Raw genomic sequence first — 144,179 nt, 5'->3', positions numbered from 1 at the left:
AGATATAGAACCATGAATAATTTCATTGGAATCCAACAGTCGTCGATATTAAACTCGCTGAATTCGCACACGCCTCTTTGACAGCGCCGAAAAATCAAAGCGATTTAAGATAATGTTGTTCATACGACTCCGCTCATCAACGTGGCACACACATTAGCGTCTGGATCAGTAACATGGTCAAACAAAACAACTCCATCAAACATACCGCTGAGGTTACCGGGATGTATAGGCTCTCCGTGTTTAGTGCCGCTAAATTTAGGACATTTACGACATATTTATGGTGTCATTCCACAGATTGATTTCCCGGAACTGTGTCGGTCGTGTTAAATCAAAATGCCGAGGAAATATTCATACTGGATCTAAAAGACAAAACCCTAACTGCAACGACATATTGGTGGTGTCTGGAATTCGTCGCAAAAACACCTCAGTTATTAACTTAGGATATACCATAATGAATCCCACACAATCCTTTCGGTATAATCAAGCATGTGCATGGAAGGCGTCGCTGGAAAAAGTCATCGACGAGCATATGAAAAACCAAAATAATATCGCAGACGAATCATCGTCTTCGACAATGCTGTATACGCGGTTTCCTCGCTGGTCGCTTGAACAACGGCAATAATCGGTACGTTATAAGCGAAGCACGTTATACCGCCCGTGGTTGGAATATGTGTCCCTGTTGTTGTCAGTGTTGCTGGTATATTCAATATTATCGGAGACGCATTATATACATGTGTCAGTAAACAAATCGCACTAGAACACAAAAATAACTTATGGAGCAAAATATGAGTGCATACATCAATCATCGATACTGTCAGTGGGGTTTAAATGACGGTGTAATATCAGACAATGAATTTGCTGCCGTTAGGGATATTTATTATCGATATCACAAGACCGCAAACATACTAACACCAACGTTGGCAACGTTGGCGACAACACGTTTAGAATCCGCCGTATAGATAATACTGACCGCAGAAATAACCACAACACTGGAACAGATCATCGCTAACACAACGTCGCCGACGATCATAATATCAGCAACGTCAAAGCGATCTGAGTTTGGTATTGGTTTTCCAACTCCGGTAAAAACGCCTAATGGTTGGTCACTTGAGATCTCATTGATACAATTACGAATTTATTATAGTTGGCCAAATATCAGAGAAAAATCATTTGGTGGATAAAACGCTAATAACTCACTGGTATTTTCGCATAAAACCGCCGCTGATGCAACTGGCGAGCCAGTCTCAATCTGGGAAGCTGTTTGTTTTCCAACAGGATCATGTCAACTCGAACAAATCAACGATGAACTTCAACGCAAAATTAAATCAATAATAGAAAAAGAATCAAATATCTCTATCAAGGTACACGAGTCAGCGTTGAGTGCCGCCATTGAAATATCGACATGGAATTCCACGGAATCCAATCACGCCATTGACATATATAAGTCGTCGATCAGAACTATGTTGGGGTGGCCTCTGGTAGAGCCGATTTATACTGGACCACCACAACCAGCGTGATCTGATTATTCGCCGAGAGAATTTGCTGTTATGAGAGAGCAAGAGTATTGGAGACTGCACTTAGTGTGGCGAAGAAGTATAGAGGATGTGGTGAAAATTCCTCAAATATGATAAATTATCAGTACGATTGCACAGGAACATGAAAATACACAGCGCAATCTACGAACACTGTTTGGGCGGTATGTGATTGAATATCCGAAAGACTATCTTAAATAAAAAGTCATTGACACAATAAAAGATCTGTTGATGGGGCATTCCAGTGTTTTAGCTTTAGCAAATAAGGTTGTCAGAATAGCTCGTTGTGATCCCGAACAAATATATATATTATTTGCTAAAACTAAAACACTGGGATCGCGGGTTCAACACCAGCCCTTGTCAACCCTCTGGCGAATCGCTCAGTGCGAAACAACATTTTAGAAACAAAAAATTTGAGATTCAGAGTGCTGTCCAGGCTAAATTTTAATTTGTTAAGTTTTATTCAAGCACACACACTTAAGTGAACCCCGGATTCATTAAAACGATCACGCCATATAGGCATGTACACCTGGGTTAAGTGTCACAGGTTTACAATTACAAATTCAATGATATTTCATCCTTTTGTAGTCGATCGCACGCAGACACCCCCATTTAAATATTTTTTTTTAAAGCCGACAAATATTTGTCCATCGCGTGTTTCCTGTTTAGAACATGATGTAATTTCCCCAGATTGTTCTAAAGATTGTCTGTTCTCGACGCTCTAACTACTACACTACCGTCTGTGCTAAGAATATACATCTAAAATAATTTACATGAACTATACCAGCGGTGCAGTTCACAGCAAATCGCAGAGAATTTACCAGTACATTCGCACTTATGAACATACATAAATACAGATAAAAATTAATAGTATATAAGCATTTATATAACACTAAACAGATCACGGAGAATTTATTAAGTATCTGTATCTCAGCGTTTTAAATTAATCCTGTTCTAATATGTATATCGAGACATGTATTGATTTTTGCTTGAGCCTGGGAAACCCGTGTGTTATTATTAGCAGGTCAATGCGTCACAGGTATTTTTAGGTTTAGCTTTTTTTAGCCGGGCTTGCCATGTGACCTGTGAATGTCTAAATTGTGATTCGAATTGGCATTCCGGCAATACGTTGTATTAGAAAACATATGTTACATTACAGAAATCTTTAATATCACCTGACCGGTGACCTGTAATTAGATCGTTGTTGCATTAATAATAATAATAATAATAATAATAATAATGAGTGATTCTGCACTTACCATGGAGTTAACCAAGGCCACAATCTTGTAATCTGTGGCATATAAAAATACCAACTACCACTATAAAGAAAGGCTCCATTGTGTAATCCGCGCCTACAAGTACAATTTCTTTATTAAACGCCAATCTGAATCTTGTACCGATGTTGATTACTGATAAAATATAAACAAATTTTATTTTCCGATTGAATTTTTTTATGTAGTTGAATTATTTGTACAATTTGCCACAAAGTAAAAAAGTATTTGATTTACATCGAAATAATTTCTAGTGGCTGAGAGAGATTTAAATTCGTTTGTTTCGCCGGTATCAATATTTATTAATTTAACCGGTCGTTGTATTTTTGTATCTGCCAGTTTTCCCCAGTTTAATATTCGCGCTCTTGGTGATTGCTTGAAGTTTTTTAAAAAAAATTATTATCTGTTTTATCAGAGTTAAGCGAACCAATGACAAGACCGTCATCTATCAAGCCCTTAAAACATTCATGAACAAATCTGTGTGCAAGATATTTTGTTTTTCCCCACACTGATCGATAAGTAACCTACATTACTGATGATACAAATGTTTTTTTTTTGTTTTTGCAATGTCGTACAACACCAGCGTTATTCGCTTCATAATTATCGTTTATCAAATGCTTCACAAATTCATCGAAATCAATATTTTTTCAGCTTTCTGCGTTATATTATTCTACTTTCTCTAATACGACATTATTAGTTTTCATATGTCTCTCAATGTAATCTCGTGTGTCCTTTATTTTAACATTATCATAAGCGTTCAATATTTCAAAGTATCTTTACAACGCGCGATATTTAGGTCCACCATAAGCGACATATAGTTCAGGTTTCCCTTCTCCCCACCACCCACATATCAGACAGTGTTTCGGGCCGTTACTGTCAAATCTGATATGTATCATATAAACACTACAATGATCTCCGATGCAGTTTTTTCCACAAGGAGTTACTGATTCGATCTTTAGCAACCTGCAGGTATTTCATGCTGTCTGCATAATTATAGTAATATTATTTTTTCTAATTAGAGGAAACTTACATTATATGAAAGAAAGTTTATCGTATACTAAAGCAATGAGTAATTCGCCTGTTGCAAAGCAGCTGAGAGAACACTACTTTAAACTAACTTGAATAACACCACCATTTACGAGATCAAAAAATTTACAAATAGAGATAAAATCATTATTAATCGCGACTGAATTTGAGAGGTTATCCGAGACTGAACCACAACACACCACCAGGTTTGATTTCGACAGATTAAATCAAAGATAAAAAAGCAACCACCATCTGAGCTGCAATTACACGAATTTATCAGAATGGCCAAACATTAATTTAATCAAGATGGTGCGTCTCGTGTTTTATCAACATTCTAGAGAGATAACGATGGTATTTTCGTTTATTCCACGATGAACGACAAACGAGCAGCGACGATTATTAATAATTTTGCAGACGACAAACGATATCTGTTCAGAATAAAATTTATTGTCGAACATGTTAGCCAAGATGGCCCAACCTAGATTATTCGTGATAAACTCGACCCTGTTAAGGAATCACGGCGACATAACAATGTCGTCAGCATGGACAACAATTCTAAACGAGGCACGTTTACCGGAAAAGACAAACCATATTACAATAACAGGGATCCAGAGTCCACTGTTGTTTATGCACTATACCGTTTAAATAATTCTGATAATAATGCTCTTCCCCCAATGAGAGCATGTACGTTAAATTGTGTGGCTCAGCGTGTCAGAGAACAATTTATTAACCCGACACCTGGAAACTGCCTAACAGAATCACGAATTAAAAGAAATAGACGTGTGTACGGAGCTAAACTAAATGACGTAGCAGTGTTGGAAAAATGGTTTAATCGTGGTTAAAACAAAAACCAATGAGATGTTGTGTAATTCTGGCAAATAATGTTGTAAAGGAGCCCCAATAGCAATAGCTGATCATAACATCACGCCTGGATTGAATCAGTAACAAAGTTTCCACTGGAAAGAACAACTAATGATTAACGGAGATATTTTTGAAGAAATTTACAGTATTAGCGCGCGTGACCCTGTATCGCTCTGACAATTTCACGGTGACGCCGTAGATTTATTTGTGGAATTACAGGTGAATGAACATTTTATCAATTTGTGTTTTATATATATATATATATATATATATATATATATATATATATATATATATATATATGTATAATGTTTTCACTTGCATAGAGAGAGACAGAGACAGTCAGACAGACAGAAACATAGAGATAGGAAGATAGATATAGTTCGATAATCAGTTGTTTGTTTATTTTTTTGGCTGGCATAATATCATAGAATTATAACCTAAAAGATCAGTTATATTTTCTTTTATTATTACCGTTTTATTACTACTGTCAATCTTAGTATGTTTTACACTGGTTCGATTCTTACGCCATTTGTATTTCCATATATTCCTGCGTGTTTGTTTGATTTTTTTTGTTGTTTATATTGTTTTTTTTGTGTTTGGTGTGGTGGTGGTGGTTATTGGTTTGCCTTAATTTCGGTTCCTAACCAGTTAGTTTATCATTTGGACGGTTCGATCCCCGGCCGAGTCATACCAAAGACTTACAAAAATGGTACTAACAGCTGCCTCGCTTGGCACTCAGCATTATGAGGTTAGTGTTCGGACTGGTCGGCCTGGTGTCAGGATAATGTGACTGCGTGGGACATCATGTTACATGTCTGTAGCATGATGCCCCAGTACTAAACATCACTATAAACTACCACACTGCAGATATCGTAACGATATGACTGAAATTTTTTTAGAGCTACGTTAAAAATCCAAATCTCTCACACACACACATCATTTGGAGACGGATACGTTCCGTTCTTTCCATATACTCAATATGTTACCAAGCGTCAAATCCAAATGCATCTGACTAGCTCGGGTTCAGGTAGTTTGCTTTCAAAGCGTATAAATGGAAGGAAGCGTAGAGAGATAGTTGTGTCATTAACCGTCCACCCTTATAACCAGAATGACATATAATCCGCCATTTTAAGTAGATTTACTGGTTGGTTTACTATTCAGTTCGTACATCGAAATACGATACCCATACCCTCAGAGTTTATCCATTAATTACAGGTGCGTACCATTAATTCTAATTTAGCGTTGAGATAAGCTGAGAGAAGGTAAAACCCGAGAACCATGTTACTTTAGCAGCAGGGGGGGGGGGGGGCGAATCCGACATTTTGTCCAAACGTCATTTGGCTTAATTAGCACTTTCTGCACTCAGTGGGTCCGGTGTCGTCAGCGCCTGGTAAAAAAAAAACGACGTCGTCGTCGAGGGGATCGTCCGGACGTCATTTGGTTTAATTAATACCTTCTGCGCGCCGATCCCAGCGTCGTCAGCGTCCGGTAAGCACATCGACGACCGCGTCGATGTCATCGCCCCCCTGCTGCTATGATTTAACCGAATATTTGGTCAAGTCCGATACGATCTCGTGTCCGAGGGTCATGTAAATTTATCGTTACAAATCCATGTGGGGTCGACTGAGCATGACTAAAAAAGTTTCGAAAAACATTAAAGTCCATGTCACCGCCGCACCATGTCTGCCAAATATTTCGTAGCGTGTGTGTATCAACGCCGTTGAATACAGCAAGAATATTACAGTTGTCTCTGATTACTTTTGGAATCTGAGTGTATCGTTGAGTGACATATATCACGTCAGTGTTTTTATGCCTGCCTCTGGAAAATATCCTAGCTGGGTTTTTTTGATTGTCTAACATAACATCATCGTACACGACTAGATTGTTAACGTCGCCATCAATATCATCAATACCTGGTGCATCATTGATATCTGTAATAAACTCGATGACATTTTTTTTAGCGATCGCTGATGCATTCTCGTTGAAATCTTTCAACACCTCGTAGCATCGTTGATCATCTACGCTAGGAGCAACCAAATACAACTTATCCCACTTCATCCATCTCATTATTAAATTGAGTAACAATTGCGTCTTGCCGGATCCAGATGGTCCGATGATAATCATCCGGATCGAGTTTGGTAACGCTGCAACATGCTTAACTGGTTCTCTTGTTTTAGTCGCTGAAAAGTCAATTATATTCATGTCTCTATACATAAATTATGGATCTATATTGTGTGAAGTGTAGAGTGCGTACTGGCACAAATGATATGACAACCGTTACAACAAGAAATAACAGATCGGCGCTTACTGGCAAGTGTGCACAATGCGGTGTAAAGAAATTTAGATTTATTTCTATTAAACCCGGGGATGTTTTAAAAAAAAGCGAGGAGGTGATATTGCAGCCAAGTTATCAAAACTCCCCGGAACCCCGTGGGCAAAGTATCCAGGAGAAAAACACCTCCCAGGATATAGCTACTGTGGCCCCGGTACGCGATTAGATATCAGACTCGATGATCAAAATCAGCCCAAACCCGGTGAGTATCCAATAAACGCTATCGATAAGGCGTGTCATGCTCATGATGTTGCTTACTACAAAAGTAGCAATTTGCAACAGCGTCATATCGCGGACGTAAAATTAATTCACGCGTTAAATGCTATTCCTGATAAATCCTTCGAAGAAAAATTGGCCTCATGGTTGGTAAAATCGGCTATGAAAGGTAAATTAATGATTGGAAGCGGAGCTTCTCGCGCTGGTAATTGAAAACGCTAGCGTTTATAATAACAACATGGAATCCATCTATTATTCTCCGAGAGGATACTGGAAGGGGAAGGCCGCAATTGGTAAACTCGCAAGCGCTGCAAAGGTAACGAGGGCCACTGCGGCTAATTGGTTATCCAGACAGGCTATATGGCAAATCTATCTACCACCGCCTAAACAAATCAACTTCTCGCGCTTTGATGTCAGCGTACCTAATGAAGTTCATCAAGCTGATATACTATTTCTGCCGCATGACAACGGTTACAAATACGCGCTAACCGTAGTTGATGTTGCGAGTCGATACAAACAAGCGGAGCCGTTAAAAACAAAGTTAGCAACTGAAGTAGCCGCTGCGTTTGAAAGAATTTATCGAAGGGGTCCTCTGCGCTGGCCAAATCTATTACAAGTTGATCCTGGTAGTGAATTTCGCGGCGCTGTTTTATCAACGCTGAAACATCATAGCGTCGCGGTACGACGAGGTCATACTGCGCTACATCGTGATCAGGCAATTGTTGAACGATTCAATCGGACTCTTGCTGAACGGTTATTTGGATATCAATACGCGAAGGAATTCATCCAAGAAAAACGATCTCGTGAATGGGTCAAAAGGTTACCAGGCGTAATTGCAGCGTTAAATAACGAGATTACCCGAGCAATCAACATGAAGCCCAGCGACGCGATTAAAGAAAAGTATATACCCGGAAGATCAAAAATAGATAGCGTTTCCAAGCCGATTCTCGGCGATGTCACTGTTAGATATCTGTATGAACCAGGAGAGCTTGAAGGCGGTAAAAAAAGAGCTACTGATCCTATCTGGAGTGTTACCACACATAACATATCAACGATAACACGATCAACTGGTAGACCACCGATCTATAGACTGGATCCAACTGCCCCACAGCGGGGGTTTACACGCGAGCAACTACAAGTGATACCTGACGCTACTCAATTACCCCCGCGTGGTCTTAACTAGCGCCGTTGCGTCTATTGCACTCAAGACAGGTCAATCTCACATTGTTTTTGACATGACCCAGACTGTTATCGATCCTGTCCACGGTAAATTGGCGAGCGTCTTTATCCGAATAGCGCCAACTCATTATACAATTACAACTCGCGCAGTGATTATTCTGTTGTTGTCGTAACGCAATTATTAATTCGGCATCAATATCAAAACGCCGTTGTTTTTTTTTATCCTGTTTGCGGTAACCCGAGAGTTTTCTATCAATGACGCTTGCATCGATGGTGACTCCGTCACTGACTCCGTCAATAACAATTCTTCGAAGCTGATTTATCCTCCGTACTCGGGACACCGCAAGATAGACTAGAATGGACCATTCGATGCGATTATCAACTATCCAAACAATTGTGTCCGTGATGGTTAGTCCCTGCGAGGAATGTATTGTTGTTGCGTATCCTAGCGTCCACGGGGATTTATCAGCACGTAGCGCGTCCTCGACGACGCTGATATCAACGAGCACGATATCATTCAGCACGAGAATTTGTTTTTTTGTCCCTGACGCTGTCGGGGTCGGGATTTCAACTTCAATGTTCTGCCGCCGTGTATCCGCGGGTCTATAACATAACGGCACTGGACGCGTTGGAAACTTTTCCTTATGCAACGTAAACAACTTTCGCTGAAGTGTGTCTCTGACTATCTTTCTACTCGCTACAATCAAATCGTTTGGTCTCCATGTTTCCCAGAATTCATTTAACGGCGTTTCCGGAATCACCTCGCGGATTATTTCACACTGAATTCTATCCGGCTGTAATCTGATTAATTTTTTAACCCCGCGCAGTTGTTCATCAAGTGCCCGGTAATCAGTATCGGTTTCTTCATAATAGTCCACAAAACCCCTTAACCAATCATGTGGACCCTCGCCGACAAATGGTGGTGGTTGGCCATGATCCCCACACATGATTACCGCTGTATTCGCGAGCAGCAACCAATCAAGAAACATTCGTAAAGTATCTAACGAAACAGTACATATCTCATCCCAGATGATAACCCCAGGAATAAATTTTTCACCCATTCGATCAGGAGTCCACTCGCCGCCGCTGTATCGAAAAAAGCTGTGATAAGTAACGGCGTCAACATTTCGTTGTTTTATCTCTCGCGCTAGTCTATGGGTCGGTGTAAGCACGATTATACTTGCCCGCGTTCGAAATAATTCAATTGCCCGAGTCGTCTTTCCTGACCCGCCACAGCCGCTTAAATAAACCGTCTTGTGTCTACAAATTGGATCAGAACACGGTGGTGCATTAGACCACTCTGACAATTTATCACCGCGTAGGTAATTGTTTTCAACGGTGACATCTGCCGACGGGGAATAATCGCGTCGTATTTCTTTTTTAATTCTCCATGTACCCCAACTCTCGTCCGGACTAGTAAACCCGGCTACGTTTTCCTTATACGCTACGTCAACATAAAACGAATCAACGGCTACTCTAACGGCGGTGTTAGGAAATCTATTTATCATCGAGAATAAATTGATAGCGGCGTAACCCAGCATAGACGCCCTCAAATGCGGGTATGCCGGGCTGTCTCCATCGCTGTAGGTAACAACTGTACCCAACCTTGTTCCATTGGACAAGAAAGCTGTTTCGCAGTTCACGTATCTATTTTTCGCCACTGCGTCCTTGATTACGAAATCATATTCTGCGTCATCTATAATCAGCCGTGAGCAATATCGTTTGTAGTCGCAGTTTTTTCCACCTTGTGTGAACTTACCGATTATTCTTCTACCGAGATCTTTTGCCTCGTGGTTTCGTTGGTTGAATATCCTCCTGGACCATTCGACGATATATTCCTCGTCGGCATCGATGTGTTTTCTGGATTCGTCAATTATGCTATCTAGACGCTCCGGTTCTGGTAACCAGACTTCAGTCTGCGCCCGATATGATATAATCGCGTCACTGACAATCAACGAAACTAGCATTTTACAATCAATCATATACCGTAGCAGCGCTATTGGCAACCACTTCTTTTCAGCCATGTGTCTACCGATCCAAATATAGCAACAGCGATGAAGTCCTGCCGCGAACTCAAATGATACTACGCGAGCGAATCCGGTTAAATCAAAATCGGGCAGTGGTCCATTAATAGCAACACGAGTCATTTCATGTCTGGGGTGTCCAAATCGTCTAAAGTACTCACCGGCGGATCCATACCCGAGAAAACTCGCTGGATAACAGGCAACCATATCAACGGAAATCATAGCGTCGCGGTTGTATTCAGTGTTCCATAGTCCACCGTGATAGTATTCCAAACAACTGGATTGTACATCCGGTAGAAATTCCTTGCGTGTTGGACTCGCTGCAACATGAGCCGCAACCGATGGAATCGTAAAACAATTTGTTAGCAGTTGTTCATCATGCTCTTCAAATTCTATGGCGGTTTTTTTCATCCTGTTGTGAAATGCTTCAGTGCGGTATAATTCACCGTTTGGTCTTACAAACTGATCAAAGGTATCAGCGCTGCGAAGTAACCACACTGATACAGGGTCGTTTTTACACAAATAAGCGATAGCATCAAATAGTTTCCTCTCCGCGAGAAACCCGTTCTCTTCCAGGAATTCTTCGGGTATATACTTTACTGTTCTATCCCGTGGAAACATTGCGATCGCGGGCGTCCATGCGTGTTCGTTATGATCAATAATTTTGATTGGGGCCCCATTTGATTTGTACTTTGATTCGTATAATACTTCACCGGTTATCGTTGTAACGGTTATTGGAAATCTCAACGACGTTTCTAATCTCGCTACGTCGCTGATGGTTGCTCCACGCTCTTTTACGGTTAGTTCCCACTGGTTGATTTTGCTACGTCGTAAATCAGTCAATTTGTTTCCTCGACACGCATTTGTAAAATGCTCTATTACTCGTTCTGCTACACAATTTATCCCCGTTGACTGTCTCATTGGTTTCAGTTTTCCGATATCAGGTTTCTTATTTAACGGGTATATTCCATAAACAACTGCTGTTTCAGGATACGCTCGTTCATAGTATGGTTTGTCAATTCCGGTTAACAACCCCGGCTTGGAGTCGCGGCTGACAATGACTGTTTTCTTGTCGCTGAGAACTGGTTCAAATTTATCACGTATGATCCAATCACCTGATTCCACCCGGACAATGAATTTTACTCTGAAGAAATACTTTTTACCGTCAAGTTGTGATATTATCGTTGCTGCGCGGTTGTCGTTCATGGTAGCATCAACAACGCCATCAATTCGAAATGTTGACCAACTATGAGATGCGCCATCACGCTTGAATTCATCGATACAATCGCGTATTTTACTCAACAGGGTTCTATCGTTTATTAACGCTTTTGGTGCGTCCTTGAGGACTCTATCGAGATTGAACTTAATATTTTTCCAGGGCTTAATTGCTGCTAATCTCTCGAACTCATCCATATAATTAAAACAAGTATTTAAATGAAAGAATATAGTATAATGAATCACTGCAAATGGTTGATGATTGGGTCGACAACCCCGTGCAATAAATCATGTAGAGGCGAATTCTGCGGGTATCATTTACAAAGCGTTCGTAATGGTTCTCTTGGCCCCCTCCCGTGCTTGGTTTGTCACGTCGGTGTAAGAGGAAAATCGCAGTTGTGTATCAATTGTGGCGGAAAGCGATACAGGGAACTAAAACGCTATTATGACAAGCGAATTAAAAACGCCGTCATTGACCCCACCGCCGACTTCGTCATCAAAACCCCCCAAGACTACGTTGAAAGATTTATAATTAAACCAAATAATAAATTAGACAAATAGTATTATTATACAAATGGACCAAGAATTTCAGCCGCATCCTGTGCTCGTCAATTACGAGGCATCTCGCGACGGCATTGTTAGAAACCGCAAACTGAAGAAGCCGGTTGGTACCGTAAGTAATCAGGGGTATCTGATGTTTGGTGCCGGAAAGAAGAAGTACCATGTTCATAGGGCGGTATTTGAGGTATTCAACGGATTAATCGAAAATGGACTTGTGATTGATCATATTAATAATAATAAGACTGATAATTCTCTTATAAACTTGCAAGCTGTCTCGCAGAGTCAAAATACCAAAAAAGGCCAAACCGGTAAATACCCAAAGAAAGCAAAACCCGTAAAGTCATTTGATACAACAACTCACGAGGAAAAAATATTTCAGTCGATGAATGAAGCCAGTAGATACTTTGACATTTGTATCGCCTCAATACGAAAAGTAGCAGAACGAGTATATCAAACAGCAATCTCAAAAAAGACCGGGCATAGAATTCGATTTTCATATATAGATACGAAGTCACCGGCGCCCATGGCGCTGACGAAGTCGCCATGACAATAAATTGTACATTCCGGAAGAAAACAAAGTATTCAGTATTGTTGAACACCTCAGGATTGATACACGGGGTTTCATTTTTTTTAATTTAAAAACAAGATGTTCTATAAGAATAATGAATATCGAAGACATCAATAATATATTAGCCGAGATTTCAAAATTAAAAAATCAAGGAATTGAATTATCTGATGGTCTCGACAGTGAAAAAATATTATCCGATTATGAGATTATTAACGAACAATCGAAACGGGGGCGTTTTACCCTGGCCCGCGAGTACTTTTTTATAAAACGATTACAACATACGATCAATGAAAACTTGTACCACAATGACGCAAATGCATTCATTGGACTATTCACTGCCGTTGAAATAATACGAAAAAAACTCGGACGTGTTTATGAACGACGCCGGGAGATTTCTAGTAAGATCAAAAACATTAGAAGGATTATAGACGAAAACTCCGGCGAGAAATTAGAAATTGCTTCGCAATTGCAATAATGGTAGGTGAATCACTCACTACTCGGCTAGCCAGAGAGCGGCTAGCAGCGCTTAGAAAGTTCATACCGTTACGAGACAGGGTCCGAGAGCAACTTCAAACGCGTCAGCAACTACAAACCGATTTTACTGTTGGAAGCGAACAACTCTTTGCCCCGGTAACTAAAGCGACCAAAGATGTTACGGCGGCAACTGTACCCGTCCTCGATGCGCTTGAAAAGATAGCGGCTCAGACCGAACAAACAAAAAGGTCTTTAGAAACACTAGCGACTGCCACAACACGGAGGCCACCACCACTCGCTATAACCGAACCACAAGAACCTTATGTTACAATGGCCGACGAAGAAGAACTAGGTGCTACCGCAAGAGAACCAGAAGAAGAAATACCGGAAGAAACATCGGAAGAAACATCGGAAGAAAAAGAGAGAGAGAGGAATATACCCAGTAATATACTCAAGAAGGGCATAATAGATCAAATCAGGGCCTTCAGCGATGAAGAATTAATTGATTTTGCCGCCAACAATTTTGCTAAGAATTTACGAGATAGGCATATCAATAGCGGCTACGAGAAAAATATAAAGTCGTTAAGGGATTGGACAAGAATAGTGTATTTAGCGAGTAAACACAAGAGTGCATTACTACGTGGTGATGGCCCCGATTACGACGCATTCCACAATAAAGTAAAAAGTAGAATACCAAAAAAAGGAAAAGGATACTCTGTTGGTAAAGAATCCTACGGCGTTACCTGTCCTAACAGTGTTCTCAGTGATATATCACGGCTAGAGGTACTAATCGGAGGAAAACGAGCCGGAAATAAGTCTCCGGAAATAATCAATGAGGCCGCTGATATTTGTAAGCGGTTATTTACGGGCGGTATCATGGACGTTAGTGCGTATCGAACGCTCATAGACGAACTCGTGGATGATTAAAAAAAGTATCGTTTTTGTTAATTCTGGCCGTTTTTGGTCGTTTTTTGACCGTTTTTGGTCGTTTTTTGACCGTTTTTTCGTTTTTTGAGGGCAAAAACCCCAGGAAATCATTTAGAGAAAATCGATGTTTTTGCTGAAAAATCGAAAAAAAACGACTATAGGCAACCAAAAATGACTAGAAATCAAGAAAAAACCGGAAAAAAACCGGATTTTTATCGAGGGCAAAAACCCCAGGAAATTTTGATAAAATTTATTCCGGTTTTCCACACGGCGGTGGGAAGGGGGGTCAATTACTGGTGATCACAATCACTAATTGGAAAACCGGTGTTTTTATAATAAAGATGATTATACATTACAACCACGATAAACCAGTACTCGTCTACGTGGTAAACTCGCGATTGCCTGTTTACCGCGCGTACTATGGAGATGGTCTCGGTAGCACCATTGCGGGGTTATTTACAAGAATGGCTCCAAAAGTAGCGCCGTTAGCCAAACAATTAGGAATGAAGGCTATTGATGTTATTCGTGATAAGGGTATTAGTGCTATTGGAGACGTTGCCGGAAAGGCGCTTTCTGCAGCAAAGGATAAACTAATGTCGTTGGTGAGGAGAAAAAAACAGAAACCACCGGTGATGCCATCAACGACAGTGATGCCTGCGAATGTCAGTAAAGTAATAAATAACGCCGTGGAAGAAAAACTAGAGTCGTTGGCGGCTCAGTCATCCACCAACGCGCCCATAAACGCAATAGCGGGAGAGTGGTCTTAAACAGAATTCAAAGAAAATCGCAATTGAAAACATCAACATGATAAATAATAAAATGTTTGCGCGAACCGCTGATCCCGCGTTTGATATGGATGCCCCAGTGCGCAGGGATGATTCTGTCCGCGATTATCAATATTATTCTTATTATGCAGCGCAACCTGACCTACGATCGCGAATTGAACTTCAAGTCCAAGATACCAGTAGATACTTTCTGCCATGTGAAGCGTTTATCGAAATTGAGGGAGAACTCGTGACAAATGCCGCCGATAATGCACCATACGCAGATGACAATCATGTTCGAGTTGGTTTCGTCAACAACGGTATCATGGCGTTATTTGAGAGCGCCAGATATCTTATTGACGGGCGAGAAATTGAATCAATAGAACGCGAGGTTGATGTTGCAACGACGATAATTGGGTTAGCGAGATACTCGGACGATTATACGAGATCGGCGGGCCCATCTATGATGTTTGCGAAGGACTCCGCCGATAACGCTGATCATTTTCAGTACGTTAACGTGCTGACGAAAAAAGATATCGCAGGTGATCAGGCTGAAGCAGCCAATCCAGACCGCAGAGCAAAACCGGACGCTGATTTCACTGTTATAAAAAGTCTTAACGATAATTACAATATGGGATTCGCAGCACGAATGTCGATGCTAAAAAGACCACGCCGGCAGTTTTCATGCGTGATTCCACTCCATCACATATTTGGATTCTGCAGAAATGTCAGGAGGGTTATCTATGGGGCCAAGCATACAATCGCGCTAACGCGAAGGGGCGATGATAACAATGCAATATGGCGTGCTGCTGGCGTCGCTGCCGGTAAAGTCATTTTAACTAAAATGGCATTGTGGATGCCGGTGCTGACTCCATCAGTTACCACGGAAGCACGATTGTTATCATTTATGGAACAGGGAGGAAAATCGTTGTTGAGTTGGCTAGCGGTAACAACTGATGCTAAAGAGGATAACGTCGCCGATACGTTTACATGGCACTTGGCATCAAAACAAGGCGTTTCAGCCCCGCGTCATATTTTTATAGCGCTACAGAATAGGGAACGATTGGGTAATCAAGAACGCAGCCATATGATATTTGATCAATTAGGAGTCAGGGATGTTTCGCTGAGAATAAACGGACAACAGGAACCATCCGAGGATATACAGCTTAATTACGGCGACAACCATGTCGCACGTGTGTACCATCGATTGCTGTCATATATGGGTCGTGATCAAAACGTCGACACTGGTTTGCAAATATCACAACATGATTTTAAAAAGCTGTATCCGATTTATTATTTTTCGTTGGAACATCTTGATTTAACGAGACAATCCGTCGTTGATATACACTTCCGAGCTCGTATAGCCCCGGCCGGTGTTAATTATAGAGCGGTTGCTGTCATTCTCAGCGATAAATCAATGCTGTTGGAAGGTGTTGGTGGACGAATGAGAATCGTTGATGCACCAGTGGAAAACATGTAATTGAAAGCACAAACACGTTTACAATAAAATGTCGTATAGTGTCGTCAGTGTAGAGTTGACTGATGGTCAAGTCAAGAAATTACGATCAAAGTCGGCTAAACAATGCGGGACCACAATAACGCTGAAGCCGTCACAGATGGCGGGTGGTAATCATAAGATATCGTTGACGGCGCGTCAAATAAAACATTTCAATAATGCGATGAAGAATAAAAAGGGCGTTCAAATAGATTTCTCTGCCGCAGCGATCAAAGACATGGAAAAGACCGGTGGGATATTTCCGTTGTTAGCCGCGATTCCGGCATTGATTGCCGCGGCGGCCCCAGCAGTGGCTAAGGCGGCTGCGTTAGGAGCCGTTGGTACCGCGGCGGGGATGGCATTGAAGAAGGCAACCGGGAAAGGCTATAAAAAAAAACGATCCGTGGCCGGAAAGGGTCTAAGACTACCGGGAACCCCGTATTCATGGTACTCGGGAAAGGGTCTAAGACTACCGGGAACCGTTTATTGACCCGGGGGTCAATGACTCCTATGTCTAATTTTGATTTAATAGACGCCGCGAACGCGCTAGCGATAAAAAACTTCAGGGGTGTTTTTATGAGGGATCAATTACCGGCGGCACCAAGGAATATTGAAACCGGCATTATTAACCTCGATGGGTCCTCCGGAGCGGGAACTCATTGGGTTGCATACGCGATTGATCCGCGTGCGATCGTCTATTTTGATTCATACGGGTTAGCCCCGCCGAACGAGTTTATGCGGTATATCCGGGCGTGTTCAGCCCGGGTTTTTTATTCCACGCTGCCAACACAGCGATTAAGCGACCCGCCGATATGCGGCCGTGAAGTATTGAACGTACTCGCGGAGATTTCATCATCGCGGAAACCACCTCATGTGGTTGTAAACGAATACACTAGTGGGGTCGTAGAGGCCCGGCGGGTTAATTAGAAACGCCGTTTTTTTTTACAATAACGATGATTGATATTTGGGGACGACCGGTTTCGGCGCTGAAGGAATCCACGGAAACGCTCGCCACCGATGACATAAAAAAACTAATCGAGGATGAAATCGCTGATACGTTGAATTTAACAAGTGTTGACCCAGGTGAAATAGTTGTATTTCAAGACCGCCAGGGTAAATTGAAATCCAGTAATGTGTCGCTGGATGACGTTTTAACACGACGGCGTGATGCCGCCGAGGACACTATCGCGCTGTATACCAGCGACGGACGACTCAAGCCGGGTGAACATCTGTCGACGATAACATTAGTCAAAGACGGTTTTATAAGGTTGAATAGATCGGTGACCGAACTTGACGCGCAGGTGAAAAAATCTGTCACCGAGGTGAAAAAATCTATCACCGATATACAGCTCACTACCGCTAGTTTTTTCGGGACCCCGACGGTGACCGAACCGAATATTACAACAATAAGGAATACTATTTCGGATTTTGCAACGCTGTCGGGCCAATTTTACACGTTGCGAAAAAATGTTAACAGGATTGATGACAACTTTGATAAATTCTTTGGTAAAAAAAATACCAAGCTGGATGAAATCACAACAACTATAAATGATATCACTGCGTATGGACAGGAAATAGGAACAATCAAACTTGATGTTGCAGAGAACAGAGATGGTATAGTAGTACATGAGCGGGAAATAGAAATAATCGGCGCTAATGTTGCAACGATCATAAATAATGTAGACTCGCATAGACGGAAAATAGAAACAATCAAAACTGATGTTACAATGATCATAAATAATATGAGCGCGAATACACAGGAAATAGGAACAATCAAAACTGATGTTACAATGATCATAAATAATATGAGCGCGAATACACAGGAAATAGGAACAATCAAAACTGATATTGAAGCGAACAAAAAGGGTGTAGACGCGCATACACAGGAAATAGGAACAATCAAAACTGATATTGAAGCGAACAAAAAAAAATATAGACGCGTATTGGCGGGGAATAGGAATAATCAAAACTGATGTTGCAGCGAACAAAAAAGGTATAGACGTGCATACATATGAAATAGGAACAATCAAACTTGATGTTGCAGCGAACAAAAAAAGTATAACCGAGAATACACGGGAAATAGAAACAATCAAAACTAATGTTGCAGCGAACAAGAATAATATAGACGCGAGTTGGCGGGGAGTAGGAATAGTTATAACTGATGTTGAAGCGATTAAAGACAGACTACCGAGAATGGCAGAGCAACTCGAAAAAATAAAAACCCCTCATGAGAACATCATCAACACAGTATACACAATTCGACATGGATCATTCGATTGGACTCCTACACAGAATACAGTAAATATTACCGCAACTGTTAAGGGCGTTTATCGATTGACACTGGTTTCAATAATGCAGTTTAATATATTATCGTCGAGTTCATCCGGGTCCAACAATACAATATCAACAATTATAGACAAGAACGCAACTGAACAGTTTACAATTTATGCCGTTGATAGAAATCTAGCCGGGGCAAATATCACATGGTATGTGGAATTTGTAGCGAATCTAAGTAATTAAAAACACTAGCTCTTTTAAAATAAAAATGACCACCAGGGTAATTGAATCAGAGGTATCACCGACGTCACATCAATATCGATTCGATACCGCAAAAGAATTCTCCGCGAATTTGAAAACGCTTTCTGAACAATACCGCGTAAAAATAAAAAAATACCGCAGAAAAATAACCGCCATCGACGCGGTCGTGTACTCGGTGTCGGGTATAGTAGCCGGTACCGGTGTTATTTTATCCACGGTAACCACGATAGCCCCGATCGCTGTTCCAATCGCTATCTCCGCGATGACAACAATTGCTGGAGTCGCCAACGCAATCACTAAAAAGATATCATCGTGTTTTCAGAAAAAACTCAACGAGTATACAGTAAAACATCAAATAGTATCCGACGCGTACTCGAAATTATCCGGGTTGATCTCGTTGTCAATTGATAATTTGTTCGTATCCGATGTTGAATTCTCCACGATGGTCCAGTTATATAGCTCCGCGATGTCAAAAATCGAGGATTTTCAACTGGAAGCCGGAACCACCTGGTTGTTAAAATTAGACACTAAAAACAACGAATAATAATAATGTCGCTGAACCCCGAAGGGTTTCAGTTGCTTCAACGGATCGCGGAGAACACCACTCCGGTACAAACAAATATGATATCAATAACGTCAATGAAACCCGAATTCAGTGTGAACTTCCCGTCGCCGGTTCCAGTGAAGGAAATAGCGCTGGCAAAATTGCGAATATATCACAGTTGGCCTAATATTCGAGCGAACGCATTTAACGGACAACAACCTAATAACTCGCTGGTTTTTGCACGGACAAATAAACCCGATGGAACCCCAAACTGGGAGGAGGTTACAATACCAACTGGGTCATACCAAATAGAGCAAATCAATAAAGAATTTCAACGCAGGATAAAATCGATCACAGGAAAGGAATCAAAAATCGCTATTACGGTTCATGAACCGACGTTATCGTCGACGATTGAAATAAGCACACCGGGGTATATGGTTGATATTTATAACAGTTCAATAAGAACCATACTAGGATGGCCTAAGAATCCACCCGCGGACGCCCCCCCCCCCCCCATCAACTATCCTCAGATACGATAACGGAGATGGTGGTAGGCATATTGCTCCATACAACGTAAATATTGCATCGGTGATAGCAATCAATCTGGTGTGTGATGTTATCGAAGGGAGTTACCAGGTGGATACCAAGCAATCAAATCAAGCTCAACAGGGGTATATCCTTTATTCGTTTTCACCAACAGCCCCTCCGGGATTTCTGATCATTGAGAGTCCGATTAATCCGGTCTATATGCGATGCCATAATCGGCTTTTAACGAGAATTAATTTTAGAATTACCGATCAGTCAAATAACCTAATTGACCTACAAGAGGAGGAGTTAGTGATCACTCTGTTTGTAAGATCATAGCAGCAGGGGGGCGATGACATCGACGCGGTCGTCGATGTGCTTACCGGACGCTGACGACGCTGGGATCGGCGCGCAGAAGGTATTAATTAAACCAAATGACGTCCGGACGATCCCCTCGACGACGACGTCGTTTTTTTTTTTACCAGGCGCTGACGACACCGGATCCGCTGAGTGCAGAAAGTGCTAATTAAGCCAAATGACGTTTGGACAAAATGTCGGATTCGCCCCCCCCCTGCTGCTACTTTTGAGCTGAAGTTCTAGTTTCCCCCCTCTCAGTTGATGACAGTAATTAACAAAAGTTTAAATTTATTTAAATATCAGAGTGAGTGGCCACATTGTTCCCTCATTTGATAGGCTTTAATATTATTGGGGGTATTATTAAACCCAAAAGTACCTGTTGAAGAGACAAGAATATTACAAACAAGTTAAACTATGTAATTACCTGTTGAAGAGACAAGAATGTTCCAAACAAGTGAAAACTATGTAAATGCCTGTTGAAGAGACAAGAATGTTCCAAACAAGTGAAAACTATGTAATTGCCTGTTGAAGAGACAAGAATGTTCCAAACAAGTGAAAACTATGTAATTGCCTGTTGAAGAGACAAGAATGTTCCAAACAAGTGAAAACTATGTAATTGCCTGTTGAAGAGACAAGAATGTTCCAAAACAAGTGAAAACTATGTAATTATCTGTTGAAGAGACAAGAATGTTCCAAAACAAGTGAAAACTATGTAATTATCTGTTGAAGAGACAAGAATGTTCCAAAACAAGTGAAAACTATGTAATTGCCTGTTGAAGAGACAAGAATGTTCCAAAACAAGTGAAAACTATGTAATTACCTGTTGAAGAGACAAGAATGTTCCAAAACAAGTGAAAACTATGTAATTACCTGTTGAAGAGACAAGAATGTTCCAAACAAGTGAAAACTATGTAATTACCTGTTGAAGAGACAAGAATGTTCCAAACAAGTGAAAACTATGTAATTACCTGTTGAAGAGACAAAAATGTTCCAAAACAAGTGAAAACTATGTAATTGCCTGTTGAAGAGACAAGAATGTTCCAAAACAAGTGAAAACTATGTAATTATCTGTTGAAGAGACAAGAATGTTCCAAAACAAGTGAAAACTATGTAATTACCTGTTGAAGAGACAAGAATGTTCCAAACAAGTGAAAACTATGTAATTACCTGTTGAAGAGACAAGAATGTTCCAAACAAGTGAAAACTATGTAATTGCCTGTTGAAGAGACAAGAATGTTCCAAAACAAGTGAAAACTATGTAATTACCTGTTGAAGAGACAAGAATGTTCCAAACAAGTGAAAACTATGTAATTACCTGTTGAAGAAACAAGAATGTTCCAAAAACAAGTGAAAACTATGTAATTATCTGTTGAAGAAACAAAAATGTTCCAAAACAAGTGAAAACTATGTAATTGCCTGTTGAAGAGACAAGAATGTTCCAAAACAAGTGAAAACTATATAATTATCTGTTGAAGAAACAAGAATGTTCCAAAACAAGTGAAAACTATGTAATTACCTGTTGAAGAGACAAGAATGTTCCAAAAACAAGTGAAAACTATGCGATTACCTGTTGAAGAGACAAGAATGTTCTAAAACAAGTGAAAACTATATAATCACCTGTTGAAGAGACAAAAATGTTCCAAACAAGTGAAAACTAGGTAATTACCTGTTGAAGAGACAAGTATATTTGAAAACAAGTGAAAACTATGTAATTACTTGTTGAAGAGACAAAAATGTTCCAAAAGAAGTGAAAACTGTGTAATTACCTGTTGAAGAGACAAAAATGTTCCAAAACAAGTGAAAACTGTGTAATTACCTGTTAAAGAGACAAAAATGTTCCAAAACAAGTGAAAACTGTGTAGTCTCCTTAATAAAACATTTCAAATTGTACATGATCAAAGGCTATAAATGAAATCGAACGGAAATTATCAGTTTAGAAGTTGATAATAAGGGAAAAATAATAAAACATCAAGTTTTTGCGTGATTATTAGATTGTTATAACTGCAGGCTATTGAACGGCCAACCTTTTGATTAATTTATCGCTTAAATACTTTAATTGGCAAATTCCTTATGGTACATACTAGCAACAGTAACCAATCCACATACATAATTATGTATCTGTCCCTAGAATTTAGATAATGATTCACATAAATAATCGTGTCTGATGATATTAAAATAAATCAAATGAATAGGAACAATATTAAAGTATCATTTTCATTAACAAGGTAGGGGGAAAAAAATTGTTGTTGTTGTTGTGGGGGTTTAACACCAATTTTCAACACACAATAGGCTATACATGGCGGCCAGTATTAATGGTGGAGAAAGAACCCGGGAAAACCCCAGAAAGAACCACCGACCCACGAGAAGCTACTGGCAAGCTTTCTCACATGCCCACATAGGCCGAACCCGACATTCGAACCCACACAGACAGAGGTGAGATGGCAGTGATCCGTAACGGTGAGCGCTTAAGACCACTCGGGCACTCGGGGCCCCAACATAAATTGCATTTGTCTAACTCACTATTGATATCCTTAATTGCACTGGGCTAAATACTGAATGTTTGGTGTGGTAGATAACAAGGACATACGTTGAATATCTAATGACCGTTGTTCTGGACATATCTATAATCAACTGTTTGCAAATATTTATCAAAATGAAAGTGTGGGTCATATTACTGATCTTTTTATGTGTTTAACGCCGTTTATCAGCACAATATAGGCTATACATAGAGGCCAATATATCTGGGGAAGGAAGAACAATCGGAACACGGGAAACTACCAGTAAGCTTTCTCACATACCCGTGTTGGCCGAGCCGAACTCGTACCCACGTGGACAGGAGCGAGATTTAAGTGATTTATGAAGGCAATTGCCTTAAACCACTCGGCCACCCCGGGGTAACTAATTAAACTGAAACTGCATACTGGTTAATACGTAATGTAAAAGGTATACGAATCAACTAAGCTTGTACTTGTTATAGTGAAGGTCAGTGACAAATGGGACAACAAAGACGTGACGTATAGCCGTATAAGAGGATAGGAACACAGATGAAGAGTACACCTCAGTGTTGGCTTTAAAATATAGCATTAGTCGCTTGTAAGACCAACCCAACTGCAGACAACATGGACCCTGATCTGCCGTCGCTAATGCGCTGGCAGTTCAGGTTTAATTTTTTTTTTTTTGCTGTTAACTCCTAACAAAACTGCATATACCCAGATCTGGCGGCACATTTGCAGTTTTCAGTTGGACTCAACTTATAAGTAAGGGCTAAATATTATTACAAATTCTGGTACGGTTTCACACTGACGGGTGAAGTGTCGGACTTGTGTAATTTACAGCTGAAGTATGTTATTTTGAAGAATGGACCTCACCTAGCACGTGGATTCTAAACGTAATTTGCTTTTCATTTTACATCAAACAACTTAATCAACTCGTTCTTCAAACATTTGGGCCTCGATGTCCACATAAATACAACATATCCAGGGGTGAACAGACTGAAGGTTCAATGCATTGAATGTATCCAGGGGTGAACAGACTGAAGGTTCGATGCGTTGAATGTATCCAGTGGTGAATAGACTGAAGGTTCGATACATTGAATGTATCCAGTGGTGAATAGACTGAAGGTTATATGCATTGAATGTATCCAGGGGTGAACAGACTGAAGGTTAGGTGCAGTGAATGTAACTTACCATGGGACTATATCATTTATTTGTTTTGACTTTCCCTTCTATATTTTCTTTTGCTATGCATACAACTGAGAAATAGAAAAAGAACGCAACGTGTCAACAGTGCACTATGTTGCAATATTGTTATTATGGGGTGACTTAGGAAGGTGGCTGCAGGCGTTTCTCTTTGGTTCAACTTTTCTTTGTTTACATTATTTTGTTAGACTTGGACTCAATCACCCACCCCTTATAAGTCTCCAATTAGGTACTTAGCCACACCCATCACCGTCATTTCTGAATGCGGCCATATGCAGAACAAAAATCTTAATGTCACAGTAAAGTGACATATATATATATATATATATATATATATATATATATATATATATATATATATATATATATGCCTGTACCGTTGTGTATCGAAGTGTACATTAGTGTTTTGAGATTACTCGCCGTCATATTTGGGCGTATGTAAATATTTGTAGATATATTCAAATCGTATGACCGTGCACTCATCTAAGCTGACAATGCCATTTGTACAAGCTACAAGAACGCGGTTCGTACTTCGAAAAGTATCAACTGAGTACGAAAGTGCAATGTCATGTAACAAAGTTGTAACCGATGTTAATATCCATGAAACGTGTTACAAAGAATGAATTTATTTTCTTCTTGTTGTATAGAATTTTTTGTTGCATGGTTTTTGTTTAGAAGGGTATTTTAAACACATAATTGTGTGTACTTCGATGACGCTCTGTGGTATAGGACAGGCAAGTCTTATGTTTGGTAACACATATGAAAAGTTTTATAAACACATTTGTTATGTGTGAGTGATCTGTAAAGGCGTTAAACGTATCGGCATGTTGGTTCTGACAGCAGATTTCATACTTTCAGCATATTTCAATACTAAAGGGGTTAAACCTATCTGCGTGTTGGTTCTGACAGCAGATTTCATACTTTCAGCATATTTCAATACTAAAGGGGTTAAACCTAGTTGCATGTTGGTTCTGACAGCAGATTTCATACTTTTAGCATATTTGAATACTAAAGGGGTTAAAGTTGCTACATGCTTAAAAGTCATGTTGCATCAGAAAATATAATAGATCCAGATGTTCGCACTTTTTCTTTCATTAATCCAAATATTTATTTCAGAAGCAGTAATATTAAAAAAACATTTAAGATGCGTTATAATTCTAAATGTGTTAATATCCAATGTTATTTATTTGATAACCTGTAAAAAGTAATAGACTTGACAAACCCAACAACAAGTATCTAAATGCTTTATTGGTGTGGTCCGTCTCAAAATTACATCATTCGACGGACCCCCTAGTTTCGAAAGTTAAAGGACTTTATGTCTGTTTTTCCCCATATTATGTATGTTTGTTTGAATTATTAGAAATTTCATTTTAAATAAATTTTGATAAAGGGTTTTTACACAGCCCCAACTAGTGTACCGCTGCTCCTCAAACCCTAGCTGGTCTGGGAGTTAGAAGTGATCCAGGTCAATAGATCAGTTGTGTCCAATGAATGCTATTGTATGTTTCTATATTGTATTATACGCTACCCCTTATATTTTGTTCAAATTGGCCTTATATAGACCAGATTTCTTTCGAGTTATTATTTATTTATAAATATTAAATTTACGGAAACAGTTTAGTGTATGTATAGAATTGGTATAAATGTATTTTGTGTAGATAGTAGTACTAAAGCTAAAGAGTTCCTGAAAATGCACAATGCACGGGCATCTCTTAGTTCAAACAGTCAAATTAGATGGTACTAATTAAAGTTCAGACTATAACATTGTTAATCAAGGGCTATTAATATAAGTATTAACTCAATAGTTTCCAGTTCATGTTATAGCGTCACTGATAATAATAAATATGTGTAAGTATTAATTCAAAAAATTCAAGGTATGGAATTAGTAGTATATAGTTCTGTATATTAATTCAAGAGTTCTATCAAATTATAGCATTGATAGAAGTATGATATTGCTTAGCGCATAAGTTCAATTCAAAGTCATTTAGTTAAAGCACGGGCAGCATTGCTCCCGGCATGAGCCAGTAGACACTGATCATGATGCCTTCTGCTGCATGATTTTGTCCTGATGAGCTCAGGGTAATTTTTAGGAATAATTTCGAGATAATGTAATTTTAGTAATCTTGGAAGTAGTTCTTTAAGATAAATAGTTTATATTTCTAATAAATTCCATATTCAAATGTGTCCGTTTTTGTGAATTTTCCAATGTCCTTTGTATTAAATGATAGTTCATTTCGAGTCTAATCCTTGTTCAATTCGTTTTGTAGACATTTTTGGAATCTCATAAATTCTGGTTCTGTATAGGGACTTCGGACGAAGATACTCGCAAAATTTAAGAACAGTCGCATATTCATCTTTATTTCCACAGGAGACACTTTCCTGCTCTTCTTATACGTAAATAAAAACAGCTCCCAAACCACCCGGACTATGACGATATTCTAGCGTTCTCCCCCTCAAAAAAAAAAATATGAACAAAGGCAACGGTATTGCCTAGAGCCGGAGAGAGAGAGAGAGAGAGAGAGAGAGAGAGAGAATTCAAATCAAAATTATTCATCAGCTGAGTTTCATTCTATAGTATGTTGAATTAGAATATTCCATAAATAAAATTTGGATTATCAAGCATTTCAAACAAGCATTTCAAACAAGCATTTGTATTAGTCTTATGACGTGACGCAGAAACTAGAAATTATTATTAGTCAATAACACCAGAAAGGAGCTACTTCCAGGCTTTTGTAGGCCGTTTTTGAGCGACTGTTATCCAAAATCATCATAGTACGCTAAAATCTAGGCTTAGATGATCTTGGATATTCGCGGTAGTAAACGCAACAACGCCTGCAGTTAATTTCAGAACAACAAGCGTGGCGCATGAAATTGGGTATGTTCGGCCATCTTTGTTTTCTTTAATCTCGCTGTAGAGGTTGGTGTGTTCTTACCGCATGAACGATGTTTGCAAAAAATGTTTGTATCGTTAGGGCGAGAAAAGCCACGAGAACATTGATAACAGTAGCATAATTACACTGTTACGACCAAATATGTAGTCACTTATCTTTATTAATATATACATTGTAAGCCTTGCTTCGTAGTAACCGCTTGTAGTTTGCAATTTGAAAATATGGTATGAACTTTGCATTCGCCAAAATTAGTAACATGTGAGTGACTGGACTAATCTGCAAGTCTGAGCTGGAATAAAATTTTAGCTTCTCGTACTTTTGACTACAGTTTTGGATTTGACTGTCTAATACTTACAGGCTCATCCATTCCAAAAAGCAAATTACCAAAGAAGTTATGTTAGAAGTTTAATTTCAAAGTCACGAGAGTTAAAAAGACTGAAGAGTGATCAATATACAAAATTTAAACGTTTGAACAAGTTACCTATGAACACATGCAAAATACTTGCGAACTTCAAACGAATTTCATTAAAAATGACTCACGTGAAACCATTCCACATTACGGTCAGTAATCTGTAATGATATTACTGATCACACACTTGTTCGTGTTATATTTGATCACGTGTGTAATTCAATGTTTGCTTGTGTATGTAAAGTCGTGCCTTTTTCACAGAATAAACACAGGATATGGTAAGCTAACATATTCCACAGTATGAATCTCGAAATCGTTCTGGAGTCTAGTTATAATTAGCAATATCATCCTCGTCCATTTTCCGCATTAATACAAGGATAGTCACTCGCCCTCATCAATTGCAAAGAATAAAACCCCTTTATATATTTTAGATGCCACGTCAAGGGCACGCACTATTGCAACGAGATTTTTAAAACGCAACATCACCAAGATAGGTATTCAGCGATATTGCTTCCAATGATACGTGCAGGATAGATGTCTGCTGATATCAAACTTTCAGGATTTTAATAACATATTCTGAATACAATCTTAGTAACTAATTGTATATTCAGATAGGAGGAAAAAGGAATCGTCAACTAAACCAGTAAACAGTGCAAGAAATGTGTTCATCAGATAACGTCATTCATAGAACATTAATCCAATAGAAGTTGTTTTGAGTGTTGTATTTCTACGGACTGAATATATTTATATTCGAATTTTTTATTTTATTTTTCGGAAACTTAAAGGTTTCAAAATATTGCCTTCTGGCATGGATTTCAAGAAAAGAACTATCAAACCACATAAAGGCGGCAGCTTATTGAGAATACTGACAAAATTAAGTTTATTCAACTGAAAATGCTTGCAAGACTTGATAGATTCGAGTCGGCATTAAAGCACATTTATTTGTTGTATATGAATGACTGATACAAATCTTTCCAATACCAAGATAAAGAAGGTTAAAAGATTCTTTTTGGCCATTATGGGGATTCATATGTCTAAAAAGTCAAAAAGAAAGGTGAACGTGGATGAAAAAGAGCACCTCGACCGGCAAGACAGCACACTTAATGATGGCGTGTTAAAACATATAGAATACCCAAGAAGCAGTCCGCATCAAACTGGTTCTGTATATACTGAATCTGAGGGGAATTTTCCTGGTAACGGAATTACATTAAAGTTGCAGAACAAAGAAAAAGATGACATTTCATGCTGCGACTTCGCTGTTTCGACAGATGAACATCTTTTCGAGGAATTCATCGATCTTTCAGAAAATAGTAGGACAAGCTTCGACTTAACAAGATGGTCTAAGAGTGAGCACATTACATCCAGAGAGCATATAGGGGGAAATAAAACCAATTATTCCGCAGAGGAGGGGTCTAGATATGGAGTTAAATCGGTTATTTCGATGCAACGCGGAAAACATGATGCAAGACGTGTCCAACAAACGGTGCATTCATGCACGGGACACCAATGCACTTTGATTCCTGGAACGGTTACTCAATCACAGGACAGTAATTATAAGCAAGCGATTGGAGCTTCAAAAAGCAAGCCCAAATTTCGACCATGGACAGCGAAAGGAGAGAAGCTAATTTTTCACAGCAACACAGCTACAGAAAAAGATATTTCTTACGAGTGTCTGGAGAAAAAACAGGACAAATATAGTTCGACAGATATAAATTTTGTCTTTCTTACTAATGATGGGAGCAAACTTGAGTGTGCATCTTGTCTGGTTCCTGCGACTGATACACTACGATCGGAACAAAGTAATGAACCAAGCAAGGTAAAGAACACATCTTATGGAAACAGGAAAAATCTCGAATCCATAGCAAAAGAGAAGGAAATTTCTCTTTCAGGTGAAACGAAAAAACATCAAAATAAGAGGTCAAGCTTTACGCCTGGAGGTTACAAGATGAACGTGAAGGTTAATCCACTCTCAGACAGCATGGACATTTACTTACCAGGGCACGTGCTCGGTCACTTGGAACCAAATTAATAATTCAAAGTAAAAAAAAGTTCAGAGTTCAGACATGAAAAACCCTGGGTATTGTAGACGATCTACATCCAATGTATGTTCACAAAGGAGAATTTATAAAAACAAATTTAACTAAAATCACACTTTTTGTTACTATTGACATAATCACATATTTTACATTAAAATGTTTCTTTCCAGTTAAACAAGTGGCGAACAATGACTTTTTTATGTGTAAGAAAAGGAATGCCAAAAGAACGGCTGTTAAAATATATTCTTTTCTAAAAGTAAAAATATACAAATAAGTGCTTATTGAGCTGATCCTGTCGTGTATATGACAATACATAAACACTACTCCTATTTTCAATATATTACAGCTGTAACAGTTTGTCATGACATCACCAATCACTGAAAAGAAAGGTACGGTGTGTCCAAATGTACATCCAAAATCTTAGCTAGACCTACGCCGTCATAAAGCGCTGAAGAGAAAGGTACGGTGTGTCCAAATGTACATCAGAAATCTTAGCTAGATCTACGCCGTCATAAAGCACTGAAGAGTAAGGTACGATGTGTCCAAATGTGCGTCGAAGTCTTAGCTAGACACGGGTACGATTTGTCCATAGGAAAAAACCACACGTTTTGTTCCGAGTGGGCAGGAAGAACGAGTTAGATACGACGTAGGAATGTCGATGCCGTCAGGCCGAGGCGCATGTTCCTACACCGTATCAAACGAATTCTTTTCCCCGACTTGGTACAAAACACTTATGTGGTTTTATATTTGTTACACATCACCTTTTTATTTACCTATTATTTTACATTTAATATATACATTAAAATGTGACTTAGGCATTTGGCGTTTTATGAAAGATAATGTGCAAATTTCATTGCGTAACCGGGGTTAGTCTAGATATATAGCGTGCAAATTTCGTCATCGATCTGTCTGTATTTGCAGATAAGGATGTACTCTTTAGCGTTAAATTTTGAAACACGTATGGGACACATGAATATATTTTAATCTGCAGTCACAGGCAAGTGGATGTTGTCCTTACTGCTTAAACAGAATATAGGTTTTGGACCAGTAAGTGGCCCTCTTTCCTATATTCAACTTACTGATAGACGCTCTACTTCCAAGCGAATTTCACGGCAAATTTATCAAACTAACAATACTTAAATGCATTGAGTTTTATATAGAAAGCTGGTTAATTTACAGTACACTCAAGCTCTTTTTTATATGTTCATTTAATACAAGAAATTATAGATGCATTGAATTTAAAGTGATAACATAAGCATATATTTTAAGCAATATTTTTATAACCTGAAGACTAGATTTTTAATATTCATTTATACATTATTTTAACAAGAACATTCCAACGTTATTGCAATACTGTTGTTTTCTTCTCTTATTTTCTATCTGAACAGTTGCAAGAATTAAAATGTAAACATACAGTTCCCTCTATGTACCCAAGTGATGAAAAAGTAACTGCCGCTTTCTTTGAAACGTCTACCTTCATGTTACAAATTTTTGTCAGTTTTATAACCAGATTTACTAAATAAATTCGAGTCCTTGGTAATAGACAAAATGCATGTCCCTCCACTTAAATGTGCCCCTTAAAAGGTATAACTCCGCAGTCCATATTAATCTAAAATACCTTCAAAGATGACTTCACGGTGAAGTTCTCGTCAAAGGTTGATCTGCTCTTTTTTGAGATGCTGGACTGTCAACATAGCAGCATGTAAACAGAACACAGATTTCACTTCCGGATCATCACCAAGGCCTTATTACTCACTGTGCACTGTCGCCGAAATACACACAGACAACAACACCCTGAGCTCATATTCTCAAGAATAAACAATTACCTTTAAATCCCTACCAAAAAAGCATAAATAAAACTCTTCTATCACCACCAAAATGAGAGAGGGACAAATGTTCTAAAAATTGACTAGAACTACATTCGTGGGTACTGAACTGGAAGTATTAATTGTGACCCGATTCCAACTAGCAGATTTACCATTGACTTTATCTGGTGTTTGGAAGTTAAAATAAATTCACTGAATCTGAAGATTCTTTTACAAAAATTACATAAATAAACAGAAAACAAATTAGGCTTTATGTTAGTATCTACATTTGTGATTTATAAGTTGACTTTGCTTCAGTGTGTCTTGTTAGAAATGGTAAAATTTGGTGATCACATATAGCAGAAACTGCCAGGTTGCCCATCGTCCAGGTAAAATGGGCAGAATATTGTCTGCTGGTGACCTTATTGGGAAGCATCTTGTTTAATTAGGGGAATTGGTGTTGGAGAAATAGTCTTTAACCCGAATAATTAGCCAACTGCTAGGGGCAAACATCACAGAATGCAAAGTTGATGAGATTTCATGATGGCATGGTTTAATTTTGTAGCTAGTTCAGGCCAGAGCTGCATAAGTCGGCCTTTAGTCAAGTAGTCCCTATTAAAATCTAATTGTGTGGATTGGTTGTGTGACTCCATGTGCAGTATTTGTGATGGGGACTGTTAAATTATACAATGGAATAAGTGAGAAGGGACTGCTCTGTTATTTGGAGTCGTCTTTTGTTGTTGCTACGATGGTAAATGTGGTGTAGAGTTACAGGTGAAATGAGGCTTAATATCATGATTTGACTGACTTAAGTTAGCATTGGGAAAATAGTTCCCCATATTTGGTGTTTAAGTTGTATACTTTCATGGTATGAAATACTGGCAACATGTACCAGAAATGTAATAAGGAGAAACCATGCAGTTGTGAGGTTGGCGGGTAATTGTGAAGTTGCAATGCAAATGTGTAGTCGTGATATTTGTGGTCATGCATCGATTAGAGGAAAATTATTTATAGTCTGGACGCATTGGCATTTTCAGTAGACAGCAATTGTTGTCGATAAGTCCTTGGAAATCAGGGGAAAATGAGAGACTTCTAGCAGGTTTCACGCCAGGGTTGAATTCGCTCGGTAAAAAAAAACTTTGGCTTATTACAGTATTTTAGATGATTTACATTGCAAAATGTTTCTTGGGAATCAAACATGGTGTAAAGCTTTCTCCAAACTGGGGTATTTTAATCATGCATTGAATCTTGACACAACTCACTGAGTCTTTCTAAAGCATCACTCCATTCCAGATATTTTATAATTTTGTCTATTACTGCATATTTCAAGTTGTAATAGTAGTTCCAAATTGCATCTGTGATACAGAAATTTTATTGCATGCCAGATCAGCCATGTAAGATTAAATCGGTATGTAATAAAACTGAGCATCAAAATCTTAACAAGACACTACTGGAAAGGTATGATGCATCCAAATGTACATGAAAGCCTTATTGAGACAAAGGTACAATGTGTCCAAATGTACATCAAAGTGTTACTGAGATAAAGGTACAATGTGTCTAAATGTACATAAAATCTTATTGAGACAAAGGTACAAGTGTCCAAATGTACATGAAAGTCTTATCGTGACAAAGGTACAATGTGTTCAAATGTACATGAAAGTCTTATTGAGACAAAGGTACAATGTGTCCAAATGTACATCAAAGTCTTATCAAGACAATGGTACAATGTGTCCAAATGTACATCAAAGTCTTATGGAGACAAAGGTACAATGTGTCCAAGGTACAATGTGTCCAAATGTACATCAAAGTCTGAATGAGACAGAGGTACAATGTGTCCAAATGTGCATCAAAGTCTTATTGAGACAAAGGTACAATGTGTCCATATGTACATCAAAGTCTTATCAAGACAAAGGTACAATGTGTCCATATGTACATCAAAGTCTTATCAAGACAAAGGTACAATGTGTCCAAATGTACATCAAAGTCTTATGGAGACAAAGGTACAATGTGTCCAAATGTGCATCAAAGCCTTATCAAGACAAAGGTACAATGTGTCCAAATGTACATCAAAGTCTTATCGAGACAAAGGTACAATGTGTCCAAATGTACATCAAAAAGTCTTATCAAGACAAAGGTACAATGTGTCCAAATGTACATCAAAGTCTTATCAAAACAAAGGTACAATGTGTCCAAATGTACATCAAAGTCTTATCGAGACAAAGGTACAATGTGTCCAAATGTACATCAAAGTCTTATGGAGACAAAGGTACAATGTGTCCAAGGTACAATGTGTCCAAATGTACATCAAAGTATTATCGAGACAAAGGTACAATGTGTCCAAATGTACATCAAAGTCTGAATGAGACAAAGGTACAATGTGTCCAAATGTACATCAAAGTCTTATCAAGACAAAGGTACAATGTGTCCAAATGTACATCAAAGTCTTATCAAGACAAAGGTACAATGTGTCCAAATGTACATCAAAGTCTTATCGAGACAAAGGTACAATGTGTCCAAATGTACAATGTGTCCAAATGTACATCAAAGTCTGAATGAGACAGAGGTACAATGTGTCCCAATGTACATCAAAGTCTTATCAAGACAAAGGTACAATGTGTCCAAGGTACAATGTGTCCAAATGTACATCAAAGTATTATCGAGACAAAGGTACAATGTGTCCAAATGTACATGAAAGCCTTATTGAGACAAAAGTACAATGTGTCCAAATGTACATCAAAGTCTGAATGAGACAAAGGTACAATGTGTCCAAATGTACATCAAAGTCTTATCGAGACAAAGGTACAATGTGTCCAAATGTACAATGTGTCCAAATGTACATCAAAGTCTGAATGAGACAGAGGTACAATGTGTCCAAATGTACATCAGTCTTATCAAGACAAAGGTACAATGTGTCCATATGTACATCAAAGTCTTATCAAGACAAAGGTACAATGTGTCCAAATGTACATCAAAGTCTTATCAAGACAAAGGTACAATGTGTCCATATGTACATCAAAGTCTTATCAAGACAAAGATACAATGTGTCCAAATGTACATCAAAGTCTTATCGAGACAAAGGTACAATGTGTCCAAATGTACAATGTGTCCAAATGTACATCAAAGTCTGAATGAGACAGAGGTACAATGTGTCCAAATGTACATCAGTCTTATCAAGACAAAGGTACAATGTGTCCATATGTACATCAAAGTCTTATCAAGACAAAGGTACAATGTGTCCAAATGTACATCAAAGTCTTATCAAGACAAAGGTACAATGTGTCCATATGTACATCAAAGTCTTATCAAGACAAAGATACAATGTGTCCAAATGTACATCAAAGTCTTATCGAGACAAAGGTACAATGTGTCCAAATGTACATGAAAGCCTTATTGAGACATTAGTACAATGTGTCCAAATGTACATCAAAGTCTGAATGAGACAAAGGTACAATGTGTCCAAATGTACATCAGAGTCTTATCGAGACACTTTTCAAGCAGTTTACTGAATAAACATCTTATTTCATTATGTAATACATACAATCTGATTTCAGATTTCATTATGTCATAATACAGTCTTGAATTGATGCTCATTTCATATAAAGTTTATTGAACTAAAATAAAGTTGACTATTTGTTCTGCATGGTGCATATAACAATGAGATAGTTAGATTATTCCATACATTTAATTTTTGTCATGGATTTTTTTCTCTTTCAGCAAATTCTCACATAAAAAGAGGATGGTCTTTGAAAATGAGTTACCCTGTTATTTGTAGACCTTTGAAAATGAGTTACCGTTATTTGAAGACCTTTGAAAATGTGTTACCATTATTTGTAGACCTCTGAAAATGAGTTACCCTGTTATTTGTAGACAGATTTGGATGCAATAATGGGCATATTATATGTCTGTAATACTATTAGAGAAGAGTGTACTTACATTGGATTAAAAATCCTTATTTTATAACAATGTCCTTAGAAGTACCACCAATTTAAGGAAAAACTGTATGTTGACAAATTCTCCCACAATTCCTTGATCAATCAAAATATGGAAAAACTTGCAAGGTTCCCTAGAAAAGTATTTTAGCTATCATACTGACATACTTTTAAAACAGAATATGAACATATTGCTCAATATCAATGTTTAAAAATAAACTTTAAATTTCAAAGTTAGAAAGTTAAAAGTCTTTTGTAATAATTGTGGATTGACTTTGTTAAACTTGAGATGAAATATCATTGTAGTTTCACAGTAGTTGAAATTTTACTGTTATATTGAAATATAGGCATAATTATATTCCCCACCCTTCTAACCTTAAAGTATTTTAACTAATGCATATGTTACCACTGTTACAACTCCTCTCATATATTAGCAATACTTACTGTACAATGAATTATTTGTGGCTGTGACAAGTCTTACTGTACAATGGATTATTAGTGGCTGTAGCAAGACTTACTGCACAATGGGTTATTACAGTCTCTGTAGCAAGACTTACTGTACAATGAATTATTAGTGGCTGTAGCAAGTCTTACTGTACAATGGATTATTACAGTGGCTGTAGCAAGACTTACTGTACAATGGTTTATTACAGCAGCTGTAGCAAGTCTTACTGTACAATGGATTATTAAAGTAGCTGTAGCAAGACTTACTGTACAATGGTTTATTACAGCAGCTGTAGCAAGTCTTACTGTACAATGAATTATTAAAGTAGCTGTAGCAAGTCTTACTGTACAATGGATTATTACAGTGGCTGTAGCAAGACTTACTTTACAATGGGTTATTATAGTGGCTGTAGCAAGACTTACCATACAACAGGTAATGATGGTTGCTGTAGCAAGACTTACACATTAAGCATTTGCTGGTATTTCAATGTGGTTGTTTTCTAAATGTTAAAATAACATGAACATTGACAGTACTGACAGCAGTTTATCGACAATGTTACGTCAGTGCATGCTCAAACCTGTTGCAGTACATATTTTTCCTTCAAACATCTCTTAATTATTGGCACTCGTTTGCAAGATGTACTATTCTCTTCCTATAACAATCCAAAACCAGTTTTTTAAGGGGGTTCAGTCCAAAATTGGTGAGGGGGGTGTGGTAGGTACAACCATCCACCCCAATCCCACTTTGTCCAATTAAAATAGACATAATGTCTCTGCAATCATTATTAGCCGCACTCTACACCATGAATAAGAACAATTTCATCAGAACAAGACTTCTCAGATAAAGGCAAAATACCTGATAATAAAAGAATCAAGAAGCTCCTGTGTCCCATAAAATGTTAACAGGGGATAGGTTTGGCAAAATCACCCATAAGTGACATAGAAGACATGAACGGTACATAATTCTCCATAAGAAAAATCCGACTTGGGTTTGTCTGACTCAACAAGTGTATTGCTTTCAGTACATGACTATGACCTTGACCTCTTAGAAATAAAAGCATTTGGAATAGCACTGTCTTGATTCTTTGCTTATGTTTCAATAAACTGCTATGTGGAAGACTTGCTGACAAAAAGAAACTTGTAGAGTCAAGGAATAATCATCAGCTGTTCGAGCTGCCTCTTTCAAATTTTGCATCGATTTTTCATCAAGATAGGTCTTGATATTATGATAGTTGGAATTCTTGAACTCTTCAGCTAATAAGAGTTGTCTAAGGTTATCATAATCTTAATCAAACGTTTTAGAGCACCACCTATCAAATTCATGTTTATTCACAGGCAAATTCGACGTAAGTTTGGTGAGTTGATTTTCTACTATTCCAAAACCCTTGTCAATATGCCTCAGGTACCAACTCATAAACTTCAAGATACATATCAGACCTGTGTTGTACTGACAATGAAAAAAAAATATCACGAGCTCTGCCAATAGGTACACTTTGTAATAATAAAGTCCAATGAGGAAAATATTGATTTAATTATTTTTCTTGAAAAGCGAACACTAGCTTGATATTTCAAGTAACATCAAAACCCAAATTTGTTTGCAAAGTGGTGGTGGAAGGCTTTCCACTTGCCAGATCTTTTAATCTAAACTGAAATTCCTTTATCCTTTTCATCTCTGCATCTGTTTCCCTCTCTTCCTTTTCACAAAACAATTACATTAGCATTTGCCTATCTTCTCTTTCTCTTCCCTCTTTCTGCAACTGCAATTGCATTTGTATTTGTCTCTCTTCTTTCTCTTTCTGAACCCGAATTTTTCTTAACTCTATTTCCATCGTGTTTTAATTTCAATTCTTTTCACTTCATATCAGAGCCAGATAGAGAGTCAGTAATCAAAGCACTGTTTTTGAAAAATCTTTTCCACCAAATACCGGTCCAAAATATTTTTAATTTCTTACTTTGTTAAAGAAGCCTTTGTCCATAAATACCATATTGTCTGGCAAGCTGGAGGAATTCATCCTTTTTCCAGGACTCTAACCCATCCAGGGTAGGATTTAAATAAAAATTCTCCACTTTAAACTATATTGTGAAAACTTATGGATTTCTCAGATATGTAACATAATACCTGGGACATAAAAAACTCTGAAACAAAGTGAATTTAAATTTCAAAAACAAAGTTTTCTGAAATATTTAAGATAAATATTCCATACACATGCCCTGAATTATCTATTATGATTCTATGATCCTAAAGACCAGTCAGATGGCCTAGTGGTAAGAGCATCCACGTCAGATGCAACAGGTCATGGGTTCAAACCCTGGCTGAGTCATAACAAAGGCTTATAAAAATGGTACAAACAACTGCCTCGCTAGGCTCTCAGCATTAAGAGGTTAGTGTTAGGACTGGTCGGCTTGGTGTCAGGATAATGTGTCTGGGTAGGACATCATGCTACATGCCGGCAACATGATGCCCCAGTGCTATACTGTCACACTGCAGATATCCTAGTGATATGACTGAAAAATTGTTAAAGCTAGGTTAAAAATCCCAATCACACACACACACACTATGGTTTTAAACTATATAACCACAAAGAGCAAAAACCAACAAATTTTGCAAAATCAAGAAGTTATTTCCCTACAATACATAGTGAAAATTTAGATAAAACTTACAGCATTGTGAATTAACTCCTAAATAGCTGAAAAAGTTCAATCACCAGTCCTAATGAATAAAGTTCTAATTAAATTTGAGTAGTGTTTGAAATAAGATCAGAACTGAAGGTGTTGATATGCCTGTAGTCTTGAATGCAGTAATGTACCAGGGGCATGAAATGTGATGATGTGCTAACAGTTTTCCAATTCTTCACAATAATATAATCCAAGATGTCCTTGTCTGAACTCACTGTAATTCCAAATTGTTTCTGTCCTAGAATATTATTGGACAGCACTTTCTGTTTCCAGTGAATAATGATTTGAATAAACAACTCCACACAAATCAAATATTGAGCACAACAATAAGAATGATTCTGCAAAAGATGTTAAAGAAGGAATGAGTAATTTGTCAAGTAAACAAGATTATAAACCCCTCTACCTGACCTACGTTGCAATTATCACTTTCTTGAAACACTCCATCACTTAATATAATTTTCCATCCAAGAACATTCTGGGTTGTCAAAATGACAAAATCTGTTTTCAAAATTATAATAAAGAATCTGGTAAACATCAGGTTCAACAGCTTTATGCATGGGGAATACCATTTTATCCTAGACCCAGATTTGAATGAACATATTTATCTCTATTGATAATGATCCTGATATTTAACCCCCCACCATACATAAAGATATATTAACTTTGTATTGTGTTCATTGTGTATCTGACCTTAACTTTTATTTTGTAAACAAATAACACACACACACACACACATAAACACAAACTTTACATTAGATATCAAATCACACTTTATATTAGTTACAAAAACACACACTTTATATTATTTATTAAATTGTACACACTTTATTATATTCCACACACTTCACTTCATGTACCACATACTTCACTTCATATAACACACTTTACATTTTGTAAACAAATAACACCCACACATACACAAACAAACACAAATTTTACATTAGATATCAAATCACACACTTTATATTAGTTATAAAATCACACACTTTATTATATTCCACACACTTCACTTCAAGTACCACACTTCACTTCATATAACACATGCTTTACATTTTGTGCTCTGACTGATTCTGCATTCTAAGACATGACTCCACTATATCTGGTTCTATGATGTGCCCCCAATGCATCTAGGTCCCATGATATGCCCCCACTGTGTATAGGTCCCATGATATGACCCTGCTGTGTATAGGTCCCATGATATGCCCCCACAGTATCTGGGTTCTTAGATGAGCTTCCACCACTGTATCTGGGTTCTATCTGGGGATTTGTGCTGTGATCCCCCTGTATGTAGGTTTTATGATAATGGCCCCACTGTATTTGGGTTCTATCTGGGGATTTGTGCTGTGATCCCCCTGTATGTAGGTTTTATGATAATGGCCCCACTGTATCTGGGTTCTATCTGGTAATTTGTGCTGTGATCCCCCTGTATGTAGGTTTTATGATAATGGCCCCACTATATCTGGGTTCTATCTGGGGTTTTGTGCTGTGATCCCCCTGTATGTAGGTTTTATGATAATGGCCTCACTGTATCTGGGTTCTGTGATTTATATGTCCACTGTATCTGTGTTCTATGAGCTGGAAAACTTCAACACAGAATCTTGACCTTTAATATATCACTGCTACAAGAAAATTAGATCGCCAAGTCTTGTCATTTTCTAATTCAAGTTTGGTTTATTTAATCTGCTCTTTGGAGTTTTAGAACACTTCAATACATAAAGAACATATAAAAAACCCAATAACACCATTTTTCATAAATTGCACCATGCTTCCAATCGCAAGTTTGGAAGGAAGGAGATGATTTGTAAACAATATCATTTGACATAACCATTTCTAAAAATAATTAAGGTGTTAGGTTTAACATTCAAATATTCAGTATTGAATTAAATCAATTGAATTCAATCAGCGAAGTCATTCATAATTCCTTTCTTTCCGAGGAGTGATCCAATTTAGTGACATCTTACAGAACATTTGACAAATTCTGCTAGGGACTAATCTAACAATAACAACTTTCACACATATTGTACAAATTGATTAGAGAAGGCAGAGAGGCAGGCCAGCTTTTTTTTATGCAGAACTGAGAAGAAAAAAAGGATACCAAAAAAAAACATGCATTATAAAACTGAGTAATCTAGAATAAATAGTATCACACAAGTATAACCTACAGTATCTGCCATAGCGTGGTGTTGGCAGCTTCTGTTTATAACTGTGTAATCTTGAGTTCCAGCTTTCGACTGAAATTGGTTGACCTATTGATGTTGTCGATCAACATAAGATTAATTTGTACAGTTATGTACATTTAATTTGTTTTATCTGCTATGTATTTCTAAATTCTATACCTAACCTTGTCCAAAATCATGCTGTACTTGACCAGGACCATTTATTTTGTAAACAACAGAATATTAAGCTAAAAAAAAATTTCTATGATTTTGGATTAAATATTCAGATCATTACTAATGGTAAACATGTTTATAATCCTCATTTTGACCATATAAACTTCTAGAATGGAAAATTCCATTAAGTGACATATTAGTTTCAGAGAATGGTAATTACAACTTAGGTAAAATAGAGGGGTATGTTACTTGAAAAATTATCTATATGAGGGGCAGAATCATTCTTATTGTTGTATTCAGTTTTCTATATGAGTGGATTCATTTATCCCAATTATTATTCACTAGAATTACAAAGTGCTCAATAATATATATTTGGAATGGAACATTAATTTTCAATTATAGTGAATTTAGATAAGAACATTTTGGATTATGTTGTTGTGATACAGCAAAAGACTTAGCACATCATCACACTCTAGACCATTGGGACATTAGCATGTTCAAGACTACAGGCACGTCAACACATTCAATATTGGAACTTATTTGGAATACCATTGGAATTCAATTTAAACTTCATTAATAAGTTCCTATTTTTTTATAAAAATATTTTACCATTATGGAAATGCAAGTTCACAAATGCAATTCGTTCTCTGCACTTTGCGCCCAAAAAATTTAATATCATTTTGGGGTAGAGATCGTGTACGAATTAGAATATAATACAATCATGGCATAGTTCCTGAAATTTTAAATACATGTACATGTATTTTTCTCTTACCCGGAAAAATACTTTCTTTAAAGTACGAGAAATAGTGTGTAAAACGTTTATTATCATTTTGGGGAAGAGTTCGCATATGAATTTGATAAAATGTTATCTGATTGCACCCACACAACCAAGACTGATAGTCACAAACAAGAAGGCATTAAGAAGAGGAAGGACAGAGTGACTCTTGTTTTGCATCAACAAGTCTGGCAGCCTGAAAGTCAGACCTCTGATGATTGGAAAATTAAAGTTTCCCCGATGTTTTCATCATGTTAATATGAGGGCCCTTCCCTGTGAATACACTAACAGCAACAATGCATGGATGAATAGCTCATGGATGAATAGCTCCATATTTGATGACTGGTTCCATAAAACTTTCGTTCCAGCCGTTCGGGCTCATTTATGAAAACTCAAGCAGGAGGGAAAAGCTCTCCTCCTGCTGGATAATTGCCCTGCCCATCCCCAGCAGAAAATCTTGTCAGATTAAAGTCTCTTATCTGCCGAAGAACACTACATCAGAAATCCAGCCACTGGACCAAGGCATCATACCGGACACATAACTGGCATCACTTAACTTGAAAGAAGTCTGTCACCTCGGCGGGAAAGCCTGGATGCTATCTCTGCAAGTTGCATTGAATGATGCTGGATAAAGAGTCTTGGTCCAGCTTTTCCGTCATCTACACACCATGATAGTGATGATGATGAGCCTAAATTTACAGGATTCCCTGAAGATGACATACATTTAGCTGAAGAAGCACTCACTGAATATGAGCACAGTCATCATATCCTCAACTGGTATTCAGCATATGACATCAGCCCCATTTATCAGCACATCTCAGATGATGAAATTGTTGCAAATGTCAGCAGGAAGAATGAAGTTGCACAACCAGAGCCCGAAACCACTGATGCTAATGACGACGATGATGATGATGGTGTCAACCCAACTTCTTCACCAAAAGTGTCAGAGGCAGTAAAGCACCTAGAAGCCAGTTTGAGGTGGCTGGAAACTCAAGATGTGGACAGCGTCAAAATCTTCCAACTCAGAAGCATTCTTGACTTTGTTAGAAGCCAACAGTTCGCAGCAAAGCAGCAGACTCCACTAGACAGATTTTTTAAGAAATGATGAAATTTAAAATTATGGAGTCATGCAACCAGATTGACTATGCACTTTGCGCAATGATTAGTATAGTAGTTTTCACACATTTCTTTCAATATTCACAGAATCTGAAGTAAAAGTTATATGCACACTGAAAGCAAGTGTTGATTATTAATTACTCTTGCTGTAGTCGTTCAAATGAAAAGGCATACAAGTGTTAATTATTGGATATTTACAATTGAACACGGAAATGCATGGGAAAATTTTAGCAGTATGAAATTTGTACAGACATCGTTCATAGACCCTGGAACGTAATGAACTCTGTACATGTGCTTCATCTTTCTTAACCTAATTTTGCTGTTAATTTTTCCCACTGAATTCAGACACATAATGATCTTTGACAAAATTGTTGAATAGTTTAAATATGTATGCAATTTTTGCAATGGAATTACATGTATTACGGATTAGCTGCATGCCACTATGGTACGATATCAGACAGTAAGTAAATGGTGTTATTACTCTGTTCATGCTATATATTAGATGCTGAATTCAAACACAATGATCTGGGAAAAAATTATTGAATATTTTAAATCTGTGTGCAATTTTTCAATGGAGTTACATGCCTTATGGATGAACTACATGCCATGACGGCATGATAGTAAATGATGTTGATACCCTATTCATGATATAACGTCAGTCGGGGTATTATCGATCAATGTGTATTATCGGACAAATTAATAAAAATTAGTAAACTATTTATCGCAAAGTAATAGCCTATAAATATAATATCCGGCCATTATTCTTAATAAGTCTTATTACTGCATTCCATTTAATATTCATCTGATAATACCCTGATTTTTTTACATTAGACATGAATACACATATATATGCCAATGCGTTATTCTCTGAAAAAAGTAAAATAATGTAAAAGCCCACATTAACGCGACCCTGCTATTAACGCAATTCAATTTTTTGGACCCCAATTATCACATTATAGCAGGTTTCCATTGCACTGGCAGCTTTGGGGCTTTAAATAAATAATTTTCACTTTCTGATTTTACATCTGTGTTCTGGTGCATTGTGTACAATATCTTTTATAAAATCAACCATAAATGATAAAATAGTAAAAATAGTAATAGTAATGTGGTAAACAGAAACCATGCCTTTGACTCTTTACCGGAAATGTACCAAGTAATAAAAACATGCAGTATCTGTCATTCTGTCTACACCTTTTATTAAAATATAGTTCTATGAAATAATAGCAAAAGTTTTTTTTAAAGAAACATGACATAATATGTAATAAATCTCAGCAATATGGTTCTATTATTCATCTCTGTCCCATTAGCAAGATGTACAGGTCACTTCCTGTCCAGTTCCACTTGCAAGACATATGGGTCATTGACTGTCCAGTGTGCTTAGAATTTTAGATTATATGTTATCCAAAATCCATCATCTAAGAATAGCTCACTGCTAGACACCAATGATGGACTTTGGCACATTCTAGTCACTATCCGGATGACGAAATGTCAGAATCCAATGAAGTTAGCTAGGCACATTTTAGCCACAATACAGATGACACACTGTCAGAAGGTATGCAATGTTTAATGGCAATGATTCACACAGAGTTAGTAGCCGTCTAAATCATTCAGTTACATTCTCTCCAGAGGCTGGATTCCAAGCAAGCTGAGGCCATTACCTAGAATAATCCTACTGGCATGGAAAAGCTGAAGATTTGCCTGAAAAAAATGAACAAAAAACCTTCAACTGTGTCTATAGTCAGCGCTCAAATAAAACGTGTTATGGCAGGTATGTCAACATCTTGAAAATACATTAACACATTTCATCAGCACAATCAAAGTTTCCTCAGGCAAATTTATATTTTTTTGACATGCCATGGGTACCACAGGTAGAATACATGACAGGCCCCCTCTAAAATTAGAGGGGCTCTGGGCATCTGGCTATCAGGTTTTTTGAGCACTGCTATAGTGTACAGATGCCCCAACCAATATCAGAAACATTAGCTACAAATTAAGGCAACACAGAAATAATTGAAATTTGATCAGATCATACTAATAACACGCTATGAACTACTAATGTGTTATGGATATTTAATTTATATTGTGTGCCTGACCTTGTCCATGACTGAAGGTATAGATTCAGCCTACTTGACAATTTTCTTGGCTAAAGGTTGTTTCTACTTGCCTTTTGTTTGTTTATTTTAAAACGATGTTTAGTTTTGATCTGAGTTCAAGGCTTGGCCTTTTATCAAACTCTGAATATTCTGGAAGTGAACTTGTTTATAATTTGATAGAATTTTCCATTCAAAATGACCCACATACATGGCATTATGCTGCATCTTAAGTTAAGTGAAATCAGTATACTGTATATAGGATGAGGTGAACAAAATTAATAATTCCTGTTTTATATTTCTTCTGGAATCTATGATCAGAGGTTTTAGTTGTTTTCAGATCTTAAATGATATAACTTCCTTTCAAATTATATCTGAAAAAAAACTGTTTCTAGAAACTGATCTTAACATAGGAATGATAACTTTGTTCATAAAAACCTGTTCAGATCTTAAATAATATAAATTCCTCTCAAATTATACCTGAAGACAACCAAATAACATCCAACAGACTGATCTTAAACTAGGATTGAAGACTGTTTACAAAACCTTTACTTATACAATATCATCTGACCTATAATGCAACCAAACTGGACAACTGATCATTTCCATCTGCAAAATTCACTCATTCATAAATAAGGTCAGTTCTTGAACTTAAATTCAAGTAAACATCTTAAAAAGTCATAACAAAAATCAGGCAGGCAAAACATGACATTAGTCAGGTAGGCAAGAACTGTCTTCAATCATGGAAAAAGGTAAAGCACACAACATAAACTAAGTATACATAACACAACCTATTCAGGAGTAGTAACACAATTTGCAAACTGGCCACTGTGGTGTCCATACAGGAATATAGGAATGATGGTAGAGTAACTCCATGCCAACACTATACATATGAATGACGGTATAGTTACTCCATGCCAACACTATACATATGAATGACGGTATAGTTACTCCATGCCAACGCTATACATATGAGTGACGGTAGAGTTACTCCATGCCAACACTATATATAGGAATCATGGCAAAGAGATACTCCATGCCAACACTATACATATGAATGATGGTAGAGTTACTCCATGCCAACACTATACATATGAATGATGGTATAGTTACTCCATGCCAACACTATACATATGAATGATGGTATAGTTACTCCATGCCAACACTATACATATGAATGATGGTAGAGTAACTCCATGCCAACACTATACATATGAATGACGGTATAGTTACTCCATGCCAACACTATACGTATGAATCATGGCAAAGAGATACTCCATGTCAACACTATACGTATGACTGATGGTAGAATTACTCAGTGCCAGCACTATACATTGCTTTCCACTGCAATTTTGGGGGAAACCATCATGTGACTATTTGAGGAATTCTACAGGAGGTTACAGATTTAAATATTCATTTGCAAAGAGTGAACCAGAACTGAAAATTATTACTTTTTAATAGCAAAAGACATGAAATTTGGCGATAAAGAATGGTTTTATCTAGTAATTTACTGTAACCAAGATCAAGATCCTATTTTACGCATCATTAATTCTGGATAAAATTACGACAAATTATGAAATATAAAAGTTTAAAAATTGGGTGTGTGTGTGTTTAAAAATTAATGACATGAACAAATAAAAGTATTGAGACAACAGATGAAGAGTTTACTGTGTGTACTCGATTATAAGTCGACTTGACTATAACATGACACCCCCATCCATTTTAATGGCTGCAAAAAGCTAATTTCTCTCTGACCATCGGATAAATTGGCATGAATTTGGAAGTCAGATCAGTCTGAAGCAGCAACTTGTCATCAGTGAGTCAAAAATGCACTTTGAAAAAGTAAACAAACCAAACTGAATGTAGGGATCAACTGATCAAGAGAAAGAACGATGGCTCGATATATATATAGCTAGACAGATATATATATATATAGACAGACAGGAAAAATAAAGAATAAGCTAATACTAGATTAAATTGACTCAATGGAGTGAACATAACCTGTAAGATATTGATAATTTCAATCTCTTTTTTGGGATCATATGCATATTCCAATATCTAAGTATATGTAACATTAATTACAAATGTTTCCAGCATTTTCATCTCTTTACTTCTGAACATAGAATTATGTACAAAAATATTCAAACAATATGTTGAGAACATTATTTAAGCAGTTGCCTTTGATGAGCATTTTCTATTGGACTGATTATGTATTGTTCTGATGTATGACATACAAGCTGCCTAATCATATCAAGGGAGATAACCACCCTAACTGCTCCTTTCATTTCAGGATTAGAATTAATGTCCATTTTTATTTCCTGACTGACCTTTTAAAGTAAAAAGGCCAGAAAAGCTAAATATTTGCATGGATTCCTCCAAACTAAAAAGATTTTCTTCTGTAAACTCTATTTCTCACTTATATGCCAGTTAATTGTTTTTGTTTTGACAAAAATACCACAGACACAAAAGTGCTGTCAAAAAGAACATTGTTCTCAGGTGGAGAATCTCAGTCTCAGATCATACCCAGGACACCCTTTATTATTATTACTATTACATTATTTTTATTAGTAGTAGTATAATTATTATTATTATATCTCTGTGAAAAATACCATCATATCCTTTCATTTGAAGTGACAGGCTATCTTAATGTTAATTTGCTTGGAACTTGATGTACCTCTTCATGTGCTTCAGCCAAATGCATTCTGGGTGAGACTACTTTGTAAAAGGGTGAATAGTACAAGAAAGGCATATTTTGCAAAATGGTATCTAAGGGATGCATTTCAACGTAGATGAACATTTTGAAACAGTTTACTTTTTGAAGTTAAAACTGATTCTCTTTTCCAAAAATAAAATTGCACAAGTGTTCATGATAATCAACAGACATCAAAATCCCCAGTACTAAAATGGCACAGGATTAACAGTAGGAAAGCTTATCATTCTGCAATAAAATGGAAATGAGAGCGTGTGCATTGTTATGTATATCTATATTATGTGTCTATTTTCATAATAACAGTTTTGTAAGGGTCATTTAGTTAATGAAATATCTGATACTAATATGCTAAGATCATAGTTTGTACATTAAAGATGAGTCAAGTACAGTGTGTAAAATGTTTCATTCACAGGTTTGTAGGTTGAGTAGCACTATAAGTACAAGTAAATATCACATGATCCAAGAGGGGCATGAGTTCTGGTAAAAGGCCAGGCTTACCTAATTTCTGATTAGCCAGAATTAAAACAGCTGATATGTTAACTGAGAGAGTATTTCAAAATTATAAAATGATTCATTCAAAGTCTCATATTACATTTCTCTCCATTGTGTGTTAACATTCTATATAATATACTTATTTTGTAGAATTAGGCATTCTAAGTAGTACTATCAGTCTTGGATGAGTTATATTATGATGAATTTATTTATTTCATTTAGTCATTCATTGGAATTACACTGCTCTAACATTTATTTATAGCCTATTTGTATGGAAGTAATGTGAAACATTCAAAGGCTATTTGAATTTAAAATTATATTGGAACTACTTTGAATTCATTTAAGGACATTATGGGATTATAAAATAGTGATTTCTTCTGTACTATTGACACATCAGTACATTTATGACCATCATTAAGAATACCTTTCGAACTCATTCAGATAATTCAGAACTAGTGGAATTGATAGAACATTTAGGATTTTAGGATTTCATTCATCATACTGTAAGATATTTTTAATTATTTCACTTTGTATTTTAGGGTAATAAAATAACACTTTCAATTATATAAAACATGTTGGTTTCTTGCTACTTAATTTAAGACCATAGAGTTATAACAGCATTAAGAAAGGCTGCTTTGAAAATCTAAAATATTTAAAGGAAATTTACAATTTAAAAATCATTTTCATCCATAGAAACAGTGCTTTTTTAAATCATATCTTGATATGGGTACAAGTCTCAAAAGACCAAAGAGAAAACTCTAGTGAGATCTGAGAGTCCAAGTAGTCCAAACTCTAGTGAGATCTTTGAGTCCAAGTAGACTGAGAATTTGACTGTATCCAGGTAGGATCACAGTAAGGCATGCACAGCTTGACTTTTGGAATGGTGTGTGTAAAAGGGTTTAATTACCTGAGCAATATCTCGTGGTTGATCCTTAACTTTGAAGTGGACATAGGCTCCATTTACTAAATGGCTGAAATATAAAATGTGCAAATGTGGAGAAAAGTTTGTTCTGACTGTAAAGTTCTATAAATGAAAGTATTCTCAAAATGAAAACAAAATAAACCCAAAATTGATATCAATGATAAATATAAAAAATAACAGGATTTGTTTCTCTGGCGACTTTTTTCTCCTGACAACCTTGTCCCAGTAGCTTAGGACTTGACAATGGTATGTTACAAATGATACAAGGGAAAAATGTAATCTCTCTATCAAATTAGATATGTAAAGAAACAAAACAAATGAGCAGCCAAATGACACATGGTATCCACTCAACATAAGTTTGGTTGTACATGGTATCCGCTCAACATAAGGTTGATTATACATAATACTCACTCAACACAGGGCTGGTTGTACATGGTACCAACCCAACATAAACTTGGTGTACATAGTACCAACTCAACATAAGGTTGGTTGTACATGGTGACCATTCAATATAAGGTAGGTTGTTAAAATGTATTTTTGATAGCATAAATGAATACACGTGAAATGACATGCAAGGACAATGGTTCTAAAACTACATCAAGGCCAATCTTCACCAATCTGGTATTTGTTCCTGACCTAAAAATTTCCCCAAAATTGAGCTGTTCAAGGTTCTTTTTCATGCAAAGGAAACCATAGAATATATATCATGATTTCTTGAAACTTGTTAAAAAGACCTTCATTTACTGTCCACAGATAGAATGCAAAGGGAAAAGCTATTTTTAGTGGGAATAACCTTGAACTTCAAGTGACAGTCTTCTAAAGTGACAGGGCTCTTTTTTTTTTGATACAAGGATTATAATAAAAGTTTTGTTAAAATTGGTTGCAGAGAACATATTTAGGTCCAGAATAAAATGAAAAATCTATTTCAAGTAACAGCTGACTTGTCCCTGACAGGAAAAATCAAATATGTCTTTCTTGAGTGAAGTGAAACACATGTATAAAGTTTTGTACCAATATCTAGTGTGCTTAAGTTATTGTCCTTAAATGAAATGTGTTGGCCACATCTACATAACAAATGTAAAAAAAATTGTTCACTTCTGTTATATAGAACTTAAGTTATTCTCTGAAAATGAAGTATAAATACAAAATCTAGTTTTAGATAATGGAAATGGATGTATAAAGATGTTACTAACTCCAAAATCAATTGGGTCCTTCCTTGGGCTAATGGAAATGGATGTACAAAGATGCACTGACTGACCATGGTAAACTATAATAATTACCAACACCTTTTCATCAGATTGACCATGGTAAACTATAATAATTACCAACTCTTGTTGGTGGGGTAATAAAATTTTAGTTGGGGAAGTGTGATAGCAACATTTGTTGTTGGTGTATAGAATAACTTTTGTTGGTGGTGTGCAATAATAACACTTGCTGGCAGGGTATAATGACCAGTGTCCAGTGTTATCATTTCAACATCTGGAAGGCAGTATCAGGCTCTTTCTTATCTTACTCATTCTAACATTAGTACAATAAACAACACGCAATATAAAGTCTTGAACTAAACTTCATGTATAGAAACCATTATATTTTTTTTATTAGACTTACCATGACTGCAACTCTGACCTTTAATCCCCATTTAATCCCCAGAATCAAAGTCAAGTCATCCACAAAATTTGGTGTAGGAGTTAACTCTATAACAAATATTGTTCTCAAAACCAACTTTTCTTTCACCCACAATAATCTTTACTTTTGACCCTTTGATCCCCAAATCAAGAAATCTCTTCCATACCTTAAGTGCAAGCCTTCCACAAACTTTGGCTACATGCACTTTCTAGCCTAATTTGTAAGTCATCCAGAAACTATGGTGAAGGTACATGCTCAATAACTGAAATTTTTGTGCAGACCATTTTTCTTTCCTCAGTCACTGACCATGACTGTTGACCATTTATTCCCTCAGTCACTGACCATGACTGTTGACCATTTGACCTCAAAACAACAGGCTTCATCTTTAACCCAACTGCAAACCCTCCACTGGGTTCGGTCTAGGTCTGTGACATAGAACTAACATTATTGCAAAGAAACTAGTTTTCTTCTTCAGGCCATTGCTACCTTGACCTTTATCCTTCTGACTATCAAAATCAATAGATTTCTAGTTTGCCCAAATTGCAAGGCTACCACTTTGGGGGCCTAGTGGTCAGAGCATCCACCTCGGTCGTGGGTTTGATCACCAGCCGAGTAATAAAAAAGACTTTAAAAATGGCACTAACAGCTGCCTCGCTTGGCACTCAGCATTAAGAGGTTAGTGTTAGGACAGGTTGGCCTGGTGTCAGGATAAAGTGACTGGGTGGGACATCATGCTACATGTCTGCAGCATGATGCCCCAGTACTAGACATCACTATAAACTGCAACACTGCAGAAATTGTAGTGATATGACTGAATTTTTTTAAAAGCTATGTTACAAATTCAAATCACACACACACCAACTGCAATCCATCTACAAAGATTGAGAACTGTAGATGGTACAGAACTTGAGTTATTATGCAGAAACAATGTTTTCTTCTTGCAGTCAGTGACCTTGACATGTGACCTTGATACTAATAGGGTTCTTCCTTACCCCAAGTGCAAGCCTTCTACAGAGATTGATACCTGCACATGGTAAATAATACCAGTTGTTGTGTATACATTTTTGTCCTTCTTACTGGCTTTGACCTGTGATCTTTAAATTGATAGGGTTCTTTCTTACCCCAAATGCAGAAACAATTTTTCTTCCCTTAGTCACTGTGACTTTGACCTTTTATAATTGTTATGATTATATGGTCTTAAAATAAGTAAATTTAAAAAATAATGTATTTCCTCAGTACACAAATAATTTTAAAAGAACTTAGAGTATTGTGAATTAAATCCTAAATAGTCCCAACTGTTCTATCACAATTCCAGAAAATATAGAGTATCTGAATGAATTCCAGTGTTGTTCAGAATTAATTCCAAATTCTGAATGTGTTAGTAGTCTCAATGTACTAATGTGCCAACAGTCTTCATATACCACAATGTTATAATCCTATGTCCCAAGTGAAGTTGCAATAATCCCAAAGTAGTGATTTAATACTGACACCAAAGAGCATTTTGTAATTCCAATGAATAATTTAAATAAATAATTCTATCAAATAATAACTCAAACATAATTAAAATTGATTCCTCTAAAGATTGAAGATAGGAATAAGTAGTTCTTAAGTAAACAGTATTTATATAAAAAGCTAAGAAACAATAACAGAACCAGAATGAAGGCCATTTTCCCAACAAATTCATAAACAAATTATTTCTAGAACATTCTTAATTTCTAAATAAAGCTTTACCTTGAACTCAACATCTGTAAAACATTTTACCTCAAAATAATGATCTTAAAATATAACCTTAAATCATAAACAAATATAATAAAATTCATAGCCAAAAAAGTGCTATATAATATGTTGTTTACCTAAAAAAAAGAAGTGAGTAGTCAGGTATGCATCTACCCTCAATTATAGACCAAGGTCAATTACACACACAAATTAAATATACATAACATATAATGATGGATTCAAGCCAACACACATGACAAATTTAATATAATTAAAACATTTCCCCCCTCATAAAGACAAAAGAAGATTTATACAAAAAAGCTTCTTTTACATAATAGTCAAATATACAAATGATACCATAATAATTAGAACTAATTAGAAAGCTGTCTTATCAATGTCACAAGATATAAAAAACTGCTTCTTACCACAGCTGAAACAAGTACTGAACTATGTAGACTGGTTCCAGAGATTTTAAGGCCAATTCAATGACATCTTCATACCTAAAAATAAGCGAATATTTCTTTAACTTTTATAGTTTTTATCGATCAAAATATTAGACAAATAGTACAGAGAAAGAAAGAAAAGAATGGCAAGAAAAATACAAAACAACACCACATACAAGGACCTTCTCACTGCAGTGAAAATTGTGCCACAGCACAGTAGAGGGAAATGATTAGTTGAACCAAATTGATAATAACAAAAGCGATGCCACACACAATAAAATGACTGATAGCAATTTTTAAATGTGATTCATCTTTCGATTTTTTTTCTCCAGATTTGTAACTTATCTGTGGTTGTGCAAGCTTATCCTGTGCATATATCCTAGAACATATGCACTAACGATATTGTGTTTCATGTTCCAAGTTTGCATAGGCCACACATTTAGCATGGACAGGCACAGGGTTTGGAGATTCCCAAAGGGCAGTAGAGAACAGAGATACATGAGAAGAACTGGTTATGAAGTCATCTGTGGTGCCCCGACAACCTCTTGGGATATGGGATTGGTAATGATGATGATGATACATTTAGCAATGACAATGTTGAGTTTCATGTTTCCCAAATTTGCATAAGCCATATATTCAGCATTGAAAATATTGTTTCATATTCCTGAATTCCCATAAGCCATACATTTAATATTGACAATGTTGTGTTTCATGTTCCATTGTTTGCATAAGCCATACATTCAGCACTGACAATGTTGCATTCATGTTCCTGAGTTTGCATAAGTCATACATTTAGCATTGACAATGTTAGGTTTCATGTTCCTTTGTTTGCATATACTGATCAGTAACTAACCCCTTAAGGTAAATTAAGGTAATTCAGCAGGTTTTCAAACATGGCTGGTCAAAATTTGCAACTCCTAATAATATTGGTGAATTTTCTAAAGCTCTCTCATCTAGTTAAATTTGATAGATTTTACTCCTCAGCTGAACATATCATGGAATATCTCTCACTTATTGCAGAACGACTTTTCATGTAACTTAGGATGCATTAACCATTTTGTTTATAAGCATATTTAGTAAAGTGGACCTTCTCTCAACAATAGATCTTCAAAATATAAACAGCTTATTACGAGTTTAAAGGCAAATATGTGTCAGAACCAGGATCTCATACCAGTAGATTTGCACATTTTGATCAGCACAATGCCTTCTAAACCAGTCGAACTTTTATCTGCATAAATTTTATGTTCTTCAAGGGGATGGAAAACAAATAAATGAATTTTTTGGACATAATATGTATTCTCTTCAGAGTATAATAAAACAAAAAATGAAAAGTAGTTTATCTTGCAGTTCACTGCAAAGATATTTTAATAGCATCCAACAGAATTTTTAGTTTCCTTCACAAGATCACTGTCTGGTTGCCAATGATGACATTCATTGTGATTATTAAGCTTCAAACTTAACAGGCTCTCAATAGTTCTCCTGTCCAGATTTCCACCTGAATCACTTTGTATTTGTGAAAAATGGATAATGTCTTCTCTGTATCAGCATTAGAACATTGTAATGACAGGATAACTACACTCAGCCTCCAAAGAAGTTCTAGCTTCAGTTTCCTGTTGCTGGTTTGTAAGGTTGCTGACTATCTCTAACAGTCCTCCAAGTTATGTCCACTCCATGGAGGAAGTCCATGACTGGGACTTAAGATGTATTTCTGAGTCCCATCCTCAAGGACTTCCCCTCTTCATGGTTCAGGTCCAAAAAATCTGTCGGCAGCTTATATTACCGTAAATTAAAAAAATAAAGATTGATTTAGACTTTATAAAATAAACAAAGTAAAATATATTATGTACTTATGCTTTTATGAATAAGTTATCCTATTTTTAAAATTAATTATCTTGTACTATACTGTTAAATGATATATTTTATCTCAGGATTAAACTGAATTTATGTGCATGAAATACAAAAGATACATATGTACAAACTCGGGACCTAATCACCTGCATATGCTTAAAACTCTGATATTCATGTACTTTGGAACTATTTCTTAGCCTGTGCTTTCATAGCATTGGGAGAAAGTATATGTTTTGGGCATTTTGCCAAGAACTGAACCAAAAAAGCAAGAGCTGCCCATAAATATTCCCCTTAAAACATCTAGAACAATACCGTAACAATTAAACATGACAAGAAAATCAAAATACTTACTCTAATGTGTCTGCTGAAATAATATATTATCTTCGGTCTTTCCATCTCATCTCCCTTCCGGCAATGTTTGGCTGATTTTCATCAAAAGCTCAGAATACATCATGACCCCCTTTTATTCCTTTATTACGTGTAACACCTCAAAAGACATTCTATGTTTGGTCTTTAACTCCCCATACTCCAGCAATAAGTTAATCAATTAACAATTAATCATTGCATACACAAATAAACTGTTTTTCAACATTGGAATCTGCCATGCACCATCACACTGGTAGTTGTACTGGTGGAACATTTCCCATCCCCAGTAGACTGGTTCTGGCTGGTGTCTCTAATATGTTGATAGAACAAATGAATATACCATGTTTGGATTTTTAATACAAATATTTTAAAATATTAGTGTAATTTTTAAAAGGTAGATTTCAACACAAAAAAAAATGTGCAGCATATAGCCTTTGAAATGGTATTTTAGGCTTACCACTGGAAGATCAGCATGTGTGAAAAGGGATCAAAATCCACATCAACAGTTGAGTATAGAGCAGTCAAAATCTACATCAGCACATATATGTACCCAAGCAGAAGGAGTGCAAACAATCATGTCTGTTGGTTTTTGTTGTTGTTGATTTGGATTTAACGACATTTTTCAGCACAAGATAGGCTATACTGGCAGACAGAATAACTGATGGGAAAAGAACCCAGGAAAAAGCCCGGTTAGAACCACTGACCTTTGGGAAGCTACTGACAGCTTTCTCACATACCCACATTGGCTGCAGCTGAGAGTTGAACCCACATGGGCAGAGGTGAGCTATAGTTTAACATTTATTGTGGTATATTTTCTATGTTGTAAATTCCATCTAGTGGTTATGTTGTCAATGTTGTAAATTCCATCTAGTGGTTATGTTGTCTATATTGTAAATTTCATCTAGTGGTTATGTTGTCTATGTTGTAAATTCCATCTGGTGGTTATGTTGTCTATGTTGCAAATTCCATCTAGTGGTTATGTTGTCTATGTTGTAAATTCCATCTAGTGGTTATGTTATCTATTTTGTAAATTCCATCTAGTGGTTACGTTGTCAATGTTGTAAATTCCATCTGGTGGTTATGTTGTCTATGTTGTAAATTCCACCTAGTGGTTATGTTGTCTATGTTGTAAATTTCATCTAGTGGTTATGTTGTCTATGTTGTAAATTCCATCTAGTGGTTATGTTGTCTATGTTGTAAATTCCATCTAGTGGTTATGTTGTCTATGTTGCAAATTCCATCTGGTGGTTATGTTGTCTATGTTGTAAATTCCATCTGGTGGTTATGTTGTCTATGTTGTAAATTCCATCTAGTGGTTATGTTGTCTATGTTGTAAATTCCATCTAGTGGTTATATTGTCTATGTTGTAAATTCCATCTGGTGGTTATGTTGTCTATGTTGTAAATTCCATCTAGTAGTTATGTTGTCTATTTTGTAAATTTCATCTAGTGGTTATGTTGTCAATGTTGTAAATTCCATCTAGTGGTTATGTTGTCTATGTTGCAAATTCCATCTAGTGGTTATGTTGTCTATATTGTAAATTCCATCTAGTGGTTATGTTGTCAATGTTGTAAATTCCATCTAGTGGTCATATTGTCTATGTTGTAAATTTCATCTAGTGGTTATCTTGTCTATGTTGTAAATTCCATCTAGTGGTCATGTTGTCTATATTGTAAATTTCATCTGGTGGTTATGTTGTCTATGTTGTAAATTCCATCTGGTGGTTATGTTGTCAATGTTGTAAATTCCATCTAGTGGTTATGTTGTCTATGTTGTAAATCCCATCTGGTGGTTATGTTGTCTATATTGTAAATTTCATCTAGTGGTTATGTTGTCTGTTGTAAATTCCATCTGGTGGTTATGTTGTCTATGTTGTAAATTCCATCTGGTGGTTATGTTGTCTATGTTGTAAATTCCATCTGGTGGTTATGTTGTCTATGTTGTAAATTCCATCTAGTGGTTATGTTATCTATTTTGTAAATTCCATCTAGTGGTTACGTTGTCAATGTTGTAAATTCCATCTAGTGGTTATGTTGTCTATGTTGTAAATTCCACCTAGTGGTTATGTTGTCTATGTTGTAAATTTCATCTAGTGGTTATGTTGTCTATGTTGTAAATTCCATCTAGTGGTTATGTTGTCTATGTTGTAAATTCCATCTGGTGGTTTTGTTGTCTATGTTGCAAATTCCATCTGGTGGTTATGTTGTCTATGTTGTAAATTCCATCTGGTGGTTATGTTGTCTATGTTGTAAATTCCATCTAGTGATTATGTTGTCTATGTTGTAAATTCCATCTAGTGGTTATGTTGTCTATGTTGTAAATTCCATCTGGTGGTTATGTTGTCTATGTTGTAAATTCCATCTAGTAGTTATGTTGTCTATTTTGTAAATTTCATCTAGTGGTTATGTTGTCAATGTTGTAAATTCCATCTAGTGGTTATGTTGTCTATGTTGTAAATTCCATCTAGTGGTTATGTTGTCTATATTGTAAATTCCATCTAGTGGTTATGTTGTCAATGTTGTAAATTCCATCTAGTGGTCATATTGTCTATGTTGTAAATTTCATCTAGTGGTTATCTTGTCTATGTTGTAAATTCCATCTAGTGGTCATGTTGTCTATATTGTAAATTTCATCTGGTGGTTATGTTGTCTATGTTGTAAATTCCATCTGGTGGTTATGTTGTCAATGTTGTAAATTCCATCTAGTGGTTATGTTGTCTATGTTGTAAATCCCATCTGGTGGTTATGTTGTCTATATTGTAAATTTCATCTAGTGGTTATGTTGTCTGTTGTAAATTCCATCTGGTGGTTATGTTGTCTATGTTGTAAATTCCATCTGGTGGTTATGTTGTCTATGTTGTAAATTCCATCTAGTGGTTATGTTGTCTATTTTGTAAATTTCATCTAGTGGTTATGTTGTCAATGTTGTAAATTCCATCTAGTGGTTATGTTGTCTATATTGTAAATTTCATCTAGTGGTTATGTTGTCTATGTTGTAAATTCCATCTGGTGGTTACGTTGTCTATGTTGTAAATTTCATCTAGTGGTTATATTGTCTATGTTGTAAATTCCATCTGGCAGTTATGTTGTCTATGTTGTAAATTCCATCTAGTGGTCATGTTGTCTATACTGTAAATTCCATCTAGTGGTTATGTTGTCTAGATTGTAAATTCAATATCTTTTGAATTTTATGCAATTTCTTTATTAAATACTGAATAAGATAAGATATAAAACCAATTTTTCTCTCCATTTAAATTCTAACTTAGTAAAAGCCCAATGCCACTATTCTTTCAAGAGGTGTTTTAGTAAATGCCCAATGCCACTATTCTTTCAAGAGGTATTTTAATAAAAGCCCAATGCCACCATTCTTTCAAGAAGTGTTTTAGTAAAAGCCCAACGTTGATGCCATCACTCTTTTAAGAGGTGTTTTAGTAAAAGCCTCATGTTGATGCCCCCATTCTTTTAAGTGGTGTTTTAGTAAATGCCCAATGCCACCATTCTTTCAAGAGGTGTTTTAGTAAATGCTCAATGCCACCATTCTTTCAAGAGGTATTTTAGTAAAAGTCCAATGCCACCATTCTTTCAAGAGGTGTTTTAGTAAAAACCCAATGTTGATGCCATCACTCTTTTAAGAGGTGTTTTAGTAAATGCCCAATGCCACCATTCTTTCAAGAGATGTTTTAGTAAATGCCCAATGCCATCATTCTTTCAAGAGGTGTTTTAGTAAAAGCCCAACGTTGATGCCATCACCCTTTTAATAGTAGTGAGAACATTATTTAAGTGAAGGCAATTATGGCTGCCATACTGAACATCATATTGCCACCATTATCATTCACGAACTCCTATTATTACAAAGTTTTAGTGCAAATGTCAATAAAACTATCCATTTAGAAGTAGCCATAAGATTTCAAGATGGTCACCATGACAGACATTCTGAAGGTTAAATCAGCATCATTTGAACTTAAGAACCAAGAATAAACTGCATGAAGTGTTATAGTGAAAACTCAGTCTAGATATAGCCATATGTTCATGAGCTGTCATGAACAAATATTCATGAAACTAGCACTAGTGCCCATCTTAGACATAATATCAGCATCATTTTCCCATGTTAGACATAATATCAGCATAATTTTTCCATGTTAGACATAATATCGGGCATCATTTTCCCACGTTAGACATAATGTCAGCATCATTTCCCATGTTAGGCATAATAATGGGCATCATTTTCCCATGTTAGACATAATATAGGGCATAATTTTCCCAAGTTAGACATAATATCGGGCATCATTTTCCCATGTTAGACATAATATCAGCATCATTTTCATTTCAGGCTATCTACAAGGGCCCTGAGTGGCTGAGTGGTCTAAAGTGCTCTCTGTTACGGATCACTGCCTTCTCACCACTGTCTGCACGGGTTCGAGTCTCGGATTCGGCTAAAGTGGGTATATGAGAAAGCTTGTCAGCAGCTTCTCATGGGTCAGTGGTTCCTTCCATCATTAATACTGGCTGCCATGTATAGCCTATTGTGTGCTGAAAAATGGCATTAAACCCTACAACAACAACAACAACAGGCTATCTACATATCATAAGAAATATTTTATTGACAGGTCATGTCAATATGACCATCAGTTCAGGTGGAGTTGTTCCATGTTGTTGAATGTCAGAGTGGTACCCTTTTCAATTAAAACCAATTACAAGTCATAAAAGCATTTTACTGAAAACGTCAATATGTCATCAGCTCATATGGTGTTGCAATAAAATGTTGAATGTCAGACAGGCACCATTTTCATTTCTGACAATCTACAAGTCATAGAAGTATTTTACTGAAAATATCAATATGTTACCAGTTCATATGGTGTTGCAAGTCAGACAGGCACCATTTTAATTTATACAATCTACAAGTCATAGAAGTATTTTACTGAAAATGTAAATATATCATCAGTTCACATGGTGTTGTAATAAGAAGTTGAATGTCAGATCCTTTTCATTTTAGACAATCTGCAAGTCATAGAAGTATTTTTAGTGAAAATCCGATGTTGATCTGACCGTCCATTCAATAACAAATATTTCAAGATGGCTACAATGGAATGAATGTGTCGGTGTAAGGTTTCATGGCAATTATTCCATTAGTTTTGTAGAAGTAGCACTAATGAAAGTGTGCTAATAGATTGATGCCACCTGATGGATGACTGGTAAAAGACCACTGCATTAGCTTTCCTAAAAATCCTGAACCCACCACTGTATTGTTAAATCCAGCAATACAAGTCAGGAGTATTGATACAGATACTGACTTATAAGCTACACACCTAGCTATGTGTAGAAGTACAACTTGGGCCTCCTGGCTGCTCAGGTGAACTGGGTCACATGTAACTTCCAGTGAAACACCACAATTTCTTTCCAAGCTGAAAAGAAAACATGAACAGTCAAAACCTCTATTTCAACAACTTAAATGGTATTTGAGAATCACAATTTTTGTACATTATTATTTTAATAAATCTCTCATCTGCTTCCATGTGCTGAAATTCCCCCTTTTTTTGACAATAAAAAACTTTTTGCACAAACTTGAACACTGCTGGAAAAAGAGATAACAAGGTGTGTGTCTTGCCGTATTTATACAAGTGAGATAAAATGAAGTATTCATTGGTGAGAATGAAAGAAGTATTCATTGGTGAGATAACAAGAAGTATCCATTGGTTAAATATTCGTTACCTAAGTCCAGTACCTATTTTAGAAATATTAACAAGGTAGCCCCGAAGATGAAATTGTTTACATACCTACATAGCCTGGAGTGTGCATACTGAAGAAAGACACCCGAGTCTGCCTTGAAGTTGAGGACTCTTTCCCAGCTGAAGGTATAATTAGCCTGCCTGGACTGGTTTAAGTCCTGTATTATAATTGCACTGACCCCTAAAATGTCAGCTACTGCCTCAAGATTCTCTGTCTCCTTGGTAGCTAAGAATTTAAAAGAGATGATATTTCATTAAAAAAAACAGTACACTGATACAATGAGGAAGTACCAGTGGGAGTTGCAGGTTACAGTTATTAGAATATTTAAGTGTGGTAAAATTAAAAGAGAGGTGCTCCACTGTCCTTTAATGTCATCCATCAGTGGGAAATAATTACCAAAAATTCCATTTATTATTACAATTTTCTTTCTAAAAGTACTAGAAAAGTATATTTTTTTGCTTGAATCTGCCCAGAAGTATTCACTAATAGGTAGCCTGGATAATGGAGTAAGACATTGCCATTGCACTTACGTGGTTCCAGGTTTGATACTGTGTTCAAATATATGCAAATATAACTGGCTCCTCATCTAAGGTTGGTGGATTTCTATGAGTTCCACAGTTTAAATGACATCACAGTCATTTTATTTAGATTAAAATGATTACTGTCAAATTAAATTTAAATTTCAAATGGCCATTTTACCTTTTTTATCCATCAATCACTTGTCCCCCAGTGAACACATGCGAAAATTTGAATGACTTTTCATCAGTGCCAACAGAAAGTATAGCTAGCACATCAAAGTTTTGTTAGACACAGTTGAATATGTACAGGTAATGGACAAGACAAAGTTGAATATGTACAGGTAATGGACAAGACAGCTGAATGATTACAGGTAATGGACAAGACAGCTGAATGATTACAGATAATGGACAAGACACAACCGAATATGTACAGGTAATGGACAAGACACAGCTGAATGATTACAGGTAATGGACAAGACACAGCTGAATGAATACAGGTAACGGACAAGACAAAGTTGAATATGTACAGGTAATGGACAAGACACAGCTGAATGATTACAGGTAATGGACAAGACACAAATGAATGATTACAGGTAATGGACAAGACACAGCTGAATGAATACAGGTAATGGACAAGACAAAGTTGAATATGTACAGGTAATGGACAAGACACAGCTGAAAGATTACAGGTAATGAACAAGACACAGCCGAATGATTACAGGTAACGGACAAGACAAAGTTGAATATGTACAGGTAATGGACAAGACACAGCTGAATGATTAGGCAATAAATGACATGAGAATTGTTTACTCAGCCAAACTGGAAGACAATTGTCCAAGACATGTTACAGGTTTCTAAATGATTGAAGTTAATTTCTGTGCTGTTTTATAGTCCTTTACCAGTACAGATGGACTCATTCTTGTTACAGCCTACCATTCACCATCCCTAATCAGCACAAATGGATGAGAGATTGGCCAGCACTGTGACAGAAGATGTGGCATTTAAACCTTGATCCACAGGGCTTGAATTCAACAAGTTACACAAATGAAAAGTATGTTACAGTAATAAATCTGAACATTATCCAACCATTTATAGTGGAGAACTTTAAGATGTAAATTTAAATTCTGTCCATCATTATATCCATTAAAACCAATGATTCACAAATCCTAGTACCAAAGTCATGATTTAACTCCATAATAAAAGCTCTGAAACACACCACATCTGGTCAAGATCAAGCGTTCCTAATTTATGTCAGCAGTATTTGGGACATTCCTTCACTTTCGAGTTACAAATCTTAGCATGAAAGTTGTTTTTTAAACTCCATAATAGAAACTCAAAAACACACCAAATGTGGTCAGGATAAATTATTCCTAACTTAAGGTAGCTGTATTCCTTGACTTCAAAGTTCCTGGCCCTGAATTTATCCTGGGTAGAGTCTCAGTGTGAAAGATCAACTTCCAAGCAGCACAATCCTAGTTACTTCCCTTGTATACTAATTACACCAAGGGAACCTACTGGTACTCTGAAATTGTCAAAAGGCAGGAAAGAAGCTGTAGATAAATAATCAATTTAAAGATTTGAAAATGTTCTAAATCACAAATGATTACAGCATTTCATGCTTTTTGGCAAAGTGCATGTCCATAACGAAGATCCATTAAGTACACCAATTTTTGTCTTTTTGGCACAGTGCATGAACCATAACGAAGATCCAATGATGACACTAATTTTTGTTTTTGGCACAGTAATTGATCTCCTTTGTGGCTCTAAATTATTTATAAATGTATAATCCAATATATCAAATACAGTTGGGAAACAAGCATCACACAAAAAGTGATTATGGATTAATGTACACAAAAAGAGATTATGGATTAATGTACACAAAAAGTGATTATGGATTAATGTACACAAAAAGTGATTATGGATTAATGTACACAAAAAGTGATTATGGATTAATGTACACAAAAAGGGATTATGGATTAATGTACACAAAAAGGGATTATGGATTAATGTACACAAAAAGGGATTATGGATTAATGTACAAAAAAAGGGATTATGGATTAATGTACACAAAAAGGGATTATGGATTAATTTACAAAAAAGGTATTATGGATTAATTTACACAAAAGCAACATAGTATGGATTCAGCACACAAAGCATTGTGTTCACCAACTTACATAACAATAATTTTTTTATCTTTGTCATATGTTAAATTATACTTTTTGCTGGAAAAGAACATTTTCTTTTTTTTATTTTTATTCATAGGCTGATCATTTAAACACTGTTAACTTCAGATAGCGAAAGGATTGGGATGACTTAATATGTCTCAGTAAATTATATTTTTGACATTTTGTAAACTATCTGACCCTATCTAGCCATAAAGCAGTGCATCACAGCAGGTTCGCTCAAAAAGTGGTCATTTTTCTTGCTGCATGTGTAACTTCTTGAGGTACATACACTCAAGCATCACATGGCATGATGGGAAATCTTGTATATTCACATGTGAAAATATAAGAATGTTAAAATATAGAAAAGAAAACATGAAAACTATTTTGCCAATAAAATTCTATATTTCACACTGAAGTATATAAGAAATAGAGGATATCTGCTTGTAACGAGTGAATAATGGATATATTTCATCAAGTAGGTGAGGAACTCAGTATTTTCATAAGTTACAATACTTGAATTTTTCACCATCTAACCACCATCCCCCGAGACAAAATATATCTGTTACTCACTAGGAACAAGCAAATTTTCTTTTTATTTTCTGCTCAAAGCTATTATCTAGCAATATGTACAAGAGCTTGAAGTAGGTTTTTGTATGGCATCGTGTCGGCTCTGTACGGTTTATGTTCTGCTGTGCATATTTGCATGAAAAATATCAGTAGCAACATAATTCTCTGTCCTAATTCAAGGTTAAAAAAAATTTAAGACAGAAGTTTTAAGCATGTTGCAGGACTTGGACCTGGTACTCTTGCATGAGATGTGGCCATGCTTACCACTTCACTAAGCAAGTTCCAAAATGGCGGGTTAATTTTTTTTTTATCATGCCCCTGATGACTATTGATGGCAGTGAAGAATTATTTTTGTATTTGATTCCAATGAATTATCAAAATTATCTCTATTGAAAAATGTACTCATGCTAGCATAAAATGAATATATATACAAATATTCAACAAAGCCCTGCCATAACCTGTTTAAAATGTTATTTGGATATGTTTCTTGAACATCTTTAGGTAGACAGTTCCAGATGACTGGACCAGAGAAGGCCAAATTATTTTTATAAAATTCACTTTTGTGCTTAAAAAGAAGAGAGTTATTAGACAGTATCTGTATAAGTATTATTTGCCCTTTTAATACACATTTTATTCACACAAAACCCTTAGAAACTTTAAACATAAATGTAGCTTTTCTTAAACTTATTCTTTCAAGATAGGCATGATTATCAAATCCTTCATACTTTATTGGACATCAATAATGATTATCAAATCCTTCATACTTTATTGGACATCAATAATGATTATCAAATCCTTCATACTTTATTGGACATCAGTCATGATTATCAAATCCTTCATACTTTATATTAGACATTAATGAAACTAGTGTCAAGGATAATTCTAACTGTATGTTTTTGAAGACTACTCACTTTTAACACCTTTATTTTAGAAGCATTACCACATATGATGTTGCACTCATGAAGATGAGTCTGAATATAACTTTTATAAAACACTGTATTCACCAACAGTTATGTATTTTTTGACTTAGTAATGAAATATTCTTATGATAAAGGGACATGGAACAACTTAGAACCATTGCTGAAGCTTTTAACTTAGTATCCTAAAAATAGGGGCTATCCACTATCACATTTTAATGCAGTCGTCAGTTACAAGTAAGACCTAGTTATTCTGTGGGTTTTGCCAGTTAATTTAACTCTTCGTTGTCACAATAAATGGATTGGTCTGCATATGAATGGATAAATATACAACAGGACAATCTTTCAGTTTGTTCTACTGATCCTTTTGTCACTCTTCTACCTGTCTTATTATCACTTCTACCTGTCATATTAGCACTTTGTTCTACCTGTCCTATTATCACTCTTTTACCTGTCATGCTACCACTCTGTAACTCTTCAACCTGTCCTTGTATCACTCTTCTACCTTCCTATCATCACTCTTCTCACTTCTGTGTTATTATCAATCTTCTACCTGTGCTATGATCACTTCTACCTGTCATATTATCTCTCTTCTACCTTTCCCATTGTCATTCTTCTAACTTTCCTATAATCACTCTTCTACTATGCTATCACTACTATGATTACTATTATCTTGCCTAAGCACCACTGTTGTTTAATTGTAAAGCATGACTGTATCAATGTATGATGTAAATATAGATGATAAAATGGAGGTTGCTTACTCTCTTTAGCCTTCATCGTCTCTATCATTCTTTCTTTGGCTTCATCCAGTATGTCCTTTAGGAAGACAACTTTACCACGCCTTGTGCTCATCCCCATCACCAATCCAAACTTGACATGAAAATCATCATCCAAACTGGAAATGATGGTTATGTTTTAATGCAACAATCATTTATCTGAAACTTCTAATTACTGCAACAAAGAAATGAGATATGTTGGCATAACACAGAAAGGGAGATAACTTTCATGTTTTGTGATTGAACCTTTAATACAGAAAAGGATCTATGTAAAGAGTAAATTCATACCCATTTCTTAGTAAAAAAAATAACTGAAACTTAAAATAAAATTAATTAATTTAATTACACTATATTAAATATGTTTGAATACAGGTAAAACAGTCTTGTTCATGTTTTGTGAAGCATATAAAATGGTAACTTTGCATCCAAAGAGAAACATTTCAAGACAGAATTTCTAAAAAAAACAACAACTGGATTTGAGTAATAGCAAAAAGGGACTGACACTCTATGGGCCAAAAATAATTTCCAGGAATCCCAGATAAGACCCTTGTCTACTTTTAATTGCTGATGGCTGAAACAATGTCTAATATTCTTGAGACATTCCAACATACCAAATTTGGTAAGAAAACTCTTTTCTTATGTTCAAGTTAATATTTTCACAATATATCCCTAAATACAACAAAACATTATTTACCTTTTGAACCTGATATCATGAATAGAAGATTAATGAACCTGACTCAGACAATTTCAAGCTATAACTAATTGCTAGATTTTGTTATATCTAAAGGTAATATTTTTTGGAAATTTAAATGATATTGAAATCAATCAAGGTATTCTCCAGATATGTCCACAAGCTGGATCTGATAAAAAATATATTCACACTTATATCAGTCATACTTGTCTGTGGTATCATTCATACTTGTCTGTGGTATCATTTACACTTATCTGTGGTATCATTCATACTTGTCTGTGGTATTATTCATATTTGTCTGTGGTATCATTCATAATTATTTGTGGCAACATGCTCACAAACAAGGAAAGCTAAAAATCGGAGTTGAGATTTTTGACCTTGAAGTCAATGTCTGCATGCATTGGAATGCAACTAAATACAAAGTATGGTCAAAAGTCACATGTATATGTACAAGTAACTGTGTTAATACACCAATAAAGTACACAAATGCATCAATGACCTCTGACCTAACCCCAAAACCAATCAGGTTTGAGGACTCCTTGACACAAGTACAGCTGTATTGGTGGTCAGGTATGCACAATTTCCATTCAGAAGCAATTACATATTGCAAGATGTGTTTTACTGATGATCTGATCTCGATGCAGCCATTCATGCTGTTAGAACAGTGATACTTTCAAGATGGCTGTGTTGCTATATTGGAGGTTAGATAAGCACAATTTTCATGGCAACATGCTACATACTGCCATATAGTTTTAGTAAAAAATTCCATGTCGTTATGTCTATTCAGATTAAGTAGCCATATAATGATTCTCAGAATGGCCATTACGGCAGCCTTTATAAGTTTTATATCCATCTTTTTAATACAGGAACAACCATATATTGCAAGAAAGATAAGTAGTTTTTATGAAAAGAAAGTCTGTATGGCCAGCCAGTCTGGAGTAGTAACTTTTACAAGATTTGTCAAATTCTAAAAGGTCATATTGGTATCATTTCCATTTAGGGTCAACTACATCTTCTGAGAAGTATTTAAGGGAAAACCACGTGTCAACATAGCCAAACCTAAAAGAGAACAAGAGATAATATTTGTAAGATGCCCACCGTGGCCATCATGTTGGAGGTTAACACAGCAGATGTGACAAGATTTTTAAGACACCTACCATAGTGGCCATACTGGATGTCAGATCAGCATCATTTTGGTTTTGGTGTGTTACAGCAAAAACTCCATGTCACTACTGTAACGGTGTTTAGAAGTAGCCTTAACAAGCCAATATGTCAACCATATTGTCTGTCAGGTCAGAATCATTTTCATCAAGTTACCAACTTGACATGATAAGAAGCATATTCGTCAAAACCCCATGTGGCTATCTGTTTAAAAGTAACAATAAAAATAATTGATGACCACGTAGGGCATCTGATCAGCACCATTTTCATTTAGTACCAAACAGACATGATAAGTCTTTGAGTGAAAAACTGATGTAGATATGATCATTCATTCAGCAGGATTAGTGAAAACAAGATTTTAAAGATAAGAGCTGTGGCAGCCATATTGGATGTCTGAGGGGTATCATTTTTATTTAGGACCAGCAAGAAATCACAGAAGTCTTTCAGTGAAAACCCCATGTTAATATCACTATCCATTCTAGATAAGTAGCAATAACATGATTTTCAATAATTCAACCATGGCAACCATATTAGATGTCAGAGTGGTACCATTTTCATTTAGGACAAACAAGACATCAAATAAGTCTTTTAGTGAAAACCACATGTCAATCCAACCATCCATTCAGGATGAGTAGTGATCCAATTTTCATGGTGGACACATTGGTAGCCATACTGGATGTCTGAGGGCATGTCCAATTGGCACCATTTTCTTTCAGGACCAATCGGATATCGTATGTCATCTTTCATTGAAAACCCCATTTAGATATGAATGTTTTTCAAGATGGCTGCCATTTTTATTTAGAACCAACTACACATTGTAGGAAGTCTTTGACTAGTCATTCATAGTGAGTTCCATTAATAAGATTTTTAAGATGGCCACTGATATCAGATAAGTGACGTTTGCATATATTTTGTTTTGTTTTTATTTGTTTCAATAGCAACTTTAACACATTCTTGGCTATACCATGCTGAGGAAATGGGAGAAAAATGCCTTTTCCAAAGACACACAAAGGCAGCTAACTCAGGCTGGTCAAGGTGTTACAGTTGGATTAGGATTCTGATGCTTAAAACAACTGTTGGCACACAGGACCAACTAGATATCATAAGAAGTCTTAAAGTGAAAAGCCCATGTCAATATGATAATATATACAGGAGTAGTAATATCAAAATTTTAACAAGACCACAATGGTATTGGATGTCTGAGTGCCAACATTTCATTTAGAACCAAGAAAACATTACAAGATATCTTTTAGTGAAAACCTGATGTCAGTATGACCACCTGTTCAGGAGTAGCAATATTTTCAAGATTGCCAATGCAGCAACATTATTGGATATCAGAATAGCACCAATTTCATTTAGTAACAACTTGACATCATAAAAAGTATGTATGTGAAAACTCCATGTCTATATAACCATCCAGTCAGGAGGAGTAGCAATAACAAAAATTTCAAGACAGATGCCATGGCAACCATGCTGAATATGCAAGGGGTGCCATCTTTATTTGGGGCCCTGAGTGGCTGAGTGGTCTAAAGCACTCACCGTTCCAGATCACTGCCATCTCACTGCTGTCGGCATGGGTTCAAGTCTCAGGCTCGGCTAACATTGGTACGTGAGAAAGCTTACCAGTAGCTTCTCGTGGGTCGGTGGTTCTTCATGGGGTTTTCCAGGGTTCTTCCTCTACCAGTCATACTGACCACCATGTATAGCCTATCTTGTGCAAAAATGGCGTTAAACCCTACAACAACAACAACTATCTTTATTTAGGATCAACTATACCTCATGATGTTTGTGAAGTTTCATGGCAATTTTTCCAAGAGGAGTAATCATAAACTTATGCTAACTGATGCTAGTTATTGGATGAAGGTCAAAAGATCAAAAGATCATAGCACCAAGCTCTTGAGGTCTATAACCAGATGAGTTGAAAAACAACTGATACAGACCAAAGTTGGCTTTTCATAGTAAACACAGGACTGGATTACCATTATAAGTGTTAAATATTTTTTCTTAATAAAAAGTGCAGAATTTCAACACTGTAGATGTGCTTCTGAACTTCTTTGCCATGGATCTTATCAGAAATCTGCAAAGCATTATGGGTAAAGTAAACTGGGCAAAAGAATTATGTCAATTATGTCTGTATCATACCTGATAGACTCAGCAATTTAAATATTACAACTTACTGCAAGTCTTTATTATCTAAAGATATCAAAACACTAAAAGACATATAAATACAATGATTTGTTTTCACAAAATAATATAGCATTAAAAATCAAAGCTGGCATCATGCTGAATTGAATACAGTACCCTAATTTAATTTTATTGATGACATACCTGTCTTCTCAAACCAAGTTATTTTTTTTATTCATAAAACTGGTCTCTCCAAACAGGTTTCATTGAATTTTGTAAGTCTGCACTTCAATGCTTGTAAATTTGTATGTTTGTGCATTCAGGGGTTGGGGGGGGTGGCTAGAGACTAAATGTCATAAAGTTATAAGACACATTTATATTTTACCTTTGAGGAAGAAGATATACAAAAATTACTTGTTATGCAATACTTTTAAATCTAAGAATTATTGCACTTTGATAATAAAAAGGTAACATGAAATTTCTCATACTTAGCTGCCCAAGGCTCTAATTTTTTCAAAACACCTTTAAGATGCTGAAAATGTAGATGCTGTCCATTTTCCACCTATAAAATAAAGACAAAATATTTCTAATTTAATCAGGTACAATAATTGGATTTTCTGGATCAATAACATAACATAAAGACCACAGCACCTCCAAACACCACCCTCCACTTTCTGCAGTCCTGGTTTTAGTCTTGCCCAATCAGTCTTAGACCTGTATGGTATACAGTGCATTCGAAACAATAATTCGCCTTTGCATTTAGACAAAGAAAACAGGTTTGTACCAAATAACAGCAGGACGACCAGGGCTACTGACATGGAAACAGAAATGTACAGATGTACATAATTGAAATGCTGGAGATGATATACTGGCAATTAATGAATGGAAGTTCCCAGATATAAGTATTAAGGCTGTTCTGAGATTACCTCTATTGACTAGTAAAAACCTATCTCTGTCAAAAAAATGAGTGTTTTTTGTAGCTGGTAAAAGAACTTCAATTTATACAAAATGAGTGTCGCTACTGGCTGGTAAAAATGACATCAATTTAAACAAAATGAGTGACTCTACTCGCTGGTAAAAAAGACATCAATTTAAACAAAATGAGTGACTCTACTCGCTGGTAAAACTGACATCAATTGAATCAAAACGAGTGCCTCTACTGGCTTATAAAAATACATCAATTAAAACAAAATGAATGCCTCTACACGCTGGTAAAACTGACAACAATTTAAACAAAATGAATGCCTCTACTTGCTGGTAAAACTGACATCAATATAAACAAAATGAGTGCCTCTACTTGCTGGTAAAACTGACATCAATTTAAACAAAATGAGTGCCTCTAATTGCTGGTAAAACTGACATCAATTTAAACAAAATGAGTGCCTCTAATTGCTGGTAAAACTGACATCAATATAAACAAAATGAGTGCCTCTACTCGCTGGTAAAACTGACAACAATTTAAACAAAATGAGTGCCTCTAATTGCTGGTAAAACTGACATCAATATAAACAAAATGAGTGGCTCTAATTTGCTGGTAAAACTGACATCAATATAAACAAAATGAGTGCCTCTACTTGCTGGTAAAACTGACATCAATTTAAACAAAATGAGTGCCTCTAATTGCTGGCAAAACTGACATCAATTTAAACAAAATGAGTGCCTCTAATTGCTGGTAAAACTGACATCAATTTAAACAAAATGAGTGCCTCTAATTGCTGGTAAAACTGACATCAATTTAAACAAAATGAGTGCCTCTAATTGCTGGTAAAACTGACATCAGTTTAAACAAAATGAGTGCCTCTACTCGCTGGTAAAACTGACAACAATTTAAACAAAATGAGTGCCTCTACTCGCTGGTACAACTGACATCAATATAAACAAAACGAGTGCCTCTACTCGCTGGTAAAACTGACATCAATATAAACAAAACGAGTGCCTCTACTTACTGGTAAAATGACATCAATATAAACAAAATGAGTGCCTCTACTCGCTGGTAAAACTGACATCAATATAAACAAAATGAGTGCCTCTAATTGCTGGTAAAACTGACATCAATATAAACAAAATGAGTGCCTCTAATTGCTGGTAAAACTGACATCAATATAAACAAAATGAGTGCCTCTAATTGCTGGTAAAACTGACATCAATTTAAACAAAATGAGTGCCTCTACTCGCTGGTAAAACTGACATCAATATAAACAAAATGAGTGCCTCTAATTGCTGGTAAAACTGACATCAATATAAACAAAATGAGTGCCTCTACTCGCTGGTAAAACTGACATCAATATAAACAAAATGAGTGACTAATTGCTGGTAAAACTGACATCAATATAAACAAAATGAGTCCTTGCTATTGGCCAGTAAAGAAGAATTTCTTTCAACAAAATTATGAGCATGAATGTGGCTGAGGTTGATTCATTGTTTTCAAGATATAGGTGTAAAAACCTGCTGCCTCATTTGCTTGATTTAAGTTGAACCTCCCAAGCATAAAGGTTGCAGCAGACATACAACGTAATGAATCAGAGGATAATGTAAAACATGACATCATGAATTCTACAAAATATACAGTAAATGTTGCCTCAGGAGCCCCAACCCAATGCCAAAATACTGCTTGATTAATGCAGGTGGTCACTTCTGATGTGCTAATGTGAAAAGACACCAAGATCTTTGACTGTGCAAGAATGGCCTCATTTACATGTTTTAATTACCGATAAAGAGATCTCCGTGGCAAGTATCACCTCATGTACATGTTTTATTTACCGACATTGAGATCTCTGAAAGGCAAGTATGGTCTCATGCATGGGTTTTATTTACACATACTGAGATCTCTGACTGACAAGTGTGGTCTCATGCATGGGTTTTATTTACACATACTGAGATCTTTGACTGTGCAAGTATGGCCTCATTTACATGTTCTAATTACCGATAAAGGGATCTCTGTGGCAAGTATCACCTCATGTACATGTTTTATTTACCGATACTGAGATCTCTGAATGAGGCAAGTATGGTCTCATGCATGGGTTTTATTTACACATACTGAGATCTCTGATTTTATTAACAGTAACACCAATCAAGCAAGAATGAATACAGACTATACCTATAGAGTTAACTTATCAGGAAAAAATATAACTTGTTAAGAGAAAAAGGACGAAGTCTTAATCATTCATCCAGATCAATATATATTATAACTCGAAAAAGACAAACTATTTAATGTTCCATAAAGTAACAAGGAAAATTGTAATACATAATGTACTAGTAGAAATAAAAAGTGACAGAACACCGTTTCTTTCAATAATTTTGCCGCCTTAGCTTTGCGTTTGCCCTGTACTATCATATTTTCCTTGGATGCTGACATTAAATGTTTTATTATGTGCTCATGTAACTCCTGACGACATTAAATCTTTAAATATTTGGTTAACCTGAAATGATTTGCATGATACAATTTTCCATTCCAGATCCTGTTCTCAATTATCTTTATTGCTTACTCATTATCTACTAACATCATCAATAACAAAAATCCATATTTCCTTTAATTACTGTTCTTTCAATAAACCATTTGCTAAATGACAAATTGTGCATTTGCATAAATTTAGTTTCTTTTGTTATTAATTCAACCTCAAAATAATTAAATCTTCCTTCTGTAGGTGTGACTAACTCTGAAAATACATTACACAAGCAGACGTCAAAGATTTTACATTGCAACTCGATTGACTACCACAAACTTTAAACGTTTTGTTGCCAATTAATTTGTTTTCAATGGATCTTGCAATCTTACAATTTCTGTCATCTTTTGAGACTTTAGCTGTTGATAACACCAGCAGAGACTAGGAATTATATATATATATATATATATATATATATATATATATATATATATATATATATATATATTCTTGGAAGGATCTAAAATGGTGTTTTCTTTTTGAATTCACAGCTTGGATTCTGCAAAACATGTTTCACTGCCGTACTTTGCCAAGAGATAGCACCAGTGTAGCTTTAATGCATAATCTTAATACTAGCTATGCATCTGTTGCCATCACACCACTGACCAAAGGAGGAAAGCCAAAATTTTCATCTTATTAATGAAAAGGGTCATTGAAATATTAAAATGCAATCAAAATCTTTTAAAGGGTTGAGATACAAATAGATGCCAACCCCACAGTACAAAAATACAGATTGCTTATGGCAAAAATACTGATTTTCTGGAATAATTACTTATTTTTTAAAACTTTAATGCATCATGTAACTATTTACAATATCTGCAACCATCAGTAAAGTAGGACAATAACTTAATTATTTAATCTCAAAGATGCCTACTTAGTTATTTAATCTCAAAGATGCCTGTGTTGCACTCTTGCACCTTCAAAATGGGGACTCTGTTCCACTGAGGTGCCCTTTCAGAATGTGCAAGAGTGCAACACCCATTCAGACATAGTCTCTTTATAGGAGCCTTTTCTGCATCTTGTTTTTTCAATCATTATCGATTCCAATGTACCATCTTTCACTAATGATTTGAATTCTGTGTGATTTCTTTTACTGAACTGTTTTCGTTTGAACACGAGTAATCCTTTGCAATTTTACGGTCTGGAAAAAGTGTGCTAAATAAATTACCAGCAACACTAGCAACTGAAAGAGGAAGGTTCATTTCTAAAAGAAACTTAGTTAAGCAAACTTCCAATCAAATTACATCAAGGTTCTTTCAGGCATTTATATACACTGTAACTTAAGGCTGCGTTCTTGTTGATGAAGTAGTGACCTGATGTTTATTAGTTTTTTCATGCTGTGCTGTGTCATGGTACCTTCACACCCAATAGCGAAATCACAATTACACAGGTTACAAAACACGAAATTTTCTCCTTTACTAGATGGTTTCACAAATCTAAACATGATGGCATAAGTGTCCTTCCAGTTCTGTTTTCTTTTCCTGCTGGAGAAAATTCGGAATCTTCAGCCTCTTTTTCAACATGACAAGAAGCTGAATATTATCAAGACAAGATACCGTGATAGCCTAGATTTCAAAAGAACCAATCATATTCTAGAATTTGATATTCTTACAAACATGAGATACATTTACTCTCAGAATGGAACTGGGTGCCCATTCTGAACAGAAGATTGCAAGGAGACTTTTAATTTATTTTTTTTAATTAAAAAAAATGTATTTTTAACAAGAAAAACATACACCCTTATTCAGGTTCAAAATATGGGACAAATACTGGACACTTGGCAGCTATGGATACAAAATGATACTCACAATGTAATGGATCTTGTCAAACTTGTACCTCTCATATCTATCAAGGGCTGCAGCAATGTCTCTAGAAGAAAAGTTCTACTATAAATTATCAGACAAATAAATGAAATCTTAATTTGATTGTCATCTCTATCATCAAACGCTTTACAGTATAGGATAGTTTCTTAAAGACTTTGCATAGAAATATGCAAGCTTCCCTCCATCTGTTCAATTGTTCTCTAGTTTTGTTGGAAGATTTCACAGCTGTATGACACATAAAAGACAGGTTAATTATCTTATTACATTACCATACATTGTTCAATAGTTGTGTTGGAAGATTTCACAGCTACATGCTATATAAAAGACAGGTTAATTATCTTATTACATTACCATATATTGTTCAATAGTTGTGCTGGAAGATTTCACAGCTACATGCTTTATAAAAGACAGGTTAATTATCTTATTACATTATCATACATTGTTCAATAGTTGTGCTGGAAGATTTCACAGCTACATGCTATATAAAAGACAGGTTAATTATCTTATTACATTGCCATATATCTTATTACATTACCATACATTGTTCAATAGTTGTGTTGGAAGATTTCACAGCTACATGCTATATAAAAGACAGGTTAATTATCTTATTACATTACCATATATCTTATTACATTACCATACATTGTTCAATAGTTGTGCTGGAAGATTTCACAGCCACATGCTATATAAAAGACAGGTTAATTATCTTATTACATTACCATATATCTTATTACATTACCATACATTGTTCAATAGTTGTGTTGGAAGATTTCACAGCTACATGCTATATAAAAGACAGGTTAATTATCTTATTACATTACCATATATCTTATTACATTACCATACATTGTTCAATAGTTGTGTTGGAAGATTTCACAGCTACATGCTATATAAAAGACAGGTTAATTATCTTATTACATTACCATATATCTTATTACATTACCATACATTGTTCAATAGTTGTGCTGGAAGATTTCACAGCTACATGCTATATAAAAGACAGGTTAATTATCTTATTACATTACCATATATCTTATTACATTACCATACATAGTCACATATAAGTCGGATCAAACTGCAAACAACAAAGACCAAGATCTGCCACTGCATAATGTGCCAGCAGATGTGAGTGTATGCAGTTTGCTACGACTTATTATTATAACAAACAGGATCCTAATCTGCTGATGAATCACGCAATGGCAGATCAGGATCTATGTTATTTGCAGAGGGAGCTAACTTATATGTGAGTATATATGGTAAATCATATCAACAAAAGAATATGTTTTACTATCATATGAAATTTTAAACAGTCTTTGCACTTCATCATTGTGTAAACTTAGACATGAAACAATAAGAATAAAATTTACAGTTTGAACACAATTTCTTATTTTAGCTCATTTACCTTGTTAAATAAAGTGATGTTCCATCACTTTTCAAAATGGCAGCCTTCTTTTGGTTTTCATCAACTGTGTCGACTTCCACATATCCAATCCCAGTGTCTCTGTTAAAATTAAAGATCAAGGACTCAATGAAAATAAAGATGATGATAATCATCATCAATCGATATTATTCTATGCAGTTAACCAAATCAATCAACATTATTATATGCAGTTAACCAAATCAATCGACATTATTCTATGCAGTTAACCAAATCAATCGATATTATTCTATGCAGTTAACCAAATCAATCTACATTATTCTATGCAGTTAACCAAATCAATTGACATTATTCTATGCAGTTAACCAAAATCAATCGATACTATTCTACGCAGTTAACCAAATCAATCGATATTATTCTATGCAGTTAACCAAATCAATCTACATTATTCTATGCAGTTAACCAACTCAACCAAATCAATCTACATTATTCTATGCAGTTAACCAAATCAATCTACATTATTCTATGCAGTTAACCAAATCAATCAACATTATTCTATGCAGTTAACCAAATCAATCAACATTATTCTATGCAGTTAACCAAATCAATCAACATTATTCTATGCAGTTAACCAAATCAATCAACATTATTCTATGCAGTTAACCAAATCAATCTACATTATTCTATGCAGTTAACCAAATCAATATGCATTATTCTATGCAGTTAACCAAATCAATCAACATTATTCTATGCAGTTAACCAAATCAATCAACATTATTCTATGCAGTTAACCAAATCAATCGATATTATTCTATGTAGTTAACCAAATCAATCTACATTATTCTATGCAGTTAACCAAATCAACCAAATCAATCTACATTATTCTATGCAGTTAACCAAATCAATCAACATTATTCTATGCAGTTAACCAAATCAATCGACATTATTCTATGCAGTTAACCAAATCAATCGATATTATTCTATGCAGTTAACCAAATCAATCTACATTATTCTATGCAGTTAACCAAATCAACTGACATTATTCTATGCAGTTAACCAAAATCAATCGATATTATTCTACGCAGTTAACCAAATCAATCGATATTATTCTATGCAGTTAACCAAATCAATCTACATTATTCTATGCAGTTAACCAACTCAACCAAATCAATCTACATTATTCTATGCAGTTAACCAAATCAATCTACATTATTCTATGCAGTTAACCAAATCAATCAACATTATTCTATGCAGTTAACCAAATCAATCAACATTATTCTATGCAGTTAACCAAATCAATCAACATTATTCTATGCAGTTAACCAAATCAATCAACATTATTCTATGCAGTTAACCAAATCAATATGCATTATTCTATGCAGTTAACCAAATCAATCAACATTATTCTATGCAGTTAACCAAATCAATCAACATTATTCTATGCAGTTAACCAAATCAACCAACATTATTCTATGCAGTTAACCAAATCAATCGATATTATTCTATGTAGTTAACCAAATCAATCTACATTATTCTATGCAGTTAACCAAATCAACCAAATCAATCTACATTATTCTATGCAGTTAACCAAATCAATCAACATTATTCTATGCAGTTAACCAAATCAATCTACATTATTCTATGCAGTTAACCAAATCAATATGCATTATTCTATGCAGTTAACCAAATCAATCAACATTATTCTATGCAGTTAACCAAATCAATCAACATTATTCTATGCAGTTAACCAAATCAATCTACATTATTATATGCAGTTAACCAAATTATGTACAATGCAGAATAGGTAATATGAAGAGGAGAGTGGTCTCATTTTAACTGTCACGGCTTGTAGGCTAACACAAAAACATAACATGTTAATTTGCTAATTAATTAAAATGAATTGCGTTTTTTCCACTGTTACATACGAAATGGAGCCCCTGGGATGCAGGGATCATCTAGAGGATAAATAATATGTATTATAAACATGCCCAGTTAAGATTTGTATTCCACTTTGGTCATTACACCATGTATATTAGTGATATTACTTCAACATGAACACAGTGAAGAACCAGTATATTGCAATTTATTCTAACTATTACAAGTACCTTGAGTACATCATGGTAAATACTAATTGGCAAAACTATTGAATAAACTGCCACTAGAACAATCTACATTTGGTTAGTTTTGAAATATTCACTAAATAATGACAATGTCTCAAACACTTTAGTTTTTTCAAAAACAACCCTTATAAATATACAGAAAGCATATCCACAAATGTCTTCATACCACAGTAATCATGTATTCACAAAACAGCGGTGACTGACATTATAGATGAGCATCTTCAGTTTTATAGGTAGACCTGAACACTATTATGCTACAATGGGGAATCTTAATTTGTTAGACATTTCATGTGTGCTGCAAAGACTTGACACACAATCATTCAATAGTAGAGATGGCTCTTTAATTACCACCAGAAAGTGACCTCTATATAAACAGCTAAATGACCAAGTGTAAACAGCCCAATAAGCATGATTGAGTTTGTTATGTAAATGAGAGTTGTGCTAAATATGTATAATAGTCAATTATAGTAACAAAACTTGCTTTTTGCTTTGCAACACTTTTAAATGATGTTAAGTTGACTACCTGTGACAATTATTTTCATTATGGTTATATTTAGCACTGACTTGCATGTCATAATCTAGACAGAATTGCCAGAAAAAGAAAACATCTGTCTTAATAATTTTTTTCACAAAATCAACATGCAAACCTACTATACAATATTAATTAAAAAAATCAATCGTCTTTATGTGGATTATTTATTTGGACAAAAAAAGTCATTCCAGAGAGGCTTGTATGTTAAATACATGTGTTTAGATGTCATTTATATTACAAAAAGTTAGCTGACATGGAGTATTGTATTTAACAGCCCAAATGCAGCCCAACAATTAATTAACAACAAAAGTTTGATTGTTGTAGCCTAACAACTAATTAACAACAAAAGTTTGATCGTTGGACAAATGATTTTTAATATGTTCAGATTATGCATTGGAAAAGTGTCATTTATATTAAGCAAAGCCATCTGACTTTAAATGTCATATTTTGAAGTCCTAGGGTACAAACAGTCTTATCTGATGGTGAATCAGTATCATTTGTAAATAAACTGAAACCATTCATGCCAGAATACTTCCTGTCAAATTTGGTCAATTTGTGTCGAGTGGTTCTGAGAGGAAACCATTTAAAAGATCTTCTGTTTTTAGCAACAGAGGCCATATTGGATGGTGGATCAACAACTTGAACACCATCAAGCCAGAACGGTTTCTGTCAAATTTGGAAAACCCATCAAGCCAGAATGGTTTCTGTCAAATTTGGAAAACCCATCAAGCCAGAATGGTTTCTGTCAAATTTGGAAAGCCCATCAAGCCAGAATGATGTCTGTCAAATTTGGAAAAACCACAAAGCAGAATGGTTTCTGTCATATTTGGAAAACCCATCAAGCCAGAAAGGTTTCTGTCAAATTAGGAAAACCCATCAAGCCAAAATGGTTTCTGCTAAATTTGGAAAACCCATCAAGCCAGAATGGTTTCTGTCAAATTTGGAAAACCCTTCAAATGGTATATAAGTAATTTGTATTTCAACATAGCTTTAAATTTTTTTTAGTCATATTGCTATGATGACTTCAGTGTGGCTGGTTACAGTGATGTCTAGTACTGTGCCATCATATCGCAGACATGTAGCATCATCTTCTACCAAAGCTTGCCAGTAGCTTCTCGTGGGTTGGTGGTTCTTTCCGTGATTTTCCCGGGTGCTTCCTCCACCATTAATACTGGCTGCCATGTATAGCCTATCGTGTGCTGAAAAATGGCGTTAAACCCCACAACAACAACAATCATCTTCTGCCAAGTCACATTATCCTGACACTAGGCCAACTAGTCCTAACTCTAACCACTTAATGCTGAGTGCCTAGCGAGGCAGCTGTTAGTACCATTTTTATAAGTCTTTGGTATGACTCAACTGGGGTTCTAACCTGTGACCTCCCACATCCAAGATGCTCTAACAACTCCTTTTAAATAGAAAATATCAATTGTTGCTATAAAAAAGCAGAATATGATGTAAATTAACATTTAATAAAACTACCCACAACATTAACAAAAGTATTGCTGTCAACTCCATTGATGTGTCTTACTTGTGAGCTTAAGCAGAAATATAAATTTATCAACTTACTTATCAAATTTAAGTAGATTTTCCTGCTTCAATCTCTGTATCAACCCTTGACTCATCTCACGGTACATGGACTCACTATGATATTCTGTGAAATGGACTCCAAGTCTCTGAAATACAGGTACAATAGTCACTCTCTTGAATCATCCCTCTCCAAAGAAATTACCCACTAATTACAAGTCACATTATCCAGGACCAAAACGAAATAATTTTACTAATTTGTCATTCTCATGAGTCTACCTATTTTATAAGGACACCTTTTCACTGCAAACAGAGTGTTTTCAGAAGGACTGAACTTCTGTACAGGTCAAGTTCTTACTCAAGTGTGTTATGGTTGAACCTTTTGTTGTCCACTCAGAATATCAATACTAACACTATGAATTCTTCTTACATTTAGAAAATATTTTGAAACATGAGTACTGAAATCTCTAACCTGGCATACATAGATCTAAATGACAAGTCTAACACAAGGGCCTTTCTTTGAAATACATCAATTTCAGATAATTTCCAGCTGTTTTGTGGTGGTATCTGACGTTGTTTAAATATGTTTTTACTTTGAGTAAAATCTGCTGTAACAGATGGTGGATTGACATTTCTGTTTGAATGTGAAAGGACTCACTTTTGTTCTGATGTGGTAACATTATTTAAACTTAATTGGAGAGATAAGCATCACAGTGGGTTTTCCACTTGCTTGCTACAGAAGTTACACCACTGCTAGTAGGGGTAAAATGATACACCAAAGCTGCATATCAATAAAATTCATGATACACAGTCTATGATACGATACATTATTGATATACATATGACCTTGATGGTCATTCCATCTTTAGATGGTCTGTCATTGATAGGTGGTACCCTTTTATGGTATTGACATACTGACTGTATTTCCAGGATGTAAATTACAGACTGGCAGATATTTAGTATCTATTTATATGCCATTCTCATCCATGATAAGATAACAAAAATTCTTTAAAATAGTCTACCTGTTTGTTGTCAGTGATTTTTATTCAATGTTTTAGGACAATTAAGGAATTCTTCTTTTGACCAGATTCAGGAATCACTTTAGCCATTACAACCTTTACTTTGCAGTGCATGAATGCTTTAAAAGCAACTTATTACCAATTTCATGTCTCACTTAAACTTGGAAGACATTACGTTGTTATCTTCAAAACTGAAGAAATAAAGCAATTTCATCATGCAAAGAAAATCTCATCTAGAACATGTCCATATGTGTGATGGCAGAGGTGGGTGTTGCAGGGTCGCAGCAAGCCAACAGTATATGTCTTGAAATTGGCCAGGGTGGTTGGTTAGCTTTGGTAGAGGCACCCAGGTTTTGCCTCAACCCACAGAGTGGTTTGCTGATTGGGTGTTTTGCAGGGTCTCATTGGGTCAATGTTGTATGTTTGAGATAAGATTGGTTAAGTCAGCAGGTTGGGGAGCAGTGGTTAGAGGGCTAACAAAAAGGAAAAACATGGGCTGTTAGGCCTGCTGAGACCTCCCTCCACCCTATGTCTGGTTCAAACTTGGTTTTTACAGGCTTCATACAGGTTAGTTGGTGCTACAAAAGCACAAGACCAGCAGATGGCTTTCTGCCCATACCAAAGGTATGCTAACAATATGGTGGCAGTGGTGCATTTCAATCTGATTAAATCACATCTCCATCATCCTGGGGAAAGATCTGACACTAACTGCTGACAAAAGAATGCCCTTTCTGCACCACTGACCTTACATACATAGTTTGCAATCTAGCTGAACTTTGTTTCATCAAAGACATGATTTGCATTATGCTTTTTGGCCTCTGTGGTTAGTCCTGAAGCTCAGACAGTGGCTAAAATAACAACTTCAGCTACCAAAATCTGGCTGCAACTTAGTGCTGTAATCTTCAAGGGTATAAATAGTGGAGCCACAATTACTGTTAACAGCACACCAACCCCCACCACAATGGTGCCAAGAGACACAGCTATAATTGTGGTGTCAGCAGCATCCACTATGTACTTCTTGTATAGATGACACGGTTGTTCTACTTATGCATGCAGAAAAGCTTCAGTCAGGCGAAGGTTATGTGAGTTTGCCAATTGCCAGAATGGATAGGCACAGTGATATTGTGATTTCTCTATGCGCAGCATGATACTAAGCTTAGCTGATATAGGTGTGTGTGTGTGTGTGTCAGCTTCCCACCAGACAAGTACCTCTAGCCTGCTGCCATTACCTGCTATCAAAACAGTGGTAATGTCAAAGATGTCTGTTTGATATCACTAAACCTGGAAATAACAGTCTAAAGCAATCCTGCCAACATTCTTTGCAGGAGTCAAAGATGCCATGCCTTCAGTCTGCAATAATACTAATAATTTTTGGTGCAAGGTATTTTGTTCAAAACCAAATGAAAAGGTAAGCCTGTGCACTGAGGTCACCTGTGCACAAAGACCTGTTTGCCTTTTGCAATGGGGTGACTGTATTGAGAGGTTTGACTGTAACTCTGTTGAGATGAATGATAACGTGCTCTACATATAATAATGGAAGGTTATTGAACTGTGTCACCAAATAATGTGTTGACATCGCAGTAATAGTCATGTCCAAGTCCTCCCTGAAGGCATAACTTTCGGATGTTGTTCTGAAAGCGAAAATGCAACTAACCCTAACTGCTTGCAGGTTGGTTTAGTGTGCTCTGGTTCATCCCACTGCTCAATGTCTATCTTTTTTTCCTTTTTCTTCATATCATGCACTTGTTTTACAAGGTGCATCAATTCTCTATCTTTTTCATCGAATGCAAAATCAGCAGGTGGCACCAATGACTAGTATTCCTCATCCTCCTGATGCTTTGTTTTTTATTTTATTTTCAAGCTAAGTATCTAACTGCTGTATTCCTGCTGTTGAACTCTAGTCTCTGGCATTCATTCACCACTCTCTTGCAGCAGAGGTTCCAGTCAACCTCCAGCTCCCAAGCTCTGGCACCTAACTCCAATGACATATTTTTCTGGAACAGCACATGTGTGGGATGCTGTTCCAGAAAAAATATCTGCTTTCAGTCACAACAGTAGCATTCCCAACAATGAAAACACACAACATAATATAATACAACATAACTTCGAATGTCATTCCAGAAGTTCCAATATCTGCCATTGTTACAGTGAAACAAAGGGTATTTTCTTCTCCAGGAATGTTACATTTTAGGCATTCTAATGCAAGAATACACAACTTAATCCATCTAGCCTTGCATATTTGTAAGTCTTTGACCTACACACCATCAGCAATATTTATATTCAATGAAAATAAACTGTACTTTTAGGACAATTCATCCATGGCAATAAATAAACTGTACTTTGAGGACAATTCATCCACGGCAATAAATAAACTGTACTGTGAGAACAATTCATCCATGGCAATAAATAAACTGTACTTTGAGGACATTTCATCTATGGCAATAACTGATAGTACAACCAGATCCAAAAATTTGAACCGACTACTCACATAGAACTTGCATGATGTTCAATGTGACAGTCACATTCAGCCTTCATAACCAACAATCTGTAGGAATGTTCATTTACCTCTGATGCATTGGTGGGCAAAATCTAATGATAAATCATTAATGAAAGCTGGAGACACTGCCCTTTAAAAATAATAACCAAAAGTTAACATTAGCTGGTCATCTTAACTTGTAGGTCTAACCTTTTTCAATGTTCATTTGCAGGTGAAACAAAAGGTATTTTACTTCTGATTCCTTGATAAGCTAGAGTTTGCCTTCCATATGAAATGAGCACTTCTTAATCTGTCTCGTAACTGCAGTCAATTTAAATCATTTACATTATTCTGGTTCTAGTAACCAGTCAACAACATTTATATTTCAGTATAAAGCAATTCACAAACCTCATTAATTGGGATCATAATAATACACTTGAAAATTGTGGTCTCAAGGTTTTAAGTGTGAATTTAATTTCAAGCATAATCCAAAATAGCGATGTAAAAGTTTATGATCTGTGCAAAAACTGAACATAACTACGTAAATCTTATAGTGATTCTACAATATACTTTGGTTTAAAAACAATATCAAAAGACCTTAATATGACCTGAGCAATGCAGTATATTGAAACAGTAACCTGACCTGAGCAGTAAAGTATCTTCAAAATGGTATCATCTACAGAAAACAAGAGAAAAACACTGTGGCAGCTACATTGTATAAAACAACATGTGTCTTACGTATACAGGGGCTGAACAGTCTCACATGGTTAGATCATATTATCTGTAAATGTAGACAGGATGAGAATACCCATGCTAAAGGCAGTTATATGCTGACATCTACACCAGTAACTAGATGTAGTACCAAACATGAAACAGTTCCTAAAGCCTTTGACCTGAATGACTCAGGCAATAAAATTAACACCCCTCCAGAGTGTCAGGCAATTACACGCCCCATAAATCATGACCACAGCAGTGATGGCTTAAACCTTAATGATTTCTTCATGTGTGTACATCAAAAAACAATTAGGAAATTGGAGGCCCAAATCAAAGAATTAAAACTACAGTTACATGCTATAAAATCAGCACAGGGAAGGGTTAATGAGCAAGTAACCTCATGTGAAACAGCAATTCAGACAGACTCCCAAATATCAACAGTATCAGATGCTCAGACACAGACAATCCCAGTACCAGCCAAAAGAAAATGTAAAATAACCATGCAAATAAAAACTGATACCCAAAGTAATCCTGCATTGCAAACAACAGTATCCCCCTCTCAGTCATGTGTCACACCTGCAACAGCAATAAGTGTACATCCATGGCCCACAGTTCAGACAAGTCTGTTACCTTCACCAACAACTGCATTTCCTAGTGCTCAGACAAATGTGTCAAAATCAACACGAGTAGTTCACACAACTGAAACACCAATTTCACCACCCCTTCCTCCAAGATATGTGTCTGAAATACAATCCAGAGTCCAACACACGACATCACAAACCAGAAAAGATAGGACTCTAATAATTGGCTCCTCAATTTTGAAAAGTATAATACCAAGGAGACTTTTTAAAACAGATGTACAGACTCTAAGAGGTGCAAAAATCAACAACATCACAGACAGAATAATGAACAGTGACCTAACCATATATAAATTATTATTTTAGTAGGTGGAAATGATGCCTGTGAGGGAAGGTCACTAAATCAAATCAGAACAGATTTTGCAAGTTTACTGTATGCTGCTAGGTATTGCAGCCCAAATACATGTAAAATAATGAGATCAGGACTACCTCCTCATGTGGGCACCAAGGCCAAAGAAATCAATGATCTGATAATTGACCTATGTGAAGACTTCAACCTACAGTACATTCCACAATACACATCTTTCTTTCTTCAGAACCAGGATGTCAACCTAAGTCTCTACCACAGAGACAAAATTCCTTAAATAGAAAAGGAACCTCTCAACTACTGAGAAATATTAACATGTATGCCCCTATTTTTAAGCACTTTAATGAAGAGTGCTGTCTCTACTGTGGAGAAACTGGGCACATGACACAGGTATGCCATCATGACAAACAGATTGAGTGTTTCAGGTGCCATAAATATGGACACAAAGACTTTGTCCATCAATGTATACATATTTGGAAGCTGGCAAAGAGGAGAATGCCAACGCTTCATTTTACTATTGTAGATGCAAATGTAAATGGATTTTCAGGGTTTGTATGTGACTTTGAAGATGCTAATATATATGAACATTTAAATATAGAAATTGGATGTAAGAATGATAAAAGTAGTATGGAGACAATCTCAGTGAGTACCCCATTGCATGATGACATACATATAATTAATATGAAACTAAATACAAAAGGTTTTAACATAGGTCACTTAAATTTACAAGGTATAGTGGGAAAGATAGACCAGATTAAGTTAATGTTGTCTACCAAGGAAAATAATATACATGTTTTAGGACTCACTGAAACCAAATTAAATGCTAACCACAATGATGATCTATTTCACTGTCAAGGCTACAATAAACCATTACGTAGGGACAGAGAGACAGCGGGGAGGGGGGGTGTTGTCTTGTTGTATACATTAGGGAAGATGTAAATGTAAAAAGGCAACTTGACTTGGAGTCACATGAAATTGAGAGTATCTGGGTGGAAATTTTTCAAAATAATGCAAAATCATTCCTAGCTGGTTTCATTTATAGGCCACCTTCCTCCAAAGCATTTTGGAATGATAACTTTTTGAAACAAATGGAAAATGTTCTAGCACAGGAGAAAGAAACATATATACTCAGAGATATAAATAAGGACCTTCTCAATACTCAAATAAGGAACAACTGGATGGAATTTATTGAATCATTAGGCCTAGACCAGCTGGTAAATGAGCCTACAAGGGTAACAAAAAAATCGAGCACTCTTATTGATCACATTTATATCAACCTACCAGACAATGTGGCTTGTGTTAATGTACCGAATTTTGGTCTTAGTGACCACTATCCTACATTTTTGACAAGAAAGGTTAAATGCAAGAAAAATAAGAAAAATACATATAAAACGATCAATTATAGATCGTTCAAAAGTTTTAATGAAGAACAATTTCTCAATGACCTATATAAAGTTCCATGGAATATGATCCAAAATTTGGATGACATAGATGAAGCCGTGAGGGTGTGGACCGACTTATTCATGGATGTAGTATCTAAGCATGCACCACTGAAAGTACATAGAGTAAAGACTGAAATTCAACCTAATTGGCTTACTACTGAAATCCTAGATGCTATGAAAACATGAGACAAATTCAAGGCTATGGAAACCATGCACAATATAAAGTATGGAGAAATAAAATAACAAGTATGATTAAAAAAGCTAAAAAAAACTTATTATCAATCATTGCTTGAAAACAAAAAGAGCAACACAAACTCCATTTGGAAAGTCTTCAATGAACTCACTGGAGGAACGCACAAAAAACAGACAAATAAAATTCACTCACTTCTGGTAAATGACACCACAGTCACTGATGAAACTGACATTGCAAATGTTTTCAATGATTTTTTCACCAACATTACCACAAAGTTAAAAGAACCAGTGATAGAAAACAACTTTAATGAACTGAAAAAGTTCTGCAGCAGCAAAATCTCTAAGGAGGTATGTTTCTCTATCCCACCAATATAAAAAAAACTTTGTTAAAAAATGTCTCAGTGAACTTGATACCAAGAAAGCTACAGGACTCGATCAGATTGGTCCACAACTCATTAAATCTTCTGCCTTTGCTATTGTAGATAGCATAACATTCATAATTAATTTAAGTATTGCAACCTCATCTGTCCCCAAAATATGGAAAACTGCAAAAGTAACTCCTATTCACAAATCTGGTTCTAAGGATGATGCTGATAACTACCAACCAATCTCAATACTACCAAACTTGTCAAAATTGATTGAAAAACATGTCCATGACTCATTCATGTCATATTTAACCAAACACTTGCTGTTACACCCTAATCAATCAGGCTTTAGACAGAACCATTCCTGTGAGACTGCCTTGATCTCCCTAACTGATAAATGGTTTCAAGCACTTGACCAAGGTAGAATAATAGGAACTGTGTAGATTTCAGGAAAGCTTTTGACATGGTGGATCATGAAATCCTTTTGAAGAAAATGAAAATCTACCAGTGTGATGAAAGAACAATTAGATGGTTTACTTGTTACTTAAATGAGAGAACACAACATGTTTACATAAATAATGTTCTGTCTGAACCTGAAACAATCAGACATGGAGTATCACAAGGCTCAATTTTAGGTCCATTACTGTTCATTTTATTTATTAATGACCTACCACTTTTACTAAGAGACTCAATATCATCTACAGATCTCTATGCAGATGACACAACACTGTCAGACATCCAAACACAAAGCATGAACTCAAAATTTCTTTACAGAATGCCCTAAACAAACTGGAAAACTGGTGCACATGTAATGGCATGGTGGTAAATACTGGAAAAACTAAAATATTACTTAGCTCAACACGGCAAAGAAAGACAAATCTTGATAGTGATGAACTATGTCTGACATGGAAGGATAAAAATCTGCAAATGGTCTGTCATGATAGACTACTTGGTGTTCTGGTAGATAATAACCTATCATGGACTGAACATATCAAACATATCAGTAAAAAAGTCAATTCACGTTTATGGCTTCTCAGTAGGATAAGACATTTTCTCCCTGAAAGGCACAGAAAACTATTTTATAACAGTTACATACAACCCTATTTGGACTACTGTAGTACAGTATGGGGTAATTCAAATGATAAAAACATAGCAAAGCTGGCACATCTTCAAAAAAGAGCATTTGGGCTAATATCAATCCAGAAAGAAAGCAAGGAAAGTTTAGCTGGTAGGTTAAAAATATTACCTATTAAAGACTGAATCTGTTTGAGAAAAGCCAAATTAATGTACAGGATATCCCATAATAGTGCTCCTGAATATTTACAATCACTATTCCAGTATAGGCTACCTGGTAATACTCCCCACCTGCGATCCATGTCTACCAAACAGTATAAAATTCCCAAACCAAATAAGGAGTTATTTAAAAAAAGTTTCCAATACTCTGGAACTCTGCTCTGGAATAGTATTCCAGTTGAGATTAGAAATGCCCACTCTATTTCCTTCTTCCAAACCCAATATATCCAGTGGCTTCAGAGATGCAGCTTAAATAAATAAATTCCTTTGTATGAGGGCCTCAAGGTAGATTAGTTTTTAGCTAATTGTGTTACCCTCTTTAAATAAGGTCATTATTATTATTATTATTATTATTCAGTTTGCCTAAAATCTGAGAAAACCACCCTTTCAGTATAAAAATTAACACACCTCTGTAAAATTGTTTGTCGAACTGAATTCAATGCTAATGTCCTATTCACAAATTGGATCTGAGTATCACTGTAGTTTCCTGCTTGCCTTGCATCTTTGCAATCCTGGGTTTGAGTCCTAAATAAATGGTCACCCATCAATCTAACAGACTACCAATGGTTGGTAAACATCTTCACAAGTGACTATGTAACATACTGTGATATCGTTTATTTTTTTCGGGCTCAATCTTCATACTTTGTATTAAAAAAACACATTTTCATGGGTATGAGGTTTTGCCTGTCAAAGTGTGCATAATAATTGGTATTTAATTTTGTGGCATAGCCTCTACAAATACTCAGAAAGAAAAATTAAATATGAATAAAGCTAAGCCAAATCAAATGGCGGTCACTTCAATGTTTAAAACAATACTACCACATGTATAAGCGAAACCCCCAGGGAGGTATGAGCATAATTATTGCTGTTATAGGTGGCAAATTCATATTTGAAGAAACTCGTCTGTTTTCTTGGAAATGGGTCATTTACAGTTGCTATAAATGGCAAATAAGGAAAGTACCCTTATGCTAATCTTATGCAGCAGTCATCTTTTTAAGAATATTCTCCAATTTATGAGTGAAACTCAGGAGATGATAATAAAACCAACCAAAACAACTTTTTATTATTTTTAAAAAATTGTTTCATGAATATAAAAAGCATGGTGTGTAAAACATAATTTGGTGAACAAAAGCATGATGATTACACCAAAAGCGTAATGGAAGCCGATGCAGCCAATAACACTTAAACAATTCCACAACCTCTATGAGCACAAATAAAACAACTGTCAAAAACAACACATACAACACGTTTTCATCTAAGAGTTCAACATCAAAGAAAGCCAATGCCACCAAAGTGTGAAGAAGCTAACTAAACTGAAAGATATTGGAAACACTCCTTTGCTTGTGCTGCCTCATTTACATGCCAACTTAAACTTCTAGACTTGGCAATAATTAAATGTACAAGGAATAAATAAAATTACACTTCCACAACTGGTATGCTATAAACAGGTCATGGAGGACATCACAGGTAAGGAAGGTCTTACTGGTGATGATCAGTGCACAGTATTAGTGAAACTTGCAACCTCATTAATCGAGCCAATTCAGACTGAATGGATAATTGCAGCTCACACAACAATGAATGAAAGATTGGAAATAATTCAGTGGTTTGGAGCAACCTGGACTTGTTTAATTCTGCAGTTTGGGGATTTTTTATCTGACAACATTTGTGAGTACCATAAGACTCTGAACACAATGTTAATATGGTGGCTTTGTCCTGAAATCTGTAAAGAACTTTAATATTCTACTACAAGTACGTAGTATTTCATTAAAGATAGTGTGTCAAGCAATAGTTCTAGTATTTTACAGCCTATTCTTTCTGATTAAAACTGTACATAAAAAATAAAATGTACCTTCAGGAGGATTTAAATTTTTCAAAACAACTGTACTCAAACAAAGGATCGATCTGAAAAAGTATTAAATTTAATTTTCATACACTAGTATTTTATTATTCTTTCTTTTGTTTTCAATATTACTAATGTTTCAGTGCCTTATGCTTTACTCATTCCTCTCTGTCCTTATTTATCCCACACATTATGCTTTTCCCCTTCCTCTCTCTCCTTGTTTATCTCACGTGTGAATTGAAATAATATAAAATGCTTTATATTTCTTTTTTCAAAGGGTTAAGATAAAACAAACACATGTCAAAGCTAATGTTTTATTATCTGATTACAGTATTGATCTTATCTGATTACAGTATTGATCTTATCTGATTACAGTATTGATCTTATCTGATTATAGTATTGATCTTATCTGATTACAGTATTTATCTTATCTGATTACAGTATTGATCTTATCTGATTACAGTATTGATCTTATCTGATTACAGTACTGATCTTATCTGATTACAGTATTTATCTTATCTGATTACAGTATTGATCTTATCTGATTATAGTATTGATCTTATCTGATTACAGTATTGATCTTATCTGATTACAGTATTGATCTTATCTGATTACAGTATTGATCTTATCTGATTACAGTATTGATCTTATCTGATTACAGTATTGATCTTATCTGATTATAGTATTGATCTTATCTGATTACAGTATTGATCTTATCTGATTACAGTATTGATCTTATCTGATTACAGTATTGATCTTATCTGATTACAGTATTGATCTTGATTTATCAAGTACTAGCAGCATTATTTGTCTTTAAGAATGAAACACTGTAAGAAAAGGTCCCTTGTGTCAACATCATGTGGATTTTTTTTTTCACTGTGCCTTTAAATTCATGGCTGAGGCAACAATGAAAACCTCAAAAACTGATTCCCCACAAAAAGTTCTGATATTACAGAAAGTTTTAAGAATTTGTTCTGCATGTGACATAAATAGAGTTCCAACTTAATCAAACCTATGTTTCTCCTACCTCATAAACTTTGCTGTAATTTTCTATGCTCATTTCTCTAAACTTCTGCCACAAGTTAAGAAGCTCAGGATCTCCTGACCAACAGAAAACCAAAAACAAAAACCAATGTTAAATTATGATAATTGTGTCATTCTGCATGTAAATGTTATACATTATGCATTAAAATCTTTCATACAACCTGCCCCCCCCCCAAAAAAAAAAATTAGTACCTTACATGGTAGAAATACAGTTTGTAAAATGATAAATGTAGTAAAACCTGGCATGGCAGAAATAAGTTTGTAAGCTCTAAATGAAACCATAAATATAGTAAAACCTTACATGGCTGAAATAACAATTTCTGAGCTTTAAACGATACCATAAAGATAGCAAAAAATGACCACAGTAGAGACCTCTATGCTACTAAAGCAGAACACCAGTAGCCTTGCTCGCAAGTCTAGTTGAACTGCAAAAAACACAGACATTGATCTGTCATTTCAAAATGTGCCAGCAGATCAAGGTCTATGTTGTCTGTTCTACTGATTACTCCTGACAAACTTCATGGACTCTGATCTGCCATCACATGATGTATTGGCAGATCTGGGTCTGTGCAGTTTGCAATAGGACTCAACTTAAAATTAAGTATATATGGTATAACACTGGTTCTTTTTCTTATATTTCAAACCATTTTTAATCTCTGTATAACTGCCACCAGTATATTAATGATATAGTTTTGAGGTCACTTAATAGACACCTATACATCAATGACATAATTTGTGGTTGTTTAAAGGACTTTAAAGAAAGGTTTCACTGTTAAATGAAACTGGTGTACAAAGGTCACTCAAGGGACCAAACAATTTTTCCCTTGTAAACAGCATCTTTAAACAGGGTGTAGAAGAGAATATATAACCAAAATAAGGAGTTTATAAATAACCTTACTTAATAGGTGTCTTAACATCAATGTGTACGCCAGGAAAGGATCATCACCACCACATTTCTTTTGGTATGGCTACTGCCTCTTCTACCGTGGTAAACAATGAAGAACCAATTGTTTTGACTTTTATACAGAAAAAGTAAAATTATATATTAACAGGTAAATATCATTTCAACTAGTTAACAAGACATTTTGTCTTGTTAACTAGTTGAAATTATATTTACCTGTTACAATTTACTTTTGATTAGTGAACAGTGTTTTTGTGGCAATGAAATCTCCACTGTCGCATGGGCTGTATGGCAATCACAGTCATGGCAAATTTTGGACTATAAGTGTATACAGTTTGAAAGCAGAGCATGTTGACATCAATCACAATCAGAACACACAATTCTGTATATAAGTCAAAACGATTGGTTGTGGATGCATTGGTACAATGTACATGGGTAGGTGGATGTATTGATACAGTGTTCAATGATGACTGGATGTACTGATACAGCATACATGGATGGGTGGATGTACTGATACAGCATACATGGATGGGTGGATGTACGGATACAGCATGCATAGATGAGTGGATGCACTGATACAGCATACATGGATGGGTGGATGTACTGATACAGCATATATGGATGAGTGGATGCACTCATACAGCATACATGGATGAGCGGATGCACTGATACAGCATACATGGATGGGTGGATGGACTGATACAGAGTACATAGATGTGGGGATGTATTGATACAGTGTACATGGATGGGTAGATGTACTGACACAGCATACATGGATGAGTGGATGTACTGATACAGCATACATGGATGGGTGGATGTACTGATACAGCATACATGGATGAGTGGATGTACTGATACAGCATACATGGATGAGTGGATGTACTGATACAGCATACATGGATGAGTGGATGTACAGATACAGCATACATAGATTGAGTGGATGCACTGATACAGCGTACATGGATGAGTGGATGCACTGATACAGCATACTTGGATGGGTGGATGTACTGATACAGCATACATGGATGAGTGGATGTACTGATACATCATACATGGATGAGTGGATGTACTGATACAGCATACATGGACGGGTGGATGTACTGATACAGCATACATAGATTGAGTGGATGTACTGATACAGCATACATGGATGAGTGGATGTACGGATACAGCATGCATTGATGAGTGGATGCACTGATACAGCATACATGGATGGGTGGATGTACTGATACAGCATATATGGATCAGTGGATGCACTGATACAGCATACATGGATGAGCGGATGCACTGATACAGCATATATGGATGGGTAGATGGACTGATACAGCATACATGGATGAGTGGATGTACTGATACAGTGTACATGGATGGGCAGATGTACTGATACAGCATATATGGATGAGTGGATGCACTGATACAGCATACATGGATGAGCAGATGCACTGATACAGCATACATGGATTGAGTGGATGTACTGATACAGCATACATAGATGAGTGGATGTACTGATACAGCATACATGAATGAGTGGATGCACTGATACAGCATACATGGATGAGTGGATGCACTGACACAGCATACATGGACTGAGTGGATGCACTGATACAGCATATTTGGATAAGTGGATGCACTGATACAGCATACATGGATGAGTTGATGTACTGATACAGTGTACATGGATGGGTGGATGTACTGATACAGCATACATGGATGAGTGGATGTACTGATACATCATACATGGATGAGTGGATGTACTGATACAGCATACATGGACTGAGTGGATGCACTGATACAGCATATTTGGATAAGTGGATGCACTGATACAGCATACATGGATGAGTTGATGTACTGATACAGTGTACATGGATGGGTGGATGTACTGATACAGCATACATGGATGAGTGGATCTACTGATACAGCATACATGGATGAGTGGATGTACTGATACAGCATACATGGATGGGTGGATCTACTGATACAGCATACATGGATGAGTGGATGTACTGATACAGCATACACAGATGAGTGGATGTACTGATACAGTATACATGGATGGGTGGATGTACTGATACAGTATACATGGATGGGTGGATGTACTGATACAGCATACATGGATGAGTGGATGTACTGATACAGCATACATCGATGGGTGGATCTACTGATACAGCATACATGGATGAGTGGATGTACTGATACAGCATACATACATGAGTGGATGTACTGATACAGTATACATGGATGAGTGGATGTACTGATACAACATACATAGATTGAGTGGATGCACTGATACAGCATACATAGATGAGTGGATGTACTGATACAGCATACATGGATGAGTGGATGCACTGATACAGCATACATGGATGAGTGGATGCACTGATACAGCATACATGGATGGGTGGATGCACTGATACAGCATACATGGATGAGCAGATGCACTGATACAGCATACATGGATGGGTAGATGAACTGATACAGTGCACATGGATGGGTGGATGTACTGATACAGCATACATGGATGAGTGGATGTACTGATACAGCATACATGGATGAGTGGATGTACTGATGCAGCATACATGGATGGGTGGATCTACTGATACAGCATACATGGATGAGTGGATGTACTGATACAGCATACATAGATGAGTGGATGTACTGATACAGTATACATGGATGGGTGGATGTACTGATACAGCATACATGGATGAGTGGATGTACTGATACAGCATACATGGATGGGTGGATCTACTGATACAGCATACATGGATGAGTGGATGTACTGATACAGCATACATGGATGAGTGGATGTACTGATACAGTATACATGGATGAGTGGATGTACTGATACAGCATACATGGATGAGTGGATGTACTGATACAGCATACATGGATGGGTGGATCTACTGATACAGCATACATGGATGAGTGGATGTACTGATACAGCATACATACATGAGTGGATGTACTGACACAGTATACATGGATGAGTGGATGTACTGATACAACATACATAGATAGAGTGGATGCACTGATACAGCATCCATAGATGAGTGGATGTACTGATACAGCATACATGGATGAGTGGATGTACTGATACAGCATACATGGATGGGTGGATCTACTGATACAGCATACATGGATGAGTGGATGTACTGATACAGCATACATACATGAGTGGATGTACTGACACAGTATACATGGATGAGTGGATGTACTGATACAACATACATAGATAGAGTGGATGCACTGATACAGCATCCATAGATGAGTGGATGTACTGATACAGCATACATGGATGAGTGGATGCACTGATACAGCATACATGGATGAGTGGATGCACTGATACAGCATACATGGATGGGTGGATGTACTGATACAGCATACATGGATGGGTGGATCTACTGATACAGCATACATGGATGAGTGGATGTACTGATACAGCATACATAGATGAGTGGATGTACTGATACAGTATACATGGATGGGTGGATGTACTGAATCAGTATACATGGATGGGTGGATGTACTGATACAGCATACATGGATGAGTGGATGTACTGATACAGCATACATGGATCGGTGGATCTACTGATACAGCATACATGGATGAGTGGATGTACTGATACAGCATACATACATGAGTGGATGTACTGATACAGTATACATGGATGAGTGGATGTACTGATACAACATACATAGATTGAGTGGATGCACTGATACAGCATACATAGATGAGTGGATGTACTGATACAGCATACATGGATGAGTGGATGCACTGATACAGCATACATGGATGAGTGGATGCACTGATACAGCATACATGGATGAGTGGATGTACAGATACAGCATACATAGATTGAGTGGATGCACTGATACAGCGTACATGGATGAGTGGATGCACTGATACAGCATACTTGGATGGGTGGATGTACTGATACAGCATACATGGATGAGTGGATGTACTGATACATCATACATGGATGAGTGGATGTACTGATACAGCATACATGGACGGGTGGATGTACTGATACAGCATACATAGATTGAGTGGATGTACTGATACAGCATACATGGATGAGTGGATGTACGGATACAGCATGCATTGATGAGTGGATGCACTGATACAGCATACATGGATGGGTGGATGTACTGATACAGCATATATGGATCAGTGGATGCACTGATACAGCATACATGGATGAGCGGATGCACTGATACAGCATATATGGATGGGTAGATGGACTGATACAGCATACATGGATGAGTGGATGTACTGATACAGTGTACATGGATGGGCAGATGTACTGATACAGCATATATGGATGAGTGGATGCACTGATACAGCATACATGGATGAGCAGATGCACTGATACAGCATACATGGATTGAGTGGATGTACTGATACAGCATACATAGATGAGTGGATGTACTGATACAGCATACATGAATGAGTGGATGCACTGATACAGCATACATGGATGAGTGGATGCACTGACACAGCATACATGGACTGAGTGGATGCACTGATACAGCATATTTGGATAAGTGGATGCACTGATACAGCATACATGGATGAGTTGATGTACTGATACAGTGTACATGGATGGGTGGATGTACTGATACAGCATACATGGATGAGTGGATGTACTGATACATCATACATGGATGAGTGGATGTACTGATACAGCATACATGGACTGAGTGGATGCACTGATACAGCATATTTGGATAAGTGGATGCACTGATACAGCATACATGGATGAGTTGATGTACTGATACAGTGTACATGGATGGGTGGATGTACTGATACAGCATACATGGATGAGTGGATGTACTGATACAGCATACATGGATGAGTGGATGTACTGATACAGCATACATGGATGGGTGGATCTACTGATACAGCATACATGGATGAGTGGATGTACTGATACAGCATACACAGATGAGTGGATGTACTGATACAGTATACATGGATGGGTGGATGTACTGATACAGTATACATGGATGGGTGGATGTACTGATACAGCATACATGGATGAGTGGATGTACTGATACAGCATACATCGATGGGTGGATCTACTGATACAGCATACATGGATGAGTGGATGTACTGATACAGCATACATACATGAGTGGATGTACTGATACAGTATACATGGATGAGTGGATGTACTGATACAACATACATAGATTGAGTGGATGCACTGATACAGCATACATGGATGAGTGGATGTACTGATACAGCATACATGGATGAGTGGATGCACTGATACAGCATACATGGATGAGTGGATGTACTGATACAGCATACATGGATGGGTGGATCTACTGATACAGCATACATGGATGAGTGGATGTACTGATACAGCATACATACATGAGTGGATGTACTGACACAGTATACATGGATGAGTGGATGTACTGATACAACATACATAGATAGAGTGGATGCACTGATACAGCATCCATAGATGAGTGGATGTACTGATACAGCATACATGGATGAGTGGATGTACTGATACAGCATACATGGATGGGTGGATCTACTGATACAGCATACATGGATGAGTGGATGTACTGATACAGCATACATACATGAGTGGATGTACTGACACAGTATACATGGATGAGTGGATGTACTGATACAACATACATAGATAGAGTGGATGCACTGATACAGCATCCATAGATGAGTGGATGTACTGATACAGCATACATGGATGAGTGGATGCACTGATACAGCATACATGGATGAGTGGATGCACTGATACAGCATACATGGATGGGTGGATGTACTGATACAGCATACATGGATGGGTGGATCTACTGATACAGCATACATGGATGAGTGGATGTACTGATACAGCATACATAGATGAGTGGATGTACTGATACAGTATACATGGATGGGTGGATGTACTGAATCAGTATACATGGATGGGTGGATGTACTGATACAGCATACATGGATGAGTGGATGTACTGATACAGCATACATGGATCGGTGGATCTACTGATACAGCATACATGGATGAGTGGATGTACTGATACAGCATACATACATGAGTGGATGTACTGATACAGTATACATGGATGAGTGGATGTACTGATACAACATACATAGATTGAGTGGATGCACTGATACAGCATACATAGATGAGTGGATGTACTGATACAGCATACATGGATGAGTGGATGCACTGATACAGCATACATGGATGAGTGGATGCACTGATACAGCATACATGGATGAGTGGATGTACAGATACAGCATACATAGATTGAGTGGATGCACTGATACAGCGTACATGGATGAGTGGATGCACTGATACAGCATACTTGGATGGGTGGATGTACTGATACAGCATACATGGATGAGTGGATGTACTGATACATCATACATGGATGAGTGGATGTACTGATACAGCATACATGGACGGGTGGATGTACTGATACAGCATACATAGATTGAGTGGATGTACTGATACAGCATACATGGATGAGTGGATGTACGGATACAGCATGCATTGATGAGTGGATGCACTGATACAGCATACATGGATGGGTGGATGTACTGATACAGCATATATGGATCAGTGGATGCACTGATACAGCATACATGGATGAGCGGATGCACTGATACAGCATATATGGATGGGTAGATGGACTGATACAGCATACATGGATGAGTGGATGTACTGATACAGTGTACATGGATGGGCAGATGTACTGATACAGCATATATGGATGAGTGGATGCACTGATACAGCATACATGGATGAGCAGATGCACTGATACAGCATACATGGATTGAGTGGATGTACTGATACAGCATAGATAGATGAGTGGATGTACTGATACAGCATACATGAATGAGTGGATGCACTGATACAGCATACATGGATGAGTGGATGCACTGACACAGCATACATGGACTGAGTGGATGCACTGATACAGCATATTTGGATAAGTGGATGCACTGATACAGCATACATGGATGAGTTGATGTACTGATACAGTGTACATGGATGGGTGGATGTACTGATACAGCATACATGGATGAGTGGATGTACTGATACATCATACATGGATGAGTGGATGTACTGATACAGCATACATGGACTGAGTGGATGCACTGATACAGCATATTTGGATAAGTGGATGCACTGATACAGCATACATGGATGAGTTGATGTACTGATACAGTGTACATGGATGGGTGGATGTACTGATACAGCATACATGGATGAGTGGATGTACTGATACAGCATACATGGATGAGTGGATGTACTGATACAGCATACATGGATGGGTGGATCTACTGATACAGCATACATGGATGAGTGGATGTACTGATACAGCATACACAGATGAGTGGATGTACTGATACAGTATACATGGATGGGTGGATGTACTGATACAGTATACATGGATGGGTGGATGTACTGATACAGCATACATGGATGAGTGGATGTACTGATACAGCATACATCGATGGGTGGATCTACTGATACAGCATACATGGATGAGTGGATGTACTGATACAGCATACATACATGAGTGGATGTACTGATACAGTATACATGGATGAGTGGATGTACTGATACAACATACATAGATTGAGTGGATGCACTGATACAGCATACATGGATGAGTGGATGTACTGATACAGCATACATGGATGAGTGGATGCACTGATACAGCATACATGGATGAGTGGATGCACTGATACAGCATACATGGATGGGTGGATGCACTGATACAGCATACATGGATGAGCGGATGCACTGATACAGCATACATGGATGGGTAGATGGACTGATACAGTGCACATGGATGGGTGGATGTACTGATACAGCATACATGGATGAGTGGATGTACTGATACAGCATACATGGATGAGTGGATGTACTGATGCAGCATACATGGATGGGTGGATCTACTGATACAGCATACATGGATGAGTGGATGTACTGATACAGCATACATAGATGAGTGGATGTACTGATACAGTATACATGGATGGGTGGATGTACTGATACAGCATACATGGATGAGTGGATGTACTGATACAGCATACATGGATGGGTGGATCTACTGATACAGCATACATGGATGAGTGGATGTACTGATACAGCATACATGGATGAGTGGATGTACTGATACAGTATACATGGATGAGTGGATGTACTGATACAGCATACATGGATGAGTGGATGTACTGATACAGCATACATGGATGGGTGGATCTACTGATACAGCATACATGGATGAGTGGATGTACTGATACAGCATACATACATGAGTGGATGTACTGACACAGTATACATGGATGAGTGGATGTACTGATACAACATACATAGATAGAGTGGATGCACTGATACAGCATCCATAGATGAGTGGATGTACTGATACAGCATACATGGATGAGTGGATGTACTGATACAGCATACATGGATGGGTGGATCTACTGATACAGCATACATGGATGAGTGGATGTACTGATACAGCATACATACATGAGTGGATGTACTGACACAGTATACATGGATGAGTGGATGTACTGATACAACATACATAGATAGAGTGGATGCACTGATACAGCATCCATAGATGAGTGGATGTACTGATACAGCATACATGGATGAGTGGATGCACTGATACAGCATACATGGATGAGTGGATGCACTGATACAGCATACATGGATGGGTGGATGTACTGATACAGCATACATGGATGGGTGGATCTACTGATACAGCATACATGGATGAGTGGATGTACTGATACAGCATACATAGATGAGTGGATGTACTGATACAGTATACATGGATGGGTGGATGTACTGAATCAGTATACATGGATGGGTGGATGTACTGATACAGCATACATGGATGAGTGGATGTACTGATACAGCATACATGGATGGGTGGATCTACTGATACAGCATACATGGATGAGTGGATGTACTGATACAGCATACATACATGAGTGGATGTACTGATACAGTATACATGGATGAGTGGATGTACTGATACAACATACATAGATTGAGTGGATGCACTGATACAGCATACATAGATGAGTGGATGTACTGATACAGCATACATGGATGAGTGGATGCACTGATACAGCATACATGGATGAGTGGATGCACTGATACAGCATACATGGATGGGTGGATGCACTGATACAGCATACATGGATGAGCGGATGCACTGATACAGCATACATGGATGGGTAGATGGACTGATACAGTGCACATGGATGGGTGGATGTACTGATACAGCATACATGGATGAGTGGATGTACTGATACAGCATACATGGATGAGTGGATGTACTGATGCAGCATACATGGATGGGTGGATCTACTGATACAGCATACATGGATGAGTGGATGTACTGATACAGCATACATAGATGATTGGATGTACTGATACAGTATACATGGATGGGTGGATGTACTGATACAGCATACATAGATGAGTGGATGTACTGATACAGTATACATGGATGAGTGGATGTACTGATACAGCATACATGGATGAGTGGATGTACTGATACAGCATACATGGATGGGTGGATCTACTGATACAGCATACATGGATGAGTGGATGTACTGATACAGCATACATACATGAGTGGATGTACTGACACAGTATACATGGATGAGTGGATGTACTGATACAACATACATAGATTGAGTGGATGCACTGATACAGCATCCATAGATGAGTGGATGTACTGATACAGCATACATGGATGAGTGGATGCACTGATACAGCATACATGGATGAGTGGATGCACTGATACAGCATACATGGATGGGTGGATGTACTGATACAGCATACATGGACTGAGTGGATGCACTAATACAGCATACATGGATGAGTGGATGTACTGATACAACATACACAGATGGGTGGATGTACTGATACAGCATACATAGATTGAGTGGATGTACTGATACAGCATACATGGATGAATGGATGTACGGATTCAGCATGCATAGATGAGTGGATGCACTGATACAGCATACATGGATGGGTGGATGTACTGATACAGCTTATATGGATGAGTGGATGCACTGATACAGCATACATGGATGAGCGGATGCACTGATACAGCATACATGGATGGGTGGATGTACTGATACAGCATACATGGATGAGTGGATGTACTGATACAGCATACATGGATGAGTGGATGTACTGATACAGCATACATGGATGACTGGATGTACTGATACAGCATACATATATTGAGTGGATGCATTGATACAGCATACATGGATGAGTGGATCTACTGATACAGCATACATGGATGAGTGGATGCACTGATACAGCATACATGGATGAGTGGATGCACTGATACAGCATACATGGATGGGTGGATGTACTGATACAGCATACATGGATGAGTGGATGTACTGATACAGAGTACATGGATGAGTATGTACTGATACAGCATACATGGACTGAGTGGATGCACGGATACAGCATATTTGGATAAGTGGATGCACTGATACAGCATACATGGATGAGTGGATGTACTGATACAGCATACATGGATGGGTGGATGTACTGATACAGCATACATGGATGAGTGGATGTACTGATACAGCATACATAGATTGAGTGGATGCACTGATACAGCATACATGGATGTGTGGATCTACTGATACAGCATACATGGATGAGTTGATGCACTGATACAGCATACATGGATGAGTGGATGCACTGATAAAGCATACATGGATGGGTGGATGTACTGATACAGCATACATGGATGAGTGGATGTACTGATACATCATACATGGATGAGTGGATGTACTGATACAGCATATATGGACTGAGTGGATGCACTGATACAGGATATTTGGATAAGTGGATGCACTGATACAGCATACATGGACGAGTTGATGTACTGATACAGTGTACATGGATGGGTGGATGTACTGATACAGCATACATGGATGAGTGGATGTACTGATACAGCATACACAGATGGGTGGATGGACTGATACAGCATACATGGATGAGTGGATGTACTGATACAGCATACATGGATGAGTGGATGCACTGATACAGCATACATGGATGAGTGGATGCACTTATACAGCATACATGGATGAGTGGATGCACTGATACAGCATACATGGATGAGTGGATGCACTGATACAGCATACATGGATGAGTGGATGCACTGATACAGCATACATGGATGGGTGGATGTACTGACACAGCATACATGGATGAGTGGATATACTGATACATCATACATGGATGCGTGGATGTACTGATACAGCATACATGGACTGAGTGGATGCACTAATACAGCATACATGGATGAGTGCATGTACTGATACAACATACATGGATGGGTGGATGTAATGATACAGCATACATAGATTGAGTGGATGTACTGATACAGCATACATGGATGGTTGGATGTACTGATACAGCATACATGGATGAGTGGATGTACTGATACAGTGTACATGGATGAGTGGATGGAATGATACAGCATACACAGATGTGTGGATGTACTGATACAACATACATGGATGAGTAGATGTACTGATACAGCATACATGGATGAGTGGATGTACTGATACAGCATACATGGATGGGTGGATGTACTGATACAGCATACATAGATTGAGTGGATGTACTGATACAGTGGACATGGATGGGTGGATGTACTGATACAGCATACATAGATTGAGTGGATGCACTGATACAGCATACATGGATGAGTGGATGTACTGATACAGCATACATGGATGGGTGGATGCATTGTAACAGTGTATAAGGATGTGTGGATGCATTGAAACAGTGTACAAGGATGTGTGGATGCATTGTTAAAGTGTACAAGGATGAGTGGATGTACTGATACAGTATACATGGATGGGTGGATGTACTGATACAGTGTACACGGATGAGTGGATGTACTGATACAGCATACATGGATGGGTGGATGTACTGATACAGTGTACAAGGATAGGTGGATGTACTGACAGCGAATATATGAATGGGTGGCTGTAATGATACAGTGTACAAGGATGTGTGGATGCATTGTTAAAGTGTACAAGGATGTGTAGATGTACTGATACAGTGTACAAGGATGTGTGGATGCATTGTAATTGTGTACAAGGATGTGTGGATGCATTGTAACAGTGTACAAGGAGGTGTGGATGCATTGTTAAAGTGTACAAAGATGAGTGGATGTACTGACACAGTGTACATGGATGGGTGGATGTACTGATACAGAGTACATGGATGGGTGGATGTACTGATACAGCATACATGGATGGGTGGATGTACTGATACAGCATACATGGATGGGTGGATGTACTGATACAGCATATTTGGATGAGTGGATGTACTGATACAGCATACATGGATGGGTGGATGTACTGATACAGAGTACATGGATGAGTGGATGTACTGATACAGCATACATGGATGGGTGGATGTACTGATACAGCATACATTGATGGGTGGATGTACTGATACAGCATACATGGATGGGTGGATGTACTGATACAGCATACATGGATAGGTGGATGTACTGATACAGAGTACATGGATGAGTGGATGTACTGATACAGCACACATGGATAGGTGGATGTACTGATACAGAGTACATGGATGAGTGGATGTACTGATACAGCATACATGGATGGGTGGATGTACTGATACAGCATACATGGATGGGTGGATGTACTGATACAGCATACATGGATAGGTGGATGTACTGATACAGAGTACATGGATGAGTGGATGTACTGATACAGCATACATGGATGGGTGGATGTACTGATACAGCATACATGGATGGGTGGATGTACTGATACAGCATACATGGATGGGTGGATTACTGATACAGAGTACATGGATGAGTGGATGTACTGATACAGCATACATGGATAGGTGGATGTACTGACAGCAAATATATGAATGGGTGGCTGTAATGATACAGTGTACAAGGATGTGTGGATGCATTGTTAAAGTGTACAAGGATGTGTGGATGTACTGATACAGTGTACATGGATATGTGAACATATTGATACAGTGTACATTGATGAGTGAATTGATTTTGACAGGTCTACCTTTTTCCATTTTCCTGTATGCCTCCATTCCAAGTTTATGTGTCTTCTGCTCTAACTGGTTGTTTGATTCCTCTTCCCTAGCAACATCTTGATTGACTTTTACATAAACCTGTGAATAATTAGTGACATCTTGATTGACTTTTACATAAACCTGTGAATAATTAGTGACATCTTGATTGACTTTTACATAAACCTGTGAATAATTAGTGACATCTTGATTGAATTTTACATAAACCTGTGAATAATTAGTGACATCTTGATTGACTTTTACATAAACCTGTGAATAATTAGTGACATCTTGATTGACTTTTACATAAACCTGTGAATAATTAGTGACATCTTGATTGACTTTAACATAAACATGTGAATAATTAGTGACATCTTGATTGACTTTTACATAAACCTGTGAATAATTAGTGACATCTTATTTGACTTTTACATAAACCTGTGAATAATTAGCAACATCTTGATTGACTATTACATAAACCTGTGAATAATTAGTGACATCTTGATTGACTTTAACATAAATAATTAGTGACATCTTGATTGACTTTTACATAAACCTGTGAATAATTAGTGACATCTTGCTTGACTTTTACATAAACCTGTGAATAATTAGTGACATCTTCATTGACTATTACATTGACCTGTGAATAATTTTGTTGGTGAAGTGTAGCAATTATTTTACCAATCCTTCCATGTAAAATTTTGATTTACAGCTGACACTAATTTTTTGTTTCTCCCTGAAAATTATTTAGTTCTGGCAGATGTCTTCTATTAGAAAATACAATCCCATACATGTTACATTTCTAGAAGAGCAAACAATGAGGTTTGTCCCTCTATTCATACAAGTCCATAAATAATGAATTTCTTGATTAGTTTCAGGAGGCCTTATATAAAAAACTTCTTGATTAGTTTCAGGAGGCCTCATATCATGAACTTCTTGATTAGTTTCAGGAGGCCGTATAAAGTTCTTGACCACCCGGTAGTGTCAGGATGGCAACCATAGGAACACAGCAAAAATTAAACTTTAACAAAATGTATCCCAAAAAATGGCAAATCTTGGTCAACTGCCAAAGCCTATTGAATCTCTTGTATTCTAATGTGGCCTTGGATTCCACAATATGCAAGACTGAAATATTATATTTTATGTCTAAATACACCAAAATGGAATTGGGTTTTGCTGTAAATCATTTTTGTTCTTCTTAGAAATGTATTCTGCAGATACCCACTTGATTTTTTAAGCGCTACAATACCACAGAAGGATCAAATTTGATAGTGTTTCAGTATACGCTAAAAGACAATTTTTTTCAATCAGAACCCAGAATTTTACATTCCATCTATTTTGGGGAAGGTGCAGGAGAAATTACACTAATGTATGCACACACTGCATTTACTGGGCTATTTTGTGTGCTCTATGGTCAGGTTGATATTTTTTTGCTCTATTTATTACCAATAAGTCAATTGTGCATGCAAAAAATCCATGGAAGCATGTATTTATTTCTTTATGGATTATACATACTGCTTCAAAAGACAGCTGCACAAATTTAAAACACCACTAAAATTAGAAAATTCACACCATCAAATTCTGCATAATACACAAAAATAAATGTACTATACAGTCATACACTTTCATTAAGAACTTATCATTTTACCGTCTTTCAAAAACCATGTGACAAATATATCAGAGAGTGTTTACATAAATAAAAAAATAGCTTAAGCTAGAATTTCACAATTTGCCATATTTTGTTTTGAAAAATACTGAATATGTTTGTTTGTCTGGTGTACCAATGAAGAGATATTTTCTGTAATTTTCCTTTTAGGATCTGATTCCAATTTAGTTTTACAGGTATTGTAATGGTTAACTGATACTAGTATTCAAACTGCTGGAACTGATTTAAACGTTTCATGATATAATCATGGCACTGGCACATGACTTTGTATAACAGTTCTTGGGTATTCTATATTGATTTTAAACTGAGCTGCCTTCCCAAAATTTTCACACAAAATTTGAATATACATGTTTGAAATGAAGATGAAGAGGATGCAACAAGAGGCCCAAAGGGGTGATATTCCTCACCTGGCATACATTAGTCTAAAAGGCAAATGCAGTAATAAGGTAGGTGCTTTTGGAGTGAAAGACACCCATGTCAGGATAATTCCAAGCTATTAGGAAGAAACTGATGGTACTGGACTTGTATAATTGTGGTTTTTCTTTGAGACTCTTCAGTTGGACAAGGTAGTGCATCAGCATCTTCTATACGAGTGTGAAACATGGTCATTTTAGGACTCTACCTGTCCTAGTGAAAGATGGTCATTTTAGGACTCTACCTGTCCTAGTGAAAGATGATCATTTTAGGACTCTACCTGTCCTAGTGAAAGATGGTCATTTTAGGACTCTACCTGTCCTAGTGAAAGATGGTCATTTTAGGACTCTACCTGTCCTAGTGAAAGATGGTCATTTTAGGACTCTACCTGTCCTAGAGAAAGATGGTCATTTTAGGACTCTACCTGTCCTAGTGAAAGATGGTCATTTTAGGACTCTACCTGTCCTAGTGAAAGATGGTCATTTTAGGACTCTACCTGTCCTAGTGAAAGATGGTCATTTTAGGACTCTACCTGTCCTAGTGAAAGATGGTCATTTTAGGACTCTACCTATCCTAGTGAAAGATGGTCATTTTAGGACTCTACCTATCCTAGTGAAAGATGGTCATTTTAGGACTCTACCTATCCTATTTGGTCTGATGAGATATGTTAGTTATGGAGAAAACGTTTATCTATGATAGTTTTATTTTTTATATTGGTAACTAGTGCCACATTTGATGGGAGATTGCTACTGAAGCCACACCACTGATAGGGAAACCATCCCAGGCAAAACTCTGACAGACCATGTCCTAGGAAACATTCATACTAAGTTTGATCAAAACTGAACTCGCTGTTCAAAGGAAGAAGTTGAAAATGTTTTTCAGATGTTTGCTACAGATGCCACATCAATGCCAGGGTAGTCACATCATACACAATTTTGATAGAGCATGCCCTAAGAAACACTCCAAGTCTCATCAAAATTTGTTCAGCCATTCAAAAGAAGTGAAGATGGGTTTTATGCATGGTTGCTATGGAAGCAACACCATTGCTAGGGGAGTCACCCAAAACATAATTTGGATAGAGAATGTCCTGAGGATCATTCATACCAAGTTTGATCCAAATTAGCCCAGGGGATTTTGAAAATCTGAAAATAGCAATGCTGAAGGACAACAGACAATACATGTTGATTACAGTGCCATACGAAAAGCACGCTTGACTTGATAAGTTAAAATTGAAACCTCTGTCCTGTTATTTGAATCTGCATGTGAAACAATAATTATACATATTTACACCACTACTTACATTAAACAAATGTTGCATGGCATCAGTTTCAAGGTCTTTTGCATTGCCATAATGCTGATATCCTACTGCAAGGAGGCCTGATCAAATAACAACAGTACATGTCATAACATTGCCATAATGCTGGTACCCAACTGCAAGGAGGCCTGATCAAATGATAAGGCTACATGTCATAACATTGTCATAACAGTGATATCCTACTACAAGGAGGCCTGATCAAATGATAAGGCTACATGTCATAACATTTCCATAACACTATCCTACTGCAAGGATGCCAGATCAAATGATTAGGGTACCTGTCATAACACTGTAAGAAGTCTTACAAATGTGCATAAACAAAAATGCATTTTGTCATAAATTACAATGCAGGAAATATGACATTTAAAAAATGGAAAACATATTATATTTGTTATGCATATTATACCACATTTATATAAAGGAAATTATATAAAGAAAATCGTACTATGTTTGTTATGTGTATTATACCACATTCATATAAAGGAAACCATATTACATTGGTTATGTGTATTATACCACATCTATATAAAGGAAATCATACAAAGGAAATCATACTATGTTATGTGTATTATACCACATTTAAATAATGGAAATCATATTATATTTGTTATGTGTATTATACCACATTTATATAAAGGAAATCATACTATTTTTGTTATGTGTATTATACCACATTAAATAATGGAAATCATATGATATTTGTTATGTGTATTATACCACATTCATATAAAGGAAATCATATTACATTTGTTATGTGTTTTATACCACACCAATATAAAGGAAATCATACTATGCTTGTTATGTGTATTATACCACATTAATATAAGGGAAATCATATTACATTTGTTATATGTATTATACAACATTAATGTAAAGGAAATCATATTATGTTTGTTATGCGTTTTATGCCATATCAATATAAAGGAAATCATACTAAGTTTGTTATGTGTTTAATGCCATATCAATATAAATGAAATCATACTAAGTTTGTTATGTGTTTAATGCCATATCAATATAAAGGAAATCATACTAAGTTTGTTATGTGTTTAATGCCATATCAATATAAAGGAAATCATACTATGTTTGTTATGTGTTTTATACCATATCAATATAAAGGAAATCATATTATGTTTGTCATTTTTATTGTACTACATTCAATTATACATGCATTAACTACATTCTGCCTCATAGGTAAATGTTAACCTATGACTGTTGCTGCTGTTGTCATTGATTTTAAAACTGAGTTTTGAAAGAAGAAAAACCTGGAGAGAAATGCATTTTCCAAATAGTCAATGTGTGGGTTCAATCTCTTGACCTCAGATTTCTTCCAAATAGTCAGTGTGTGGGTTCAATCTCTTGACGTCAGATTTCTTCCAAATAGTCAATGTGTGGGTTCAATCTCTTGATGTCAGATTTCTGAGGTCAACACCCTGTAGACCACTCTGCTATGCGCACTTAAACTTCACACATCACAAACTTGGTACTGTAAATTTGCCTAGTTGCTGCACAGAGTGCATGCATTATATACCTATTTGCCTAGTTGCTGCACAGAGTGCATGCATTATATACCTATTTGCCTAGTTGCTGCACTGAGTGCATGCATTATATACCTATTTGCCTAGTTGCTGCACAGAGTGCATGCATTATATACCTATTTGCCTAGTTGCTGCACAGAGTGCATGCATTATATACCTATTTGCCTAGTTGCTGCACAGAGTGCATGCATTATATACATAGTTTACTATAAAAGCTTCAAGGCAGTAACTTTTTATTTTTAGATCTTAAAAAGTACTTAATCAAGAGTTTTCTAAAGACACATAGCTTGAGTTTAATAACTAGTTCATTTTTATTTCATTCTTTACACAGTTAAACTTCCCTAAACAAACACCTCTGTAACTGGGTCCCTCTGTAACCTTGCCTCCTCTACAGGCTTGCCCATAGCTTCTGGTACCAGAAAGGAAGTTCTAATTCTACCCAAATATTTGCATACCACCTAAATAAAATGGATTATAGTTTTGGTTCTAACAATGTCCAGCAAGACAAGTTTCACTGTGCACATAGTATATTTTTTCCTTAAAAGTGGTCTCCTAGGCAGTCTGACTCAAACAATATCATATTTCATCTTTCAAGCAAATATGAACTATTAAGGGCAATTTTTTAATTCATTGGTATGTAATAAATTAATCTAAATGTAATGATACCAGTTTTAAAATCTCATTTCATATTTCAAAAAGCAAACAAAATGTGATATAGTCAATATATGATGTAACTAGGGGTCCCGAGTGGCTGAGTGGTCTAAAATGCTCTCCGTAATGGATCACTGCCATCTCACTTCTGTCTGCATGGGTTCGAGTCTCGGATTCTGCCAATGTGGGAATATAAGAAAGCTTGCCAGTAGCATCTCGTGGGTCGGTGATTCTTTCCGGGGATTTCCCGGGTTCTTCCTCCACTATTAATACTGGCCGACATGTATAGCCTATCATGTGCTGAAAAATGGCGTTAAACCCCACAACAACAACTTTTCAAAAAGCAAACAAAAGGTGATCTAGTCAATGTATAATGTAACTATTATTGCAGTTCAAATGATTTGGAATTCTACATGTACAGCTCAGCCTGTATCCTACAATTCTAATGTACAACTTGGCATGTATCCTACAATTCTAATGTACAACTTGGCATGTATCCTACAATTCTAATGTACAACTTGGCCTGCATCAAACAATTCTAATGTCCAATTTGGCATGTATCCTACAATTCTAATGTACAACTTGGCCTGCATCAAACAATTCTAATGTCCAATTTGGCATGTATCCTACAATTCTAATGTAAAACTTGTCCTGTATCCTACAATTCTAATGTAAAACTTGGCCTGCATCCTACAATTCTAATGTACAACTTGGTCTGTATCAAACAATTCTAATGTATAACTTGTCCTGAATCCTACAAGTCTAATGTACAATTTGGCCTGTATCCTACAATTCTAATGTACAACTTGGTCTGTATCAAACAATTCTAATGTATAACTTGTCCTGAATCCTACAAGTCTAATGTACAATTTGGCCTGTATCCTACAATTCTAATGTACAACTTGGCCTGTATCCTACAATTCTAATGTACAATTTGGCCTGTATCAAACAATTCTAATGCATAACTTGTCCTGAATCCTACAACTCTAATGTACTATTTGGCCTGTATCCTACAATTCTACTTGTACAAATTGTCCTGTATCATACAATTCTAATGTCCAATTTGGCCTGTATCCTACAATTCTACTGGGGCCCCCGAGTGGCCGAGTGGTCCAAAGCACTCTCCGTTACGGATCACTGCCATCTCACCTCTGTCTGCGTGGGTTCAAGTCTCGGATTCGGCCAATGTGGGTATGTGAGAAAGCTTGCCAGTAGCTTCTCGAGGGTCGGTGGTTCTTTCCAGGGATTTCCCGGGTTCTTCCTCCACCATTAATACTGGCCACCATGTATAGCCTATCGTGTGCTGAAAAATGGCGTTAAATCCTACAACAACAACAACAATTCTACTTGTACTTGTCCTGTATCCTACAATTATAATGTCCAACTTGTCCTGAATCCTACAATTCTAATGTATAACTTGGCCTGCATCAAACAATTATAATGTCCAATTTGGCCTGTATCCTACAATTCTACATGTACAACTTGTCCTGTATCCCAAAATTCTAATGTCCAATTTGGCCTGTATCAAACAATTCTAATGTATAACTTGGCCTGCATCAAACAATTATAATGTCCAATATGGCCTGTATCCTACAATTCTACATGTACAACTTGTCCTGTATCCTAAAATTCTAATGTACAATTTGGCTTGTATCCAACAATTCTAATGTCCAAATTGGCCTGTATCCTACAATTCAACATGTACAACTTGTCCTGTATCCTACATTTGTAATGTACAATTTGGAATGTATCCTACAATTCTAATGTCCCATTTGGCCTGTGTCCTACAATTCTAATGTACAATTTGGCCTGCATCCTACAATTCTACTTGTACAACTTGTCCTGTATCCTACAGTTCTAATGTCCAAATTGGCCTGTATCCTACAGTTATAATGTACAATTTGGCCTGTATCCAATAATTCTACTTGTACAACTTGGCCTGTATCCTACAATTCTAAATGTATAACTTGTTCTGTATCAAACAATTCTAATGTACAACTTGGCCTGTATCCTACAATTCTAACGTACATCTGGCCTGTCTCCTAAAATTGAAATGTAAAACTCTGCCTGTATCCTTCAACTGTACATGTGCAACTTGGCCTGTATCAAACAATTCTAATGTACAATTTGGCCTGTATCCTACAATTCTAATGGACAACTTGGCCAGTATCCTACAATTCTAATGAACAATTTGGCCTGTATCCTACAATTCTAACGAATTACTTTGCCTGTAAACTACAATTCTACATGATTGTACAACTTGACCTGTATCCTACAATTCTACTTGTACAACTTGTCCTGTATCCTACAATTCTAATGTACAATTTGGCCTGTATCCTACAACTCTACTTGTAAACTTGTCCTGTATCCTACAATTCTTATGTACAACTTGTCCTGTATCCTACAATTCTAATGTATAACTTGTCCTGTATCCTACAATTCTAATGTACAACTTGTATCCTACAATTCTAATGTACAACTTGTCCTGTATCCTACAATTCTAATGTACAACTTGGCCTGTATCCTACAATTCTAATGAATAACTTTGCCTTTATCTACAATTCTACATGTACAACTTGGCCTGTATCATACAATTCTAATGAACAATTTGGCCTGTATCCTACAATTCTTCATGTACAACTTTGCCCATATCCTACAATTCTAAATGCATAACTTAGATTAAATTCTGTGGAACAAAGTAGTTCATATCATTATGTCTTTTTTGACCATGTATCCATAATTTACTATAGAAATGTACAGGTCCAAACTAAATTCAATACAAATGACACACAAACACACATATACATGCGATTTCCAAACCAAATTTAATACAACTGACAGTACTAAGTAATAACCGAAAGTTCTGGTTACATATCACTGATGAAATGCCCTTTTTAGAACAAAGGGAAAACCTCATGCATTGGAATCTTTGTGAATTCGAAGGCTATCGTTTTTAAAACGGTGATCCAACAGTAATTAAATTTATCAGAAGTAAGAATAATTTTATTATGACTTAACCTCACTTTTCGTTTCGATAAAAATCCTGAACCAACGTATTTTATGTAAATGTGCAAGGCAGCAGTCACACCCTATGTATTATTTGTATACTTTTACCAAATTGCGTTCCCCAGTCTCCCAGAAAATTCAGTCTGATGACTTTGTACCCTGTCTTCTCATACAAATTGGCAATGAAGTTTCCTATAATTGTGGACCTGAGATGACCAGCATGGAATGGCTTAGCAATATTAGGTGAGCTGAAAGATAAATTATATAATTTATACAGAGATGTAAAATACAATTTTGCCCTACTTATCCGAAATCTGCATTTTTCACGAGTTTGTGAACAAAATATAAATATTTTCTCCACATTTTACATGATTTTCAAGGCAATCTAAAATTCCACAATGAACCCATCATTCTTTTTACAACACAAAGTGGGAAAGAGACATTTATCTTGCAAAATAGACACCTCTTTCAGAGGCACATGTTGCCAATGGTTACAGTGTCCTGTAACAGTGCAACATCATCAGCGGTGAGACTTGTGTCTTGTAGTATTAGGTCAAAAATGCTGTCAGTCTACTCTGGCTGAATTCTTCATATCAGAAACAAAAATAATGGCTTGAAACAAGATAATGCAGCGCTCAAAGAAAATTATTTTTGGACACAGGGCTGGTGACTTTTAAAGATATCGCAAGACCTGACTCAAATTCTACAAGCCCTGACTCAGATTTCCATTTGCCCAAAATTGCCCCATTTTTTTTTTTATTAATTTGCCAAACAATGCTCCTGCTGCTCTTTGAATATTACAAGATAATATGTGTTTATTCGGATCTCAAAACATTTCATGCAAAAACAACATTTTCCTCCAGGTCATGACGTCAGACATTGACTAATTGCTTGATCAATACCATCCTTACCAGCAAATCAATGGTGTTTATGTTCATTATCTTTTTAAGAATGTCTTGCTTTATACAGTTTATCAATACACTTTCAATGTCTTTCAATGGTGCCGCTTAATATGTTTAAACATAGTTCCATTACCCAAGTGTAAGCATGAGCAAGGGACATTAAACTTTAACTTGAAATATCTTGAACAATGCAACAGCAATTAAACAAGACCATTTTAAAAAATCAAAATACTTACTGAACTGTTTTTGCGGATATAATTTTTTTTGGTCTTCCTTTTCTTTCATCTCAATTCCAGCAAAGGATATCTGATTTTTAATAAAAGTCTTAGAAGACATCACAACCACATCTGATCCCTTTATTACCTACAATACTTATTAAAAAATCCCACATTTGACCTAAGCTCTCCAGATTATAGCAATAAATTAATCAATTAACAGCTTGTTGTGTATACACTCCAACAGTAATCCCACAAATCACTGCATCAGTTACAATGATTGCTGAACAGTTCCAGTAGCCACACTACTGGGTATGCCTGGTTTCTGTACTGCAAATCAACATACAAAATGGTATTTAGTAGAACCACATGTATGTTAAATCCAAGTGAGTACCAAGTACAGGCAATCCAGTCAATATACTGCCCATTCAAAGGTCACATGCCTTACTTCATACACAAAGTCTGCAGCTTTCAAAGAAGTATGATAAGAAAATGATCTCAAAAGGGTGAGGGGCAACATGGGGATAAATATTAACAATTTACTGATCTATCATCATCTTGATAATACATTTCTCCAATTCATGAGCACAATCAAAGTTTTTAAAACCCCAAAAGACACCTCACTTCGAATAAAGAAGAGGCCCCTTTCGTTAGATTTTTTTGAGCACCACAAAACAAGTACTTATCTACTGAAATATACCTCTTCCTTTTTATTGACCAAAACTTCATCGAACATTGTTATTTATGGCATAATAAGAATATAGTTTGGAAAGAAAATGTAAAAAAATTATGACTTCTTATAAATGTTGACAATTTCATAATTTTTATTAAAATTTCCAGGTATTATTTACAATTTTTATCATAAAACAAGCGATATGTCAAAGTTTCCGTTACTAATTGCGATCAGTTTTCTTCAAGTTCAACAAATAAGGTTCAACTGGGTTTTACTAAAAATGTTCATCATAATTCTGTGATTAGTTTCACACATCTTTATTTTGTACAGGAAGAATTTCAAAATAAAGAGAAAACTGAGAAGACTTTAAAACAAATACACATAGAATATTATAACTGTACTAGGTTTCATGAGATAATAAGGAGCTTAATTATATAGAAGTCATCCAAAAATAAGACGAGACTAAATATACAAACAAAATTCGCTCAAATATTTCTTAACTGGATAATGTCTGGACCAAAATGTAACCCCAATCTGCAGAGCAGGCTTGGTTAATGACGGATATTTAAGAAAGTTTTATTCTTCCTATAACTTACCTGTACTCTACATTCTTCCTATAGCTTACCTGTACTCTACCACCACCGTCCCTTTGTGTGTGTTTTGTGTATTACTATCAGATGAATATTTGTAGCCATAATCAGGTGAGAGCTGGTGTACCTGGCCTAATACATCCTAATACAGAAAAACAAAATGATATTTTTAAGTTAAAATTGACTAAGCAAATATCATAAGAGGGTTAACTTGAGTTATGTGAAGAAACAAATTTTATCACTCTATACATGACAGTCACATTATGTCTGTCAATTCTCGGTAACATTGCTAGAAATGATCTAAATATATGAACTTAGCATAAATGTTGATAGTTGTGTAACACTAATGACGCTAAAACATTCAAGGGTATGACATAACCTCTGTATGATAAAGAGAACCCTACTAACGCATGACATCCATGCAAACCTAACATCTTTGTTATCTCCTATACAGCAGTACAACTTGATAAGTAGCTGCATTTATTGCATCACAAATATGCCCTGGCAGCCAAGTGCAGAGTATCAATTCAAGACTGTTTTCAATGGCGTATTAGTATTATGGACCCACTCACACTGCTCAAAGAGAACGTTATATGGCCAAGAGAATTTGGCTTTCCACCAGTCTCACTATTCATCAGCATGTACTAAGATCAATGAAGTACAGTGGAACCCCGCTATAACGAGCCCCGATTTAACGCGAATTTGGATATAACGCAGTCATGGCGTGGCTCCCGAAATTTCGTATCTTCGCACATGGAAAAAAAAAATCTTAAAATTACATGAAATAGTGTATAAATAAATTAGTATCATTATGGAGAGGAGATCACATATGGATTCCAATTTAATATGATTGTGGCGTGGTTCCTGAAATAGGGTGTAAAACGTTTATTATCATTTTGGGGGAAGAGTTTGCGTATAAATTTTAATATAATACGATCGTGGCGTAGCTTCTGAAATTTAACAATTTCACCAGGTTCTTAAAGTGTTATGCCAAAAATAAACATTATCAGAAATGTTACTTATTACTGATCCAGTAAGAAAAGCCGCCAGCATGTTTGCTGGGCTTGGTGGTGTTATTGGACGCAATCAGTTGACAAGTAAATAATGTCCACTCTATTAGCTGGAAATTGAAAGGGTATGAAATTGTACATGCTTTCAGCTTTAAAAAATATATATAAAAGTAACTCGTGACTTTGCAGGCCTACTGCACTTAGTTCTCGGGTTTTACATGTGCATGGGATTGGCTTATGAACTCATTATTAATTTCCTATTTTTTTATAAAAATATTTTACCATTATGGAAAAGCAAGTTCAAAAATGCAATTTGTTCTCTGCACTTTGTGCGAAAAAAATTGATTATCATTTTGGGAAGAGATCGTGTATGAAATTGAATACAATACGATACATAATACGATTGTGGCATGGTTCCTGAAATTTTAAATACATGTAAGTGTATTTTTCTCGTACTCAGAAAAATACTTTTTTTAAAGTAAGAGAAATAGTGTGTAAAACGTTTACTATCATTTTGTGGAAGAATTCGCTTATGAATTCGAATATAATACAATTGTGGCTTGGCTTCTGAAATGTAACAATTTCACCAGGTTTTTGAAGCCTTATGCTAAAATAAACATCGGAAATGTTACTTATTACTGGTCCATGAGTAAAGCCAGTAGGTTGTCTTTGTGATTGTCTTCAATTAATTCTGTAAAGAATCATTGCTCAAACAAAAGCCGACATGTGTTTCTTCTTTAACTGCATAAACAACCAATCAGCAGACAATGCGGTGGTTGATAAAAGATTCTCACAATTTCATAAACATCAAAAAACGAAAGCCACCAACATGTTTTCTGGGCTTGGCGGTGTTATTAGACACAATTAGTTGACCAGTAAATAATTTCCGCTTTATTAGCTGGAAAATGAAAGGGTATAAAATTGTACATGCGTTCAGCTTTACATTTTTCTTTAAAAAGTGACTCGTGACCAATGCAGGCCTACTGCATTTATTTCTCGGGTTTTACAAGGGTATGGTGTTTGTTTATGAACTCGTTATTAATTTCCAATTTTTTATAAATATTTTATCATTATGGAAAAGCAAGCTCACAAACACAAACCGTTCTCTGCACTTTGCGCCGTGATCAGTAGTTTTCACACGTTTCTTTTGATAGTCACAAAATCTGAAGTAAAAGTTACATGTACGCTGAAAGCATGTGTTGATTTGTAATTATTCTGTTGTAGTCGTTCAAACAAATAGGCATACAAGCGTTAATTATTGGAAATTTGCAATGGATAAATGTACACGGAAACACATGAGAAAATTTTAGCAGTATGAAATTTGTACAGACACCGTTCATATATCCTATAACGTAATGAACCGTACACATGCTTCGTCTTTCTTAACCTAATTTTGCTGTTAATTTTTTCCATTGAATTCAGACACATAATGATGCGTGACAAAATTATTGAATAGTTTAAATATGTATGCAATTTTTGCAATGGAATTACATATTTTATGGATTAATTTCAATCCCCGATGGTACGATATCAGACGGCAAGTAAACGGTGTTGATACTATGTTTATGCTATATATTAGACGTTGAATTCAGATACAATCATTAGGGGAAAATATATTGAATATTATAAATCTGTGTGCAATTTTTCAGTAGAATTATATGCATTATAGATGAACTGAATGCCACGACGGCACAATATTAAATGGTGTTGATACCCTATTCATCATATACCATAGACATGAATACATGTATATGTGCCAATGAGTTGTTCTCTCAAAAAAGTAAAATACTGCAAAACCACGCATTAATGCGACCCCGATATTAACGCGATCCAATTTTGTGGACCCCAATTATCGCGTTATAGCGGGGTTCCACTGTACTAAGATCAATGAAGTACTAAGATCAATGAAGTCCTAAGATCAATGAAGTACTAAGATCAATTAAAATTCCAGCTGCAAAGAGCTCATTGTGATTACGAACAACCTAATGTCAAGCAATAAATTAACAACACTTCCAATGACCTTCTCTCTAGTCAACCTTCCAGACCTGTTTGAAATTTCTTTCATGACAAAGCAAAATCCATTAGAGATAAGCTTGACAACACAATTTCAGTGGACTCATTGTCACCATACAGTTGTAATACAGAAATATGAATGGCAACCATTAACAGCATTTGAATCTGTCTCATTGAATTTTGGTACATACAAATGTGATGAAGAGTGCTTAGATTAAAAAATGGCCTTCACTAACTGATGCTATCAATACTTATCTCTCATCAAGAAATTCCCATCATTTTTCAAAACGGCAACTGTAATGTCTCTTGATGCTTGACCATAACGATATAAAGAACTACCACCCTGTTTCTATTTATGTAAAAAATCTTAGAAAAAGTTGTTCTATCTGAACTTGTATGTCAACTAAATTCAAATAGTCTTTTGGTTTTGGTCTTTCTGAGAGTAGTAAATGACCTTCTCTCTGGCACGCCATGGAAAATGGAAAGATTACAGTCCTCATTCTCCTTGACTTGTCTATGACATTTGACACAACAGACCATGATATATTACTTCAGCATGTAATTTGGCATTCATGATACAGCCTTACTATGGATCAAGTCCTGCTTAGTCAACAGGACACTTGTGTCCATAAATGGAAAATATTCCAGCCCAGTTGCATACATGCCAACCTCTGGCGAAAAAAAGTGTAATCCAAGTGAATTTCAAAACACTTTGAACCAGCTGAGACAATGAATGTTTTGCACACCAGTAGAGCACTAACTGCTTGGTTACAGAGCCTGGATCTAAATTCAGTTTTATTTTTGTTAACAATACTGAACAATCTCTCACAGTCAGCATTAGAATGGTAAAGAACCAATATTCCTTTCATAACCTGACAAAGAAGATGAAATTTTTATCTTCCAGTTATTGGGTCTTTTAGCTGGTAAATAAGATGAAAAAAAGTCAACTCTGTCCACATGAAGTACGTTGTCAGGTAGAGTGCCAACTTGATACTTCAAGAGTTCTCCTAATTTATGAGCAGCCTTTCCTGCAGCATGGTGCATCATATGACAAAGACCACCTGATGTATACAATGATGGAGACATTTTCAAAAGCAACTACTTTATAAATTCCAGTTATCACTGATGCAGTATCAGCTGAAAACCCCATATAGTTCTGCTAACTTATGTTTATTCAAAGCATTATCAAGCAAATAAAAAAATGTTTTCTCCAGTGGAATCTACTGTTAATTCTGGTAATGAAAGAAGAGCACTCTGACTTCGCCCTTATCACTGTCAAAATCTCTTACACAGACAGGGTACAACATTTTGTCATCATAATCACTAGTCCTGTCTGTTGCAATACTAAACAGCCCAATTTTCATGGCTTCTGCAATTTTAAGTGAATTATCTTCTGCTAAACACCTAACAATATTAGATGATTTTGTTCTTGCACATGCATATTTTCTGCAATTCTGGCATCAGGACACATCAGTTTGAACAAAGGACCAATGTAGCCTTCTAGTGCTAGGGGTAGTCTGTGTTCTATTAAGAACTCTGTATATAATGCCTCTGCATTTTTAAAATTCGTGTCCACAATTTAGTTCTGTAAAAAGAAGTTACCTTAGTATTGGAGTTAGTTCAAGGTTTCTCTGTTTTACCACCATGACCAACATTAAAATCCTTTCCACACAGCCTGCAAGGGGCATGAAACTGCCCTAGAATGGAACACTGTATTGTGTAATTCACGTATTCATCTTTGAATCGGTTTTTTGTCTTTTCCTAATCCATTATTTGATTAAACTATTTGAAAAACATTTTTGCTCTAACACATGCATCAACTAGAATAAATCTGACTTGACTTTTAGTGCCAAATACCTACAGACTGGCTCTGTACCAGATATGAATTAGAACAAAGAATCTGTGAGCAAAGATTAAAAGTTAGAAAACCAGTCTGTTCTCTCCTAACTAAGCCATGCTATAAATAGAAACCAAGATCAAAAGTCTGAAAGCAGAAACCAGCATGTTTCTTGGAAATAGGGCAGCTGCAATAAATAGAACATAATACTGTTAGGAAAGTTCATGCAAGTCTACGGACAAGCATACTCTTATGTTGTAGTTATATAGAAGCTTTTTTTTTCTAGAATACGGTCTGTGGGATTAATGGGATGTTAATAACAACGAGAAAACAAATTATTAATTTTTTTGGGAGGGGGATATACCAAAATTGCGTAATCCAAATACATTTTTTAAATTGTATGTGTGAGGCATAATTTAGTGAAAAAAGCATAATGATCACGCCAAAAGCTTAATGGTTGGCATGTATGCAGTTGATCTATAATTTTTACAAGTCTCTGTTATCAGTCCAGTTCTCTTCATTCCATACACTTAGCCACTTTCAAGTGTCATAAATCAACATCCTGTGTCTCACCAATTGTATGGTGATATACAAATCTAGCTGAGGACTTAAATTGGGGCTACCATCTAAGGTGTAAAGAGGTGCACTTCCGATGAGAAGTCATGGATGACATGTAACAAGCTGTAGCTGAATGATGACAAAACTGATCCATCCTGATCACCAAACAAAGACATTCTCATTCACATTCTTTACCTCAAGCAATAAGCATCAGCAATGCCACATTAAATTTAAACAGTGATTAAAAAACCAAGGTATCATTCTCGGCAGTGTGTGTGTGTGATTTGGATTTTTAACATAGGTTTAACAATTTTTCAGTCATATCACTATGATGTCTGCAGTGTAAGAAGTTATAGTGATGTCTAGTACTGGGGCATCATGCCAGACACGTAGCATGATGTCCCCCCAGTCATATTATCCTGACACCAGGCTGACCAGTCCTAACACTAACTTCTTAATGCTGAGCACCTAGCAAGGCTACTGTTAGTACCATTTTGTATAAGTCTTTGGTATGATTCAGCTGGGTTTCAAAACCTGCAACCTCTTACATCCGAGGGAGATGCTCTAACCACTAGGCCACCGGAAGCAGTCCACCCTTGGCAGTACTCTCTCATTACACCAACATGTCATGAACATGGCTGCGTATCTGGAGTTCGCAATTTTCTTTCAGCAAATGCCACAAAAACACTTGAATGTTCGGGTCCCCGAGTGGCTGAGTGGTCTAAAGAGCTCACCGTTATGGATCACTGCCATCTCACCTCTGTCTGCGTGGGTTCAAGTTGCAGGTTCGACCTATGTGGGTATGTGAGAAAGCTTGCCAGTAGCTTCTCATGGGTCGGTGGTTCTTTCCAGGGTTCTTCCTCCACCATTAATACTGACCACCATATAAAGCCTATCTAGCTGAAAAATGGCATTAAACCCTACAACAACAACAACTTGCTTTCAGTAAATGCCACAAAAACACATGCATACTTTCAAGACTAGATTATGGTAATTTACTTGTCTGGTTCATCTCAGTCTCTACCATATAAACTTCAAAAGAGTTAAAAACACGTCTGCTTCGATTATCCATAGAGAATGAAGAAATGAGCATATGTACCTCCTGCTCTGAAACCTCCACTGGCTACCCATTCAATCCAGAATCAAACACAAAATCTATTCACTATACTATATTTTGCTCACTGGCTCTAGTGCAATATACCCATTTGATCTCATTCATGTGTACACCCCATCTCGAAATTTACAGTCCTCTTCTGACGCTCATGCTCTCCCTTTCTCACTGTTATAAAAGTCATATGAACAACATTCTTTTGCATACCAAGGCCCAGTGATGTGGAATGAACTGCCCAATGATCTTAGGCACAAGGACACTGTGATCTCATTCAAAAACGTTCTTAAAAATCACCTATTTTGACTACAAGAATGATCTTAAAGACTCAATAATGTTTATTTCTTAAATTATTGTCTGCATGTTTTTGTTTTGTAATTTCATGGTGTTAATTTCTGTAATTGTATGTTTTTATGTTTTACCTAATACTGTAAAGCACTGAGAGCTTCTAGAGATTAGTCGCTGTAATAAGTCCATATTATTATTATAATTCTTGTTATTATTACATCCTTTATCATTTTTGTTATAGGAAGTTTATAAATTGTTCAGAAAAATTTACTTTACAATAAGAAGCATAATGGTTCCAAATTACTTGCACCTCACAATGGAGCTTTCCTATCTGCTTCCTGGTATTAGCAGAAAATTAAAGAAAACTTGAACAAATAAGAATAATTATATTCAACAATGTTAGTAAATCATACTGCACAACATGAGTAAATCATATTGCACAATGAGTAAATCATATTGCACAATGAGTAAATCACTGGACAATGCAAGTAAATCAAATTGAATATGATTAACTCATAATTCACAACATGAATAAATCATACTGCACATGAGTAAATCATTTTGCACAAGTAAATCATATTGCAGAATATGAGTAAACCATTGAACAACACGAGTAAATCATACTGAATGTGATTAAATCATTGCACAACATGAGTAAATCATTGAACACAGTGAATGGCATGAGTAAATCAAATTGAATACAATTAAATCATATTGCACAGCATGAGTAAATCATATTGAGCATAGTGAATGGCATGAGTAAATCAAATTGAATACAATTAAATCATATTGCACAGCATGAGTAAATCATATTGAGCATAGTGAATGGCATGAGTAAATCAAATTGAATACAATTAAATCATATTGCACAGCATGAGTAAATCATATTGAGCATAGTGAATGGCATGAGTAAATCAAATTGAATACAATTAAATCATATTGCACAGCATGAGTAAATCATATTGAACATAGTGAATGGCATGAGTAAATCAAATTGAATACAATTAAATCATATTGCACAGCATGAGTAAATCATATTGAACATAGTGAATGGCATGAGTAAATCAAATTGAATACAATTAAATAATATTGCACAGCATGAGTAAATCATATTGAGCATAGTGAATGGCATAAATCAAATTGAATACAATTAAATCATATTGCACAGCATGAGTAAATCATATTGAGCATAGTGAATGGCATGAGTAAATCAAATTGAATACAATTAAATCATATTGCACAGCATGAGTAAATCATACTGAACTATAATGCCAACAGGTTGTACCTCAGCAATTTTTAGTGGATCCTCTTTAAGAATAAAGGCATCTTGTCTTCCTTCCAATCTGCTCATATCCACTTCAGTATCTGTACCAATCTGTAAATCCGAGTTGAAAAAAGAAGTTATCCAAATAATTAAAATAATCCAAATAATTAAAATATAAAGACCCTTTCATTAAGTATATGCAACAATAAATCTGAGGTATATTCATGTTTTTGAAAATAAGGTATTATGGTAAAAGAAAATAATGTATAATATTACTTATGTTGGCATAAATAATGTACAATGATAAAGGGAAATAACGTACAGTGTGACCCTGCTATAGCATGCTCCATTATAACACAAGTTCAGATATATCATGAACATGGAAATTTTATATACATGTATTTTCAAACACGAAAATATTCGTTTTTTCAAAGAACAAAAGATAATATATAAAAAGTTTATTATAATCTGGGGGAAGATATATATAAATTCATATAGAAGATGATTGTGGCATGGTTCCTGAAATTTCATATACACTGTACATGCATATTTCTCATGCACAAAAAAAACATTGTCCTTAAAGGTACAACAAAATAACAGAAAGTTTATCAATTTGGGGAAGAAACTGCATATGAATTCAGATATAATACAATCATGGTGTGCCACCTGAAATTTTAAAATTTTACTAATTTCTTGAATTTTTGTGCCAAAATAAACATTATCAAAAATTAAAATATCTGAACTAAAGGCTAGGCCTTTTGAGAACTTTTATCTTAGCTTATTGTTGAAAGATGTCAACTCATAAGTGTTAATCTTATTATTACTGATCCATGAACAATGAAGCCATTATGTCATCTCTGTGTTTGTCTTTGATGCATTTAGAATGCAATCATAGCCAACATAACATTTCTTCCTTATAGTGCATACACAACCAAGCACCAGACTATGAGGTGGTTGATAAAAGATTCTCACCTGAATTTATAAATCAATTAACTTTCATATATTGCTAATCATTAAAGGCGTTAACAGAGCTAAAACTTTTTTTAAATTATGCAGTAACGATTTCTAAAATATAAAAACAAAAGCTGCCAACATAAGCAGGTATCTTGGCAGTGTTGTTAGATGCAATCAGTTGACCAGTAAATATCATCCACTCCCTATAAAAATGATCCCATTGTTGATTGAAACAATTTTTACTATAGTCAGTAAAACAAACAGGTGCAAAAGTATTAATATGTGGCAATTTACAATGGATAACAGTACAAGAAAATGTAAGCCTTTTACCATTAAAGAGAAGCTTCAAGCCCTAGACAAGGTTAAGTCTAGTTTTAACAATCACAATTAGCTGAGATTTACTTGTTAACAAGTTGACTATCTGAGGACTGTTATTGCCACAATTAGCTGAGATTTATTTGTTAACAAGTTGACTATCTGAGGACTGTTATTGCCACAATTAGCTGAGATTTATTTGTTAACAAGTTGACTATCTGAGGACTGTTATTGCCACAATTAGCTGAGATTTATATGTTAATAAGTTGACTATCTGAGGAGAAGCAAATGTTACTGTCACAGAAAGCAGTTCAAAAGCAATCCATTTTTCAAAACACCAATAAAGTATTATGATTCACAGATGAGAACATTTTAACAGTATGAAATTTATACAGAAACCATTTATGACCTTGGGACAGAGTGAACTGTCCATGTGAGATTTATATGACCTTGGGACATAGTGAACTGTCCATGTGAGATTTATATGACCTTGGGACATAGTGAACTGTACATGTGAGATTTATATGACCTTGGGACATAGTGAACTGTACATGTGCTTCATCTAGCTATATATTTTTTCCACTGAACTCAGACACATAATGATCTGGGACAAAATTATTGCATATTTTCAATCTGTGTGCATATTTTGAATTACATGTACAATTGATTCACTGCACACAAGATGATCAGTGTGCAAGTACACTGTTCACACTCTATTCATGTCATACATTATACATATATACATGTAATACGTACCAATGCATTGTTCTCTAAATAATTTAAAGCAAAATATTATACATGCAATCTCTATGCTTTCACTGCTTGTGTATTTAAAATGCATTGATTTAAGATGGTAACTGGTCCAAAGAAGTACTTATTGTTTTTAGTCTGCTTTATATCCACCCTGCCATGTTTTTTGGTGCATACATATTTCCTTCAGCTAACTCACTTGGTTATAAAATAGTTTGGTACATGACAAGGTCAAGTTTTATGGACCTCAAACATTGTGTTATAGCAGGGTCAAATTGTATTATGATAATGGGAAATAACATACCTTATCACTGGTGTTGGCATAATTAATGTATTATGATGAAAGGAAATAATGAACCGCATTACTTATGTTGGCATATATAATGTATGATGTGTGTGTGTGTGTGTGTGTATGATTTTGATTTTTAACATAGCTTTAACAATTTTTCAGTCATATCGCTACGATGTCTGCAGTGTGACAGTTTATGGTGATGTCTAGCACTGGGGCATCATGCCACAGACATGTAGCATGATATCCCACCCAGTCATTATCCTGACACCAGGCCGACCACTCCTAACACTAACCTCTTAATGCTGAGTGCCAAGCAAGGCAGCTGTCAGTACCATTATTATAAGTCTTTGGTATGACTTGGCCGGGGATCGAACCCACAACCTCCTGCATCCGAGATGGACACTCTAACCACCAGGCCACTGGAGTGGTCTATAATGTATGACGATAATGGGAAATAATGTACATCATTACTTAGATTTGCATAAATAATGTATTACAATAAGATAATCATAATGTACATCATTACTTAGATTTGCATAAATAATGTATTACAATAAGATAATCATAATGTACATCATTACTTAGATTTGCATAAATAATGTATTACAATAAGATAATGATAATGTACATCATTACTCAGGTTACCATATTACAATAAGATAATGATAATGTACGTCATTACTCAGGTTACCATATTACAATAAGATAATGATAATGTACGTCATTACTCAGGTTACCATATTACAATAAGATAATGATAATGTACATCATTACTTAGATTTGCATAAATAATGTATTACAATAAGATAATGATAATGTACATCATTACTTAGATTTGCATAAATAATGTATTACAATAAGATAATGATAATGTACATCATTACTTAGACTTGCATAAATAATGTATTACAATAAGATAATGATAATGTACTTCATTACTTAGATTTGCATAAATAATGTATTACAATAAGATAATGATAATGTACATCATTACTTAGATTTGCATAAATAATGTATTACAATAAGATAATGATAATGTACTTCATTACTTAGATTTGCATAAATAATGTATTACAATAAGATAATGATAATGTACGTCATTACTCAGGCTACCATATTACAATAAGATAATGATAATGTACATCATTACTTAGATTTGCATAAATAATGTATTACAATAAGATAATGATAATGTACGTCATTACTCAGGTTACCATATTACAATAAGATAATGATAATGTACATCATTACTTAGATTTGCATAAATAATGTATTACAATAAGATAATGATAATGTACATCATTACTTAGATTTGCATAAATAATGTATTACAATAAGATAATGATAATGTACATCATTACTTAGATTTGCATAAATAATGTATTACAATAAGATAATGATAATGTACTTCATTACTTAGATTTGCATAAATAATGTATTACAATAAGATAATGATAATGTACATCATTACTTAGATTTGCATAAATAATGTATTACAATAAGATAATGATAATGTACTTCATTACTTAGATTTGCATAAATAATGTATTACAATAAGATAATGATAATGTACGTCATTACTCAGGCTACCATATTACAATAAGATAATGATAATGTAAGTCATTACTCAGGTTACCATATTACAATAAGATAATGATAATGTACATCATTACTCAGGTTACCATATTACAATAAGATAATGATAATGTACGTCATTACTCAGGTTACCATATTACAATAAGATAATGATAACGTACGTCATTACTCAGGTTACCATATTACAATAAGATAATGAAAACGTACGTCATTACTCAGGTTACCATATTACAATAAGATAATGATAATGTAAGTCATTACTCAGGTTACCATATTACAATAAGATAATGATAATGTACGTCATTACTCAGGTTACCACATTACAATAAGATAATGATAATGTACGTCATTACTCAGGTTACCACAAGTAATTTTGTCATTGTTAGGAATTGCCAAAAATATCCCAAGCAACTCAGAATTTTTAAGGCTTGTCCTGCAGTCAGCTAACAGGGCTGTATAAAGTCACTGCAGCCTAGGAGTGTTAATTTGTACTTTATAAAGTAACTGCAGCCTAGGAGTGTTAATTTGTACCTTATAAAGTCACTGCAGCCTAGGAGTGTTAATTTGTACCTTATAAAGTCACTGGAACCTACAAGTCAATTATTCTGAAAATCAGTTGATTGGGCCAACAGATTATGAAAATCCATTATGAAATGCCTCTATCAACTGTCTGGAAAGAGAGACAACTCTGAAATGATCAGCATAGACAATCATGAAGCAAGTCTGTATGATCTATACAGGAAGTCATAGGAATGGGGTAATTCTGTAAGATCTACATAGCAGGTAATTCTGAATGATCTATGCAGGAAGTCTTAGGAATGGGGTAATTCTGTATGATCTATGCAGGAAGTCTTAGGAATGGGTAATTTCTGTATGATCTATGCAGGAAGTCTTAGGAATGGGGTAATTCTGTATGATCTATGCAGGAAGTCTTAGGAATGGGGTAGTTCTGTATGATCTATGCAGGAAGTCTCAGGAATGGGGTAATTCTGTATGATCTATGCAGGAAGTCTTAGGAATGGGTAATTTCTGTATGTACCTTTCAGGAAGTCTTAGGAATGGGACAATTTCTCTATGACCTATATGGGAAGTGTTAGGAATGGGATAATTTCTGTATGATCTTTATAGCAAGACTTATGAATGAGGTAATTCTGTATGATCTATCCAGAAGTCTTAGAAATGGGGTAATTCTGTATGATCTATTCAGTTAGTTTTAGGAATGGGGTAATTCTGTAAGATTTATGTAGCAAGACATAGGAATAGGGTAATTCTGTATGATCTGTGCAAAAAGTCTAAGAAATGGGGTAATTCTGTAGGATCTATGCAGGAAGTCTTTAGAATGGGGTACTTTCTGTATGATCTATGTAGCTATTCTTTAGAATGGGGTAATTTCTATATGATCTATGCAGGAAGTCTTTAGAATGGGGTACTTTCTGTATGATCACTATAGCAAGTCTTTAGAATGGGGTAATTTCTATATGACCACTATAGCAAGTCTTCAGAATGGGGTACTTTCAGTATGACCACTATAGCAAGTCTTTAGAATGGGTAATTTCTGTATGATCTACACAGCAAGTCTTTAGAATGGGGTAATTTCTGTATGATCTACATAGCAAGTCTTTAGAATGGGGTACTTTCAGTATGACCACTATAACAAGTCTTTAGAATGGGGTACTTTCAGTATGACCACTATAGCAAGTCTTTAGAATGGGGTAATTTCTGTATGATCTATGTAGCTATTCTTTAGAATGGGGTAATTTCTATATGATCTACATAGCAAGTCTTTAGAATGGGGTACTTTCAGTATGACCACTATAGCAAGTCTTTAGAATGGGGTACTTTCAGTATGACCACTATAGCAAGTCTTTAGAATGGGTAATTTCTGTATGATCTACATAGCAAGTCTAATGAATGGGTTGGGATAATCCTGTAAGATCCATGTAGCAAGTCTTAGGAATAAGGTAATTCTGTATGAACTATGTAGCAAGTCTTAGGAATGGAGTAATTCTGTAAGATCTATGAAGCAAGTCTTTGGGATGGAGTAATTCTGTAAGATCTATGAAGCAAGTCTTTGGGATGGAGTAATTCTGTATGATCTATGAAGTAAGTCTTTGGGATGGAGTAATTCTGTATGATCTATGCAGCATGAAATAGGAATGGGTTATTTCATCGTGCTCTTATGGCTCTAAGGGACACAACTTCTATGAATCTAAGGGACACAACTTCTATGACTAATTTTTCCTGTTAACATCCAAATAATGATTACCTCTGCACTGAGCTGTTCCTGCAGAAGACTGGCCAGGTTACTATTCTGAACTCTCAAATCTGAGAAGTTCAACAAGAACTGCCCTCTTGAAATACTGAAACACAGTGCAAGCTTTATCATATAAGCACCTACCGCAAAAAATTATCACTCAAAATACAGCTACAAATCACCAAAACTAACCTCCCCTATCAGATACTTCCATTATCAATTGGTAATGTTCACTTGCCTGCAATGTGACAGGAGGATCTTAGTAAAACTGTTGGTGCATTATGTTACTTTTCAAATTAACTTCGCATTCATGATAATGTTATTAAAATTCTCTTCACTGCTGTCTGAAAGAGTGAACATAATAGATATTGTACTTTGAAAAAATACTGCCTGTGACTAAAATATTGTATACAACTGGAATTTTTCTTTATAAACATGATCTGGAGTTACGATTCCCCGGCTCAACTAAACCAGAAAAATATCAACCATTAAATTTGATGTAAGTACCCCATGTTTTCTAAGCCCCACAATGACAAATGTTAACTTCAACACAATTTTACCTTGATTGTCCTTGATGTGCTAGGTCAAAATTGGAAATGTTACCCCCCTGTCTTGAGCCCCATTTAAAAGAAAAATTATGGTATTACTCAGTTTTCTTTGTGACTTTGAGCAGCCTGATGGATTTGACCACATCCTGAGTACATCTGTCAGCACCAGATTTTGTTTTAAGCTCAGGATGATTTCTCATAACCCCTCGAAGGAGCTGAAAAACAGAAGATAGATTTGCTGAGATTAAACCGACTGCAACTATATATCTAAAATCATTATCTGAGGAAAACGTACAATCTAAATTTAACAGACAATTTGAAAATTGAGCACCAGTCATGCAGATGATTCTAGAAAAAGCATCTAGTTAGAAAGACCGCTGTCAAAATTGTGGTACATTCCAACTGTCTTACGAAAGGAGCATGTCCTGAACAAAATATATCCCAGTTATGCATCAAAACTGCTTTTGTCAAATCAAACAGGAAGGCAATTTTCACACATATTTTTCAAATTTCAACTCTATATCACTTCTAGAATGAAAGGGATATGTTTTGCTAACTGAATTCCAATTATACTTTGGTCAGAACAAGCAATGTCGAATGACCACAAACAAGTTGCCAATGTGGCCAACCAGTGATCAAAGTAAAATATGTTCAAAGGTTGTGCATCATCAAAACAGTGGCTTGGTCAAATCTGTCCATATTTTACAGTACTGACATTACTACCACCAATTCAAGTACAACCAGTACCACAACTACCACCGATTCTAGTACAACCAGTATCACAACTACCACCAATTCAAGTACAACCAGTACCACAACTACCACCAATTCTAGTACAACCAGTATCACAACTACCAATTTTATTTGCTCCTACTACCATGGATTAAGTAGGCTGCCTCACTGACTTATATACATTGGTGGCACCAGAATTTTTATTCTCAAGTATACCAACTGAAAGCTATTAAATCTTTCTTATTCTATTTATATCTGTAATCATATATTACTGGATTTGAATCATAATTCTGCAAAATGCCCCCATTCCAGAGGTTATCTTAATCATACAAAAGCTATGCAGTGCTTCCACACCAGAAGTCATCTTGATCATACAAAAGCTTCCACACCCATAAGTCATCTCAATCATAAAAAAGCTTTGCAGTGCTTTCCAAACCAAAAGTCATCTCAATAATAAAAAAGCTATGCAATGCTTCCACACCCAGAAGTCATCTTGATCATACAAAAAGCTATGAAGTGCCTTTGTTAAGTATTTAAACATAATAAGTATTCAGATCTCAATAGTCTTTAATCATTGAGATGACAAGAAAGCAGACCACTATTCCATTTTTGTAGCAATGTATATTACATACTTCTTCTTTAAGTAGATAAATGTTTTGGAATAGCTATTGAAATAGTTGACAATAAATACTAGCAAATATATTTTGTGCTTTGAATTGCTTAAAATGAACTCAGGTCTGTGATTCATCTACTAAGGTATGCTTGGAGTCATGTGGTCTAGCATCATGTTTTGACAATGCTTGGAGTCATGTGGTCTAGCATTATGTTTTGACAATGCTTGGAGTCATGTGGTCTAGCATTACATTTTGACAATGCTTGGAGCCATGTGGTCTAGCATTACATTTTGACAATGCTTGGAGTCATGTGGTCTAGCATTACATTTTGACAATGCTTGGAGTCATGTGGTCTAACATTATGTTTTGACAACACTTGGAGTCATGTGGTCTAGCATTACGTTTTGACAATGCTTGGAGTCATGTGGTCTAGCATTACATTTTGACAATGCTTGGAGCCATGTGGTCTAGCATTACATTTTGACAATGCTTGGAGTCATGTGGTCTAGCATTACATTTTGACAATGCTTGGAGTCATGTGGTCTAGCATTACATTTTGACAATGCTTGGAGTCATGTGGTCTAACATTATGTTTTGACAATACTTGGAGTCATGTGGTCTAGCATTACATTTTGACAATGCTTGGAGTCATGTGGTCTAGCATTACATTTTGACAATGCTTGGAGTCATGTGGTCTAACATTATGTTTTGACAACGCTTGGAGTCATGTGGTCTAGCATTACGTTTTGACAATGCTTGGAGTCATGTGGTCTAGCATTACATTTTGACAATGCTTGGAGCCATGTGGTCTAGCATTACATTTTGACAATGCTTGGAGTCATGTGGTCTAGCATTACATTTTGACAATGCTTGGAGTCATGTGGTCTAGCATTACATTTTGACAATGCTTGGAGTCATGTGGTCTAACATTATGTTTTGACAATACTTGGAGTCATGTGGTCTAGCATTACATTTTGACAATGCTTGGAGTCATGTGGTCTAGCATTACATTTTGACAATGCTTGGAGTCATGTGGTCTAACATTATGTTTTGACAATACTTGGAGTCATGTGGTCTAGCATTACGTTTTGACAATGCTTGGAGTCATGTGGTCTAGCATTACATTTTGACAATGCTTGGAGCCATGTGGTCTAGCATTACATTTTGACAATGCTTGGAGCCATGTGGTCTAGCATTACATTTTGACAACTTCTAATGAATGAAATGATGGTTTTTATGACATTCCATTGAAAAAGCACTATAATTTTTAACAGTGTTCAATATTGCACTTAGCTGATCTAAGATTGCTTGGTAAATATGCTGCAAAAGATTTATGTGATTCAAAACACAATTTTAACTCAATGTGAAAAAGACCAAAGGTCAACATCTTATTTACAGCTTACAATCAAACAAGATTGGAAGTATAGTTTCCTTTACTATCACTGTTCAGTCGAGGAATTCACTGCTAGAATACTTTACATTATATGATTGTTATGACTTGAGGTCTTAAACTATGTAACAGAAAGAATCAAAACCAACAAGTTTAGTAAAATAAAAATAAAAAATTATTCCTCTAAGTAATAAAGTGAAAATTTAAGAAACACTTACAGTATTGTGAATTAAATCCCAAATAATCATGAATGTCATATCACAAGTCCAAAATTACAGAATGTTCCAAATGAATTCCAATAATCCTAAATGTCATATCACAAGTCCAAATTATAGAATGTTCCAAAAATTCCAATTGTTTTGAATATCCTGATGTATCACAATAATGCAGTCTAGAATGTCTTTGAATGAGCTCACAATAATTACAAAAAAATGTTTTAATCTAAAGTCAATGAGCACTTACCGGTAGTAATTCCAGTGAATATTTAAATAAATAATTCCTCTTTAATTATATCTGAACACAACTGTAAATTATGATAACAAATAGAATCCACAAACTGGTCATAAAAAACTATTTGTTTACCAAGTCCCTATTTATACACATCCAAACTTGACCTAGATATGAGTCATTCTAGCAGAGAATTCCATCAAGTTATAAACAAGTCTGATTCTAGAATATTCTGAACTAAAAAAAGGTCAACATCTTATTTACAGCTTACAATCAACAAATGTAGCTATGTAAACAAGCTGTCTATAAATGGCCATTATCTTAAAGTGCAATCTACAATCATGGAGAAAAGCTAAGCACTCAATATCGCTATACAAAACACTGATATGGATTGTTATATAGTAAAGCCAGTGTCAATCAATAACAAAATTATAGTAACTTCATTTGTTCATGGGCCTTTACATACTGTATTTCACCAAATTAATAAAAGCAAACAAAATTAATGCCTAAGATGTAATAACCTGTGCATTTCTATGAAAACATGATATTATATAATTGAACTGTTCCACTACTTGTAAATTATCTTCCTGTTATACCACAATTAAAATCTTTCTTCAAAGGACTAAAACAGAAGAATAACATTGACATTTCCATTCATTCACCAGCTACAATAAGAAGACCAATCCATTATGAGTGTTCTCCAGGTTGCCAAAATCTGCATAAAAGTAAGCATAATTTTCATTGCTGGATTCAAGAAAATTCCAACAGTACAGTCCTCAGCACACAAGTTTTGTTGTCTGTGAAGTTCTCATTAAGTATTAATCATGTAATGTGCAGGCTATCAAAAAAAGTTTAAACGATGGTAATGGAACTAGGTGAAGACACACGAGTTGAATGTTAGCAGACAAGGTGAATTTGACACCTGTTAATTGAATGTAACTTTAATCCATCATATTATAAATCCTTACATGATGTTTGGAACACCCTGAATTTCACCATATATCAGGTTCAGAATAATGGAAAAATAGTTACAAGATTTCAGGACTAATTTTGTTTGTCACAGGAATAAGAACTCCCATGTTAATTATCAAAAAAAGTTTTCGGCGTCAAGTACATATATAATTTCATGATCTTTAGTAAATTCCCATGCTAAGAGTATAAATATCTTATGGCTGTTCCATTTAAAAATACATGGTACCCAGGGAAGGCAGTTTTTGAAAAATATATGCCAGGGTACTTTGATTTCACAGAGTTCATCATATTAAAATGTTAAGAAAATTCTAAGCTGCATCTATGGGTGGGTATTTCATTTTAAAAGTGCCTTCCCTGGGTCCCATGTATATTTTAATGGAACAGCCCTAAAGAATTCAATTTTTTTTAGCAATAACAACACCTTGCTGAAAATTCTGAACTCATAATATAATTATCCTCTGAGCAAGGAAAATTACTAATGAACATGAATTAACCTGTGCAAGGAAGCAACCTTTCTGGTTAGATATACTTTCATTTTTGAGTGATTATCACATGTTTACAATTCCAATGCAACTTTTCACAATTTCTTTGATGCCAAGGCTGACAGATAGAAATTAGTGGGTTTTATATATAAACAAAGCTGAACAGCAAAGGGACAGAGTCATAGAATGAACTGAGGAATAGAGCATTCTCAAGCACTGAAAAATGAGAAAATAATAGAACATTATTAGCTTTATGAACAGAGTACTACAACTGCAAGTTAAAATGCAACAGCAATCCAAGTAACACCAAGTCCAAAACGTAAGGATTTTGACTCTAAACCTGCTGCTAAGAAATTTGTTAAATTTTTTTAAGAAAAAGCTGAATGTAGTATGCTGTGCTGCTTAAAAATGACAGTTTAAAAAAGTGAATGAAATATGGTCATTTGTTTCTTCTTCCAGTGTCTTAGAAAATTTAATGATCTGAAATGGAATTACCAGTAAATTAATGAAACAAAATGAATACAAAAAAGAACAGTAAACAGTGATCTCTTCCAAAATTCATTCTAGCTGGATGCAAACTTAACGAAGTGCAAGGTAAAGACAATAAGAACTGTTACAGTTGTTAACACCATAGACAATAACAATTATCAACTGCATTAATTTTTCTTTAAGTTTTTACAATACTAAATATTTCACAGTGAATGAGCATAGTAATCTGATGGCACAAATTGGTGACAATAATACACATATAATGTTCTGAATTACTACATGGTAGAAAAGGATCATTAATGGGACCTCTAATTTTAAGACTGGACTGCAACTTTTTCTATTCAAAATCCTATGGAAAACACTTGTTTTTGTCATATTCATGAGTGCATTCATATGTCAATTTCTAGATTATTCAATTCTTTTTATATGTAAACAATGATGTATCTCATTCCTTAAAATACAGTTTGTAAAAATAATACATGATTAATACATTTTACCTGGACAACGGAGTAGATAGTTCACCAATTCTTGGAAGTATGTTTCAGACCTAGACTAAATTCTGCTTCACACAGAAGAACACACTTTAGTTTTACAGCTCTAGATTAGACTGGAAGCATCGTCAACAGTCAAACTTTGCTATGATTTAAGAACATAATTATGGTAAATGACTACAACATTATTACACTGGTAAATTTAGTAATCTGCAAGAGAAGCAGTGACAAAATGTGAAATGATCTATTACTGCTGCATGCACTATATGCCCAGGGCCAAACTTTTGAAAACCTGAGGGTCCTATACCCAAATGTGGAGGTCCTGGAAGCTCAAATTCTCACCACAGAGATCTCTGAAGAATAAAACCCCAAACAGAAACAAGCCAGCAACAAACAAAAAAATTCAAAATAAAATACACAATCGGGATGGCAGGGGTTCAAACTTAGAAGGCCAATGTTATTTGAATGGCCACCATGCCCCTGAACTGGGAAAGACTATCTGCAGCCATGTACCTCATCCAGAAAGACTATCTGCAGCTATGTACCTCATCTAGAAAGACTATCTGCATGGCCACCGGGTGTATAATTTAAAGTTAATAGATGTTAAGTCATTTGTATGTCTGCCACATGCCTGATCTGTTAAATATACTCATTTTTGCAAACGATTACCTATAATTCCATATTTACAAGTCAATGCTGTTAAAATTTGTACAATGCATACTTCTTCGGCTCCAGAAGAAATAGAAATTTCCAAATAAACTATCAGTGGAAAACTCCAGTATTGTCATCCAATGATTACATCTTTTCATTTTTCATTCAAGACAATTTTGTTTTGCTCAAAGAAGCAAAAATGTATTAAGAGTTTGAAAGCAGATTTCTTAAATAATATTACCTGTTTACTGTTTATGTTCAACAGTGCTATGTTAACATTCACAAGAAAATCTGAGTAAAATTTTTTTTTAAAGTGAAAATAACTAAGAATACACTATGAAAATTAAAAAACAGCATAGTGTGATACAGTTATGATCATTTACATGACAAGTCAACATATTTCCACTCATCTATAGTGACTGATATGTCAGACGTGTTACTATAAACAATGAAACAGACCGAAAAAACAAAATACACAGAAATATGCACCAAAATACAATGTATTTACATGTTCTCTGTGTATATATCGGTTTACACACAAGAATTTTGATTTGTTTTTGTCTGAATCACAATATAAAGCAAAATAAAATATGATATATATGATTTTGATATGAATTATTTACTTTTTTCCTATTTATAGCTGAACTCATGTACTGGTGTCACTCGGTCCTACTTGATTCAACAGATATGACAAAGAATCATAGTAATAGATACCAGAATGAAAGTGAAAATAATCAAAAGTATTCGCCGACATTATATTATATATTACTTTAACTTTTGAATAATATGAATTAAACCAACTTACAGTTACACCATCCGTTCTGGAGATTACCTCAGTTCGAGAATGATATGTCTTTATCATACCAACACCATCTATGATACCTGTCCAATAAAGCAAGACCAGTTGAGCAGTGCTATAACTAGGTAAAAAATAAAGAAGTCATACCAAAATCGCTCTAATCATATTTTATTTTGCTCTAAATTACAATTAAAACAAAAACAAATCATAATTCCTGTGTGTACACCGATATATACACAGAGAACATGTATATACATGCGTATTTCGGTGTTTATAGTAACCCCGTCTGACGATATTTCTTTGCTTTAGTCCTAAAATGTAAGAAATAGCACATGTTGGTTCAAAACAAATATCAGCGTCAAGGTCTTACATGTAGGACTATTCTTTGCTTATGATATGGCCGTCTGTTGAAACAAAATTTGGGACTTTTAAGGAAAAACTGAATTATCAAATGCACTGACCGTCTACCATGCAGGCATGTGGGGGGGGGGGCTGTTTTGGGCACATGTCGGTCGTGCGAATAGTCTTTTCAAAAGTTAATACACGGCACAGTGCGAATAGGGTTTTCCAAAACAACTGGGAACGCACTGTATCGTGCTCATAGTTTCGATGGAATATTAAAAGCACTTGACAGAGAATAATGAAATTTACTTTTTCTGCCAACTTTCTTCTCAAGAAGACTGACATCGTATTGGATAACACTAAAGCAATTTATCAACGCGGTTTTCTGTGGAATCCAATCACGTTGTTTATGGAGGCGGCCATGTTGTTCTTGTCGTTGCTGACTAAATCCCTCCGGTTATTTATCAGAGCACTCCGTATTTCATATATTGGGTTATTATCACATACACAAGGCCGCGCACATTAAATTCATTTAAGTCATACATATATACATACATATATAAAGGATAGTTAGATGCACACACATTAATAAAATAATAACATAACATGGTGGTTGCAGCTTCTACATAGTCAGTAATGGCTTTTCGACCGTTCCGGTGGCCATTCGTGTTTATAGTCAGTTTCCTCTGACCCTTGTCACCCATTTTTGATATTTGGACATTTATGTTGGGGTGTAGGGTGAGAGTCCATTCCCTATCGAAAGGTTGGAATTCGCCGACGCCATTTGGTGCCAGCAAACTTGAACGACCTTTCATCGAGATATACCTGCATGAAATCGATAGGAATATTAAGTACATCGTTGCTGAAATTTAACCTGGATTTGGTCATTTGCATTCGGAGTCACATGACTATACAAATCTCGGCTAGTAAGCGGCTACCCCATGCCGACACCAAATGGCGTCGGCGAATTCCAACTTTTCGATAGCGAATGGACTCTGACTCTACACCCCAACATATATGTCCAAATATCAAAAATGGGATAACAAGGGTCAGAGTAAACTCGGACTATAGTGTTAAGAGCATCGGCCTCGGATGCGGGATGTCGCAGATTCGAACCCCAGTCGAATCATAACCGAGACTTATCAAACTGGGATTTGCAGCTGCCTCGCTTGGAGTCCAGCATTAAGAGGTTTGTGTTAGGATGGTCGGCCTGGTGTCAGGATAAAGTGACTGCGTGGTACATGATCCTACATGTCTGCTGCATGATGCCCCAGTGCTTGACATCACTATAAACTGTTACGCTGAAGACATCATAGCGATATGGTTTAAATTGTTAAAGCTATGTCAAAAATCTAAATCACACTCAATCGTTATTGTTGCAGTCATGTGCAGCGTCTCTTTGCCTTATAAGAACCACTCGTTGGCAGCGTGCGCGCGCGCGCGTTTGTGTGTGTGAACGGACAAAACTAGTTTTCATCGACAGACGACAAAGGAACCTCATCTACCTGAATATAGAAGAGGAGAATTGTTATTTCTTTTGTACGGTATTTTCAGTTTGACGCTAAATAATTTACACGAGAAAGGAAACTACAGAGACCAATACATGCATAGAAATTGGCACATCTGGGTAAAATGTATAAAGTGAGTATACATGAAGGTACTGTCACGTATGTTTCATACATTTAAAGGTAATTCGAGTTATCGGACTAATTTAGGTGGTTTCATTAGGACGGCAATACAAATAAACTATTCATAGTTAAAACAGGGTGGGATGTCTGGGGACAAGGGGAAATAGTTTGTGAAAAACACCGCCATCTACTGACTAACACCCAATCGCACTGAGCAGTACCTGTACCTACTAAATAGTATCTACATTCGATGACTAACAACAATCCCATGCAACCCCTATAACATTATAGACATAACGTCTAATGAAAGAATACTCACACATTCATCATACTCTCCTACAGAGGACAGAAGAGAAGGGGGTTTAAATTGTTGAATGAAAGACGAATATTTCTCGAGCGAAGTGGGAAGTCACTACTGATAATACAAAATATTTCCACTTCACGAGTGAAATATTTTCTTATATGTACTAAAAAAAACCGAAGATTGTCTTTTTATTATTTTTAAAGCAAAAGTCGTCGATTTGCATAGGTGTTTTATTCTATCCAATTTGTGCCAGTTTGATTAATAACACTATTACTACATAAATAAAAACAATAACAACTTATACCGAAATTTTATGACAGAGACATTTTATAATTGAGCTTTTACATACAATGCGTCAGTCTCAGATTGTGTATTTAGTTAAATTAATGATGTTTCTGAACAAAAATTACGATATTTTATATGTTCTAACACATATCTTGTGCCGATTGATGCCGATTGTGTCGATTGATGCAGACAGCATTGCTGGGGTAATGCTACTTAAGAATCACCATAGAGCGAACGCACCAGACAATTTTAAGAGCGTTATATCTTTATACAAAACATTTTAATGGTTGTTAGACAACTTGTATAGATTGTGGCTCATTGTTTTGTTTATTTCTGCATGCAAACATGAATATATGGCATTGACAAGCTTGAATCTTAGCTTGGTAGCAGATGATGCAATAGATACATAACAATGCTTGATATCTCCATTGTGTTAAAACATGATTATAATTGTGGTACGAGTTAGAATCGCTACTTAGTCAATTTTATTCACATCTTTAATTAAGAATTTTTTCTACAAATGTGCGTATGTGTAGTAGCGTGCAAAAGGTATACACTACTAATAGAGTAACTTAACATTTCACATCAGCAGGTAATGCAAGCTCAGTAATTCCTTATATTCATGTGGAAAAGCAATGTTAACAATGTTTATACTTGAAGCCTACTTTTGTTTTGCTCGGAGATCTATTCTAGGTCTTTTCGGCGGCGCCTTCTTATTGATTATAGAAACGTCACTAGAGGGTCTCAAGTCTTGACCATTTCATCCTGATGGTGAAGAAGAAGAAGAATATAAAGTACGCCTAAATATGGAACGCACACACACACACACACACACACACACTAAATTAAAAAGTATTTCCAACGTGATATCGCCACTTTTTCTCCAATAGTCAATTTCAATATCTTAATAAAACATACAGACAAAAATATCACGTAAAACGAAAACAAATATTGTCAATATTTTGAGCAACATCTCTGTTTCTGATACATCTTTGTGTCAATGGAAAGGACCCTTTGGTTGGGGGTGTCATGTATCTATGATCTTAAATACAACCATGGCAACTACACCTCCCGTGCCTTCCTCGACGGCAGAGGTACTGCTTCACGCACTTTTCTGAGCTCCTTTTCCGACGCTCATCTGCCTCCATCCCCCAGTTTTACTAAAGGGGAATTGTTTTTGTTGTTTTTTTATGCGCACCTTGCCACAGTTGCTGTTCTGCTTCGTCTCTGTCCCTATTGAACTCTCTCCCATTCTCTATATTTTCTCTCCCGCCTATGCTCTTTTAACTTAATGACCTCGTCAGTTACTTCTCTCATAATTGGTTTTCCTTATGGAATTAGATCATCTCCACCCGCAAATGTCTGGACGGGGTTGTAGTCTTTTGCCAAGTCTAAGAGGTGCTCTTCCCTTTTTAAATATAAGGGTGCCACTGTCAACTTCCCCACCTGTACTGGATTGGTCTTTCTGTCTGATTTTTTGTCCAATCTGATTAAAATCCGGTCTCTCATGTCCTACGCGAAGATCTGAAAGTGACCGCTTAGTGGTCATGTTCTGGTAACCTATGTTATTACCGTAATCGCTAATTTTATCAGCTAATCAGATGGACTCTTATACCTTCGTGTTTGGGAGGCTGAGCAATGTGGGTGAAGAGCATCAATGAGTGCCGAACGATTTTATTCCCTGTTAAATTTCTGAATGCTGCATTTCCACTGGCTAATTCAAATGTCACCAGAACATGACCCCTGAAGCTGTCACTGTCAGATCTTCACGTAGGACAGCGGATATCTATTTTAATCAGATTGATTTTCTGTCGAATCTACAACGAATGACAAGATTTGTTAATGCATGTTTTCGTACGCAATAAAAACTTACGTAAATGAAATCATCCCGTTAGGAAAATTCAAGGAAATGATAGAGAGAGGAAGGAGCATTCAAAGGATTTCTTTTTTAAAAAAATCACAAATCTTACACTTCACGCAAATTTAAATTTAGGTGTCAAAAATGGTCTGTTGTTGGATCAACATGTAAATTTTATCACAAACATACTTCTGCTTTTATCTTTCGATGCTTCTGTTTTTAGTCAAATTGACACAAGTACGATGGGAGATATTATTATTCGCTAAACAAATTTGGGAATACGAGGAACCTATATTCTAGTTTGATTCTCTGTGAACTATTCTTTCGAGTTCGGTTCAATCTCTCTAGCACAGATGCCTTTATATCTAAGTCAGAGGAGGAGCAATATTATATTCCTACTCTGTCCAATAATTCATTTACTTTCCGATTGTAATAATTCCTTTATTTTTCGATTGTAAGATTCATTGTCCAATACTTTGCTTTCTGATTGTACTACTCCTTGTCCAATAGTTCCTTTACCTTCCGATTGTAAGATTCCTTGTCCAATAGTTCCTTTACCTTCCGACTGTAAGATTCCTTGTGCAATAGTTCCTTTACCTTTCGATTGCAAGATTCCTTGTGCAATAGTTCCTTTGCTTCCAATTGTAAGATTCCTTGGCCAATAATTCCATTACCTTCCGATTGTAAGATTCCTTGTCCAATAGTTTCTTTGCTTTCCGATTGTAAGATTCCTAATCAAACTAAATCGGCTTCATTTGTTACGAGTGTTTAAAATATAATTGCAGTTTCGCGAACACTGCGAAACAGAGGCCGAATTTTCTGCAGACGTGGTTAGAGTTTAATTTGATCAACCTTATTAACACGCAATTTCAGTCGTTGAAATCCCAGCTAACTCAACCCCAAACATTAGATTCATCTTAAATATTTCTGTGTTTTCTTCGAGGTTTGAAACGTGATGTGATTTTCTGAACTTTAAAGTTTGAAAACAAGGGTTATTGATTCCACTTGAAAATGGAAATATTAACTATCATGCCTCTTTACCATTTTAAATATTGTTCTTCTCCATTCACTTCTATCTAGCATCGCTGATATCAGATAATTTGGCCGTGATGGCCTTGTTGCCATCATATAAAGAATTAATGTTATTTGTGAATAATTAAATCCGTTTTAACGGCCTTTCACCTTGCTTTTTCCCTTGATCGTGGAAGTTTACTTAAAGTGTTTGCAGAGGTCCATCTGTTCACTCTTGTCTGTCAATCCCCGAGCGCATCAAAGTCAAAGAATTTGTGTGCGCCTGGCCAACTTCTGGGACAGGCTCCACATCAATTGATTCAATTAAGCACCTGACTATAACATTTAGTGGAAATTTAAATCAGAATCGAAGGG

The 144,179-nt window shown here is 36.0% G+C and overlaps 1 protein-coding gene across 1 annotated transcript; it reads right to left on the bottom strand.

Annotated features, from left to right (window-relative positions):
* Positions 1–43,700: 43,700 nt before the first annotated feature.
* Positions 43,701–139,170, bottom strand: LOC149785844 (putative arginine--tRNA ligase, mitochondrial). Its single transcript, XM_089979805.1, has 19 exons — positions 139,028–139,170; positions 131,409–131,524; positions 130,774–130,867; positions 124,622–124,711; positions 116,558–116,664; positions 114,251–114,390; positions 108,936–109,012; positions 105,549–105,657; positions 91,516–91,589; positions 80,245–80,351; positions 76,048–76,146; positions 74,631–74,691; positions 69,868–69,941; positions 65,389–65,522; positions 60,508–60,685; positions 60,040–60,135; positions 52,503–52,577; positions 48,721–48,784; positions 43,701–44,219 (listed from the first exon to the last, which is right to left on the bottom strand). The coding sequence occupies exons 1-19, from the start codon at positions 139,061–139,063 to the stop codon at positions 44,133–44,135; spliced, it is 1,818 nt and encodes a 605-aa protein (XP_089835931.1). The 5' UTR covers positions 139,064–139,170; the 3' UTR covers positions 43,701–44,132.
* Between the last annotated feature and the right edge of the window lie 5,009 nt (positions 139,171–144,179).

The sequence above is a fragment of the Sinohyriopsis cumingii genome, chromosome 13, assembly GCF_028554795.1.
Source record: "Sinohyriopsis cumingii isolate HCF-2022 chromosome 13, ASM2855479v2, whole genome shotgun sequence".
Classification (NCBI taxonomy): Eukaryota; Metazoa; Mollusca; class Bivalvia; order Unionida; family Unionidae; genus Sinohyriopsis; species Sinohyriopsis cumingii.
This window is presented reverse-complemented; position numbering and strand designations above follow the sequence as displayed.

Excerpts from the sequence above, each read along its gene's own strand:
- LOC149785844 (XM_089979805.1), bottom strand. The coding sequence starts at position 139,063 with ATGTCAGTCTTCTTGAGAAGAAAGTTGGCAGAAAAA. Across the intron at positions 116,665-124,621 it reads ATCCACTAAAAATTGCTGAG|GATGTATTAGGCCAGGTACA; the intron begins GTACAACCTGTT and ends TTTCTGTATTAG. Across the intron at positions 60,686-65,388 it reads GACGATGAAGGCTAAAGAGA|CTACCAAGGAGACAGAGAAT; the intron begins GTAAGCAACCTC and ends TTAAATTCTTAG.